Source organism: Stenella coeruleoalba (genome assembly GCF_951394435.1).
Source record: "Stenella coeruleoalba genome assembly, chromosome: 10".
NCBI classification, from domain to species: Eukaryota; Metazoa; Chordata; class Mammalia; order Artiodactyla; family Delphinidae; genus Stenella; species Stenella coeruleoalba.
In genome coordinates, this window is record NC_137156.1 from 20,878,630 (window position 1) to 21,010,439 (window position 131,810).

The 131,810-nt window shown below is 42.0% G+C and overlaps 23 protein-coding genes, 1 long non-coding RNA gene and 1 pseudogene across 25 annotated transcripts; 14 read left to right on the forward strand and 11 right to left on the reverse strand.

Moving 5' to 3' along the window:
• Nucleotides 1-21,140: 21,140 nt before the first annotated feature.
• H1-4 (H1.4 linker histone, cluster member) lies at nt 21,141-21,912 on the forward strand. Its single transcript, XM_079932733.1, has one exon. It carries the CDS (start codon nt 21,191-21,193, stop codon nt 21,848-21,850), a length of 660 nt encoding a protein of 219 aa, XP_079788859.1. The 5' UTR covers nt 21,141-21,190; the 3' UTR covers nt 21,851-21,912.
• Nucleotides 21,913-22,970: 1,058 nt separating this feature from the next.
• LOC307193071 (histone H2B type 1-M) lies at nt 22,971-32,312 on the forward strand. The gene is made up of 2 exons (XM_079934567.1): nt 22,971-23,388; nt 31,508-32,312. The coding sequence occupies exon 1, from the start codon at nt 22,999-23,001 to the stop codon at nt 23,377-23,379; it is 381 nt and encodes a 126-aa protein (XP_079790693.1). The 5' UTR covers nt 22,971-22,998; the 3' UTR covers nt 23,380-23,388; nt 31,508-32,312.
• Nucleotides 32,313-32,871: 559 nt separating this feature from the next.
• On the forward strand, nt 32,872-38,300 carry LOC307192133 (histone H2B type 1-L-like). Its single transcript, XM_079932736.1, has 3 exons — nt 32,872-32,975; nt 34,922-34,947; nt 37,767-38,300. Exon 3 carries the CDS (start codon nt 37,784-37,786, stop codon nt 38,159-38,161), a length of 378 nt encoding a protein of 125 aa, XP_079788862.1. The 5' UTR covers nt 32,872-32,975; nt 34,922-34,947; nt 37,767-37,783; the 3' UTR covers nt 38,162-38,300.
• LOC307192131 (histone H1.4-like) lies at nt 32,914-48,978 on the forward strand. The gene is made up of 3 exons (XM_079932734.1): nt 32,914-32,975; nt 34,922-34,947; nt 48,187-48,978. Exon 3 carries the CDS (start codon nt 48,205-48,207, stop codon nt 48,838-48,840), a length of 636 nt encoding a protein of 211 aa, XP_079788860.1. The 5' UTR covers nt 32,914-32,975; nt 34,922-34,947; nt 48,187-48,204; the 3' UTR covers nt 48,841-48,978.
• On the reverse strand, nt 44,831-45,409 carry LOC307193405 (histone H4). Its single transcript, XM_079935311.1, has one exon. The coding sequence runs from the start codon at nt 45,354-45,356 to the stop codon at nt 45,045-45,047; it is 312 nt and encodes a 103-aa protein (XP_079791437.1). The 5' UTR covers nt 45,357-45,409; the 3' UTR covers nt 44,831-45,044.
• Nucleotide 48,979: 1 nt separating the features above from the next.
• LOC307192135 (histone H3.1) lies at nt 48,980-49,484 on the reverse strand. Its single transcript, XM_079932738.1, has one exon. It carries the CDS (start codon nt 49,476-49,478, stop codon nt 49,068-49,070), a length of 411 nt encoding a protein of 136 aa, XP_079788864.1. The 5' UTR covers nt 49,479-49,484; the 3' UTR covers nt 48,980-49,067.
• A 2,651-nt stretch (nt 49,485-52,135) lies between these two features.
• Nucleotides 52,136-52,890, reverse strand: LOC307193499 (histone H2A type 1). The gene has a single exon (XM_079935536.1). The coding sequence runs from the start codon at nt 52,630-52,632 to the stop codon at nt 52,240-52,242; it is 393 nt and encodes a 130-aa protein (XP_079791662.1). The 5' UTR covers nt 52,633-52,890; the 3' UTR covers nt 52,136-52,239.
• Nucleotides 52,891-52,919: 29 nt separating this feature from the next.
• Nucleotides 52,920-53,389, forward strand: LOC307193500 (histone H2B type 1-C/E/F/G/I-like). Its single transcript, XM_079935537.1, has one exon. It carries the CDS (start codon nt 52,950-52,952, stop codon nt 53,328-53,330), a length of 381 nt encoding a protein of 126 aa, XP_079791663.1. The 5' UTR covers nt 52,920-52,949; the 3' UTR covers nt 53,331-53,389.
• Nucleotides 53,390-57,526: 4,137 nt separating this feature from the next.
• LOC307193219 (histone H2B type 1-C/E/F/G/I-like) lies at nt 57,527-58,108 on the reverse strand. Its single transcript, XM_079934860.1, has one exon. It carries the CDS (start codon nt 58,081-58,083, stop codon nt 57,703-57,705), a length of 381 nt encoding a protein of 126 aa, XP_079790986.1. The 5' UTR covers nt 58,084-58,108; the 3' UTR covers nt 57,527-57,702.
• Nucleotides 58,109-58,388: 280 nt separating this feature from the next.
• LOC307193382 (histone H2A type 1-B) lies at nt 58,389-58,922 on the forward strand. The gene has a single exon (XM_079935285.1). The coding sequence runs from the start codon at nt 58,410-58,412 to the stop codon at nt 58,800-58,802; it is 393 nt and encodes a 130-aa protein (XP_079791411.1). The 5' UTR covers nt 58,389-58,409; the 3' UTR covers nt 58,803-58,922.
• An 811-nt stretch (nt 58,923-59,733) lies between these two features.
• LOC307192774 (histone H3.1) lies at nt 59,734-60,144 on the forward strand (the record flags this gene model as incomplete). The annotated part of the gene is made up of 1 exon (XM_079934064.1): nt 59,734-60,144. The coding sequence occupies one exon, from the start codon at nt 59,734-59,736 to the stop codon at nt 60,142-60,144; it is 411 nt and encodes a 136-aa protein (XP_079790190.1).
• Nucleotides 60,145-65,402: 5,258 nt separating this feature from the next.
• LOC307192712 (histone H4) lies at nt 65,403-65,799 on the forward strand. Its single transcript, XM_079933988.1, has one exon. It carries the CDS (start codon nt 65,450-65,452, stop codon nt 65,759-65,761), a length of 312 nt encoding a protein of 103 aa, XP_079790114.1. The 5' UTR covers nt 65,403-65,449; the 3' UTR covers nt 65,762-65,799.
• Nucleotides 65,800-68,566: 2,767 nt separating this feature from the next.
• Nucleotides 68,567-68,949, reverse strand: LOC307192882 (histone H2B type 2-E-like; annotated as a pseudogene). Its single transcript has one exon. The product of its transcript is annotated as a histone H2B type 2-E-like (transcript).
• A 219-nt stretch (nt 68,950-69,168) lies between these two features.
• On the forward strand, nt 69,169-70,964 carry LOC307192987 (histone H3.1). The gene is made up of 2 exons (XM_079934359.1): nt 69,169-69,262; nt 70,043-70,964. Exon 2 carries the CDS (start codon nt 70,352-70,354, stop codon nt 70,760-70,762), a length of 411 nt encoding a protein of 136 aa, XP_079790485.1. The 5' UTR covers nt 69,169-69,262; nt 70,043-70,351; the 3' UTR covers nt 70,763-70,964.
• Nucleotides 70,965-74,469: 3,505 nt separating this feature from the next.
• LOC307193322 (histone H4) lies at nt 74,470-75,454 on the forward strand. Its single transcript, XM_079935147.1, has one exon. It carries the CDS (start codon nt 74,487-74,489, stop codon nt 74,796-74,798), a length of 312 nt encoding a protein of 103 aa, XP_079791273.1. The 5' UTR covers nt 74,470-74,486; the 3' UTR covers nt 74,799-75,454.
• Nucleotides 75,455-79,887: 4,433 nt separating this feature from the next.
• LOC307192134 (histone H4) lies at nt 79,888-80,379 on the reverse strand. Its single transcript, XM_079932737.1, has one exon. It carries the CDS (start codon nt 80,242-80,244, stop codon nt 79,933-79,935), a length of 312 nt encoding a protein of 103 aa, XP_079788863.1. The 5' UTR covers nt 80,245-80,379; the 3' UTR covers nt 79,888-79,932.
• Nucleotides 80,380-80,513: 134 nt separating this feature from the next.
• On the forward strand, nt 80,514-85,742 carry LOC307192129 (histone H1.3-like). Its single transcript, XM_079932732.1, has 2 exons — nt 80,514-80,645; nt 84,786-85,742. The coding sequence occupies exon 2, from the start codon at nt 84,965-84,967 to the stop codon at nt 85,628-85,630; it is 666 nt and encodes a 221-aa protein (XP_079788858.1). The 5' UTR covers nt 80,514-80,645; nt 84,786-84,964; the 3' UTR covers nt 85,631-85,742.
• A 179-nt stretch (nt 85,743-85,921) lies between these two features.
• Nucleotides 85,922-87,545, reverse strand: LOC307192132 (histone H2A type 1-like; the record flags this gene model as incomplete). The annotated part of the gene is made up of 1 exon (XM_079932735.1): nt 85,922-87,545. Exon 1 carries the CDS (start codon nt 86,384-86,386, stop codon nt 85,922-85,924), a length of 465 nt encoding a protein of 154 aa, XP_079788861.1. The 5' UTR covers nt 86,387-87,545.
• Nucleotides 87,546-93,032: 5,487 nt separating this feature from the next.
• LOC307192222 (histone H3.1) lies at nt 93,033-94,442 on the reverse strand. The gene has a single exon (XM_079932899.1). The coding sequence runs from the start codon at nt 93,573-93,575 to the stop codon at nt 93,165-93,167; it is 411 nt and encodes a 136-aa protein (XP_079789025.1). The 5' UTR covers nt 93,576-94,442; the 3' UTR covers nt 93,033-93,164.
• An 88-nt stretch (nt 94,443-94,530) lies between these two features.
• On the forward strand, nt 94,531-95,363 carry LOC307192223 (histone H2B type 1-L-like). The gene has a single exon (XM_079932900.1). The coding sequence runs from the start codon at nt 94,613-94,615 to the stop codon at nt 94,991-94,993; it is 381 nt and encodes a 126-aa protein (XP_079789026.1). The 5' UTR covers nt 94,531-94,612; the 3' UTR covers nt 94,994-95,363.
• An 8,441-nt stretch (nt 95,364-103,804) lies between these two features.
• LOC307192817 (histone H3.1) lies at nt 103,805-104,511 on the reverse strand. Its single transcript, XM_079934131.1, has one exon. The coding sequence runs from the start codon at nt 104,391-104,393 to the stop codon at nt 103,983-103,985; it is 411 nt and encodes a 136-aa protein (XP_079790257.1). The 5' UTR covers nt 104,394-104,511; the 3' UTR covers nt 103,805-103,982.
• A 134-nt stretch (nt 104,512-104,645) lies between these two features.
• Nucleotides 104,646-106,458, reverse strand: LOC307192819 (histone H2A type 1-like). Its single transcript, XM_079934133.1, has 2 exons — nt 105,934-106,458; nt 104,646-105,233 (listed from the first exon to the last, which is right to left on the reverse strand). Exons 1-2 carry the CDS (start codon nt 106,316-106,318, stop codon nt 105,157-105,159), a joined length of 462 nt encoding a protein of 153 aa, XP_079790259.1. The 5' UTR covers nt 106,319-106,458; the 3' UTR covers nt 104,646-105,156.
• Nucleotides 106,459-106,636: 178 nt separating this feature from the next.
• On the forward strand, nt 106,637-107,142 carry LOC307192818 (histone H2B type 1-C/E/F/G/I-like). Its single transcript, XM_079934132.1, has one exon. It carries the CDS (start codon nt 106,716-106,718, stop codon nt 107,094-107,096), a length of 381 nt encoding a protein of 126 aa, XP_079790258.1. The 5' UTR covers nt 106,637-106,715; the 3' UTR covers nt 107,097-107,142.
• A 3,124-nt stretch (nt 107,143-110,266) lies between these two features.
• Nucleotides 110,267-110,692, reverse strand: LOC307192811 (histone H4). Its single transcript, XM_079934121.1, has one exon. It carries the CDS (start codon nt 110,642-110,644, stop codon nt 110,333-110,335), a length of 312 nt encoding a protein of 103 aa, XP_079790247.1. The 5' UTR covers nt 110,645-110,692; the 3' UTR covers nt 110,267-110,332.
• Nucleotides 110,693-110,866: 174 nt separating this feature from the next.
• On the forward strand, nt 110,867-117,700 carry LOC307192989. The gene is made up of 4 exons (XR_013830202.1): nt 110,867-111,213; nt 114,208-114,389; nt 115,831-115,892; nt 117,596-117,700. It is a non-coding gene; the product is annotated as an uncharacterized lncRNA (long non-coding RNA).
• Nucleotides 117,701-131,810: the final 14,110 nt, after the last annotated feature.

Below are 131,810 nucleotides of genomic sequence, written 5' to 3' on the forward strand. Positions count from 1 at the left end.
CTCGAGCGAAAATTCTAGGAATGAGCCTTGCTCCCTTTCCTTCATCTCCACGAATCCAAACTATCTGTAAGTCACTTCACCTATACCTTTAATACATATCTTAATTCATTTACCATACTCCTTACCATGACCTGAAGAGCCATCCATGACCACCCTGGCCTCTGCCCACCTCCCTGACTTCATCTCCATCTCCCTGTCCAGCTACACTGATCTCTCTTCCACCTGCCAAGCCCTTTGCTGCTTCAAGACATTTGTACTGTTGGTCTCTTTCTCTGCAGTGCCCATCCTCTGATTTTTCTTCTGGCGAGCGTGTTCTCAGCTCTTCTCCAGACAGGCCTATCTGAAATAGACCTACCCAGATGGATTAAAGAGCTAAGTATAAAATACAAATACTAGATGAAATTTTAGGGACACACTTTGTATAACTTCAGTTTTGTATGTGTATATTTTAAGGGGGAGGTGTCATTATTAAGCCAGGCAGTAAACACAAATGCCATATAGGAAGGGACACAGACCACATAGGACAAAAATAAACTTAAGATGCAATATTCCATAAAAGGAGTAGAAAACAAGGAGTAAATTGGGATAAAGGATTTGTAAAACATTATACACAAAAGGTTAATGACTTTAATTTACAAGGAAGACCTGCAAGCTGCTAAGAAAAGGGCAAAAAATAATAGAAAAAAATTACTGAACAGGATATTTTATACCTTTTATGAAATTCAAATAGACAGTGCATATGAGAAAAAACAAACCAAAATACATAGAACTGTTCACCTTCCTAAAAGTTAGGTTATGCATATCATAGCAACAAATGAATAGCATTTCTCACCTATGGATAGACAACCACTAAAACCAATAATACTTAGGATGCTGAGGATGAGGAAGGAGTGCCACAGTCATATTATCTTTTGAGAAAATTTCCTGGCAATATATATTAAAATTTATTAAGAGACACTTAACCTTTTGTAAAGCAAAGCAATATCAGATAGATAGATAGATAGATAGACAGATAGTAGAAACTAGGGAAGAGAGGGTGTCTACCATCTAGAAATAAAAGCCCCATTATGTGAGGTTATATGAGGAGAGATTGTTAACCTGTATAAACATGTGTGTAAAGTGTTAAAAGGAGCATGAATTAAGTTTGTAACTTCAAGTATAGAAAGTAAAATAAAAAAGTACTCTCCCGGGCTTCCCTGGTGGCGCAGTGGTTGAGACTCTGCCTGCCAATGCAGGGGACACGGGTTCATGCCCCGGTCTGGGAAGATCCCACATACCGCGGAGCGGCTGGGCCCGTGAGCCAGGGCCACTGAGCCTGCACGTCCGGAGCCTGTGCTCCGCAACGGGAGAGGACACGACAGTGAGAGGCCTGCGTACCGCAAAAAAAAACAAAAATAAAAAAAATAAGTAACCTCCCTCTGCTCACGTCTCACTCCAAGTTACTTTCTATCAATCATCTTGTTGAGATTCTTTAAAATACATTCTAAGATTTTATTTATCAGCTCCCTTGTTGTTTGCCTCTCCCCATTATACTCTCTGTTTCATGAAGTGGGACCTGGTCTGTGACATCCTAACATCTAACAGAAGGCCTGGGACTCAACTCGCTGGTGAATGAACCAGGGAATGGATATTGTAGCCCCAAAAGCCCTCTCAGAGCCCAGAAAGCACATGGTTATCTGAATTTCTGTATAAAAATGCCCACTAACCATTGTTAATGCACTGCCTACTGCCCTATGCAGCTACCAGGACCGCAGTGAAATTTGGAAGTCCCATATACACCATTTGTTTTCCACATTCTACCTTTTGCCAGGTTTCTGCACTAACCTCACCAGACTTAATGTCTCCTGATAAGCCTCAGTGACCCAGGAAGCTCAGTTTCCTTTAAGGGCCTGTCTTCTCTGCTGGCTGATACCGTGTATAAAAGAATCCTCTTTAATACCCTACTGGGTCTGTGGTTACTAACGCTTGCTTAGATCATGGAAGGAAAAGGGTCACACAGCTGATGTGTGTGACCAAATCAATGCTGTTTCATCCCCTTACAATGCCTGCTCTGCACATAGGGCACCTTGGTGGCTTTTACAGTCTAATGCTGGATTATACAGTTAACACGATCATCTACAGGGTAAGTTTGTTGAAAAATTCTATCATACATCTCCACTCCCTGGCATGTCACATCCTCAGTAAATACTCAGAATGAATACTCAGAATTAATGTGTTGGCAACAGAACTTATATCTGCACGGAAACGGAATAATCACTAAGCTGCAGGGATTTGTGAGTTTATTTCCGGGTGATGTACCTTTTTAGCCACCATTCGGTTTTAAATTCCAGTTGCTACATTTGGAGGGTGATACATGACTGGTACTTGAGCTACTTTGTCCAAGATAGGCCACTGGCCACATGTGACATTTTAAATTTAAATAAAATAATGAAATTAAAAATTCAGGTACTCAGTTGCACTAACCATATTTCAAGTTGCTGGTGGCTTCTACATTGGACGGATAGACGTAGAACATGTCTGTCAATGCAGAAAGTTCTATTGGTAGCACACCGGGCTAGGTACTTTTTGTCCCTCTGGGCTAACATGTTCAAGTGCACTTAACCAGCTCCCTCCAGGTAGCATCTGAGGATACAGTTGCCTGATAAAATATAGGATGCTCAGTTAAATTTGAATTTCAGTTAAGTGACAAGTAATTGTTTTAGTATAAGTATGCCCCCAAATATGGCATGAGACATGCTATAATTCAACAAAAGATGTTGTTTATCTGAAATTCAGATTTAACTAGGCATCTTGTATTTTTATTTGCCAAATCTGGCAACCCTATCTGAAGAGCGAAATTAGAGCATTTCCCAGGGAGGCTGGGTCCTCTTACCATGGGGCGTGTGTATATGAGGAAATGAAAAGGGCTGATACACAGAATGAACCAAACTCATTCTGAGGGAAGAGGTTTGTAAGTTTTTCTGCATATGTTGAGGAAGGTTAAGAAGGAAGTTCCCAAATACATTAACTTTGGTTTCTTCTCTCCCCTTAGGTTTCAAAAGCTTCTCACTACAAAGAGATGCCTAGATCCAGAGTGTCTGTCAAACTCATCAATTCTCAGAAATAAATGGACTGGCATCTGTGTTCTGACATCATTGATTGATTCTGTACCTGCAAATGTTTTCCTATTAAAAACTTACTTGGGTTTCTTTCTTCGTGTGTACTGTGTGTCTTCGGGATAAGGAGAGTAAAAGGGAAGGGGTGGTAAATATTATTGTGGAGAAGCTCTCTTTAGTACAAAATGTACCTAATTTCTTGAATAAGTAATACATTCACAGGGTTCAACCAAATCAAAATAACAAGGTATATGTTGAGAATCCACTCCTCACTGGATTACCCCACTCTCCCTAGGTAACATTATTTTGCTTGTGTATTTGCCTATTGTTAATTCATGCTGATGTGAGTCAAGAATGAACGCATGTTTTATCTCCCCCAGTTTTCATTCTTAAAAGATAGCAGACTGTATACACTTACACTTTTCTATAACAGTATATCTTGGAAAACTTTCCAGATATGAACATAGGGGACATCCTGTACACTGTCTCATGGTATTGTACTGTGAACGCATCACAAGTACATCACAGTTCATGTAACCTGTCTCCTGTTGGTAGGCACATAAAGCAATTCCAGAATAACAAACCCTGATGTACAGCAAAATGGAAATTGTTCTCATATTCCTCTGGGATGGTGGAAAATGAACAGAAATTCAAGTCACCCTTGGCTTGGACTCAAGGTTCTTCTCCTTAAAAACTGTGGCTTGGGGCTTCCCTGGTGGCGCAGTGGTTGAGAGTCCGCCTGCCGATGCAGGGGACGCGGGTTCGTGCCCCAGTCTGGGAAGATCCCACATGCCGCGGAGCGGCTGGGCCTGTGAGCCATGGCCGCTGAGCCTGCGCGTCCGGAGCCTGTGCTCCGCAACGGAAGAGGCTGCGACAGTGAGAGGCCCGCGTACCGCAAAAAAGAAAACTGTGGCTTTAGCCAAGCTCATTTTGAACCCCAGTTTCTTCATCTGTATAATGGAGGTAATACGTACCTTAATTAACTACGAAAATGGAAAAAAAAAAGTTTGGAATTCTAAAGAACAGCACAAACAAAATTATTTAATTTTTCAACACTACTTCTTTTGTGAGAGTTATATATAATAAATTGTAATAGGATCAGGCTCCCCAAATTCCAGCCTGGCATGAAGAAATGAAATATGGTACCAAGACAGAGGAAGATAGTTTCATTAATTACCTGGTTAAATGGCCATCTCCTCACACAGGAGTTAGAAGGCACACCCTCCCAATCTGCCTGCCCCTTTGCCCCTTCTGCTCTTTCCTCTTAAGTCAAGGTCAGGCTTTAAGAATGTTTCTGCTACTCTAGTGTCTGTGTGTTGGGGACTGGGGGTCTGGATGGTCCACTGCTGTATTGCCAGCTCTCAGCTGGTGTCTGACATTGCCTGGCATGTACTAATCACTCAGGAAATAGCTGATAAATTCCTAAGGCTGGGTTGTAAGAAGGACACACCCAACTCAGTCTTAAAAAATACCTATATAAGTCTATACAAAGTGGTTTGTGTGTGTACACACGTACATATACATATGCATGTACACACAGCACAGACATGCAGTGAAATATTCTGGAAAGACGTGCGAATCTGGAATGAAAATACTTGGGTCTGTATTCCAGCTCTGCCATTTACCAAGTGTCTGACTGGGGGTGAGTCACCTGCCATCCCTGAAAAATCAGGCTTTTCATCTGTAAAATGGGATAATAGCACGTCCCAGAGTTTTGAAAAACCAGTCAAATGAGAGCACGTGAGAAAGCACCTTGTTCCTTGTAAAACCTAACATAAACATGTGCAAGCTTATATAAAGATAGAAGTAGAGATAGAAATGATCTCTCACCTGTTGATCCATTCACAAATGTGGGCAGTCGAAGAGGATGTTGGGATTTCCAAGTTGGGATTTGCCAGCTTCCACCTGCAGAGATTGAGGTGACTTAGGTTGTGATAAGCCAGATCACTGCCTGCTTCGGGCAGCCACTCCCCCATGGCCGGAGGAAGCTTCCAGAGGAGTGGGCCTGGCAGACATGTGGTGTTGAAATGGCAGTGGACGCACCCACTCACCTGCCACCAGGTCTCTTCCAGGTGCAGAAGCAGCAGCCCCAGTGGACTGGGTGGGCATTTCGAACTCAGCTGAGCCACTTTCCAAGAGCAGAGACGCCTAAGACAGGGATGCTGCAAATTGTGCCTACTCCCTTGGGGGCTCAGCTTGACTCCCTGGATATGGAGAATCACCCCCACTGGGTACCTGTGCAACTTTGGCAGAGAAAAGAAATATGTGGAAGGCCATTAAGGAAAGGGGCCCTAGATACAGTGGCTCTTTGGGAGGAAAGAATAAAGGAAGGGGAGAGCACAGAAGGAAACTTCGATGTCCTTTAGCTCAGTCCTTCAGGCTGTGGATGAAGAGACTGGGGCCCTGAGCAGCTGGTCTCCGTGCGGTCACAGAACAGATCAGTGGCTTGTGCACGTCGCCCACAGAGTTATATTTCTGCCCTCGCCGTCTTCATCCTCTCAGGCCTCCACTAGAAAATCTACATGTCATTTTGAACCTTCCTTGCGTTCTATTCCGTGTTCAGGGTAACATCGGTAGCCTGGAATTGGCCATAGCGGCAGTATTTACACAACAAGAACTGGCTACAAATCAGTATTTGGGGAGTTTTCCTGGAGAATCAGTTGTTAAACGTGTACCAGCACACCACTACCTTAAACGTCCTTTGTTTCTACCCCATAAAGATACTCTCATACCTCTCATGACTCTGTCTCTGTCTCTCTCTCGTGCACACACATTGGCTCACGCTATTGTGCTGTTTTCCTACCTAAAAGTGTTCTGTCTCACCTCCCAAATGAGCCCCATGTCTCTGGGCTGATTTAATTCCCACAGTCCTATGATCCACACCTATTGTGGATTCTTCTGCATTGTTTCCCATCTGCTGGGTTCTCATATCGACTTTCCAAATTTTATGAGGAACCCTGACACACTCTTCTCACACATCCTCACCTGCCTCACCCCTCACTTCCTTCAAGCTTTTGCTCAAATGTCACCTTCTCAGTGAGACCCTCCCTAGCCTTCCTCCTACTCCCAGAGGGGAGAGATCCCTGCTGGGAGGGTGGCCAAGGTCTGGCGGAGAGTGATGCTGGGAGTGTGGACTGTCAGTACAGCATGGCTAGGAATGCCATGAGCAAAGGCACTGCTAGGACACAAGCAGGGCTGTTTAACCAGTGACCCCAGGGATTTCCTCTGGGTTGCCTGGCAATGAACTGGGAACAATGGCTGCTTCTCTCCCTGTGGGAGAATCAGCCAATGTTCTCAGGTGCTGGGAGGCTGGTGCTCCCAGCTGAAACCCACACAGAAAAGGTTTCTTCTCCTATTCAAGTCTGGTCTCATGCTTTCTCTATGAAAAGGAACAGCACAGGCACTGGGTCCCCTTCTGGAGCACAGCCCCTCTGTGCATCAGGCTGTCCCCTTCGCTGGCACGTGACTCAGAGCTGCAGGAGAGCAGGCACTGCGCATCTGCCGACTTCTGCCCACGAGTTCCAGCAGACACAACAGATACTGTGCCCGCCAACCAGACAGAAGCCCAAAGTACGAAGACCCGTTAGGAGGAGGTAATGACCTCTAGAAGAGGGAGTCGGTGGGAAGGAGTGGCTATAAACAGCTTTCATTATGGGCTGAGATCGAACTTTTTAATCATTATTCTAATCACTTTGTGTCTCATCTTCTCAAATGTTCTTCATGAACGCTACAAACCAACAGCTCTTTCTGAAATTTCTTATTTATCCCTTTGTATTCCTCCCCCACCCCATCCCCACCCCCGCCACCCTTTCTTTTGCCCAATGTTTTCCCGCTCTCTTTCCTCTCCATTTAGCATCAGCTATTTTTTAAGGAGCACTTTTTAAAAGTACCTTGTTTTCACACTAGGTGGTCAGTGTTGAAATACGTGGAGACTCTGCCACCGCTGCACTCCGCGGATGCCCCAGTGGGACCCAGTCACGCCGGAACTAAGGGCTCAGCTCGGACTTCCGGTGCCGGTCCCGGCATCTGTGTTATGGAGCCGCAGAACGGTCCTCTGGCTCCATCAGTAAGAACCACGACGCTCGGATCTCACCTGTGACCCAGAAGCTGTGCCTCAGAATCAGACAAATATTCCTTGTTATCCAAATTTACTGCTATCTAAACTAGAGTTGGGGGCTTCCCTGGTGGTGCAGTGGTTGAGAGTCCGCCTGCTGATGTGGGGGACGCGGGTTCGCGTCCCGGTCCGGGAGGATACCACATGCCGCGGAGCGGCTGGGCCCGTGAGCCATGGCCACTGAGCTTGCGCGTCCGGAGCCTGTGCTCCGCAACGGGAGAGGCCACAACAGTGAGAGGCCCACATGCCGCAAATAAATAAATAAATAAATAAATAAATAAATAAATAAATAAATAAATAAATAAACTAAAGTTGGATTGGGAGGAATGTGGTTCTTACCTCACTTCATTAGATTATAATGCTCGCTCAAGCACTAACTTATTTTATTTAATTTTCATAATGTCATGAGGTAGGTGCTATTATTGTCCCATTTTGTAGATTGGGAGACCAAGGCACAGAGAGATGACCTAACTTGCCCAGGTCATGTACCTGGTAAAAAGGACGGATGGGGGAAGTGTGCAGATGAGAATAAGACACACACAGGGAATCAGCTTCATAGTGTTATTGGGAAGGCAAATGAGGTAATACAGGTAAAGACCTCAGAAGAGCGCCCAATCCGAAGGGAACCCTCGACAAATGCGAGTTGCTGTTTGCTGCTATTACCATAAAAGTAATTATCTAATTACACAATGCAACCAGTGGTCTAATAGCCCAAAGAGCTAAAAACTGCCTGTCTCTTTGGAGGCTTTGTTTGCTTTAATTTGGTTATTTGTTACACGAATTTTATATTGTTCTCTGGACTTTAGTCTTTAAGAAATACCCTGGCCTCATCAACCTGTTCCACCGGGGCCTCCCATTGGTCAAATCTACTGGAAGCCAGAGAGCAAGGGAGCCTGGGAATTGTAGTTTCCAGTGACAGCGGCTTCGGAGAGTAAACAGGCAAATGAGGGAAACAATCAGAAATTCAAACAAATATTTCTGCAAATCTGATGCCTGGGCATGAGACCTCGTATCTGCGCTCAACCAGAGGTACACTTCCATCTTTAAGTGCAGAAAGGAGCAGAAATAAGGCCCTGCTCCTTTTTTTTAAATTTTTAGGTGAGTTATGATATTCTGTGAGAGAAAGAAGTGGGTATACAATTTTCAGAAAGCAAGAAGGCATTTGACTTTAAACAATTTACTCTTTTTATTTGTACTCAATCCAAATGAAGTGACTGCAACTTTGAAGGCTGGTTGTTTTGAGTTCTGGAACAATGTGAAATAATGAAAATAAAAACCCAGATATGGCCATCCATCAGACCCTACTTTGCAACCCTACAATTGCAACCCTACAATGCGACCTTGAGCAAATTATTTTCCCTTTTCATCTTCAGTTTCCTTGTCTGGAAAATGGAACCGATGATGATCACCCACCTCAGAGGATAGATGCAAAGATTAAGTGGGGATAATGTGCTTGGTACATAATAGACACTGAAAACCATGCTCTCTCTTCCCTTTATTTCCCCTTGTATGTCTTTGGCTTATCTCTGGATGTATCCGTTATCTATTGCTACATCACAAATTATCCTCAAACTTAGCAGCTTCAGGATCTGAGCGTGGCTGAGCTGGGTTCTCTGGGTCTCTCACAAGGCTGCATTTAGGATGTGGCCAGGACTGCCATCATCTCAAAGCTCAATTTGGACTGATCCGCTTCCAAACCCGTGCACATGGTTGTTGGAGGGACTCAGTTCCTCAAGGGCTGTTTGTTAGACTGAAGTCCTCAAGTCCTTGTTTCTTGTCATGTCGGTGGCTTACTGACTTTCTTCTGAGGAAATGAGCAAGTGAGAGAGTGCAAGTGGGGGCCCAAGATAGAAGCTACAACCTTTTGTAAACTAATCTCAAAAACGACACACCATAGCTTTTGACATATTCTCTCTTTTTTTTTTTTAAGAGTCTGTGCTTTTTTAAATTTTTTATTTATTATTTTTGGCTGCGTTGGGTCTTCGTTGCTGTGCGCGGGCTTTCTTTAGTTGCGGCAGCGGTGGCTACTCTTCCTTGTGGTGCTCGGGCTTCTCATTGCAGTGGCTTCATCTTGTTCCGGAGCACGGGCTCTAGGTGCGTGGGCTTCATTAGTTGCAGCACGCGGGCTCAAGCTGCTCCGTGGCACGTGGGATCTTCCAGGTGCAGGGCTCAAACCCGTGTCCCCTGCATCGGCAGGCAGAGTCTTAACCACTGCGCCACCAGGGAAGTCCCGACATATTCTCTTTGTTAGAAGCAAGTCACCAGGTGCAGCACACACTCAAGAAAAGGGGATAACTTAGGGATATGAACCCTCAGAGTCAGGGATCGTTTTGATTCTGTAGAGGATCCCCACCACACTGGATATATCACAAGCTGATTAAAAGAAGGTGAAACTGTCTTCTTGATCCCGCGTCTTTAAAGATGGAAGTGTACCTCTGGTTGAGTTCAGATACAAGGACTCATGCTCAGGCATCAGATTCGCAGAAATATTTGAATTTCTGATTGTTTCGGTCATTTGCCTGTTTATTCTCTGAAGCTGCTGTATGTCACTGGAAACTACAATTCCCAGGCTCCCTTGCTCTCTGGCTTCCAGTAGATATGACCAATGGGAGGCCCCAGTGGAACATGTTGGTGAGACCAAGTTATTTCTGCCCTTCCTGCCTTTGCTTCCTGGGGTTTCTCCAGCCTCACTGGCACTCTTTGGCTCCAGTCCCACCAGATAGCTGGTCTCTTGGTGGTCTCCACTCCTGTCTTACCAGCCTGTGTTGCTCCAGCTTCACTGGAGACTGGATCTCCAGTTGGGGCTGGCCCCAACTCCTAAATGATAGCAGCACCTCTTTTTCCTTTGTCCTAGCTCTTGGAGAAGTGGCAACTTCTTGCTGCTGCTTATCTTTGGTTACTCCTCATCTCTCTTTTGGTTTCTTAACTCTTTCATGATCTGTTTCACTGATTACCTCTATTAAATTCATCCTATATAAAATCCCTGGAGCAGTTTTTAATACACTGACAAACAGTGGGACTGAACCCAACTGATAAACATTGGTCTTCCCTGAGCAACTCACGTACAGAGCAGTGTTTGCAGCAAAAGTTTTCTAAAGCATTTGCGATGTGAAATATCTGCCCTAGTCCTCATGCTGCTGGAAGTCCAGAGGGTGATTGCTTATTCAGGATGTAACTTCACCACTCTGGGCTTAAGTTTCCTATTTTACAAAGTGGGAGGCTGTGTGACATCTGTGGTCTCTTAAATCCCTGAATATTAGGGGCTGCAGAATTTCTCCACAGGGAAAGTTTAGGAACCATATTTTGGGAAGTGGGTGGAGGCACTTTATATGAGACCAAAGTTGGGGTGAAGGGGAAGAAAAGAAAACAAACAAAAACCCAAAAGCCTAAGTTGTCCATGTCACAGAAGAGAGGCGTCACTGGTGGAGACTGTGGGGGAAGTTAATGAGGATTGTACTACGACTTCATAAACTAAGTATGTTGTCCTACAAATTGCTTCCTATTTCCTACTCCAGCCCCTGCTTTCTACCCCACCCCAAATCAAAGAATAGTGCTTAGAAATAAAGTTTCAGGGCTTCCATGGTGGTGCAGTGGTTAAGAATCCGCCTGCCAATGCCTGGAACATGGGTTACGAGCCCTGGTCCAGGAAGATCCCACATGTCACGGAGCAACTAAGCCCGTGCTCCACAACTACTGAGCCTGCACTCTAGACCCCGCGAGCCACAACTACTGAGTCCACGAGCCACAGCTACTGAGCCCACGTGCCACAACTACTGAAGCCCGCAGGCCTAGAGTCCGTGCTCTGCAACAAGAGAAGCCACCGCAATGAGAAGCCCGCGCACCGCAACGAAGAGGAGACCCCGCTCGCCGCAACTGGAGAAAGCCCGTGTGCAGCAACGAAGACCCAACGCAGCCGAAATAAATAAATTAATTAAATAAATCTATTTTAAAAAAAAAGAAATAAAGTTTCAAAACATGAGAATAAAATTTTACTGTACTTGGTATAACAATAATTTATAAAGGATGGCAGAATTAGTCACTGTTACAAGGCGGAGAGACAGTACAGGAAAGCTCTCTTAGTTTAAGTCCTTGGGCAAGTTACTTAACATCTTTGGATGCAGTTTTGTCTTTTGGAAAATGGTGTAATGATAGCACCATTGTGCCAGTGACTTGTAATAATCCTTGTTATTACAAGGATTAAGTGAGTAAGTATTTGAAAAGTGCTTAGAACATATTGTATTTACTGGCCTATTGTATTTACTCTATGGTAAACTTTATAAATATATTGCAATATTCTAAATTGTAACTGACTGTATTTGTACTGTAACTGATATAAATTATATTGGAGTATCATGGTTACTGTAAGTCTGGAGAATTCATATAAGAGCAACTGTGAGAAAAGGGAGGTTGGTGATCACCTAGAAAAAGAAGAGTTTGTAGAATGGTAACTTGTTCAGAGTGTCTTTTCAACAAAACAAAACACTGTACACAGGTGTCCTCAGGGTGGTGGAGCTGATTGATTGGGTGACCACTTCTTGATAAAAATATCTCTTATTCGAACTATATGCTCAAAAAGCATCCTCTAATCTGTATCTTGGTCTCCTGACCAGAAAGTATGTACACCTCTGATACTTATTTTCAATATCAAGTGCATCTCTTATTATAAATTAATTAATGGCATTGCTTATTAACTCATTTCATGTGAATTTAGGTTTGTATAATCATAGTAATAGGTAATAGATAACATGCAGGGTTGTTTACTATGTCTCAGTATTATAAGCACTTCAAAAATATTTTATCAAATCTCAGCATACTCCTAGTGAGTAGATAATAGCTGTATCCGTTAGATTTTGCTAAATTATATAACAAAAACCCCCAAAATCTAAGTGGATGACAATGGCAAGGGTTATTTCAGGCTCACATTGCATTTTTTTATAGATCGGTTGTGGTTCTGCTCCACATTTTCTTCATGGAGGGACCCAGACTAAAGGAACATGACATGAAAAGATCTCATTGCTCCTAACGATTCTGCTGGAAAGTGAGTACACCTCACTTCTACTCACATTTGATCTACCAAAGCAACTCCCATGGCAGGGACTGATATCAAGTTGGAGTGGAAGTGTACTCCTCACATAGGTAGGCATGTCATAAATCGATATTAGTGGGCAGGGATGTATAATTCTCCCAAAAAGGGCAGCAAAAAATTGGGAGTAAAAGTGAAATCTACCTCACTATCCTCATTCAAATTCTAGACATGAGAAACTTGAGAAATAGAGTTTAGTAAATTTCTTAAAGTTGCAAACCTGGTAAGTGATAGGATTGGGATCTGAAATAGAGCTGTTCATCTCCAGAACTGTGATAGCCAGACTCGAACATGGCCCTGGTAATTCTCATCCTCTGACATGCACGCACATGTGCAGACTCCCAAACTAAATAGGACTGATCTATGGAACTAATAGAATATTGTGATTTCTGAAGTTATGTCATAAAGGATATTGTGACTCCTGTTTTGCGCTCTCTTGAATCACTCATTCTTGGGGAAGCCAGCTGTGATGGAGTGAGCTCTCAAGCAGCCCGATGAACAGGTACACATGCCAAGGAACTGAGGCTTTCTGCCAATAGCCAACACTGACTTGCCAGCCATGTGAGCCATATGAGACATCTGGGATTGGATCTTCTATTCTCAGTCAAGTTTTCAGATGACTGCAGCCAGAGTAACATCTTGACTGCAATCTTATCAGAGATCCCAAGTCAAAACCACCCAGTTAAGTCACCCCCAAATTCCTGACCCATGGAAACTGTGTGAGATAATAAATGCTCATTACTATTGTAAGCCGCTAAATTCTGGGATAATTTGTTACACAGCAATGGATAACTATGCCAAACTGCCACTGCCAGGTATGAATTAACAATATTGTGTAAGTGGATGGAACTTACATTTACAAACCAGCAAATTCATATAATTTAGGGGGAACAGAGAGGGAAATGTAAAGGGATGCTGAGGGAATAATAGGAAGTAGGATAGACAAAGAGAGAAAAGTCAAGAACAGAGAAAATATACACAGGCTCAAATGCAATCTATTCTTGTTCATTGAAGCATCTCTTTTGAAGACACCAGCAACATCTTTGAATAAATTGATGTTGAAGAGATTGATTCGGAAAATGATTATGAGTTCAATATTAAGGTTAATGGAAAGGTAGTTAATATCTCTGAAGTCATTCTTTCTCACAGGGTCCACTTACTAGACAGAAGAGAATACTTCTCAAGCTCTTGCCAGAATTAAGGGATCTGTGTTTTGACTCTTAAGAGTATATATGTAGACACTTATGTTTTATATTCTTAAGCTCTTCTGGGCCAAGAAAGGATACCCAATCCTCCATCCCAACCCCAGATCTAAACTATTCGCCACCTGCACCTTCTGCAAGGACCCTTCCTCCTTCCAGATGCCACAGGATTCCCTTCCTGACAGCCCAGGGGACAAATCACTAACCTCTCTCAGGCTTTCATTTTGAAACAATAATGGGTTCTTGGAGTTTCCATATACTTCAACATCCAAATTAAGTTTAGAATCATTTATTAGATTCACTCTTTTCATATTTTTTTGTTTCGGTTTTATTGATTTATTTAGACTTAGGCCAGTGAACAATTTAACTCTGAGTTTGGAGCGTAAAATGTGCATGAGCTTGTGTATAGTGCAAAATACATAAGATATCAAAATATATACATACTCTGCAAGATATAAAGATAAAGAGATTAAGATCACCTCTTAAACTATACCTTCAATCTGCTGATGAAGACTATTATTTATTAAATCAATTTATTTGGTTGTGATAAGAAATCAATAGATTTCTCTACTGAAATTAAAGAGAAAAGAGGAGAGGGAAGAGATGAGAAGAAGAAATAGCAGAGCAAATTGCATTGAAAAGGAAGATCTATTACTTCCTCAAAATTTTGTTTCAGTAAGGGCAAGCATGAGTGCACGTGAGTGTGAGCGTATGATGTAAAATGTGTTTCCTAGTGTAGGTTACAGTCAAAAAGAGTTCTTAAAAAAATAAATAACTGGCCAGCTAATGATCATTTGAAAATAAACTGAAACCATTACTGTTTAGGCTACAAAGCACCCAACACTTAGTGGCTTAAAACAACTATTTTATTATACCCATAGATTCTTCAAATCAGGATTTCTGATAGAGCAGAGTGGAGTTGGTTTGTCTCTTTGCCAGGATGTTTGGGACTTCACCTGAAAAGACTTGACCACTGGAAGCTGGAATCAGCTGGAGACTCCTTCCCTCACATTGCTGGTCCTTGTATTAGGATGGTTCAAAAACTGCTATGACTAACCAGAGTGCCCAAACGTGGTCTCCACAGGCAGCTTGACTTTCTCACAACGTGGTCTCAGAACTACCGAAATTCTCATGAGATACATAGTTCAGAAACAGAAGCCTAAGTGTTCCAGCAAATAAGGCAGAAGCACCATTGCTTTTTAAGACCTAGCGGTGGAGGTCACACAGCCTCCCTTCCTTCACATTCTATTGGTGCAAGCTGTCACAAGGTCACTCAGATTCAAGGGGACCAGAATTAGACTTGATGCGGGAGTGACAAGACACATTGGAGAAGGGAATGTGGGTCAGGAGAAATAGTTGCCACCATTTTTGAGAAGCTAAATTTGCCATATTATATAACCACGAGAATGTCCAGGACCGGTAGACTAGATAAGTAAATACATTGGGCCACATGTATAAAAGAAATATTAAACTGCAGTGCAAATCACCAAACTAGAGCTCTCCGCACCAGTATAATACAGAGGGATGGATCTTGTTCAGGGAAAAAAAACAAGACATGAAAGATTAAATACATTGTGATTTTCCACATACACATAACAAAATCAGGCCAAACTAAAGCACTGTTTATGGATACACAGATAAATGATGAATCTGTAAATGAAAAAACACGTATATAATTTCTGTGAAAGTCCAGATAAAGAGCAGAAAGAGGAGACAGATAGTACCTGAATGTCTGAGAAACTCAGCACCCATATATTTTTTAATAAGCTTCATCATATTTTAAAGAGAAACATGTTGTTTACTAATAATAAAGTAATTGTGCTTATGGTAGAAGCTTTGAAAACTATTAAAGTTTGGACACAAGAATAAAAATCACCTACATTTCGGCCACTTTGGCAAACCTACGTCACATTTAGGTGTATTTCCCCCTTCTATGAAAAGTGGTATAACACGGTGAGATATGAAGAGAAACTTTTTTTTTTAGGAAACTTTTTATTTTGAACTAATTTTATATTTACAAGAAAGTTGCAAAAACAGTACAAAAAGTTTCTTTATATCCCTCAACTGGCTTCCCCTAATGTTAATGTCTTACATAACCATTGTACACTTATGGAGAACAAGAAATGGACGTTGGTGCAATATTGTTAACTAAACTTTATTTATTTTTCAATTCTTCTTTAAAATTTAATTCAAGGGGCTTCCCTGGTGGCGCAGTGGTTGAGAGTCTGCCTGCCAATGCAGGGAATACAGGTTCGTGCCCTGATCTGGGAAGATCCCACATGCCGCGGAGCGACTGGGCCCGTGAGCCACAATTACTGAGCCTGCGCGTCTGGAGCCTGTGCTCCGCAACAAGAGAGGCCGCGACAGTGAGAGGCCCGCGCATCGTGATGAAGAGTGGCCTCCGCTTGCCACAACTAGAGAAAGCCCTCGCAAAGAAACGAAGACCCAACACAGTCATAAATAAATAATTTTTTTTAAAAATTTAATTCAATTTTTTTATACAGCAGGTTCTTATTAGTTATCTATCTTATACATATTAGTGTATATATGTCAATCCCAATCTCCCAGTTCATCCCACCACCACCCACCCACCCCATCCCCACCCCCATGTTAACTAAACTTTAGACTTTATTCAAATTTCACAAACTTTTCCACCAAGTCCTTTTTCTTTTCCAGGATCTTATTCAGGATCGCACATTGATTTTACTTAATGCTTTTCCTTAGTCTCCTCCAGTCTGTAACAATTCCTTAGTCTGTCTTTCCTTTCATGGCCTTCACATTTTTGGAGTATTGATCAGTTATTTTTTTAAATGTTCCTTGGGTGGAATTTGTCTGATGTTTTCTCATCCCTGGAATGAGTTTATGCCTTTTGCCAGGAAATAGCACAAAAACGATGAAGTATCCTTCTCAATGCAAGGAGTTCATGATGTTGATATGTCTTACTATTTGTGGGGTTTACCCTGCTCACTTAGTTAAGGTGGTGTCTGGGTTTCTCCACTGTAAATTCATTACCTTTCTCTTTGTAGTAGATAGATATCTTGGGGAAGATACTTTGAGACTATGCAAATCCTGATTGTCCTTCAAATTTCACTCAGTGATTTTAGTATCCACCTGTGGATTTCATCTGCAACAAGGAAAAGTTGTCCATTTTCCTTATGTATGTATGTATTTATTTACGGGTATATATTTTATCTATGAGTTAAAATCCAGTATTATCTATTTCTATTTTGTTGCTCAAATGGTACCAGCTTTAGCAATTAGTAGCTCCTTGAGAGTGGCTTGCATGGTGTTTCAACAAATTTTCATTTTATTTTAAGCATCTTCCTTTTCTGGCACCACAAGATATTCCAGGCTCACCCTGTATTATCCCTGCTCCAGCCTTGGAGCCACTCACTTCTCCAGGTGGTCCTGGTTCCTTTGATTAGAGAATGATGCTTAAAAACCAAAGATTGTCTTCCAGGTGTGCTAATTGCTACTAGGGTGTCACTGCTTTTAGGTCCGCTCCGCTGACAGAGCAAGGAAGTATATTTGTATGTTAACCCAATCACATACACACACTTCCAGGTGTCTATATCTATTAAACTGGAGATGTATTTTAAAATATGAGTTTATATTAATACTTCTGATTCTAATCCAGCACAAGTTTCATTTTAGCCAAATACTTCTTTTTGCACTAGTGAGAACGCTGGATCTCATTTTCTACACCGTGTTTACTTCTTTGTTCGATTCTAAACACATAAGTAGTTTCAGAATTGTTAACCCATAACCCTGAGAAAAACACTTTTATTAGATTACAACCTTTATGTGTAGTTGCTTTTGTCTTTAGCCTTATAGTATCCAATCAAGATACTGTTTTCTACAGTTACTTAAGTTAATTTTTATCTTCCCCAATCCCTTTAGTGTTATTATGTAATAACTGTAACTTAATATAGTTTGGTTAATTTGTTAGTGCTTGTATTCCATTCTGAGTTCCCCCATCTCTACTGCTTTTAATAGTGTGACTATTTTGCTGGTATATGAAGCATTACTATAGTTTTAAGAGTCAGAGTTATACAAAAAGACATACTCAGAAAACTGTCACTCCCTTCTCATCCCTGCAACTCTGTTCCCATTCCTTCCTTCTTTCCATTCCTTTCTAATCCCCACCCCCACAGATAACAAATCCCTTTCATTTTTGGTTTATTCTTCCTGTGTATCTTTTGCACAAATGAGAAAAAAAATGTATTTTCTTATATCTTCATCTTTCTCTTACAGAGGGTATCATACTATAGATACTCTTCTGCACTTGGCTTTTTCACTTAACCATCTATCCTGGAATTCATTCCTTAATAACTCATAGAGATCTTCCTCATTCATTTTTGTAGCTATATATTACCCAATTGTACATATGTGTTCTAGTTTATTCAATCGCTTTTATACATGGATATTAAAGTTTGCTCCAATATTTTACAGTTCCAAAGAGTGCTGCAATTAATAACCTTGAGTATGCACCATGCCCCAGCTTTATTTGTTGAATTAAATAAAAATAATAACAATTTCTGAAATAATATATAGCCCATTTTAAGAAGTTTTCCAGAAATGCTCTACACCAAAAGCCAAGATAGAGTGCCTCTTAAAAGAGCCTACAAAGGGGAGGCTGTCCCAACAGATAGAGATCTACAGGTGGTCTTCATAGCGTCACCATGGCTGCGATCATACAACACGCCTGCTACGAGGAAGCTGGAGAAGGGCTAATTTGTTTAGCAAAAAAGCGCCTCTTCCCCAAACTCTGTCTTCACTTTTCTACTGAAAAAGAAAAGTCCAGAATCAAGTGCTTGATTCTGGAGCCCAGAATTTTGGAGTAAAAGGAATTAAGTATAAGCCTCACTTTCCTTTCAGCTTTTCCACAAATCTCATCATTACTCTTAGCACAGTTGCTACCGTGTTCAAAATGGAAATGTTTGCAGAGTGCTCCCCATTTTTTATGACTTGGGGTTTCTTAGAGGCTTAAAAACGCCAATAATAGGAAATTACTTTTTGTAGATCATTAGCGATTAACACACTTGAGAATATTTCATGGCTATAAAAGTTCAAGAAATGCATGAGGAAGACTCCTCCCACTCTGGCCATATGAGATTGTACTGTAAGAAATACATTTTACACGGTGGCACCCAGCACACCATCAAAAAGCTATGCAGAAAACTGAAACTACCTGCTTTGGGCTCTGATGCTTTGTATTCTATTCTAGTTCATTAAAAAGGAAACATTTTGGCCTTGTGCTACAAAATTGATTTTGCAACCTTTAATGATTGTTCAGACCTGCAGCCTGAAAAACACTGAGCAAATGCTTTGAAGTCAAACAGATGTGAGCTGGAATCCTGGATGCACCTCTTACCAGCAGTCTTCTTGGGAGAATTCAGAATTATCTGCGGCAAGACTTTGGAATCTATATTTAAAGCACAGGTACAACACACACATATACACACACACACACACAAACACCCTAGGTAGTTCTGATATAACTGACAGATCAATAGGAAAATAGAGCCTTTGGTGTTACTTCTATTTCAAATAAATGCTTGATGTAACAGTGGCATATCCTCTACATCTTCTTTAAGTCTGTCAAATAGTTTTATTTATAGAAAACACACTGCAACATAGGAGATGAGCATAGATGAGTTAAAAGATCCCAGAATTTGAAGAATTTAAGTACCTCCAAATCAGAAGTCGTTAGGAATACATAGAAAAAAGTAAGGTATTTGAGAGAAAATTCCAGTGTGCTCTGCAAATTTCAACTACGTAGGGGAGTGGTTTTGTTTGTCATTGCAAATGAGCATAACCCCACTGCCCTGGGATTAAAGTGCCCATAAAATCAATTTCTGTAGTAACCATCAAGTGGTCTGTTTTGGAGCCTAATCCCCTCCCTTTTTATTTTAATATATAACAAAGCGCATATTTATTTTTCACTAGCATGCACAAATTACATTGAAAATGTTTACATATTAAGGCTTTAAAAAATATTGATAATTTATATGTCTTTTATACCAGATTCAGCATTAATTTAAACAAGACTCTTTTGAGACATTTCATTCATGTTGAATCAAAGATCTGTATTCTTTTATTTCAGTAGTAGAGTCTGTTGTGTGTGGAGAAAATTGGGGGAATGGAACTAAAAATTAATGTGATGTCAAATGCCATGTTACAACCAGCTACACCCACAGAATTGTATCCTATCACCTTATAGCACTGGCCAAAATTTCAAGTCTTTCAAGTACATGGCTTGCAGTTTTTAAAGACAATTCCGTCCAGATCATTTTCCAGGAATAATTCCTTTAGTTGGGTTTTCATTGCCAACGTGTACACTTTGGTGATTGCCAATATGTACTACCTAAATAAAACCACTTTTTCAAAGACCTTGCAAAGGGTGTCTTCAGAGGACAAAAACTTAACGTGGATGGTCCCTCAAAGCTCTGCTTCCGAGCTGGAAATCTGAACTTGTCATTCGATCCTACACGGAACTTATTTTCTTTTTGATGGAGCTCCAGGAAGCATAGGACCATAATCTTCATGAGTGAAGCCATATTTGCTGTGTGGACTAGTCATTCATCAGTTATTCAGTGATAACAGGGTCTGGGTTTCTCCAGTAAAGGGAATAGATATGTTATAATCTACAGTTTCCATTTAGTTCCCCTTATGATCAACGCTTGAATTCCATCTCTAAAGAGTACATTTCTATTTGATCCTGAAGCATATGCCAAAAGAACTCACCAAGACTGCAAACAAATTCTTCCAAGTGCGCCTCCGCTTCCAGTGACTTCATAGAAAACATCTGCGTGTTATTTGAAAATTAATCCTTTTCCATCTGTGTATCCTGTGTTTTGGACTCCCTTTCCTTCCCAAATATCCTGAATTCAAGGTATCTAAACTCCTGGAGCAGTTGTCCAGAGGAGGAGAAGCAACCGCCCCTCCCCCAACCCCTGGGAGCAGACAGGAAAAGAATTATCCTAAGGAATTGTTTAAAAACCCAGACGCAACAGAAAGAAATAAAACCATGGCTGCATACGTTGATGTCCCAGGGGTCCAACATTTAACCTCATATGGGCAATAATTTGTTTAGCATTAAACTAAACCAGTTTGATGAACTCAAATGCCCTCGGCTCAATAGACAGGACTCTCAGAGGAGCCTGTGTTACTTCCCTCACTTAAGTGCAGATTTGTAATAAAAATCCTAATGCCAGTTCCATGCTTTTTGGACCTATAAGAACCTAACCACTTGGAGAATCATATTTGAGAGGTCAGAAAACTCCACAGTTAAAGATCGGTTTATAATTTACGAAGAAAATAGAAAGTTTTGTTTCTCTGAGTTGAAATTTGACAAGCACGGCGGGAAATATTGCTGGGTTTTGGCATAAGGTTTTGTGCTTTCCTCATAATTTGAGACCTGAGTGAAGCCTGAGACTTCGGGGATCATTTTCTGGGAAAAATCGGGCAATTCAGTGCAGAGAATTTTGATATTTTTGGCATTTTTTGAGGTGTAACAAACACAACTCGGGATCCGAGAGGACACTCTGAGGCTGCCAGCGAGGCGGGCTGGACAGCGCACCAATCACGGCGCAGCTCCGCCCTATATAAACGGGCGGGCGCAGCGGCGCGGCCCGAGTCCCGGCCAGTGCCTCTGCTTCCGGCTCGAATTGGTTTCCCAACAATCGCCTTCAACATGTCCGAGACTGCGCCCGCCGCGCCTGCTGCACCGGCCCCTGCCGAGAAGACGCCGGTGAAAAAGAAGGCCCGTAAGGCTGCAGGTGCCGCAAAGCGCAAAGCGTCTGGGCCCCCGGTGTCCGAGCTCATCACCAAGGCTGTCGCCGCCTCCAAGGAGCGCAGCGGCGTGTCTCTGGCTGCGCTCAAGAAGGCGCTGGCGGCCGCGGGCTACGATGTAGAGAAGAATAACAGTCGGATCAAGCTGGGTCTCAAGAGCTTGGTGAGCAAGGGCACTCTAGTACAGACCAAGGGCACCGGCGCCTCGGGTTCTTTCAAGCTGAACAGGAAGGCGGCTACCGGGGAGGCTAAGCCCAAAGCCAAGAAGGCGGGCGCGGCCAAGCCCAAGAAGCCCGCAGGAGGGGCTAAGAAGCCCAAGAAGGCGACGGGGGCAGCCACCCCCAAGAAGAGCGCCAAGAAGACCCCAAAGAAGGCGAAGAAGCCTGCCGCGGCTGCAGGAGCCAAAAAAGCAAAGAGTCCGAAAAAAGCGAAAGCAGCCAAGCCGAAGAAGGCGCCCAAGAGCCCAGCGAAAGCTAAGGCGGTGAAGCCCAAGGCGGCTAAACCAAAGACCGCCAAACCTAAGGCAGCCAAGCCAAAGAAGGCGGCAGCCAAGAAGAAATAGGAAGTTGCTTTGGCCTAAGGCTTAGAAGCTCGACACAACCCAAAGGCTCTTTTCAGAGCCACCCAAAGATATCAGGAAAAGAGCTGTTGGCACGTTTTAAGGGGGCGTGGTTAGGAGTGAAAGGCTGTAAGTGAGGGGCGGCCCTCCCTGGGGTGGGTCGTGATGGCCTCGGCTGTTACAATGTGACAGTCCCTTTAGGAAACTGGTAAGAGTGCGGTTAGACTGACCAGGGAACAGGCCTGAGCGTAAGCTTGTTTTAGGCTCCAGTGTGCGGAGAGTGGAGACCGCTGGTTGAAAGTCCCCACTTCGCCCCAAAGGGCGCGGTAAGGGAGAGCACAAACTCAGGTGCAGGAAGTCTCCCCCCACTGTATCAGGCACTACGTTCTGTAGGTGTCTGGAGACCACTAAAGTGAAATTTAAATGTTTACCCCATTGCACGAAAGATGGTTTATCATTTAATGAGCCACTTGCATTTTCTTTGCTTAAGAAGGGCATGCCGACAGGCAAAACTGGCAAGTTTGCGGGAAAAATACTCCCAAGTATTTTAAGCATCATGGTTAATAAGTAACAAAAATTATCAGGACTTCTGATAGAGGACGAAGAGGTTAAGAATTGTGAACTTTTAAGAGGGTGACCCAGCCCAGCACGTTACGTGCAGGTAGTGGCTACTTATTGGTTAGCTGCCCAGGGCGCGGGGTAATGCGTTTACGAGCTTGTCCACCAGCTCCAGCTGGACATTAACACGGTGACTAGTTGCGGGGCCCGAACCAATGCACGAAGTTATCCAAAGGAACAGAGAAGTTGCTTTCAGTTACTAACTTAAAGCTAGCGTGTTGTCATTTCCTTTCATCTGCTTGCTGTGAAATACACAGTGCAGGTGCTTCAAAAGGCTATTTGTACTAGCTATGGGTAGTCTAGTCTAGACCCGTCTGATTGGGTCAAAGCACACTAACTAAACAGCCAATGAAAAGGTAGACCTGCTAGTATCATTTACATTCCTGTTTGTGACGCCACAATAAAATTAATCCAATCATGAGCGAAATCTTACTAACCTAATTTGAATACCGCATCTATAAGTAAATGTGGCCTCAGCGGGGGCGACTCTTTTCCCAGGTGTTAGCGTTAGTGTTCGAATTTTTAACGCTACAATGCCTGAACCCACCAAGTCCGCTCCGGCCCCGAAGAAGGGCTCCAAGAAGGCGGTGACCAAGGCGCAGAAGAAGGATGGCAAGAAGCGCAAGCGCAGTCGCAAGGAGAGTTACTCCGTGTACGTGTACAAGGTGCTGAAGCAGGTCCACCCGGACACCGGCATATCGTCCAAGGCTATGGGCATCATGAACTCGTTCGTCAACGACATCTTCGAGCGCATTGCGGGCGAGGCTTCGCGCCTGGCGCATTATAATAAGCGCTCGACCATCACTTCCAGAGAGATCCAGACGGCCGTGCGCCTGCTGCTGCCCGGGGAGCTGGCCAAGCACGCCGTGTCTGAGGGCACCAAGGCTGTCACCAAGTACACCAGCTCCAAGTAAACTTGCCAAGTAAGCGTCTTTACACCTAACCCCAAAGGCTCTTTTAAGAGCCACGCATGCTTTCAGCAGATGAGTTGTAATCCTTTCATTCCAAAGGCTATTTCTGGATGTCTCCTGCCAAATTTAAAGCTTCACTACTGTTCTTTAACTAATACAGCCGCGTAGAAAATACTTATGAGGAACTTAGAAAATAACAATATGTGCTGTTAATTGCGCGCTCATAATGGGCAAGTACACTTCCATAGAGCCATGATACCACATAACCAGATACCAATTTGCACTGAAAATGCCATTTCAAGTGTGCAGCTTTCCTCTTCGTGTGTAGGTCTCCAAGTTGATCCTAAGGTTGATCCGGAATTTGGCGATGACCCCTTACCCAGAGCACGAAGGCGCATGCTCTGACTTCATTCTGCTCGGAGCTTTTCCATTTCTTTCCTTTTTTTAAAAAAAAAAAACATATAGACATGTATTTCTGTAAAAAATGCTGAAGGAAATGGGAGTTTTCACTGAAATGTTACACAGGTTTTTCTGGTTTTCTTGCTTTGTAATTGGTGCAGTTTCTGCTTGAAGCTCTGAGCAGCGGGTGGGGGAGGGAGAGGAGGAGCCTAGGCACCGAGGAAAGGGAAAGGGAAGCCTTCAAACCCTGTCAGCTACTGTATCTTCTTTCCCAGAAAGTCATATTTAATTTATAGTCCTTTGGGGGCAGCATTCAGCTTTAAAGTCCTCTGGGTCACAAGAGGGAAGCACAGTACTCAATCAGTTAAGGCGCCTGATTGAGGTCTGAGGCCCCCTTTTCAGCACCCTCTCCGCTTTACCGGATGTCCCAGAGCGTCAAGGACGGAGAGGAAGTAGAAGGAGAAGGAAAGCCTTTTCTGGCCGGTAGGATAGGGGTAAAGGTTTTCACTGCTGAGGAATAGATTCTGTCGGGAAGCTAAATCTCTGAAAAGAGGTCCAGAGGGGCTGGGAGGAAGTGGCTGGGAGGAGAGGAATCAATGGTCAGAGGTCACCAAGAAAATTGCCAGGTAGATGAGGCTGGGCTGGGAATGAAGTGCTGGTTGAGATGGAAAATTTAGGTGGAGGGTATTGTTGGCTGAGGGAGGAATGAATTTAGAAACTGTAGGGTTCTCACGATCTCCCAAAGAAACAGGGATTCATGGATTATGGGGATAGATTTTTCCATAATATGGCAAGCTGGGTACTTGGATGAACGATTAAAATCCAGAATAATATATTTTTTAATTTATAAAAGCAAGGAAGAGCCACCACAAAACTAAGGAACTCTCGGTTCCAGGGGCTTGGCCCACGTGAAACCCCAAGCACCACAGCCGACTTCACCCAAACTTGCGCTTTGTTTTTTAGGGTGTTATGTGACGCCTGGCCATGGTGGGGAGCATGATAAGAACTCTTTCCCAGTGAAGCTGAGACACCAGACCAAAATGAACTAGAAATAAACACACAAACACACTCACCATAGATGATGGCAAACAGTCTGCCCTGAACGTTGGTGCTGAGTAGATTCCACTGCTGAGAATTCGGACTACAAGCCAGACTTCACACTTAGTTGTTTCAGCTTTAATACCACAAGGATTCAAAACACCCAGGCTGAGAATTTAATTTAGGGATATCCCAAACTGGTCTGGTGCCCCTGAGCACCTGGTAAAAGCAAATACAAATCCTCTCTGGAAGCATAAGCTTCACTTTAGGCCTCAATAAATCTTCACAGATAAATATCCAAGAAAATGAATGAGCAGCTTCACAACCGAAATTAACCAAACACACCATGAAATAAGGCACCATGACCAAAAGCAACAGACAATGAAAGCAAAAGCACAAATTAACAGATACAGACTTCAAGTGCCTAACTTTAATATCTTAAAAAAATATATATGTGCGGGATTAAGAGAATACAAAGAATGATCACATAGATTTGAAAAAAACAAATAGAAATTCTAGAAATATATATACATTTATTTCTAGAATTTCTATTTGTTTTCTATAGAAACAAATGTTACTATTCTATAATTAATTATATATATAATTATATATAATATATAAATATAATATAAACATAAATTTATATAATACATATAAAATTATATATATAACAAGTTATATATATACATATAAAATTATAACAGAACTGAAATTAAAAGCTTACTGGATGATTTTAATAGCCAATTGGACCCAGCTGAAGAATTTTCATGAATTATATAACCAGAACACAAGGAATTATCCAAAATGAAAAGAGACGAATGTAAAAGTGAGTTTAAGAGATCTGGAATTACTAGTAAAATTGTCTGGCATGCATCTAATCATAGTAGCAGGACACGCAGAAAATGATGCAGATGTGAGATTCAAATGATCATGGCTGACAGTTTTTTAGAATTGATGGATTACTCATACAATGAAAAATAAATGTAGTGAAAAATGATACAACAGAAAGGGTTACTGTGTGACACTAGACTAAGCCATATACATTCTTACAACAAATATAATGCTGATTTTCATAGGGTTGTGCCTTCTAATCTGTGTGGACACGTGGCATCAGACCAAAGCACTGTTTGAAATTCGTGGGGGGAGAGGACTTGAGTGAGTGATTATTTATATGCATTTTGTATCTAGCTAAAAATTCTGTCAATGCTAATCCATATTTAATGGGCTATCTTGATTTTCATTGCATATAATACTGTCGTTAGCAAATAAAAAATCTTTGATATTCTTTCCAATAACAATTTCTCTTAATCTTTTATCTTGTTATTGTGTTAACTAAAATCACAAACTATTTCATATTAGACATGCTATTAGATGTCACCATCTTTTTTCTCCTTTTCATGGAAATAGCTTTGGTAGTTCGTTATTTATAATAATACCTGTGTGTGTGAGCACGTGTGTGTGTGAGAGAGTAGTCTTTATTGTGCTAATGTAGTTTCCTTTTAATTCTTTTTTAAGAGTTTTTATTAGGAATGATTTATGAAGTTTTGTCATCTGATGAAATAATGTCCTTTTACTCCTTTAACCTTTTGCAGTAAAGTACATGTAGATTTTCTAATGTTAATCCATGCTTCCAGTCCTAGGACAAATCTTATTTGGTCATGTTGTATTATTATCTTAAATAATGGCTGGATAAATTTTAATATTTTACGTGAATTTTTAAAATCTCTACTATTCATATATAAAATCATTCTATGATTTTCTCTTTTGGGTTTACCTTCATCAGATTTTGTCCTTAAGGTTATGGTAGCTTCATAAACTTCACTGTAGGGCTCTCCTTTATTATTTACTGCTTTATAATAAATTATCCCCAAACTGAGCAGCTTAAATCAATGGACATTTATTATCTCATTCAGTTTCTGTGATCAGGAATCCAGAAGTGACTTAGCTGGGTGGTTATGACTCAGGGTCTCTCAGGAGGTTGAAGTCAAGATGTAAGCATAGGCTGCAGTCATCTGGAGCATAGGCTCCAGACTGTAGCTGGAGGATTCCCTTCCAAGATGGCTTGAATGCCATGTTGGATGCCAGACAAGTTCCTGGTGGCTGGTGGCAGGAGGAACTCAGCTCCTTGCCACATGGACCTCTCTAGAGGGCTAAATGACGCTTCAAAACATGTTAGCTGTTATCCCACAGAAAGAGAAATTATATAGAGAAAGAGAGTGCCAGGAATGCCTTCTGCGACCTAGTTTCGAACATCATACACTGACGCTTCTGCCACTTTCTATTCTTTAGAAGCAAGTCACTTAAACCTAGCATATATTCAGAAGGGGAATTAGAATCCACTTTTGAGGTAAGGATATTTTAAAAATTTGCGGACATATTTTAAAACCACCACGTCATTCTTTTTATGCTTTAAATACTTGAATGTAAAAAGTATTTGTGCTTTAAAGATTAGATAGAAATAAGTTGTAAAATCACCTGAACTTAATACCTTTATACTTGGTAGATTTTTAGGAATTCCAGCAACCTAGACTGTAATAGACCACTATCCACAGAGACAAAGTCAATAAAACTCCCACATGATGTCCTGATGGACTTTTCTCTGAGATTGTAAAGGACAAAATAGCGGCCTCTGCAGTTAAATAAAACATTATCTCAGCACATGGCAGGTTTTTGTTTTTTTTGTTTTTTTTTTTTTTTTGCGTTACGCGGGCCTCTCACTGTTGTGGCCTCTCCCGTTGCGGAGCACAGGCTCCGGACGCGCAGGCTCAGCGGCCATGGCTCACGGGCCCAGCCGCTCCGCATCATGTGGGATCCTCGCGGACCGGGGCACGAACCCATGTACCTTGCATTGGCAGGCAGTCTCTCAACCACTGCGCCACCAGGGAAGCCCAGCAGGTACTTTTTAAAATATTGAATGAATTGAATTAATTCATCTGAGAAATCCTAAACTGCAATCAGGAAAGCAAATCTCTGGTGCACGATTGTTTTGGAATGTCCAACAAACTAATACGTTTGGTCTTTTTGAAAAAGAAAACAAATTAAAGAAGAAAATAAATATAGTAAAAAATTAAAATTTCAGAAAATACTGTGGTATATGAAAATAGGAGAAAATAGAGCTTCCCTGGTGGTGCAATGGTTGGGAGTCTGCCTGCTGGTTCAGGGGACACGGGTTCGAGCCCTGGTCCGGGAAGATCCCACATGCCAAGGAGCAACTAGGCCCATGCGCCACAACTGCTGAGTCTGTGCTCTACAGCCCGCAAGCCACAACTGCTGAAGCCCGCTCGCTTAGAGCTGGTGCTCCGCAGTGGGAGAAGCCACCGCAATGAGAAGCCCGTGCACGGCAAGGAAGACCCAACACAGCCAAAAATAAATAAATTAAAATAAAAAAGAAAATAGGAGAAAATAATAATAAAGAAAATGGTAATGAAATTTAAAATTGACAAGAAATTAAAGGTAACATAAAAACTTATTTAAAATATAGGAGTGAAGATTGATGATGAGTAAAAAAATACAATGTTTCAAGTGTAAGGTAACAGATTAAGAGTTAGCAGAAACTCCATAAAAGAAGAAACTAAAGTGAAGAATTCAGTTATGAAGGTTTATAAGGAGATTCTTTTTTTGTGTGTGTGTGGTACACGGGCCTCTCACCGTTGCGGCCTCTCCAGTTGCGGAGCACAGGCTCCGGACGCGTAGGCCCAGCGGCCATGGCTCACGGACCTAGCCACTCCGCGTCATGTGGGATCCTCCCGGACCGGGGCACGAACCCGCGTCCCCTGCATCGGCAGGCGGACAGTCAACCACTGCACCACCAGGGAAGCCCTATAAGGAGACTCTTGATGTGTGTCAAAATGTCCTAGCAAATTGTGCCATGCAGTAGTTAGCATATTTATTTATAAATCAATTTATTTAAGAGATAGTCATTGAATGTGTCTGGGCTAGTCACTGGCATGGGCACTGGAGATACAAAGAGAAATAAGGTTGTCCTTGACTTCCAGGAGCCCTCAGTTTTGTAAGATCGTCAAGGAAGCTTACAGTTAACTGCTTTCATTTCCCTTTGTCTTTCACTAAGGCCCAAACAAGTGTTTATCACTCTTTGGAAGTCTGCAGTTAGGTGAATAGACTTAGGCTCATGTGGGAACTACCAAATTCATTAAATTAAGGCAAAAAAAATCATCCCAATATTTGAGTGATAAAAAAATATAGTAATATTAATACCATTGTGGGGCTTCCCTGGTGGCGCAGTGGATAAGACTCCACGCTTCCAATGCAGGGGGACTGGGTTCGATCTCTGGTCAGGGAACTAGGTCCCACATGCATGCCGCAACTAAGGAGCCAGCAAGTCACAACTAAGAAGCCCACCTGCCGCAACTAAGACCTGGTATAACCAAATAAATATTAAAAACATAAAAACTGCATATAAAAATAATAATAATACCATTTTGACATAGCGCAGAGCTAAGAACAGTCCATAAGGCTGCACTCACACATCTGACACCAACTTCAGGGTTCAGAGGTCTCTCCAAAACTACTCTCAGATTAGATAATTGATTAGAAGGACCCACAGAATTCACTAAAAGCGATTATACTCAAGGTTAGGGTTTATTATAGCAAAAGAACACAAAGCAAAATCAGCAAAGGGAGGAGACACATGGAGCAGAATCTAGGACGGTTCCAAACTCAGAGCTTCCGGTAACCCTTTCCCAGTGGAGTCATGGAGTGTTAACACCTTCCTGCAACAATGTGTGACAACACAATATGTATGGCCAACTAGGGAAGCTCACCCAAGCCTTGGTGTCCAGACTGGATCTTTAGTATCCAGTTCCTCTGGATCTAGTACAGATATGGCATGGCCCAAAGCACCCAACATAAATGATCCTATTACACTATCCAGTGTAGCTCAATGCCTCCTGGTAAACAAAGATAATTCTTATCATGCAGGACATTCCAAGGGCCTACAGATCACATTCCATCAAAGGGCAAAGGCCATACCCCCTTGGATAAGGTTAATTCTGAACAAAGTCATAAGAAAAACTATATTTTTACAATTTTGAATTAGATATCTATCGACTGTAACTTGAGTTCTACAACTATTTGCTTTTTATGATTCTCCTGTCACATATTTCTGCATACTTAGATCAACTGTGAACCCAGAAATTATAAGGAGATTTCTTTTGGAAGACTAATTTTTGTACTTTATTCAGATGAACAACTTCAGCAGTCTTCTCGATTCATACTCCCAACTTCCCTCCAAACCCTAGCTGCAGGAAAAGAAGACTTAGGAGAGGTAGAGTTCAACTTTGGGAAAAGTTTGGGGAAAGTTTCATGTTGGTGGCATGGGCATTTAGTGCTAAATAGAAGAAAAGGCTCCTTTACATGAAAAGCAGCATTTGAGTGGCTCTTCCTTTCATAAACCATGAAATTTGCCATCATGCACAGGGAACAGGAATTGTAGAAAACTAAAGGAGTTATGCTTTAGAGTTTTGTTTAAAAGTTTTAACAGTGAATGTTAAGCTGTATTTCATAAATACAAAACAATATCACAGCCAAATTATAGCTATTTTTTTTAGGAAAGAAGGAGGAGGAGCATGGGGAAAAGAGAAAGGTGAGAGAAAATGAGGAGTCAGAAAAAGAATGGAAGAAGCAAACTACTACAAAAGGGAGGGAAAGGGCCTAGCGACCAAAGAGAAGCCTATAAAAGACTGTGATAGGAGAGAGGCAGTGGGTGGACAGGCTTAGTCATGTGTTTGGTATTTCAGCTGGGTATAATACCTGTTACATAACTGAAATATTCTCCACATTTCTTGGGTTTTAGGTTGAGTGGATTAATTAAAATGGTATCATATCTGGGACACTTTCTCTGACCAGCAGATGTAAAATGATACCTCCCTATCCCATTTTTTACTTTCCTCCATTCATTCTTCTTTGTTATACTTAGTACTTATTGACATAAGTTTGTTTATTATTTGTTTCCCCTCCCCATTCTCAAGATTGTAAGCTCATTGGAGCAGGGTTAGTCTTTTTTGCTACTGACTCCCTAATGCCTTGACTGTTTCAGACACAGTAGGCTGTCAGTAACCATTTGCAGCACGACATAATTAATTAATTAATTAAAATACACATACGTCTGCAACAACAGGAATAGAGGCCAGATCTGGTTGTTGAAATGGTTCAATTGAATGAGTGACTCTTCTGGGTCTCACTTTCTTCATCTATACAAGGAGAATAATAATAACGCATTACTTCTTAGAGTTATATTAAGGATTGAGATAATTTGTGTAAAGCTCTTAAAACAGTTATAGTCATTTCGTAAGCACTTAGCAGTTGTTAGCAATTGTTATATTTTCCTTAATCTCTGAATTAAAATGAAAATCAGAGTGACTAATTCTCTTCAGGTCAAAAACTAAAGGGAGAGAATATAAGCTTTTGAACTATTTGAATTCCACCCCAGTAAGGGTAGTTGGGAGACTTGAAACAAAGATTACATTATTGAGAAATATCTCTTGACTGAGTATGGTTTGAGTCATTACCTGTTAATGCTAATAATGACTAAAGTGTAGGTAACACTGGAGCAGAGATTCCTCATAGCACATTATACAAGTGTATGTAAACAGAACCCTCTTCTTTGTATAGCAGATATTAATGTTGATGGCAAAATGGCACCTAATATATAAACCTTTCTTATTTCTTCAATCAGGGGAGAGACATGAGTGCAGAGAAGAAATGAATGCAAACAGTAACTGAAAATGAGAATCTGGCCGTAGAAGTTATGAAGTATGATGTCTGACCTGCCTGAGATGATAGATTAGTGTGTATGTCCCACCAAAATCCTACCCATCCTGATTTGCTGCACACTGACTTATCAAAAGGAGATCACTACCCGAGTGGAAGAACCTAAACAAGGTGTTTTAGCTTTTTCATTTTATTTTTATTTACATAATAAAAACAGAATTTACTTCTGTTACAGGCGTAATTACTGGGAACTCATTATTTACCGTGGACTACCTTTGCTGGGGGAAGTCTGAAAGGATAGCAAAACATTTGTAAATGAGACGCTATATTTAATAAACTCTATGGATAATTGAAATTCCGCTTTCATTGTTGATTCAAATTCTTCTCCTAAGACCTTCCCTTTCTGGAAAGACAATTTATTTATATTTCAGTTTATTTTCTGGCATTAAGTTCTGAGTGGGTAAGATCTAAGAACTGTTTTGGCTTTGTTAACAATCTCGAAGGTAAAAACTTAGTTTAGCTAAGCTGACATTTAAGAGGTCACCTTCAACATCTGAATTAAGGGGAACACATTACTTCTCACCTGAAGGATTTTTTTTCTTTTTTTTTTGGCCGCGCCTCGCGGCTTGCGGGATCTTAGTTCCCCAATCAGGGACTGAATGCGGCCCTCGGCAGTGAAAGCTCGAAGCTCTAACCATTGGACTGCCAGGGAATTCCCTTGAGGGATTTTTAAAAACAGATTGCTGGGCCCCACCTCACAGTTTCTGTTTCACTAGACCTGGAGTAGGATCCAGTAATTTGCATTTCTAAATTATCAAGGTGGTGCTGATGCTGCTGGTCGGGGATCACACCTAGAGAACTGTGCTTTAAATTACGACTTGGGATGTCCCTGAAATGATACTACCAAATAGCCGCACAAAACTGAAAAATCACCTTGAGGTTTAAACTGGAAGCGTCAAGTCCTGAAAATGGGCACCTCCTTCCGGTACAGCCACGCAAGGGTGGAAAGAATAACGTGGCGTTCCACGCCGCCTCTGTCTGCTCCCGCCCGTAGCCACGCCCCCCCACGCAGGGTCTGTCCAAGGGCCGTCCCGCCTCGCCGCTCCACGCCGGCTCCCTCATTGGATCGTCTCACCCAACCTCACGTTCCGCGGCTTCTCCCAGAGCTCCACGTTACGCATACGCCACGTTACGTCACTTCGGCTCCCCCCACCTCCCCGCCGCCCCGGGGGTCTCCAGTAAGCTGCAGGCTTCCGCCAGCCGCTTGCGCGCGCGAGATTTCGCGTGGCAGCCACCTGCTGATGCGCAGGCTTTGCCAACCCAGCTTTTCACCGCTGGATACTGGAGAGTCCCAACAGTCCATGAGGACGTGCGCAGATTAAAACGGGGAACCGAGCAGTTTGAAGACCGAGAAACAGGGCAGCAGCCCTCCGGTAGTTTTTTTCTCCTCTCTCGACTTTTTCTGAGCTGACGCTTTCCCTCATAACTAATCCCCTGGACACCTTTCTTGCACCACCCCTATTTATTATCAACATATTTCTAGGGCACTTTGTGTGAGGATTAAGTGCGTGTATATGTATGTGTGTGTGAATTATTACTTCCCACTTGAATAACTATATGTGTTTTAAATTTCATCTTGAGATGCACGCGGGGCCTACATTTATTAGGCTACGGTAGAGACAGACCCTACGGCCCACAGTACTTTTAGAGGCTCACGAAAATATTTTAATTTCTTCTAAAATCAGAATTTAAAATAAACTTTTAGGTCGATGAAAGCGTTCTGTGTAATACTAATATTTTACTGTTTATATAATTTTAATAATGTTATTATTTTTCTTATAATTTTTACGGAGGAGAGGGCCCAGGAAGGCAAAAGTGCATAGGGCCCGCAAAACAGAATGCAGCCCTGGGTGCAGTTTGCACACAACCATCTCCAGTTACCTACTTAAAAATTTTTTTTCTTTTGGCATACACCTAGACACATTTCCAAGTGCTTTCCAGATGTTAACTCCTTTAATACCTGTAACACACCTATGAACTATTGTTATCCCAATTTTATCCAGATAGACTGAGTCACTTAGAGCTTAAAATAATTTATCCAATGTCATCTAATTAATAAATGGCAAAGGGGATTCTGACCCAAGCAGCTTAGCTCCACGGTCCCTGCTCTAAACCATTGCACTAGAGACATTATCTCTTGGTAACTCTAAGCAATCCGAATCAATCATAGCAGGTAAAATTTAAAGCAAACTAGCCAGGCTACTTTGAGCCCTCTTCTTGCCTTTGCCTACAAAGATTTGAACAAATGCTTAATATAGTTTTTGACAGCTCAAGGTCTGATGATCCTAGCCTCTCTTAGGTTCCCTGCCCCACTATTTCTTTTTTTTTCTTTTCTTTTTCATTTGTTTTATTTTGTTTCGGAGAATCATCTTCACTATTTTTGCTCATTAACATGAATTTTACAGTGCTTTACCAAAAATACAGTGCTGTTTTGTGGCATAACATTGAATTTTTAGCTTATTTTTGAGTTTATGAACATTTTAGCATATCGAGTCATCACAAAACAAACATAGTATAGTGTATGTCTCTTAATTTGAGTGAATCTTGTTTTGTATCCTCAAATCGCATTTCATAGTTTTATTCATACAGATGTGGAATATTTTTTCCTGGACTTAGAATCCTTAGAAAGTGTTGTTCTGTTGTAAATGATTTCTGGTTTTTCTGTTTCAATTCCAGAAAAGCCATAAATTTTTATGTGGGCTCATGTAGCAACCAACACTCTTAAGCTCTGTAAGGTCTAATTGTTTGTTCATAGATTTTCATGAATTTTTACAATGACATATTATTGTCAGACAATAAAGATAACATCTTTTCTTGTTGCATCCTTACCCTTCTTACTTGTACTTGTCTCATGATATTGGCCAGACCCTTGGTGCCATGTTGAATAGGAGTAGTACCACCAAACTTTTGCCTTTCTTTTGACTCTTTGGGAATCATTCTAAAATTACACTATTAAATGTTGTGCTCACTGTAGCTACTCCTTATGAAGTAAGTAGCTACTCCTTATTCTTCTAGTTTGGTAAAAATGTTTATAAAGGCGGAGTGTCATATTCTAACAAATATTTTCCCAGTACCTATGCAAATGATAACAGTTTTTCTCTATTAATTTCTTACACTGGCAGATTTGATGTTAAGCTTTTCCTCCATCCTTGGAATAAACCCTATATGATATACTATTATTTTTTTTTAATAATATGGTCTCTTGGTTTCCATTTGCTTGCATTTCAAATAGAGCTTTTAAAAAAAAAAATGAATTTCATGAGTAAAGTGAGACTATAATTTTCTCTTGTCTCTCTCTTCCTTTCTCCCTTTGTTCTAGGTCTGTGTTGTTCCTGTCCAGTTTAGGTAAGTGTACACAATTGCAAAAGAAAAAAAAGGAGAGCTATTTTTCTATTGAAATGGTTTCTGTAAAATAGGGAGTATCAATTACTTAAATTCATTAATAATTAAATTCATTAATTAAATTAAATTAAATTAAATTCATTAATAGCTGTAAAACCCAGTTATGCTTGATATCATTTAGATTGAAGAGTACAGGAGAGTTTTTTTTTTAACTGCCTGTCATATTTCCATAATCATAACTTGTTTATTCAACCCATTACTTAATTTTTTTCTTGAAAATTATCCTTTTCTGTTAAGTTTAATTTTTTGTAAAAGTTATTCATAGCATTCTTGTGGTTCTTTATATCTCTTTTTTGGTAGCTACTTTCCCTTTTCTATTCCTATGATTTATTCACACACACTCTTCTTTTTTCCTCATTAGTTTTTCTAGATGTTTGTCTATTGTTGTAAGGTTTTTCAAAGAACAAGCTTGTGGTTTATGGATTATCTCCATTTTTTTCTTTAATTTTTTTTTTTTTTAAATTTCAGGTCAGGGTTGACATATTTAAAATAATATGTCAATGTGAAAATCCATGAGAATCTATAAACAATGAGATCTAATAAGAGCTCAAGAGGGTTGGTAAATATGTGCACCACATAAAAATTCATGACCTTTCTATATATTAGCAATGACCTATCTGGAATTGAAATAGAACATCATTCACAACAGTACAACACATTTTAAGAATTCTAAGGCTGATTCTTTCTACTTTGATTTATTTTCCTCTTCTTTTTTTAGCTTTTTTTGTTGAACACCTAGTTTGCATATCTTTAGTGTTTCTTGTTCCTTAATATATGCATATAATATTATATATTTCCCTTTTAGTACAGCTTCAGATACATCGAACAAATTTTATATGTATTATTCTCATTCATATTTCTCTCATAATATTACATAATTTCCCTTATGATATTCTAATCCATGGTATTTAGAAGTGCACTTTTAGTTTCCAAGCATATGGGAAGATTGTTTTATTTTTACTGTCTTAAAAAAAATATTTTCTATTGCTCTTTAATTAGCTGATAAAAGAGTGCCGTATATATGAAACTGTTTTTTTTGTATCCATTGTGACTTTTTCTAAGCTCGGTGTTGAATTTTTGAAATTATTAAATGTGTGCTTTTAAAAATTGGACAGTCTCTTTGTGTTAAGTGCAGGAATCACAGATAGATCAAGTTTGTTCACTGTGTTGTCCAAATCTTCTATAACCATACCTGTTTTTCTTTGCTTGTTATGTGAATTTATAAGAGTAGTATAGGAAAGCTTGCCCTGCAGCTGTAAACTTGAAGTTCTCTTGCTGATTCTTCCAGTTGTTGCGTATATAGTTAGTGGTTGTGTGGTCAGGTGCATATAAGGTCCTGAATGTTACATCTTATCAGTGGATTTTTATTTTATCATTATGGAATATAGCTCTTTTTTATTTCTAGTTCTATTTTATTATTTTTTTAAATTTAGCCTGGTTTTGATGGTCCCTTGTTCCTTGATTGTATTATTACATTTTTATTTCTTCAAACTTCCAGTAAATAGTTATTTTATAGTCTCGGTAATTTCAATATCTGAAATTCACTGCCCGAGGGAAAGAGAGGGAATCTAAGGCTCTTCTTTGTTTGGATGCCTGACCCTCCACAGTGTCTGTTTTCCTCTTCGATTTGACAACATTTACTATAAGCTTATATTTGGACATTCCAAGTTCCTGGTAGAATGCCTGGCACGTAACAGATGCTAAATAATTACTGAATAAATAAATCACAATCAATCTGTGTACAGTATATCTAGAGAACTTGGGTTCACGATGCTTCCTTCCTGAAGGGGTTTATGTTTGCCTTCACAAGTCACTAGGAGGCGCTATGAACCTAGGTTACTAATTTCAGGAAGCTTTCACTGAAACACGGCGGGGGGGGGCGGGGGGCGGAAGGTTGGGGAGCCTGAGGAATGTTAGGAAAAAATGTCAAATTCAGGGAGGACACCTCTCTGCAGAAAGGAAAGATGGTACTGAAAGAACTAAGAAGCCGGTTTCAGACAAAGATGATGATGATGGTGGTAATAATAGAAATAAAGTTAAAATAAATGTGTTAAACACCGGATTCTTAATTTTTAGTAAGTTTTTGGGTTTTTTGTTTGTTTTATCATTTCAGTAGTTAGACTGAAGAACTATTTCTGACCCTCTTTTGTGGCTAAACTGGATGTGATTTTCTCCTTTCCAATTCGAAGGTTTTTAGCCCTATAGGCTATGAAATTCTTTTCTTTCTTATCTCCCTTCAAGTGATGTAATTTTATTTCCCTGCCCTTTGTTTTTACGCTGTATTTCTGCATTTTCTGTACAGTGGGAAACACTGTACTCGGAATTGTCTGGATCACCGCCTATTTTTTTCTCAGTTCTTCCTTTCCCTCTCACTGGATTCAAATGTAAAGATACAGCTTTTCCAGGAGCTGTAAACGGGCCTTGCAAATCAGAGACTAACCGTGCCACGAGCTTTGCCTCCTTGATATTTCAAAACACTGGAGAGAGTTACTTTTAGTTTTAAAAATTAACAAACTATTCTGAATTGTTATAAACGAATCAGAACTCATTATAAAATAGGTTAACTAGATTAAAGAAGGTGGCCTGATTGCTGGAAAACTCTCAGGATATGACCAGTGAGACAGTATATCTGGAATGATTTATTTGCGTGCAGACCTCAAGACAAACGAATCAGCAATTGCATAACTAAGTCTTCATTTGCATAACGTTGTCTACAAATAAGCAGGATCCGGTGGAACGGACACCGTTTTCTTTTCTTTTAGAAGACATCGACGGTACAATGCCTGAACTAGTGAAGTCTCTGGCCCCAAAGAAGGGCTCCAAGAAGGCAGTGACCGAGGCCCAGGAAAGAGATGGGAAGAAGCGCAAGTGTAGCCGTAAGGAGAGCTACTCCGTGTACGTGTACAAGGTGCTGAATCAGGGCCACCCGGACCCTGGCATCTGGTGCAAGGCCATGGGCATCATGAACTCGTTCGGCAGTGACATCTTGGAGTGCATCGCGGGAGAAGCGTCGCGCCTGGCGCATTACAACAAGCGCTCGCCCATCACTTCCAGGGAGATCCAGACGGCCATATGTCTGCTGCTGCCCGGGGAGCTGGCCAAGCACGCTGTGTCCGGGGGTACCAAGGCTGTCACCAAGTATACCAGCTCCAAGTAAATGTTTATAGCCACTTTTCAGAACCATTTCACATTTTCACAATCAGAGCTGCGCACTAGCTTGTGCGGTTTCGTGAACTCTGGGATTTAAATTAGTGTCAGGGGTAACGCTTAGCAAAGTACTTAAAAAGCAAGAGATCCTCGGGTGGCAAATCTACTGTATATGGTTTCTGACAACTGTTCCGCGTACAAGGGTTCCCAACGGCTAAAGTGAACGTGCACTGAAACCACTTAGTGCTAACCCCAATCCTTGGAGCTCTAGGTCACCTTTATAAAATTTGTACAGGGTGCTCTCTGGTCTGGAATCGGTGCTTTGTGAAGGTCTGGTCTTGGTTTTATGTAAAGCGTCAGGCTGTAACGTCCAGGAGACCACAGTTATGTTTGAAAATCCCACCGTCTAAAACCGGAACTTTCTTAGTATGACTTTGGAGGGTCTTCCGCCTAGGTTCATTTGTGTGGATCTAATTCCTTTTCCTCACACTCCCTCACCCCCAGCCCTTTGCCTAGGGCTTTCAAGTCCTGGCTGAACATTTTATCTAAGATTCTTTACAAGCATATTATGTTGGGTGGCTGCAGCTCTCCAGTAAGGGGAAAATAGTTACTAACTTTTTATTTTCTTTTATCTCTTTCCTGGTCATTAGATTTTTGTTTGAAGAATGCAGTCTTCTCCCCACTCTCCTGACTCGTTTTACAAACTAGACCTGTAAAATTCACAGAATTCTGTATTCAGCCGCCTGTCTTCTCACTAGAGTAGCCGCATAATATAAAGATTGGCTCTGCCGCCTCCAATCTGTCCTTTTCTGTCCCTGGTGAGCTCCCTTCTGAGCCCATCGCCCTATCCTGCCTCCATATCTCCTCCCTCTGCTCGGTTCAGAAACTGTGGAGGGATCCTGGCAAGGAAGAAGAGAGGGACCCAGGGTCGGCTCAGAACGCAGAGAGGAAGAACTGTGGAAGTAGAGATGCTTTTTAATGTTGTGAGCTGAACACTGAGGTTTGGAAGCCTACGGTTTGTGATCGCATAGTGCCCAAGAGATTAAACCCCGGGAAATAAAGAGCAGGGCTCTTCCCTCATTTGTCCGGAAACTGCAAGGTAGAGGTGTCCTTCAGGAAGTCAGGAGAAAAAGGTTCAGTTGAGGGTACTTCACCCATAAATGGAAATGCCAAATCCACCCAAGCATTGCTATCAGTGTCCTTGAGAAACACTCCTAGCCAGCCTCCAGGGCCAGTCTATCTGGTCTCCATTTTATTGTCTCAAAAAGGTAGATAATAAAATAAGCACGAAGATACAAACAAGTCTTTATTTTCAGGTTACTGAATTACAATCCGACTGTTTCTGATCACCTTGACTTTAGTCTGAGGTAATTCTGAAACTCCTCTGTTCATAGGGTATTTAGTTTCCATTCCAGAGTCACTGTGAGGGCTTTTTGTTTTTTACCTGCTCACAGCCTTTGGATAATCACCCACCTCACAAAAATCAAAAATCTGTGCTATGGCCCCAAGCCCTGAAAAGTCTGGCCCTCACCTAACTCTCCAACCCAACCTCAGAGGATTCTTTTTCTCCCTTTTGTTTTGTGTTGCTTCATTGTTTTTTGGTTGTTTGTTTTTTTTCCAGACCTTTGCCGTTTTTCTCTGTCTGAAGTGCCCCTGATTCCACATCCATCCCCAGCACACACACAGTTTATTGATCAACAACTTCAATTTCAGCTTAATCATTATTATATCCTTGGGGAAGTTGGCCTCCATTGTTAAAGGCTCTCAGTCACAAACAACTGGATGTATACCCAGCCCCCCAAATTAATCATTACTAAGAGGACATGGGACCCTTAGGATTGATGTGGTTGAATCAGAACCCCATTCCTGAGGCTAAGAGAGGGACTCTGCCTTCCCTGGAGCACAAGACAGGGAGGAAAGGGACACCTCAACAAAATTAAGTCCGTATTAGAAAGGAAGAGGGCAAATGACTTTGGGCAAGGCACTTGCACTGCCTGATGTAAGGGCCTTCTAGGCAGACAGAAGGGGCATCCACCAAGTTCATTCATATTCAAGTGCCAAGCACTAAATTATGTACTGAGGACATAAAGCACTTGAGTGTGCACCCAGAGGGCTTGTTAAAGGACAGATTGCTGGTCCCATTCCCAAGTTTCTGGTTCATTAGCTCTGGGGGAGATCTGAGAACTCGGCTTACTAAAAAGTGCCCAGCAGATACAGTGCTGCTTATTTGGTAGGAGGCTTTGAGAACATCTAATATATGATGAAGAACAAGCTACCAAAGCCCCTGCCCACATGAGCTTCCTGGTGGCAAAGATAAGTGTATGATAGAAGAAGGTGAAGGGTGTAGATGTCAAACAATGAAGTTTAAATTTATTTTGCAGATGACAAAAATTTATAGAAAGCTTCTGAGCAGGGACTGACATAATTGGCTCCAGTGTTAGGAAGGTGTCTCTAATGGCAGTAGAGAAGCGATTCCATTCAGTATTTTGTCAAATATTGATTGGATTTCCTCTGTGAGAGGCCTTAGTTACAGTGGTGAGACAGACAGGCTGATCTTCTGGGGCTGATATCCAAGTGGGAGGAGAGAGATAATCAACACATTGATAACTCAGCAAGATATTTCAAATAGAAGTTCTGAGGCCTGTGAAATTATTTGAAATAAAACCAGGTGCTGTGATAGTAAGTACGTGATGCTTTAGATAAGGGAACCCACAACCCAGGGAATAAAAGTTCCAGGCCAAGGCAGGGAGGAGTTTGTGCTCAGGGAATATAAGGTCTGTATGCTAGGAGATTAGTAACGTAAAGGGGTAAAAATGAGGCTGGGGATTAAACAGGTACCTGAACATGTTGGACCTTATAGGCCAAAAGAAGGCACCCAGATTCTTACTGTGTCATGGGAAACTCTTAGAATTTTTAATAACTCTAGCCACTATGGGGAGAATGAATTTTATGGGATCAAAAGTAGAAAGAAGCAGGGAATAAAATTGAAAGCTTATTGCAATAATTCTGGTGAAATTATTAGAATTAGATTTAGGAGGAGAAAGTCAAAAGGATTTATTGAAGAGTTAGGTTTTATGGGTGAAGAATCAAGTAGCTAACATTTGTTAGCCCTTTATATGTTTAGGAAACTATGCCAAGCTCTTTAGAAACATAAACTCACTTCATCTGCTCAACATACACATTATCTAGATGCAACTTTTCTCTCCTTTTAATTGAGCAAAGTGTGGGGCTGGTGTTAGACCCAAGGCAGTGTGGCCCCAGAGGTTCTGTGCTTATCTACTTCCCTGCGGTGCTAATAAAGTTCTTGGATAATCACAAATTCTAGGAGAGGATGAGTTTTCTGAGACTGGAACATGACAATTTTTAAATCCCCTTAGCCAACTCCATTGTAGATGTCAAGTGAGTAGTTGTATATGTGAGTCTGGAATTCAAAGGCAAATGGGGACTGGGCATAGAAATTTTTGAAAATTTTGGAAATAGATATTTTAATGTTGTCAGCATGGCATGAGATTGGAGATTACCCATGGAGGAAGAATAAAGAAGTGAGTTTATCCTGTAGGCATTCCAAACTTTAGAGAAAAAGAGACAGCAAAAGATTCTAAAGAGTGACAAGTGAGTTTGGGAGAAAATCAGGAGAGCGGAGTCAAAAAAGTCAAGAAAATAATGTATTTCACCAAGGAGGACATGACCAAGTTGGTGTGATGTCTAGAAGGCTAAGAACAAACATGAGCTCTTGATATAGTTAATAGAGATCCCAGGGAACTCGGGTTATGGGACTGAAGGGAGGCCCAGACACCATCTGGGACAACTTCAGTACTCAATTATTCTTTCCTAGGAACAGCTCCACTCAGGGCTGAGCGCCATGTGTGGCCATTATGTTTTTACCCTCTGTCTTGGGCCATCATATTTGATCGATGCAGGCATCTGCCCAGCTGGATCAATCAGATTTGTTTTCCTAGAAATTAGGAAAAGGACCTGAAGAAAAAGACAGGACCGAGTATTCACTAATTGCTTAAGTGTGGTCAGCAAACTTAACTTTCAAGAGAATTTTTTTTTGTTTAAATAATCTGGAATTGTTTTTTTTTTATGTTTACATCCAAAAGAACTTCCATTAATGCACTTGCAACTTCTTAAGAATATATGTAAACTATATTTGTCAAACATATGCATAAACACATAATCCTATGTTTTCACTCAGTCCTCACGAAAATATGAATTTTCGCCTACATTACAGATAAGGGAACAGTGGTTAGTAATTTACCACAGACCACAAAGATAGAAAATGGTAATTCAAGACTTCAAGTGTATGTCTTCATGGTTCAAAATGCCACTTTCTTTTTCTCTGGGCCTCTGAGAAATGTCATGAGAAATAAGAATGCTTATAATAGCAATAATAATAGCCCAAACATGGAGCATTAACCATGTGCCATGCACTGGCCAAAATGCTTAACAAATATTAATGTTATTCACCCCCAAACATGTAAGATAGGAACTACTGTTGTCTCCATTTATAAGGAAACAGAGGCATAGAGCGGTTGGTTAAGACACAGAGACAAACAATAAGCATCCCTCTGTACAAGCTTTCCAGCTCCTTTTTATCTCTGAAAAGGGGTGTTGGGAATGTTTCTTGTAAACTTAATAAATGATTTATTCAATGACATAGACCCTGTTGAATATATTTATCAAGACTAGCAATGGAAGACAAGTTCAAAGGGCCTTAAGAAGAAATTCATGGACTTCCTCCTTAATCAGGCTAAAAAATAAACACCCCACTGTTTTTATTTACTTTTAAATCTCATGAGATACAGTCATTTTGGGCCTTCAGGCCTCTGAGAATCAAAATTTTTCCAAATGGGCTATCTTGCATTCTGAGTTATGAAGTGTTAAGACCTGATCTAACTTCTCGAGAGTATATAGGTCTATTGCACATAGTGAATAAATGGTGACAAATTTACTCTTTTTCAATGTGTTCTTTATGCATTTTGTCTGTCCTTTCCTCTCTAGCCTTAAATTTTGGATCTTTACACCTCAGACTCTAAAATCCTAGACTCCAAGCTGTTGATAGGAATCCATGGAGCTCTGGGTATTCCTTTTATGAGCCCCATGAAATATCAATCTATGTCCAATATGTGTACTTTTTACCAGTTTCTCAAAGTTTCTCCACATGTTAAGAACTACTCTCCTCGGGGAAACAGTACTCTGAAATATCCAGATTACAACTGCTTAAGACATATGGATAGCTCACCCACCCATCTCTAACGCGTAATGAGCCCCTATTCTGTGTTCTGTCTAGCATGGAACACAGTGGAAGAGATGTCAAGGAGAGAGGCTCACTTGGCATTAGCTTTCTTTGAAAGAGCTTTCTGGCCAATGGAAGGACAGTCATACTGGTAAATAAGTTGAGAAAACCGTATTTGGTATGATAAAGTTAAGTTGCTGTAACAGAGACTCAACAATAAGTTAGCTTAAAGACAGTCTTGTTCATGGAACAGATACACTATGATTAGTCCAGCTCTGTGGGGCAGCTCTGCCCCTCCTGATCAATCAGGAACTCTTGTTCCTTACAAGTCATTTTTCTGCCACCCCTAGAGCCCGATGGTCTCTGCTGGGTCAAACAAGATCAGCACCTTCATAGCTGGCAGGAAGAGGAAAGGTTTTAAAGCCTGGGAGTGTCTTCTACTTACACTCCAAAAAGAGTACTTAGTCACATACTCCCGTCTGCTCCTAGACGAGCCAGGAATGTTATCTCACACTAGGGAGCCACCTGTCCAGCTATACCTTATTATAATACAGTGAACCACTTTCACTGGAAAGAAATACCAGTTGTATCACAATAAACCAAGATGTTTTCACAGAATAAAGCCCATTCTGAGGACACCAAAGAATACAGTGGAATGCTGACAATCCTGAGACTGTAGAAAGTTTACAGTAGGTAAGAAAAGGAAATGGGTAACCCACTCGAGAACTGCTCATTTTGCCTCATTTCCTGATGTGTAGAGAACAAGGTGGGATTTGACTCAGGAAGACCTGGATTTGAAAGGCCCAGTCCAGCACTTATTGTCAGGATATGTGTTATGCAACTCTCTTCTATAATTTAAGGTAAATGTGCTTGTAATCAAGTCTAAGAATATTCAAGATAAAGAATCAACATAATAAGTTGGTAAACATAAACCTGTATATTTATATCAAGCGTTTATATCAACCTTAATAAAAGCTTCTTTTGGATTGAGAAACCAGTAGCTTTGGACATGGGAAGACAGCTCAGAGAAGCAGAGACAAGTTGTCCTGTCTCCATTCCACTTTTAAACAAGAGGAAACCCCAAGTACTCTTTTATTTTACTTAAGTATAGTTGATTCACAATGTTAATTTCCAAGTACTCTTACTGTTTCTCTGGTAGAACTTGACTGCCTTCGATGTATTTTATGTTGATTGATCATCCCCCTTTCTCCTCCACCATTTATCATGTGATATCCAAGAAGGCAGACTGTTTTAATGTCTTCAGCCCACAGAAGTGTCTACGTTCCATTTTCCATTTTCCTAGCATCAGGGTTTACCTCTTACCTCTTCTGTGATGTTCTCCACCTTTTTTCACTGACAGTTGTGCAAAATGTCACCTGCAGTTTACTGTCCTGTTGGTCTCCTAGCTACACTAAATACATTGAATATACAGCTCGACCTGAGGTTATGGACCAGCTTTAGCGACCTATCTGAAACATACAAAAAAAGAATCAGATAAAATCAACTTAAATTTACAGATTGTAAACAGTACTTGACCCAAACATCTTAACAAAATACTAGAACAGAAAGCGCAAAACTCTTTTGAGTGAAAGAATAGGTGGCCCTGAAAAGGGCCTTTGGTTTTAGTAGGCTCAGGGAGATAGCCAACAGGAGTTCAGCCACCAAAGCCATAAAGAGTGCGGCCCTGCCGCTTGAGCGCGTAGACCACGTCCATGGCGGTGACAGTCTTGCGCTTGGCGTGCTCGGTGTAGGTTACAGCGTCCCGGATCACGTTCTCCAAAAACACTTTCAACACCCCGCGGGTCTCCTCGTAGATAAGACCGGAGATACGCTTGACGCCACCACGTCGGGCTAAGCGACGGATAGCAGGCTTAGTGATGCCCTGGATGTTATCTCGCAGAACTTTGCGGTGGCGCTTGGCGCCACCCTTCCCCAGCCCCTTTCCACCTTTACCACGCCCGGACATCCCGAAAGTACAGCGATCACACCCGCAGCGAAGTGATCTCCACAGCGCCACTTAGGAGTTTTATAGTAATGTGACGGACCTGTTTGAAAACTGCAAGAGCAGGGGCGGTGACCACATTCAGTTCCCACCCTTCGCTTATTTGTCCCTTGCTCAGAGCTGTGGCAACTATGAGGGGCGCCTGAAGCGACAGTGGATCCTGGAGTTGGGATTTAATAAATGCTCCTATATATGGATACGTGTGTTTGTGCATCCGTACAATACGGGCAGCCGTTAAGTGGGGCAACAGATCATACACTTTCCACAAAGAAGCCTGATACTTGTTCTTCAGTCTTTCCAAAATATGAAATAATCAGTTAGTACACGCTGTTGTCCCTTATAAAATGCTTTAAATACGGTTTTAAATAAATCATATCTTTATTGTTTAAGCTTCCATTAGTTTTGTCCATTTATGTTTGGTTAACTAAGCAGAGCTCTTTGGTATGCAGGCTGGATGACCCCACAGAGGGAACTAAAAATATAAGAAGGTTACACGTTTAAGAGGTCAAGTCAGGTTAAAAATCACTGAGCGCTACATTGGAGGTTTATAAATATGTATATCCCAAAGTGATAAAAAAAAAACCTTGTTCTGCTGTAAGTCTAAGATTTATGGTTTGATTATATATTTAATTGTGGACAGTTTGTATCTGGCATTGTATCTGTCACCGCATTCTATTTCTGCAACCAGGTGGCATTACAGTGTCCGGTCAAGCTCTGGAGACAGCCTTCTCTACATACTAGCTTGTGACCTTGGGCAGCTTACACTCAGTTTTTTTCCTTTTATCGATAAATGTATAAGAAAGTGTAAATTATAGAGCACTTGAATTTAAAAGAGATAATCCAAATTGCTTAAAATAATATCTGTAAATAAGTAATCACTCAGCATTATTTATTATGACATATTATAGTATCATGTCTGCTCCCAACTCCTCTACTCAAAATTCACTCCTCTAAAGTGAAAGTCTAAGTGATTATCTAATTTACTAAAACCTTCTTTTTGAGGACTCCTCAAAATAATAAATACCTAAAGATTTAATTTATGGTTAATTCCCTTGAGTTCCAGCTGACTTGGATAGCCTTGGCTTTTTCTCCATGGTCTGTGAAGAGGCCCAAGTTCGTCAAAGCAGTTCTATGAGTTTACACTGCACAGAAACAAATTCCAGAATGGCATTCTTAACCTGGGCTATATAGATGGATTCAGAGCATCTGGAAACTTGTATTGAGCAAAACCTCTCTCTTTGTCTTTACTTTATACTCCAAGTGAACCTTAGCATTTCCTCCACCTGTGAATGCAGGCAACAAACAGTGTGAGTGGCAGGACCTGTGCTATATTCATAACCATGTTGCAGTTGCAGCCGTCAATATCTCAATCTCTAATATTGTTTAAATATATTACACCTTCTCAACTGTAGTAATTCTTGGTCATATGGGTAATCTTGTTATTTAATGTATTAATAAAGAAACACATGTGAATACTTCACCAATTTGGATTTTTGATAAATTTGATAATGGTATTTTAATACAACTGTTTTCCTTTGTAATCCTATGTATATTATCTTAAGCACTGAAAAGCATTATTCTGGGAAGGGACTCATAAGGTTTATCAGAAATACAAAGAAGTCCATGGCTGCTTCAAAATAAACCTATGTTAAAGACAAACAGTCAGGCCTGAAGAAGAAAATCAAAGCACTTTCTACCATCAATCTATTTCCTACTGAACATAACGCGTAACCTATAATGTGTTTCCTATAAACCTATATCCTTGCTTAAATAAGAAATGTAGTAATGAATATAAATGCTTTTCAATTTCCCTCTCTTAAGGGAATTCTATATAAGTATGTGTGGGAGTATTGTGCATGTGTATATTCCTTAATTCTTTCACTTGGATACTTTGCCAAAGTTTATCTTCCAAAGCATGACAGAACCCTGAACCCAAGAGCTTGTGAACATTTTAATAACTGATCCTTCCTAATAAAGTCAATGTAAATAAGTGAATCTTTAAAGCCCCATAAAGCGGTCCAACTCTATTTTATGTACCTGGACCTCCTCTGCCATCAGCTAGTGCAACACAAGCCCAACTACCAGGTCAAGAGGATCATTGATTATTGCTTTTGCTATTTTCCTACATAAATTTTGAATGCTTAAAGCCCCCAAATTAACTAACCCTCTAAATAGTCACAAAAAGCTATGATAAAACTTTTCCAAGCTAAATAATGACTTTTCTTATCAGATATTGCTGTTATTCCAAGCAGCCTTTACCACAGTTCTTGTACAGAAATCCTGAAAGAGCCTGTGTTATTTCTCCTCATATGAAACAGATTTTCCAGGTAAATGTCAATGAGAATCAAGCAGTTGTTGAAGGCATGAAAAGCCAAGAATGTATAGAATGTCACTTGAGAGCAAGGATTGAAGACACAAAGAGAAGAATTTATATTTTAAAGGAAACTCAAAAAGTTGTCTCTCTGACCTGTGAATCTGTAGGAGTGTCGGGATTTTGAAAAAGGCTGAGACCAAAGTGATAAAAACTGGAAGAAGGAACTGTAAAGGTCTCAAAGCTTGAGCTGTCCGATTCATTGTAGAATATAACTGGTGTGGTTCCTCCACAGGAGATTTTTAATTTTTTGCTTTCCTGAATTGTAACAAACACAACTCCGAGACAGAGCTGAGACTAGGTTGCTTTCAAGCTGGAAGCCAGCTGGGAACCAATCAGCGCGCAGTGGCGCTGTGTGTATATATAACACACACATTCTCGGTCTGGGTACTCAACTCTGAGTCTTTAATTTTTTACTGTTAGGCATCCACACCAACAACCATGTCTGAATCCGTACCTGCTGCGCCTCCTGTTACTTCTGCGGAAAAGACGCCTGTGAAGAAGAAGGCTCGCAAGTCTGCTGGTGCCGTGAAGCGCAAGGCGTCCAGGCCCCCGGTATCCGAGCTCATCATCAAGGCTGTCGGCGATTCCAAGGAGCGCAGCGGCGTGTCCCTGGCTGCGCTCAAGAAGGCGCTGGCAGCTGGCGGCTACGACGTGGAGAAGAACAACAGTCGGATCAAGCTGGGTCTCAAGAGCCTGGTGAGTAAGGGCACCCTGGTGCAGACCAAGGGCACTGGCGCCTCGGGCTCTTTCAAGCTCAACAAGAAGTCGGCCACCGGGGAAGCCAAGCCCAAAGCCAAGAAAGCGAGCGCGACCAACCCCAAGAAGGCTACTGGGGCAAAGAAGCCCAAGAAGGCCACAGGCGCTGCCAGTCCGAAAAAAACCGCTAAGCAGACCCCGAAGGCAAAGAAACCATTAGCAGGTACCGGGGCCAAGAAAGTGGTCAAGAGCCCGAAAAAGGTGAAGACAACCAAACCGAAGATGGCCAAGAGTCCAGCCAAGGCCAGAATTCATAAGCACAAGGTAGCCAAGCTTAAAGCGGTCAAGCCAAAAAAGGCGACCCCCAAAAAGAAGTAAGAAAAAAAGACTTGAGTACCTTAAAGGCTCTTTTCAGAGCCACCCAATTAATCTTAAAGAACTTGTAACACCATTTTTGCCAGAGGCGGAGGTTGGGAGGAGCGGTTTTATTTCCTCGCTCGGAATGGAGGTCCCAGTGCACAGGAATCTTTCACAGAAAAGGTGGTTGGCTCTGAAAAGAGCCTTTGGGTTTCTCAGAGGTTGGCACTTAATCGGGAGAAACAAATCTACGCCCTTTCCCCGCGGATGCGACGGGCGAGCTGGATGTCCTTGGGCATGATGGTGACGCGCTTGGCGTGGATGGCACACAGGTTGGTGTCCTCGAAGAGCCCCACCAGGTAGGCCTCGCACGCCTCCTGCAGCGCCATCACGGCCGAGCTCTGGAAGCGCAGGTCGGTCTTGAAGTCCTGCGCGATCTCGCGCACCAGGCGCTGGAACGGCAGCTTGCGGATCAGCAGCTCCGTGGACTTCTGGTAGCGGCGGATCTCGCGCAGGGCCACCGTGCCGGGCCGGTAGCGGTGCGGCTTCTTCACGCCGCCCGTGGCCGGCGCGCTCTTGCGGGCCGCCTTGGTGGCCAGCTGCTTGCGCGGCGCCTTGCCGCCGGTGGACTTGCGAGCGGTCTGCTTAGTACGAGCCATGACAGATTTCCCGAAAGCAGCTAGCTGGTGGAAAAATGAAAGCCTGCCGCCCGCCCCCCCCCCCCCCCCCACTGGTGTATATAAAGAGTTCCATTTTGATTGGACAAGGCATTTGTTCCTTGCGGCTCGCAGTGAAGGTATTGGTAGCGAGGTTCACTCTCCGACATCAGCCTCCCTTTGAATGGCTGTTTTCAACCCTTTCTCACCTTTATCTTCCTTATGCTGTTTCTTTACAATGTTCTTTGGCTTTTCTCCGCAGAACTTAACACAAATTATTACAATGCTTAATCTTGTTTGCAGAATAAAATTTTTAAACTTTGGTACCTGAAACTGGCTTTCTTTTGATCAACTTTTTGAAAAGGCGTGTTGGATGTGATTGGCCAAGAGATTTTTATACCCTCATTCAAATGTAGTAAGGCTAATTTTACGTCAATTTCTTGTTTTCTCTTTTTAAACTCTTAGAGATTTTTTAAAATAACAAAATACTTTCCTTTTATTTCCCCTTTTATATTACAGGTAAGTCGTGTTTTGATAGATTATATTGTCTATGAATTTCATTTCAGGATAGTAAAGGGGGTAGTTACAGTATTTGTTATAGAAAAAGAGTGTTGGGTCTGATAGAATTGAGAACCATCAGTTTAGGGGTCCAGAGATCATATGAAAGCAGAACTCCAGCCCCCTGAATACATCCTCCTCTACCTTCCCCATAAGACTTAACGTGGCTTGCCCTTAAGTCTTATGATGAGCCCTTGCACTGCATTCCAAGCTATCATGCACCAGTGTCAGTTTTCTGGCTTGGGGTAAGAGCTGTGGCCACAGGAGGAGAAAGGAATCTCCACTATTAAGATGCATTGTGTTTTAAAGATATATGTAAGTTTCAGATTTTACAAAAACTAAAGAATTTACACCTATATACCTTGTGATCTTATCATATGTCTGAGGGTTCTTTAGGGCCATATTCAAAAAGAGAGGGAGGGGAGACAGGAAAGGAGAAAAAAATAAAACTTTTTGGAAACTATTATTATTATTTACTATTAAGGAATCTACTTGTATGACTACCATGAATCCCAGACTGGGTTAACAGTGAAAAGTTCTGGAGGTAACTACACCCCACTCTGGACAGAAGACTGTGGTTATAACCACAGTCTTCTCTCTCTACCTCAAATGAAAGCCCAGCTGCATGAGTCCTCCATCTCTGAAGTCCTCTTCATGGAAGATGCCAAAGCCAGCTGTGTGAGAGGTTTTATCAGAGGAGAGGACGACTTTGTCCTCCCAGAAGACAAACCCTCTGCTTTCTGAGGCAAGTAGCAACCCCAAACCTGCGCAGGCCTCAATTCTTGGAGATTTTCGGAATGCACTAAAACCATTAACTCTGATTAATTTCATGCTTGCTATTATATTAACAAATGTTTACTTTTCACTAACTATAACATTCTCACATAAAAACACCCCACTACGTTTCACAATGTCAACTGAGCTTCGTGTAAAATGGTGTTAAGAAAAACTCAAAACTTGTAAATGGTACACAAGTATGTCCCGTAAAGTCATGCTGAAGCCTTTGTTAAGCTCTGCCTGAACAAATTCTAGCTCCAGGCTATGCAGTATTGTATTCTTTTTTTTTTTTGTATTGGAAACAATTTATTAGGAAAAAATAATAATATGTTATTTTTTAATAACAATTTTGATAAATACAAATGTTGACAAATCAGAGTGTATAGAGAGCATATTGGTTATTTGGGAAATTGTATCATAAAATGGATGGGCTCCACAAATTCTTCGATGTACTTGAAAAAAAGAGTGCTAAGTCAGTTTGGGCTGTTGTCACAAAGTACCATAAACGGGACGGGGTGGGGGCTTGTAAACAACAGAAATGTATTTCTCAGTCCTGGAGGCTGGAAGTCTGAGATCTAGGTGCCAGGATCATCGCCTTCTGGTGAGGACTCTCTTCCGGGTTGCAGACTGTCAGCTTCTCATTGTGTCCGGCTGTTCGGCCACGTCCCAGTCGGGCAGCGGTAGGTCAGTGGAGCGGAGTCGGCCCGGGTCTCCTCCACCCTGAGGAGGGGTCGACCGGCACCGCGCACGAAGCGGCCCTGGCGGGAGGGAGACCAGGGGGGAGGGGGCCGGTGGGGAGCTTGACTCGCAGTCACTTCCGAGGGGACGCTGAGCCGCCAGAGCTGGGGGCTGACTGGCCTCGGCACTCCAACGAGGGGGTGGTCAGGAAGGAGGGACGCTGTCCCTGGGGCCCAGTATTTACAATTAATTAGGGCCCAGCTCAGTAGAGTTGAGACTGGCTATTAAAAACAAGTATGAATTACAGATCAACTTGTCCCATTAGGATGCAAAACAATTCGTTTCAACATGAGATAGTACTAAAGGAGTGGTTTAAATGATCTTGTAGGTCACCAACTAGATTTGCACCTAAACTTTCAACATTTACCAAGTATTATTGTACCATTATCTTTTTCTGAGGGTTAACAACTGAGGACTTGCAGCATTGGTGGACTTAATTACTTGTGATACAAGGTCTCTCTATATCATTTTTACTTAGCTAAAGAGTACTTTGATTACTTTAAAGAGTATGATTAGTTTGCATTTCATAGAAAATACATCTTCTAAGTTGAAAAAATGTGATGAGAATCATTTTCAACAACCTGCTTAAATAAGGAAAATGTAAGCCCTTTTAATGAATACGTGGGTGGCTCTGAAAAGAGCCTTTGGTTAAGATTGATTCCTCAAAGATCAAGAATTTGAATACTGCAGTTTACTTGCCCTTGGCCTTGTGGTGGCTCTCAGTCTTCTTAGGCAGCAGCACGGCCTGGATGTTGGGCAGGACGCCGCCCTGAGCGATTGTGACTTTGCCCAGCAGCTTGTTGAGCTCCTCGTCGTTGCGGATAGCCAGCTGCAAATGACGCGGAATGATACGCGTCTTCTTGTTGTCGCGGGCCGCGTTGCCCGCCAGCTCCAAGATCTCGGCCGTCAGGTACTCCAGCACCGCCGCCAGGTACACCGGCGCGCCGGCCCCAACCCGCTCGGCGTAGTTGCCCTTCCGGAGCAGGCGGTGCACTCGGCCCACAGGAAACTGAAGCCCAGCCCGAGAAGAACGGGTCTTAGCCTTGGCACGAGCCTTCCCACCTTGTTTTCCGCGTCCCGACATCTCATCAATCTAATCAAGGTGCTTAGCGAAGAAGCAGCGAAACGAAAGTACAAATTTTCTTAACAAATGAGAAGCAATTATACTTCGAAGCCGAATTGTAAATTACACTGTTTGATTGGTTAAAAGGGTCTAAAAGCTTGCAACCAATTAAAAAGGAGACCTGCTGTCACATAATTTGCATACCACCGAACAACGTGGAAAATTTATCCAATCAAAGTGTAAAGTTTTAAATACCATATTTGCATACTAGCTCTACAAATATCCTGAGTGATGTTTCCACGACATACTTTTTTCTTTAACTTGGCGTGGTGTTCATCATGCCTGAGCCGGCCAAGTCCGTTCCCGCCCCGAAGAAGGGCTCCAAGAAAGCGGTGACCAAAGCCCAGAAGAAAGATGGCAAGAAGCGCAAGCGCAGCCGCAAGGAGAGCTATTCTGTGTACGTGTACAAGGTCCTGAAGCAGGTCCACCCGGACACTGGCATCTCGTCCAAGGCCATGGGCATCATGAACTCCTTCGTCAATGACATCTTCGAGCGCATCGCGGGCGAGGCGTCGCGCCTGGCACATTACAACAAGCGCTCGACCATCACGTCCAGGGAGATCCAGACGGCCGTGCGCCTGCTGCTGCCTGGGGAGCTGGCCAAGCACGCCGTGTCCGAGGGCACCAAGGCTGTCACCAAGTACACCAGCTCCAAGTGACCCCAGCAAAAAAGTACTTTTCGTGGTTAGTCTCAAAGGCTCTTTTAAGAGCCACCCACTTTTTCAGCACAGGAGCTGTAATGATTCGTCTCTAATATAACTGCGATAATAGACTCAATTTTATTTTATTGAAACGAACTTGTTGCTGTATGGTGCTAACACTTGAAGTACACAACATATTGTTATGAAAATAAAATATGTGTTTACTTTCTAGGTAAATGGTAGCATAGCCTTCTCTTGCTTTCACTGCTCACTTTGGCTACAAGGCTAGCCAAGTGTGGACATGTAAGTATCATTTGAACTGCTGTGATGTGTGCTCTACGAACTGACTCCATGAAAAGTGAAGAGGATTTAAATCCTCTTAAATCCTTGGCAATGCCTTGTTAGTGCTGTGTGGTAGTAAGAAGAATATGTACATGCATTCGATTTGAATAAAGCAATATAACTTTTCTATATTAATGGGAGCAGCACAGTTAATGTGCATAGAAATTGAAAAACGAATATCACTGGTTCCAGGATAGGACCATTTAATTGTAAGGAGAATTTTTCCAAGGTTTGGCTAATGAAAAGTTAGACCATTGCCGAACCCACTGGCAGTTCAGGAAAGAAATACCCTTAAAATATTTTGGTGCCTCCTCTCCCTTAAATTATGTTATTTTCTCTCGGGGTGGATGTTATGATTATTTTGCCCTAGTCAGAAAAAAAAAAACTTTTTAAGTGAAAATAATTCATACCACCACTCTTCTGTCCTATGTATACATGTATAACAGTCATGAAAATTGACACTTTTCTCATAATCACAAACCTGCTTAAGTTTATAAACTGCCATAAATGGCATCCCATATGGAACAAATACTAAGAATGTATTTACAACATATTTTTAGGATTTCAACCCTGGTAGGAAAAAAGTACTAATAGTCTATAATCTTGTGTAATTAATGACTACCAGTCTTCCCATTCCCAACACAACACATAAATATGCACACACAACATACACCAAAAAATGCATAAACATTCAAACAATACATATAAAGAACAAAAGCAAAAATTTTTTTAATGTAAAAGAATGAAAACTAAAAATAACAGATAGCTGTATTTGAGAGTTTATGTTATTGTAAACAGTCAATTTTTGCTTTCTGTAGTCCCAGAGGTAAACATCTACACCAGGTCTATATGAGCTTTAGGGGAGTATATGAAATCCAAGAAATTACATACAGTAGTGTGTCCATATGTTCGTCTTCCCACCAGAAGAGAAAGTATATAGCATTCTGTTAAATTCTAAAAATACTGTCACTTACTGTGCTAGGCAGAATGATGCCTCCCCACTTACGTCTACCTTTTAATCTCTGGAGTCTGTGAATATGTTAGGATACATAACAAATGGGAATTAAGGTGGCAGATGGCACTGACTTTAAATAGGATTATCCTAGGGAATTCCCTGGAGGTCCAGCGGTTAGGGCTCCGTGCTTCCACTGCAGGGGACATGGGTTCAATCCCTGTTCGGGGAATTAAGATCCCGCTTGCTGTGCTTGGCCAAATAAATAAATAGGATTATCCTAGATAATCCAAGTGAACCCAATATAATTACAAGGGCCCTTAACAATGGAAGAGGGAATCAGAGTACAGAACCAGAGATGGCAATGTGAGAAGAATTTGGCCAGATACTGCTGGCTTTCAAATCTAGCAAAGGGCTGTGAGCCAAGGAACAAGGAAAATCCTCCAGGAGCTGGAAAAGACAGGAAACAGATTTCCACTGTTAGGCCCAAGCCCTCTGACACCATTTTAGTTCAATGAAATTCATTTCAGAATATTGATCTAAAGAACCATAAAATTATAAATGTATTGTTGTAAGCCACTGTATTTGTGATAATTTGTCAGACCACCAATTGAAAAGGCACTCACGTTTAAGAATTATTGATTAATGTATTCAATGAGCTTTAAGATTATAACTACATATGTTTAAATTTAAGTGTAAATATAAAAATGACTATAGATAGAAGTAAATTCTTCCTAAAGTTGCAGGCTCACGTAATTTTGACATTGTTTTAATTTTAACAGAGGCAATATACATTTCATTTTTTTTCTTCAATTTTTATTTACTTTTGGCTGCGTTGGGTCTTCGCTGCCGCGGGCTGCGCGTGGGCTTTCTCTAGTTGCGGTGATCGGGGGCTACGCTTTGTTGCTGTGCGCAGGCTTCTCATTGCGGTGGCTTCTCTTGTTGCAGAGCACGTAGGTTTCGGTAGTTGTGGCTCACAGGCTCTAGAGTTCAGGCTCAGGCTCAGTAATTGTGGTGCACGGACTTGGTTCCTCCGTGTAGGATCTTACAGGACCGGGGCTCAAACCCGTGTCTCCTGCAGTGAGAGGCGGATTCTTAACCACTGAGCCACCAGGGAAGTCCCCTATGTTTCCTTTTCTGCTAGTGTGTCTAGGGTGTCTGATTTTAACAGCAGAAAGTCTAATTTCATGGAGCAGCACTTTGTTCATTCATTATAGTATTATTACTTCTGATTATAATACTATATCAAAAAGCTTGTCTTCATTATATGTAAAGTGTAGGAGTAATGGGAAAATTTACCTCATAATGTCCATAAATAACTTCATGAATTGCAAATCAAATTGTAATGTTTGCTTTCATTGTAACTACTGCATTTGTTTAGACAAAACTGTCAATGAGTTGGTTTCAGTAATATCCTTTTTTGTTTGTTTTTTGTTTTGTTTTTGGCCGTACCACGCGGCTTCTGGGATCTTTATTCCCCGACCAGGGATTGAACCAGGGGTCAAGGCAGTTGGAAGCGCAGATACCTAACCATTGGACAGCCTGGGAACTCCTATAACATTCTCTCTTTCTCTCTTTTTTTTTAAATAAATTTATTTTATTTTATTTTTGGCTGCTTTGGGTCTTCACCGCTGCACGCGGGCTTTTCTCTGGTTGTGGCGAGGGGGACTACTCCTCGTTGCGGTGCGCGGGCCTCTTATTGTGGTGGATTTTCTTGTTGCAGAGCACGGGCTCTAGTAGTTGTGACACACGGGCTCAGTAGTTGTGGCTCGCGGGCTCTAGAGCGCAGGCTCAGTAGTTGTGGCACACTGGCTTAGTTGCTCCGAGGCATGTGAGATCTTCCCGGACCAGGGCTCTAACCCGTGTCCCCTGCATTTGGCAGGCGGATTTCCTAACCACTGCGCCACCAGGGAAGCCCAACATTCTCATTTTTAAAGTAAGGAACAGAGGCTGTGAGAACCAAAGATTATTTACCTCACAGAACTCAAATTCCAACCAATGTCTTCTGATGCAATTTTCTTTCCAAGATGTCTAGATAGAATTCAAAAACACTTCACATGTACAGATTTCTCAACACTTTAGGAAGTATTTTTGCATGAATTACCTCCTCTCCCAGCACTAGGCTACATCCCTTTTCTTGGTGCATTTCTTATTCATCTTTCATGATGTGTCCCGAATCAGCCAAAAAGGAAGACATGGTTAGGCTAGGAGATGAAGCACCAGATCCCAAAGGCCTGCATGCTGCACTCCAATTCGACTCACTTCTTTTGTCTCCTGGAATAAATGCTTTACCTACCTGGGAGAACTGATGGTGATAAACCCTTCCGAGATCGAGAGTAAGGAAAATGTATGATCATCAAAGTGCCTGATGCTGAAACGAAGTGAAATAAGCAAAAGGTTTAAATCAAGGGAGACTTGACACCATGCATTAGTCAGTGTCCAGTCAGGAAAAGAGAAAACTCTTGGTTATTTTTACAAAGATAATTTAATAAAAGTTGCACAGGTTTTGGAAGGAAGAGCAAAACCCGAGCTGAAGTGTTTCAGAAACAACTGAAACTGGACCACATATAGGGGTCTGGGCACACTGGAGAAGGCAGAGGTACTAGAATGTCGAAGTTTGGAGCGGAGGCCGGGTGGAGGTAAGGCTCTGAATTCTGTGGGGTGGGGCATGATTCTGGGAGTGTAGGATCCATTCTGGGGAAAGGGCCGGAGGAAGCTGGGAACTGAAACCAATTCCTGGTACCAGAGCGCCAAACCATGGCTAGGATGGAAGAGTTCCCTTTCCTAATCCCACCCAGCCAGCCTCCCTTGCTTTCGTAATTGAAAATAAGGCGTGGTGGACAGAAACTCTTGGCTTTTTTAGTATAGAATATAGGAAGGTTTGGGAAAGAGGTGAAACAGAAAGAGCCTGTTTTAATAAGCACAAGGGCTTCTCTATACATAGGCTTATTTGCAGAAAAAACTCAGCCAACTCCAGTATCTAACTGCGTTTAGATAACATGCCCAAAACGGGCAACAAGAGGGAATCACAACTCCTCACATGAAAATGTAAGTGGCTCTGAAAAGAGCCTTTGTTTTAACAGAACCTATAAACATTTACTTGGAGCTGGTGTACTTGGTGACAGCCTTGGTGCCCTCAGACACAGCGTGCTTGGCCAGCTCCCCGGGCAGCAGCAGGCGCACGGCCGTCTGGATCTCCCTGGACGTGATGGTCGAGCGCTTGTTATAATGCGCCAGGCGCGACGCCTCGCCCGCAATGCGCTCGAAGATATCATTGACAAACGAATTCATGATGCCCATAGCCTTGGACGAGATGCCGGTGTCCGGGTGGACCTGCTTCAGCACCTTGTACACATACACGGAATAGCTCTCCTTGCGGCTGCGCTTGCGCTTTTTACCATCTTTCTTCTGGGCTTTGGTCACCGCCTTCTTGGAACCCTTCTTCGGGGCAAGAGCAGACTTAGCCGGTTCAGGCATACTTGCTGAATTCGAAACGCACACTAAACTATGATTCTCATATGCCTGCTTACGTCTAGAATCTCGTCTTTTATAGGCGACCTATGCAAATAAGGTGTTCAAGAATATCCAGAACTGATTTGATAATGCATTAGTGACGAGATTATGTAAATTTACTTGCATCACATCTCCTTTCTTATTGGTTGTCTAGTAAAAAGACGATTTTAACCAATCCTACCTCGCATTTGACAATTCCACCCAGCTCTATAACTGTCATCTTGTTGCTCCTTATAGAACATTTCTTTTTCGCTTTTCTTGTGGCTGTTTTTCCCCTGCTAGCACTCAGTATGTCTGGGCGCGGGAAGCAAGGAGGCAAAGCTCGCGCCAAGGCTAAGACCCGGTCATCGCGAGCCGGGCTCCAGTTCCCCGTGGGCCGAGTGCACCGCCTGCTCCGAAAGGGCAACTACTCCGAGCGGGTCGGTGCCGGGGCCCCCGTGTACCTGGCGGCGGTGCTGGAGTACCTGACGGCTGAGATCCTGGAGCTGGCGGGCAACGCGGCCCGCGACAACAAGAAGACGCGTATCATCCCGCGCCACCTGCAGCTGGCCATCCGCAACGACGAGGAGCTCAACAAGCTCCTGGGTCGCGTGACCATCGCTCAGGGTGGCGTCCTGCCCAACATCCAGGCTGTGCTGCTGCCTAAGAAGACCGAGAGCCACCACAAGGCCAAGGGCAAGTGAAACGTTTAGCAGTTCTTCAGTCCCCGTTCCGAAAATCAAAGGCTCTTTTCAGAGCCACCCACTTTTCTCCCGGAAAGCGCTGAAATACTTCGTAAGTGTAGGAGACGTGTTCAAGTCTTAATGTGTAGTTCCGCTTAATTTTGTTTATATTAGGCTGTTAAAAGTTTTGCGTTTAAAAATGGGAAACCGCTCCCATGTTTGCCACAAAGGGGCTAAATTGTTAGCCGTTGGTCACATTTTATGCACCATAAATTCTTAGAAAAATTCATGAAACTAGCTTTCTGCCATCCCTTTAACTGAAAAGATGCAATACGTTTGTAAACTCACATAAAGAACCCCTGTTAAGGGAATTCTGTGTCAGGACATAAATTAGGGCTTTTAGGTTTGGATAACGTATATGTATGTAAATGACAGGATACAGACCATAATGCCTCATGTTGAGTGGTGGTTTTGCATGTACACGAGGTATATACATTATTACATATAATGTATAGTCAAACGAACTTGGTGTCAAAAAGTAAAATATGAATAAAATAAATGAGAGAACAAAGGAGGAATAGCTGACCAATGACATGTCTGGGCGGGCTTTTTAAATTCTGCGAATGACGGCATTATTAGTGAGAATTGTTTAGTCCATAGGTCGTTTCTCCTTTCAGAAAAATTCAATGAATGAAGTACACTAAAATCTCTACTAAGTGAAACCTTACTGTTATGGACTCAATTCAAAGTGGACTATAAACTTGAAATAAAATTTCGATAACTCATTTAATCTTTAATGGAATCCAACCGTATTTCTCCTAAAGGCAACGTGAGAACCAATTAGATCACAGCGCGGGAACTAGGAATCAGACTGATCTGCACCCATACATAAGGTCAGAACCGGCACCAGCACCACACTACTGTCCAGCCAGTTTCCTTTTCTGTTATCGTCATGGCTCGTACAAAGCAGACCGCTCGCAAGTCCACCGGCGGCAAGGCACCGCGCAAGCAGCTGGCCACCAAGGCGGCCCGCAAGAGCGCGCCGGCCACGGGCGGCGTGAAGAAGCCGCACCGCTACCGGCCCGGCACGGTGGCCCTGCGCGAGATCCGCCGCTACCAGAAGTCCACGGAGCTGCTGATCCGCAAGCTGCCGTTCCAGCGCCTGGTGCGCGAGATCGCGCAGGACTTCAAGACCGACCTGCGCTTCCAGAGCTCGGCCGTGATGGCGCTGCAGGAGGCGTGCGAGGCCTACCTGGTGGGGCTCTTCGAGGACACCAACCTGTGTGCCATCCACGCCAAGCGCGTCACCATCATGCCCAAGGACATCCAGCTCGCCCGCCGCATCCGCGGGGAGAGGGCGTAACCCAAGGCTATTGCTTACTCTGAACTGAAAAAGGCTCTTTTTAGAGCCACCTACTTTGTCGATAAGAACTGTTGTAATGCTTTTCCTTATTTTACCTCCCTAGGCAGTTAATAAACAACAATCGGAAGAAAAACCTCTCTCTACTCTTTTTTTTTCTGCCTTATAGCAGGATATAAATTCTGTACTGGAGACTGCACAGGCTGTTCAGACCAGAGAGGCTCCAGAGGACTCTTAACAAACCTCGCTGTTAGTTTCCTCCCATATATTTACCTTCTCACAGTTTGCTGCCCTTAGAAGCCTAAAAGTGCTTTTCTTTGTCCTGTCATTTCTCTACAAATCTAGTCTTTGTTGAAGATGCTATGTAAGCTGGAGTTATAAGCCACCTCTTTGGATTACTTTCTCCTGGGTCTCTGCTACTGTATGTATGAAATATACATGTTAATAAACCTGTTTATTTTTCCTTTGCTAATCTGTGTTTTGTTACAGGGGTCCCAGCTGAGAACCAAGATGTACAGCGGGAAAGTTCTCGACCACCACCACCACCACCCGCCCTCCACCTGGGAAAAAGAAAGAAGATTGAATTAAAATCAAACGAGCAAATTTAGATGGAAAAGGTTTATTGTCCTATGGTACAATTATATTATTACCTTTACGTTATCTTTTCTACTGGAAAGAGATAATAGTCACCTCTAATAGACAAAAATCATTGAAATTTTCAATATCCTATAAATTAGCATCTAAATTCATAGACACTTCACAGATATTAGACCCTAATAAATAGTTAAACAGAAACGCCTTCCCGTAGAATAACTAAAAAACACTTGGGCAGGCTTTTTAGACTATGTTCTCATATGACAACAAAACGAAATTCAGTCGGTTCCTTTACCTTAATTTGACATTTATATATATCTTAACAGATTTCAGAGCTGTTCTGTAGTGACCAGAGCCTTTCCTTTATCCTCAGTGAGCCCATGCTTTATAAATTTCCACCTTCCTGTATGCTGCTTACCAATGATGATTTGCCATGATGTTGAGTGACAAGTGTTCAATTTCCCGGGCCTAAAGGAAAAGGTGAAAAGAACCAGCACCTCTCCTAAATCCCCCTTTATTTCCAATCAAGTCACAATTACATGATATCTCACTTACTTTTTTTTTCAAAAAGGCAAAATCATGATTCAGCAAATAAAAATGAGAATGTGTCAAAGAACTTCACTTTTCAATAAATGAGCCAACAGGTAAATGTTCAAAGAACATTTAAGAAATTAGGATATTTACAGAAAATGTAACAAAGAAATGTTAGAACAGGATGTTAAATTAGTTTAAAATAAAATTATTTTATTATCCAATAGGTCATAAATCTTCTACTGGATAGAAATTATTTGCCTCTCTGCCAGTTAAGTAACTTCACTAATTTTGGTACCTACAGTCAATAGTAAATAGTTAGATGGTCTAAGTACATTTTTATAGAATCCTTGTGTGGCCTATAACCTTGTATATTGGACATCATGGCCCCTCCCTTTTTCCTTACTTCCAAGTCTCAGACAATTTTTCTCACACTGAGGCAGGAGATAGATGAGCCCCAGGCTGAGCAGCTGGAGTTTGTCGCCTGTGGCCAGATACTCCAAGACAAAGGTAATAGCTGGAGCAGAGAGGAGCTGAGTCGTGCCCAGATAAAAGATAAAGAGACCACATATACCTCATTCTCAAGGTCAAGGAAACCTTCCAGACTACACATGCGCAGAAACACTCCTTGGAGGTCAAATAAGGAGGGGGCACCACCCCATAGTAAGTGATGTCAACCTACCCATAAGCCTCTTTGCTAGAATCCATCTTGGCTAAGAGATGCAGGAGCACACGTGGCAGGACCCTGAGATAATCCAAATACGACTTAGAACCAAGAAAAGCAAGATGATTGGTCAAAAGAAACCTGGAAGAGATGCCCCATATAAGTGATTTAAACTACTGCAAGCACTCAACATTCTGAGTTCACCCAGGTGTACCTATTGAGAAATGGAATATTTCCTGCCATATCAGTAAACAAAGGATGTCACAGCAGAGCTTGTAGCCCTCCAGTGTGAGCTGGTGAGCCCTGAGGGAACTTAGGAAGGAAAGAATACCTGCCATCTAGCAGCCATCAGACTGCAGCCACTCCATACAGTGAGCCCTGAGGAAACTCAGGATGTGAAAATACAGGATACTGGCCCCAGACAGCTGAGGTGCATATCAAAGGAATGAGTTCGGTGAGCCCAGACTCTTGCATCTTCCCATACATAGAAAAGAGCTAAATTCCTTAATTTGAGATATCTAGTTTCCTTTAAACAATAATCTTTTGATGTTCCTGACTACCTGCCCTTTGTTGCAAAATGTCTATAAAACCTGGCTCTCCCCTAGCCTCCTAGGAGCAGTTCTCTCAGGGTTACTTGAGATGCTGGCCTCCCAGGCTTTTAAGTCCTAAAAATCTCCACCGGATAAAACATAACTCTCAATTTTTAGGTTGTGAATAATTTTTTAAGTCCACACTATTCACAAGTACTCTTTTTCCTCCTCATAAACACTTTAGTTGTTTCACTACTTTCCATCTCTTTGTGGGAATTCATTTCTGCAAAGCCAGGGGGCCAGGGGCCTTGTCACTGGCCACTGTCCCTGGTGGTCTGGTGGCTAGGATTCAGCACTCTCACTACCGTGGCCTGACTTCAGTCTCTAGCCCAGGAACTGAAATCCTGCAGGCTGAGGCCACCCAAGATCAACACAGTGAATCGTTACCAAAAAAAAAAGAAATATATATATATATATATATATATATATATATATATATATATACACACACACACATATGTATGTATATAAATATATATATAAACTTTCAAGATAAATTTCTATGACACACCATGGTGTAACTCCTTGACATTCTTATTTTACTCATGCATCAAATAATGGACACTTTAACTTTTTATTCTTTCTAGACTCCAAAGTAATTTACCTGATTTTTTAACCTCATTCTCTCTTAGTCTTTACCTACTTTCCAGGAATAGTAAATTGTTTTCTGGCCTTCCCTCTTTTAAGGAAACGCTTTTGTACTTCTACTAAATGATTTATTTTCTTCTTTTGTTTTATAAAACCACTGAGTGCACAATCTATCAAACAATCTATCAATCAAAGAACATTCATTGCTTTCATAATCAGTTCTGAATGTTCCCTCTCAAGAAACACACTTTTGGGGAAAAAAAAATAAGCATAAATTTTCAGGTACTCTCCATTTCCTGATATTCTGCCCTTGAAGAATTCTAAGGTCAACAATTTTTCTAGTATTCATCTTTTCTTGCCTTGATAAGTAATGGTTTATTCCACAAGGCTGCCTTAGTTCTCTAATGTGATTTTATTTTTTAATTTATTTTTGCAATGCTTCATTCTAGTTGAGACGTGTATCTGTAATTGGGTTTCTTAGAAATACCTTGAACGTCCACTGTGTTCCAAAGCCCATGATAGCAAGGTTGGATACAGATCAAGAAACAGAGAGGAAAAAGGAAAAGTTCTAGAGCACCACTGACCAAAGAAAACAATGCAAGGCAAACATTTAATGAAAAAATTTTCAGTAGCCACATTTTAAAAAGCAAAGAGATGCAATATTTTAAATAATACATTGCATTTAACCCAAAACATCCAAGATATGTTCATTTCAACATGTAATAAATATAGAGATATTATTAATGCAATATCTTACATTCTTTTTTTCAATCTAAATCTACCAAATTGGGTTTATATTTTAGTCAATCTGACACTAATTTTTTTACTGGAAATGATTTGTATTTAAATTCCATACAGTTTATTGTTTAAAATTAAGTTCACATGCCCAGGTTGTTCAAACATACCTAAAAATTTCCAATAACTGAAATGGAGTATCAGCCTTTAAATTTAAATTAATTAAAATTAAGTAAAATTAAAAATTCAGCTCCTCAGCAACATCAATCCCATTCCAAAAAATATATTTTTTCATATATATATGAATATATTATATATATCATATATAATAACGGCTCAAAAGTTATTCCTGACTACTTTATCAGACAATACAGTCTTAGGCGGAATTGTGTTCGGAGCGTGTAGATGGCAATGGAGACTGCTGGTTAAATTGGGGGAATTATATAAATTTAAATGTAATGATGTAAGTTTAGCACTGACTTCTTAAATAAAAAGTTTGCTCACAAAAAGATACGGAGATTAGGAAAGCAACTGAACATAGGCCCAGATGGCAAAATACCAGATTGAGAGATTTAAGAATATTGGCGAGAAAGTCGATCTTTGGAGCATGAAGATGGAATTTCCGCAGGTAATTACAGTAGTCCTCAATGACTGTGTTGAGCATTTGACCAGAAATTTACTTTTTGATTTTCAGAACACCTTTGTGATGTCGGGGTTAACATTTCCATTCTACAAATGAAGAAAACAAAGTAAAAATAAGAAAACACCTGCCACAAAACCGGTCCTGGACGTCAGAAGGTGAAAGATAGCAAATACTGAGGGCACAAGCAATGGAGTCATACCTCCCAAAAACAAACACGCCAGCGGGAAAGACTTGTTGCCCAATGGATTTCAGAAATTTCCTCGCTCCCTAAGACAAGTTTACCACCATAACTATTTCACCTTCATTTAAAGTATACAAAAATGCTTCTCTGCGGGTTTCCCTGGTGGCGCAGTGGTTGGGGGTCCGCCTACCGATGCGGGGGACGCGGTTCGTGCCCCGGTCCGAGAGGGTGCCGCGTGCCGCGGAGCGGCTGGGCCCGTGGGCCATGGCCGCTGGGCCTGCGCGTACGGAGCCTGTGCTCCGAAACGGGAGAGGCCACAACAGTGAGAGGCCCGTGTACCGCAAAAAAAAAAAAAAAAATGCTTCTCTGGTTAGAGAGAACCCAGGGACTCGTTTCCATTTCAGATATGCGTTTAAAATGAGAGGCAATGTATAATTTCGGTTAATGACTTGGCCTAAATATCCAAACTTGAAAAACAGATGCTGGCTTAATAGGCACAATTATTTCATTCCCTTGATAAACAAGAGAATTTTTTTAAATGCCCTTAAACAGAACGTGTTAAACTGAATTCTGAGAATGAGCAGACAAAGCAATCTTCTCTTTTCGGCTCCGCCCCACTGACTCTCGGGCATGGTGGGCGGGGATAAATTAGCTTACGAACTAACCCCACCCCCTACCCACCCTCATTTGTAGTTTTCAAAAAGGTCCGCTTCCGTATTTTAAATAGGAATTTCGGTGTGCTCTCCCTATTTGTGAGTACAGTACCTCATCTAGTCTTAGTGATGTCTGGACGTGGCAAAGGCGGGAAGGGCTTGGGTAAAGGGGGCGCCAAGCGCCACCGCAAAGTCCTGCGGGATAACATTCAAGGGATCACAAAACCTGCAATCCGTCGCCTGGCTCGTCGCGGTGGAGTAAAGCGCATCTCAGGTCTTATTTATGAGGAGACCCGCGGGGTTCTGAAAGTGTTTCTGGAGAACGTAATTCGGGACGCGGTCACCTATACCGAGCACGCCAAGCGCAAGACTGTCACGGCCATGGACGTGGTCTACGCGCTCAAGCGCCAGGGACGCACTCTCTACGGATTTGGCGGTTAAGTCGGCACCCACAAACTAATTTTCTGTAGCAATGTCCAAGGCCCTTTTCAGGGCCACCTAACTACTCGCTTGAAAGAGCTCGTTGCCCTGAACTGGTGTTTTCAGGTTTTTTTGTAAGGAACTTGAGTTCCGAAGTTTGTTAGATTTTTGGGGTGCAGTTGCTTTAATGCAGCTCATGTTTGCTTAGGTTTGAGTGCATCAAACGTTTACACCGTGTTGCAGTTTTAATGCCACACGATGGCTTTTCCAGTGTAGAACCCTTAAGCGTCCCACATTGTTTGAATAGGACTTCTGATTCTTAGAATTCTCGGTCTTGCAAAATTAACCAATGAACTTTAAGATTTTACTAATTTATTAGATTTTCCGAAATACGGAAATACTGTTTGACAGTAAGCTATGAATAGTGTTGAGGGACAAATATAGGTAATACCTTATTGGCCTGCTCAAATCTCACTCAAAACTTTAGTAAATTTTAAATATTCAGCCCCTAGTAGGGCAACTCAAGGGACAAGGTATAATGAAAGAAGCTAAGACTGAACTGTAGAGAGTGAAGGCACCCATGAGGAGGCCCAGGTGGCACATGGGCTGTTTCTTCTGTCCCTTAAAAGCATTTATATTTGGATTATATAAACTGATTACCAGATGTTTTTTAATCTACAAAGAATTTGGGATTTGTCTCCTGCCTTTTCAAATCTATTCCCTGGTAGTCTGTAATAAAACAACAACTTTAATTCATCTCAAGAACCCTCCGGTTTCTTTTCTCAACTATAATGTCAGAAACCGAGCTACATGGACATCTAGCCCTGTGCTGGGACTCCGCCACACCAAAGGTTTTCTCATGTTGTCAGTATTTGCAAAGGAAAAGGGGAAAGAAGTCCCCAAAGTAATAAATGAACAAATTCTGTGTCTTGGCTTCAAAAGAAAGTCACTGGCAGAGGCCTGTTTAAAAGGACTTCAAGGTATTAGGTGCCTTTTCCTTACATAGGTTTCCTGCCTGCAGGCCATTTGAACCAATCCCAGTACTGTGGCGGCAGGGGTGTGGGGAGGGGATTGGGAAAGGAGCAATTGTTAGTTAACTGTCTTTTGGTCCTGCTGGGTTCTGTGATGGTCTCTTAAGGTGGCCCCCAGGATTTCCCCTCTTGAGGTTCACTCTTGTGTGATGAAGTCCCTTGAGTGTGGATGTGACCTGTGACTTGCTTTTAACCATCAAAACAGGTGACCATAGGTGACAGGATGTAAAAAATTTTGTGTATATGACTATGTTATCTAGGATTGTAACATCTTTGACTCTCACATGATGGTTTTGGTGAATCAAGTATCCCTGTTGTCAGGCCCAAATGACAAGAAACTCACAGGGCTATTTAGGAACTGAGGGACGCCTTCAACTAACAGCCCATAAGGGCTTCAAGCCAACAGCCAACAAGAAAATAAGACCCTCAGTCTTAAAACTACAAAGAACCAACCAGTAAATTAGTTTGGAAGTGGATATTTCCCCAAACATCCAAGAGACCTCAGTCCTGCATAACACCTCAATAGCATCCTCACAGAGGACCCAGCTAAACCCTGCCCAGACCCACAGAACCTGTGAGATAATACATGTGTGTTGTCTGAAGCTAGAAATTTCAAGGCAATCTGTTGTGCAGCAATAAAGACAGCCAACACATTCGGCATCTTCATCAATCCATGTCATCGAAAATAACAGATATGATGAACTGAAACTTCAATCTTTATCTAAAGGAAGACCTACATTTAAACAAAAAAACTTTAATGTGAACAACATTGTTTCACAACTATGTGAACCTCTACTCACACACCCAATACTGACCTGGCACATACATTGGTAGTGTCTTGCTGGCCGCCCAAATACCAACTCTATAAGCCGTGAAAAGTACTAAAAGCAATTTATCAGTCATTTTGCTTTCAGCAATACAGAAACTATCAAAATATTAACTCAGGAAAACTACATTTCATTCCATATTCTCTGTTCTCCCTGCACTTGTACGTCTTCTCTTACTCCTGTTTTTTGTTTCTTCTTTTTTTTTCCTCCTGTGTAAATGAATACAGAACCTAACACTGACTGAAGGCAAGGAATACAAAAATGAAATATAAAATAAAAATTAGTCAAATTGAGGATTTCAGACCCCACTTCAGCACCATGTAGGGTTGATTATATAAATAATAGCCTCAAGACAAAATAAAGTGAAAATCTTTTCTTTTTAATGCAAATTTGAAAATTCACCTTTGAAAGCGTATACTTGTAGTTGAGATTAAACTCTGAGGTTCCAGTAAATACCCCAGGCCTAGTCCAGTATATACTGTATAACTGAGATTCCGACCCTTTGTAAAGTATGAACACCTTCTCATGAGTTAATATTTGTGAAGCACATAAAATTACTTTGTTGTAACATGGGCATTATATTTAAAACAAGGAACCCAAATACATTTACTAGCATTACACAACTTTAAGTCCACAGATACTCACTCTAAAATTTTCAATCTAAGCAGTGACTGGCTACAAGAACAATTTAAAGATTTTAAGAAATAAAAACACAAAACCCAGAATACTACAACTTTCTACTGGTTCCTACAACACACATTTCAAATTCTTTGCTGCACTGAAGAACAAAAATTCAAATAAACCTCTCATACTGCAATACTGTTTCCTGAACTTTAAAGAATGACTAAAAAAAAAAGAAAAAAACATGTTTTAAAAATACTGACAAATCTTCATATTATAGCTCTCAATATGCAAAAAAGAGTGGCTCTAAAAAGAACCATTGAGAAATGCTAGAGGCATAGAAAAATTTACTTGGAGATGGTGTACTTGGTGACAGCCTTGGTGCCCTCGGACACGGCGTGCTTGGCCAGCACCCCGGGCAGCAGCAGGCCCACGGCCTTCTGAATCTCCCTGAATGTGATGGACAAGTGCTTGTTTTAATGCTCCAGGAGCGACGCCTCGCCCGCGATGCAAAGATGTTATTGACAAACGAGTTCATGATGCCCATGGCCTTGGACGAGATGCTGGGGTCCGAGTGGACCTACTTGCAGCACTTTACAGACATAGATAAAGATAGAATAGCTCTCCTTCTGGCCGCACTTGCGTTTCTTGCCATTTTTCTTCTGAACCTGAGTCACTGCCTCTTTGAAGCCGTTTTTTGAGTTGGGACAGAGTTAGCCGGCTCTGGCATGGGAAACAAAGTAAGCAAAATTGGGGGATTAAAAGAACGAGAACAAAAGGAACATAGCGAGTAGTTATATCAAGGATATACAAACGAACACTCACAAAGCTAAACTTTGATTGGACAAAAGCTGACCAATAGGTTACTAGTATGTAAACTAGGATTCAAAAACTCCCTTTTTTATTGGATCAAAAACGAACACTTTTGTATATTCCTATAGGTTGATTTACAGCACTGTTATGAGACTATAAATTCATTCACACAAAACAATCAATTTCTTTTTAATTAAATGAAAGTCTTCGCGTTTGGATGCGGAAACCAGGTAAGGAAATCCTGTTATCTAGCCCAGTCCAGTCCTGACCGCAGCTCTGTCGGGTTTGTCCGGGACACCTTGGGACCCTCGGAAGGAGTCCCGAAATGCCGGCCCATTGCAGTGTTATCAAGAAAGACTCGATCGCCGCCATCTTTTTTAAGGTTCCACATTGCAAAGCTTTTCATGACGGCTCTCACCGTTAGACCCAAGGTGACATTTTAAAAATGCATCAAAACCAAACAACAGAGCCAAATTACCAGTTGTTTTGTTTGTTTGTTTCTTTTTTTTTTTTTGCGGGCCTCTCACTGTTGTGGCCTCTCCCGTTTCGGAGCATAGGCTCCGGACGCGCAGGCCCAGCGGCCATGGCTCACGGGCGCAGCCGCTCCGCGGCATGTGAGATCCTCCCGAACCGGGGTATGAACCCGTGTCCCCTGCATCGGCAGGCGGACTCTCAACCACTAGCGCCACCAGGGAAGCCCCAAATTACCCGTTTTGAGTCAAACACACTAAAGATCCAGGGATTCCAGGATATTGGGATTTTGCTGCGTGTCCCCTGAATAATACAAAATTCCTTACATCTTAACAGTATTTCCTAGAAGACGATGTTACAGTGAACTAGATGTTTACGGTCAATGTGGAATAGGATTCATGAGATGCTTAGACGATGGATTTTTAAATAGGGGGAAGGTCTGGGACTAAGATCCGATGAAAACGGGTTAACTGCAGAAAATGGCGGGTGTCTAAAGTCTAAACTTTTCCGAACACATTCTATTTTGTATATCCAAACAGGAAAAAAGTTGAAGAATATTAAATGAGTAATGTGTTTTTGGACAATACTTGAGTGTGTGGGTATTATCGATAAAACAACTCGGAAAAAAAAAATTTTTTTAAGGGGCTGGGAAGATGTCTGCTAATTGAAATTCACCAATCCCAAACTTTCACCTAATGGATAAACCAATCCTAAATCGCTCGGAGCACTTCCGGAATTTAGCAGCGGATGACTAACAGGAATTGCCCACAATCCAATCAGAGTGATTCTGTTCCTGTATAAATATAGAAGCAAATCTACCAGTTTAGTCTCTATTTTGGAGATAAGTAATGGCGCGTACAAAGCAAACTGCTCGTAAGTCGACCGGCGGCAAGGCGCCGCGCAAGCAGCTGGCCACCAAGGCGGCCCGCAAGAGCGCGCCGGCCACGGGCGGCGTGAAGAAGCCGCACCGCTACCGGCCCGGCACGGTGGCCCTGCGCGAGATCCGCCGCTACCAGAAGTCCACGGAGCTGCTGATCCGCAAGCTGCCGTTCCAGCGCCTGGTGCGCGAGATCGCGCAGGACTTCAAGACCGACCTGCGCTTCCAGAGCTCGGCCGTGATGGCGCTGCAGGAGGCGTGCGAGGCCTACCTGGTGGGGCTCTTCGAGGACACCAACCTGTGTGCCATCCACGCCAAGCGTGTCACCATCATGCCCAAGGACATCCAGCTTGCCCGCCGCATCCGCGGCGAGAGAGCATAAATTATTAATGCCAACAAGTGCCAACTTAAAACCCAAAGGCTCTTTTCAGAGCCACCTATAATTTCACTTTGAGGAGCTGTATCACAAGGGAGTAGAAAATCCCCCCGACCCCCACCAAGGCAAGGCTGGAGGAGGGCAGAACTCCCTTCTCCCCCAAGTATTCCATGTACCAACCCCAGGAAAGGATAGTCACCCCTGCACACTCTGTCTTCCATATAAGAACAGGACATTGATTCCTGAAACTACTTTTCCTCTGCAATCCTTAGAGTTATTTGAGAAACAGCCAGGGGAAAATAGGTGATATATAAATATTTTTATCCTCTTAACCCCTAAAAGAGAAATAAACCTCCCATGTGAAGATATCTTTATCCCAGTATGAGAATAGAAAGTATCCTTAACAGAATTTGGGAATTCAACACTAAGAAAGCTGTATAAGCAAACTTCATTTGTCTGCTACCCCAAGTACAAGCCATATATATGTGTGTGTGTGTGTGTGTGTGTGTATATATATATATATATATATATATATATATATATATATATATACATATATATATACAGCCTGCTTTGGTTACTTCGGTGGTCTCATTTCTGAATGACCTCTGTGCGTACAAATTGTTTTTTTCCTCCGTTAATCTATGTCAATTTAATTATTAGACCAGGCAAAATAATTCAAATTTCCCTCCCTGATACAAGAAGTCCAAGGATGACGTCAGGTATGAGAAAAAGGGTGGGTCCTTGAGTAACCTGGAAAGCATCCTAGGCATGCTTCATGTGGCATGCACACACATACACGTGTGTGCACATGAACATGAACATATTCAAGGACCCAGGCTGAGTACTACTGGAGAGCAGTTTGGTGTTAACTTATTTGCTTCTGTGCTGAGCAATACATCCTCTGGTGAAGGTCGTCATACTTTCTGTACTGAAAATAGAGACCTGGTACCCAAAACATGGGTTCCATGGGATTTCCAGAGTTCAACTTCCAGCAGCACCACCGGCAGAGTGGGCAGCAGTGCTGTCAGTGATACAGTTGGGCATAGCACTAGTGCACCAAATCTGGGGCCTGAACTAAATAAGTATGTTCAGCACATCAGGAATTCATAGGTTGTTGCAGCATATAACTGAAAATTCAGATTGTGCAGAATGTGTCTGCACCCTGCATGAGAAACATAATATAGTCACTAAGGCAGAACTTAGGCTTTGCCATAATCACCTATTATTCATCCTCAAAGAGCCAATGAGACAACAGCTCCCAACTTTCCTCTAACAAATGCAGAACCCTAGAACAAACCCTAGAGCAATGCCAGGTTTGTGGATTCAGGCAGGTTTTACAGATGTTGGCAGTGGGAACGCCCAGCCTTATTCCTGGGTTTACTACCGGTCGGGGGGGGATTAGGCAACACTGGAGGCTCTCCAGGAGCTAAGTGAATAGCTCTGCAGAAAAGTGAGAACACACGTCCCACGGCAGGAACCAAAGACACTGGACACCAACAGTTTAACAAACGTTGCAGACTGTTACTGGAGCAAATCCTCAGCTACAGAAACCAGAAGTCACCTTCAGAAACAGTGGGGATAGCGCAGTGCAATGTTTTTGAACCTTGAAGCAAAACTGCAAGTGTTAATGGCAATGCAATGTGATTTCTATGTGACTATTGAAAGGCTTATTAGGCTCCCAGTCATCATCGCAGAACTTCTGCCATTTTAAAAAATGTAATTTTCAGGTGGAACGCAGGAAATACAAAAAGCAAACCAAAACTGGGGGTGGGGGGGCAGCTGGGGAGAAACAACAAAAATCCTCTGCATGAAAGTCCATAACAGCTTTATTTATAAATTAGAAACAACTTAATATCTTTCAACTGGTGAATGGTTAAATAAATTCTCATACACAATGCAATGCAATCCTACTCAGCAATAAAAAGGGAGGCCATTGATACATGCAACTACCTAGATGGGTAATGCTTAGTGAAAAAAGCCAGTCTCAAAATGTTGCATTTTGTATTATTCCATGTATATAACATTCTCAAAATGGCAATTCTAGAGGTGGATAACAGATTAGTGATTGCCCCAGGACAGGGGAGAAGTGAGTGGATGTGAATTACAAAAGTGTTACATTAAAGAGTTCGTTGGTGATGATGGAACAGTTTTGTGTCAGCGTTGAGATGGTAGTGACACATAAAATTGCACAGGGCTACACACACACACACACACACACACACACACACAAATGAGTGCATGGAAAAATTGGTGAGAGCTGAGTAAGGCCTGTAGGCTAGTTAAAAGTACTTTGCCGATGTCAATTACCTGGCTTTGATATTATAAGATAATAAGATTTCACCATTAGGGGAAACTGCGTTCGAGGAACTCTAGGTACTATTGGAGCAACTTTTGTGAATTTAGTTATTTCAAAATAACAATGTAAAAAAAGCTGTGATCTTTCTTTAGCAGTTGCTACTGTGTATTACTTTGGATTCCAAGGCTTGTTTAACAAATTTTGGTGTGTTTTGGTTTGTTTTTGCATAAATAGCAGTGTTTTCCTTTCTTCTGGCTGTTCTAGTGATGACGTGTCCACTGAACAGCAGTTTGGTTCGTTCATGTTGGTGTGTGATTTTTTTAGCTATTGCTGTCACTACCTCAAAAGTAAATTGTTTTCAAATTTGATATTTGTAATCTCAAATTTACTGATGGGGTAATTGGTTGAGCTACTGCTCAGCTCTTAGGACGGTGTGCTTGGTATAACATAGTGTGAAGTAAAAATAATCTCTTATTTTGAACATTCTATTTATTCCAAGGACATCATTTAAATCATAGTGCTCGACAATTTTTTTAAAATAATATAATAATCTAGGAAAGATCACATTTTTACTTCTGGCACTTGCATAAAATCTCTTTGCCTAACATTGGTGTTTATGATAACTTTGCATGAATTCCATGCACCAACCACAGTAAAGGACAATCACCCCTCCACTCTCTGTCCTCTATATGAGAACAGGGTATTATTAGCCCCTGACAATTTACATTCTTTTCCTCTGCAATCCTTCATTGTTCAAATTTATATGCTTAATCTGTATAAGTGAAAGCACACTGTACAAACTGGTGTTATATTAGAAATGTTTTGAAATCTTTCCATGTGCCTTAGGCCTGTCTGTATTATAAATACTTTGTTTTTAAGAACAAAGTCCAGGGCGATAGAAATTTATTGTTCACGAACTAGATGCTATTTTGTTTACAATAACTCCATTATCAATAGTATTGATCCTATTTTATGGATAAGGCCACTGAGTCTCAGATAGATTAATAAACATGCCCAATAATAGTTTGAGAGCAGCTTGCTTATGGATTCCAAACCCAAAGCCTGGCGTGGTTGCTTGTCAATGTATTTATAAATTACTTTGTTTTGGGAATTTGGGCTTAAAGGCCAGTGGCAAAGATCCAAGAATATATGGAATGGATAAATCTTTAAACACATACAAGCATACTTAAACGAGGCAATTCCCTTTGTGTATACGTTTGATGCTTCTGTTTAAAGATTCTTATTTTCTGAATACCAGTAAAACGCCCTAGCCCTTGTTCATTTCAGGTCTTAGAAGCAAGGGGCGGGGACTCAGTACGGTTTCCCGCCTTTCTGGTCTTGCAGTTTTCACAAAGGTCCGCACAATCGCTACATAAGGGGCTGCAGTTTGCTAGCGATAGACTCAGTCGGCGTGCTTAGCTTTTCTCTGTTATGTCTGGTCGGGGCAAGGGCGGGAAAGGCCTTGGAAAAGGGGGCGCTAAGCGTCACCGCAAGGTTCTGCGTGATAACATCCAGGGCATCACCAAGCCCGCCATTCGCCGTCTGGCCCGGCGTGGCGGTGTGAAGCGCATTTCCGGCCTCATCTACGAGGAGACCCGCGGGGTGCTGAAGGTGTTCCTGGAAAACGTAATACGGGACGCTGTCACCTACACTGAGCACGCCAAGCGCAAGACTGTTACCGCCATGGACGTGGTCTATGCGCTCAAGCGCCAGGGACGCACTCTCTATGGTTTCGGCGGCTAAGATTGACCTTTGTAAGGTTTATTCTGTTTTCTACAGCAAAGGTAAAGGCCCTTTTCAGGGCCACCTACCTTTTCTATGAAAGAGCTCACACTTACCATTTCGTGGTCTGTAGGGTAGTTTGGTACAGATGGGAGAAGTGAAGCACTAAAATGGTGCTTAGAGATAGTTTGGTCTTCAGTCCCTAAGGTGTTTTCACAATGCTGGAGGTGTTACTATCGCTGTTCCTGATGTATAGATTAACTGAGGACCAACAGGTGGCTAGTGGCTAAACGTGGCCACGCAGCTGGTAAGTAAAGGGTCATGGGTTCTTTGAGTAGAAATAAATATTTGGGGTGTCTACAGACACTAGACTACAGCTCTTACATGGCTTATATACTAAATTAAATGATGAAAATGTGACAAGACAAAGGAGTTTGGGCTAGGATAGTTAATGGTAGAAAAGGAAATAGGAAGATAAAGGCTAGTTTAACAATGCAGAGTTCTCTCTGTTTTAAGCTTCCTATCTGGTGATAATGCTATTTTCTTCCTGGTACAGGAAGGGAATCTTCCATATGGGAGTTTGATTTCCTGTTTTCAGAAGGAAAATAGGTCAGAGTGCTCTTTTGCACCTGCTGTTTTTCAAGTGCCTTTAGCTCAAAATAACTCAAGCCAAAGTGGCATATTTTAGGGTGGCATATTCTGCCACCCTTCACCTCCAAGCACACTACCAGGCAACTTTCCCAGAGGTCACAGAGCAGAAAGGGTCACAGACCAAACTAAAATGCTTAGAAATTTTAATCAATTTAAACCATGTTGCAAAAAGCATGGGGAAATAGATGGACAGCACAGCATACTTAGGATAAGACAAACAAGTGGAAGGTCCTCGCTAGATGAATCCGTTATTTACACAATGTTCATATAATCTCCTTTGCTCTCTGCCACATCAGCCTTCCTTCCTGATGATGGGCCTCTGAGGACCAGAGTTAAGTTGAACAAGAGGACTGAGCAGGTGGAAGGTAGCTGGGCCAATCACACATAGTTGCTCTATTAAACAGATCTAGGGGTATATTTGGTTGGTCTATAGTTGTCACTCACCAATGGGTTTTATCTGCATCCTATGGGCAGAGGTCAAGTGGGTGGCTGACTAAAGATATCAAGTATGAGATGCCTCATAGATGCTGAGAATTTTATGTGCCTCGTGAATGTGTGGTGCCCATTTGGTCCTTCAATCCCATCCTCTCTGTGTTCAGCACACGTTTATCTCTAGTCTCTGAGTCTAACGTATACTTAGATGTAACTTAACGTGTACTCAGTCCTTCGAAGAACTGAGCACTCTTCAATAACATAGTGAATCCCCCTTACACCTGCCTCCTCTCCCCTCACTCTTCCCTGCTCTTTCCTCAGCCAAATACCTGCTACTCCTTCTGGGCCCGGCTGTCATATTGAAACGGAGCAGGACAGTATGGTCTATGCCCCCATGTTCTCAGCCTGACTTTTGTCTGTGTAAAAGCTTTAGCCAAAGAATAAGTTTAATCAGAGAAGTGAGAAAATACAGAAACAAAGGAAAACTGTCAAAGAAGACCAAATAATAATAGTTTAGTCCTTAAGCATAGTCAAGGACCTTTAGTTCCTCCTCAAGGGCTATAGTTAATGTTCTGAGCCACATCCTGTGAGCTGCCTTGTAGGTACTGAAACCCCTGCCAGGTGGAAGAAGTTAACTACATGATGACCAGACTGCAGCCATGACATAAGATGCCACAAATCCGAGAAATGGCCTCAAAGAAATGGGAACAAACCGACCCTGGAAGTAAAGACTAACTGTACTTAATAATCAAGATGATGCTGGTCAGACCACCACATGACCAATTTCAAGATGACTGTGAGAGCTGACTGGACTGTTTCTGCATGTAGCGCCCTCCCTCAGCCTGGAAAAGCTCTTGCCCACTGATTGTCGGTGGACAGGCGTTTGCCCTCCCCCTCCCCCCACTCCAGTTGCTGGCATCCAAAATAAAGCAAACTTTCCTTTCCACCAACCTTGCCTCTTTATTGGCTTCTGAGCAGCGAGCAGCCAGACCCCACTTCCGGTTACAATATGACCTTCTTCCTCATATCCTCATCGTTTCCTTGCCTGCAAAGGGCTCTAAGAATGAAATTTCTGACCATAAGTGTTCCTACTTGAATATAGTCTATCTTTTATTATTTTTTCTAATTGTTTTTGTTTAACCTTCTGGTTCAACCAAGCTATAAATTACTGGAAGTTAGAACTAAGCTTTCTTCTTTCCTGGTGTCACTCATATATCAATGCATAGACTGAATATTCAAGGAGGATCCACTAACTTGGGGCAAAACACAATTACACCCTTATTGTGTAGCCTTTGAGCCCAGCGTTGGCAGAGGCAATCTGCCACGGGCTCTGAGGGTGTGCCAAGAATGCCGTTTATCAGAGTTGAGGAACCTTAAAGAATGGGATAGTGGCTGTCCCCAAAGAGCGGATTTGCTTAGTACACTCAAGTTCAATCCCCCAAGCTGTACCCTGGCTGTGATGCAAACCCACTGTGTGTGCAGTATCCATCTGGGCCCCTCCAGGTCGCCCCTGTGGGACCTGATGGACAAGGGGATCCAATGCAAAATTGCTGCTTGATGTGCTGTGCTGTAATAAAGCCTCTTGTCTCTGACCTAGGAGTGTTGTGTCTACTGCCAGCAGCCATGAAAGACTTACAGGTTATCTTATTATCTTGTAAGTAGGGTAAGATCCCAGACTCTTCACAAACTCTGACACAAAGTGAAGAAGAAGGAGAAGAAGGAGAAGGAGAAGGAGAGGAAGGGGAAGGGGAGGAAGAGGAAGGGGAAGGAGAAAGAAGGAGAAGGCAGCGAGGTGGAGAGGGAGAGGCGGGAGGAGGAGAAGGGGGCGGAGACAGAGAGGGTACAGTGCAGCATTTTATTCCAGGGAGCTCCTCAATAGCTGTCTGCCCCTCTTGGTGGCACTATCAGGCCTGGAATAAGTGTTAGGCTTGTCCAGCCTCAGAATCTCTCCTTCTTTCTTTATCTCTCTCTCTCTCTTTTTTCCTACACGGCATGATGAAATTTGCAACTCACTCAGATTTCTGCAGTGGGAGGGACTGATTGTAGATTGGGAATAATGCAGGCAGAGAGACCTGTCAGGCCACTATAGGGATTAGAAAGCTGTATAGGAGAAACAAAACTTTCCTCTACCCTTTTAGGGTCTCTAGCTGGGCTTGAGAATTAAGTTGACATAAGACAGGTTAACATGAGAAAAGCACACAAATTTTATTTAATCTTTTTACATGTACATGGGAGTCTTCACGGGAAAATGAAGACCCAAAAAGCAGTTAAGCCTAAATGCTTATATACTAGGTTGAACAAAGAGTAGTAACTGTGAAATAGCAATTAAAATATATGGGGAGACTAAAGGAAGATAAGGATTATTTTAACAAGGTCTGTTTGTATAGATTCTCTCATCCTGGACTCCCCATTTCTGATGATAAGAATGTTCATTTCCTCCTGGTATAGGGATGGCACGTTTCACATGGGATAATTATCTGCTTTCGGGAAGAAAAGGGGAGATCACAGCCCCATTCTTTCATTAGCTGTTTTTCAAGCGCCTTAGCTCAAAATAATCCTTATGCCAAAGTGGCATATTTTGGGGCGGCATATTCTGCTCCATTTCAGCTGATATTCAATTTCCGGGGTGCCAAGATGTCTCACCATTTACGGCACACTCTGGAAGAGACGGCTCAAGGAGGATCTATGAACTGATAATGGAGAACAAGGGTTTGTTAATTGAGTGGAACCACAGAACAGAGGAATAGGACCCAAAGAAGCAAACTGAGAAGGATCATGGAGAACAATAGGATCTGGGTTAGGAAGAAAGGTACCACAAAACACTGTGAGAAGATTGTGAAGGCAGGAGTAATAAACAGGGTCAGATGTGCATGGTTTTGGCCATTCGAAGGTCACTGGTAACTATGCCAAGGATATATTTAGTGAGTGATTTGTGAAGACGTCATATAATCAGGAAAAGACATGAGGATAGTGACTCCAGATTACCCAAGGCTTGGAGATTTGATAAATGGAAAGGATCTAGTAATTGACAGAGGTATGGATTAAACTCAGAGACACTGACACATATTTATATGTAGATGGGAAAGAGCCAGCAGAAAGAGGAATAAAACTTTAAGCTGGGATATCACTATGATTAGATCAGGATGACCAACTAATCTATTGTGCAAATAAGTTATTGATAGTGGAAGTGGGCTCCATTAATAACTATCTTAAGATAACAGGGACAGAATGAAACTGTCCCTGGGTGTGTGTTCACCCACACACCAGGGTGTGTTTTCACTGACACAAACACAAAGCTTCTGGGAGTGAAAGATTTAGAACACAGGTGGCAGGATGAGCATGAGAAGGCCTGAAGAGCACCTCTTCCGCCTGGTGGGAAAATGGAGAGGTAAGGATGCAGTCAGAGGTGGGATGGCCATAAGAAAGGTCACATTATCAACGTTTTGGAAACAAAGCATTAAGAGTGATGACCTCTTAGTCATGTTAAGAGTTCCAACGCGTCCTCAGGAGTCCACTAGATAAGACAAAATTTTACAATGTCTCTTCCACCCGATTTGAGTTCACTACCTATGGCTCCATCTATCCAGAGCTATCTGCGACGTTTTCTGTAGAAAGAAGGCTGCTTAAAGGCCTCAGGTGCCCTCTTCAGGACACTAAGTCCTGGTCACTGGGACATTCTGGACAAGTTAATTTAAATGTTGTGGGGGGTAAAATGAACTCAAACATGTTGAAATTCGAAAACTGATGCTATGTCAAATGCAATTCACTTCTGTTGAGTAAAAACTCCAGCAGTTCCACTGCACGATTTTGTTTTGGGCATGTCTGAGAGCCGCCATCTTGAGATGATATCTAACTCGGAAAAAAAACCAAAACAACGCGACAGCCGGAGTCTACAAAGAGAAACCGACTGCCTTAATTAAAATCGGCACCCAGTATTAATATAAAACATTAAATATTACCTTTGTTTCTCCTTTGTGCTAGTTAGCAGCCCTTCATGTGACCAAGTGGGTGGCCCTGAGAAGGGCCTTTTGTGAGTAAACAAGAGCTTCACAGCCGAAGACCGCAATGAAACTTAGCCGCCGAAGCCGTAGAGAGTGCGTCCCTGGCGTTTGAGCGCGTAAACCACGTCCATGGCGGTGACAGTCTTGCGCTTGGCGTGCTCGGTGTAGGTGACAGCATCGCGGATTACATTCTCCAAGAACACCTTCAGCACCCCGCGGGTCTCCTCATAGATAAGGCCAGAAATGCGCTTCACACCACCACGCCGGGCGAGACGGCGGATAGCAGGTTTGGTGATGCCCTGGATGTTGTCACGGAGAACTTTACGATGACGCTTGGCGCCCCCCTTCCCCAGGCCCTTTCCACCTTTGCCTCGACCAGACATGACTAACAGCGACTTCTAATCTCTCACAGCGCTTAACCCTGGGCTGCAGCCTCTTATATATCAGTTTTACGGACCTATTAGGAAACTGAAACGGCGGGGGCGGGAACGAGACCTCTGCCCCCGACTCTTCCCTTCCTCACTGGCCGTCTGCTATTGCCTAGCAGGGAAGGGGGCGGGGAAATGCGACTCAGTATCTGTTTCCTGTTTCCTGGTTGGGGTCCAGAGTCGCTGGTTTTGTGGACTCTAGTCGTGTGCCTGTGGGTTTTCTCAATTAATATTGTACAAGTCTCCTCACCACTTTTATTATTTAACAAAAGGAGGCAGTACCGCCACATTTGTCTGCAAAAGGGAGAGAAAGCAGAATAAAATTAATTTGAAAACATGAAGATGCTTTAAAAAATGTAAGTATTCTTAAAAACTCTAGTAATGCTTATTAAGTTTGGCTGATCCTGAACATTTCCGTTTGGCGCAGCGTTTACATAACCATCGTTTTTCAGCATTCCTGGTAAAGAGGGATGTCTAGTAAGGGGAGCCAACATTAATTGAATTTCCACTCTTTTCTCCCCGATTTATAAAGCATTATTTACATTGTGAGGATGAAGAATCCCAGGATTGAAGACCTAATCCTGTTCTAATAAATGGTATTGTGGGGGGTAGAACTGAGGTCTTCTGATTCTGTGGTCTTATGTCCTTGCCACCTACCACCGAGCTATGTCATTAAAGCATTGAAGATACATCAGGATGAATAAGTTTGCAAATTAACAGAATATTTTAAAAATAACAAAAGAGTGAAATACTGTCCAAGTAAAAAGGGTAACTGAAGTTCTACACACAGATAAGTATTGGTTAATAGACAAATGCCAACATTACTCACAGTCCACAAATTCACATTGAGTGCCTTCTATGTAACTACAGAGGTGATTTAAAAAAAAAAAAAAAAGCCTTCTCTGCTGGTGCTTACCATATAAGCGGTCAGAGGATTATTAACTTCCTTGAGTCACAAACTTTTTGAGATTTAGTTCAGGTGCAGTTACCTGTGGATTTAGACATGGTGATCTCCCCTGCTCTCCTTTTTGAGAAAGTCACTGAACAAGAATCATTGATTCATTGCATTTATTCATTCAACAATTTAGGGTCTACTATACGCCAAGAGTGGTGTACAAATACCAGATTTACAAAGACAATCACACATTCTTTTAAAGAACTTAAACTCTAGCTGAAGAAAGAGAAAAGTAAACTCGGGGTGAGGGGCCATGTAATCAGCCCACCATCCTCCTAGATTCATCCTGGTAGTGATGGTTGGAGCAGTCAGATCCCAGCAACATTAGCATCACCTGGGAGCTTGTTAGACATACAGAATTTCAGGACCAGTCCCAAATCTACTGAACTGATACGACATTTTTAAGATCCTCAAGTGAGTGGTTTGCTCATTCAAGTTTGAGAAGAATTGTTTTAGAGCTGTGCTTTCCTATATTTGTATTAGCTACTAGCCACATATGCCCATTTAAATTAATTAAAATTAAATAAAATTAAAAATTAATTTCTTCAGTCACTCTACCTTTAAGTAAGTGCTCAATAACCACAGGCAAGTGTAGTTGTTGTCTGTTCTACAGTGCAGATACGGAACATTTCCATCATTGCAATAGGTTGCATTGGGCTGTATTGTGATAGAGAACTTCTTCTGGAGAACTTGTAGCCCAGACTGGGAAAGAGAGTGTGGTAGGTACCTGAGAATGAGGCTTGCTGCAGGAAATGAGGATTGGAGTATTTCTGAGGTATAATAGAAATTAGTCACCTTCTGCGTGTACCAGATATTACAGATACACAGAGGGACATGTAAAAATGAAAGTGGAAGTTTGAGAGTAGTAGTGTCCTTTTTAGGAAATAAAATGAATAATATTGATGTATAGTTGTGCTTGAAGGGGAGTTTCAAGTGGTAGAGTGTCCTCAGGTGAGACCATCTGATAGGAAATTAAAATAGATGTGATTTCTCATCACCCTTCTGAACACATTACATTGTAAAACAATGCTCTATTTGCTCTATAGCCCTTATTTTTAATTTGGCCTTTTTGATATTTAGTCAACATAGTCACTCTTCTCCTTAAATGTTTGAAATTTACTGAATTTTGGAACACTTAAGTACAGCCCCTGTGGATTGCCCTGGTGAGCCCTACCTATCTCTTTCACAGTCATTTACTATGGTGAGTGGGGGCTTGACACCAAAATTGAGAACATGAAGTTGTGAGACATCCATCACTTGTTTAACTTTAGTTTTTCTTATTTATTTTTTACATCTATAAAGTAAAAATAGTTCAAATCTTAGTCTAGCAGAAAGTCAATGGTTTTAGAATATATACAGATTTAGGATTCAAAAGAAATACAGATAACTTTTTTGTGGGCTACCAAGTAATAGGTGAAACGTTTCAACTTTATAGTCCCATGGGGTGATCCAGCTTTCAAGAACCTTGTCCATGCTACAGTTAGAGCATAAATACCTGGATCTCAAGAGATAACAGTACCTACACACAGTATAGCTCCAACCTCCTATACACATCTAGGGCAGAACTTTTCAGGTGAAATCAAGTCTCAATTATTGCCCTCCAGGAATGGCAGAGATTACCTATAAACAATTAAGCAGATGACCCTGAGCCCCAATGCCTTCTCACTTATTTGGGACCTAAATAGCCATGGGAACCGGTAACAGTTGCACAAGAAAGAAATGGTGGCATCTGCTGTAGAAAGAACTTTTCACCTATCTTAAATTGAGTACATACAACTTAGGGAACAATTCCAACAAGTATTCAACAACTGATATCATGACTACAATGATCATCAAAATAGTAAAGGTTTAAAAATCTGAATTTTAATTTTATCTTTAGGTCTAGATAGTATTAGGCTCTGGGCTGAAAAGGAAAAGGGCGTTATATAATGTTTGTTACTATTGCTATTGACAGTGATGATACTGAGGATGACAAGTAGCCCCATCCTCCAGACAAATGTAAAATGCCTTCCCTGGGAAAATTGGAATGTTCTAGATCCAATCCTATAAGCTTCCCTCTTTATACACTGTATTTGTAATTGGTATATAACATGGTCTCAAGTCCCAGAGACTTAGTTACAGACAGTGCCAGCCAATAATGACTATTTAAAAACAAGCCAAGTCATTTTTATGGAATTAGTTCAGTGCAAAGAGATGACATCTTTTAAGTTGATTATCCTGTCTTGGAGTTATATGAAAAAATTCTCAAGTCACTATTGAATGTAGGCCAGAATAAATAGATTTTAGGAAGTAGGGGTATTTATTTAAAAAAAAACACAACACCAAAATAGTTTTATTGTTTATTTATTTTGACAAACATGAGGTTTAATTTCAGTATCTGATTATTTGGTGGATATTAATTTTGTGCTTAATTATCCAATATTTATCGAATTCCATTAGCTCTCTGTGTTACAAAGAGATGGAGTAGGAAATCAGTCATGTTTGCTATGACATATTTATGCAACTCCTTAGTGGACACATTCAGCCAATTAATTTAGGTCATGATAGCCTAGTTCATATTTTGTTAGTAAAAATCCCAGGGAAACTTATGAAGATTCAGTAAGTGAGTTTAATGAGAATTTTTTTTTACTTTCTAGTCCTCTGTGTCCCTATTTGCAATGTTGAAAAAAGATAAATCAAATTTGTATTTTAAGTATCATTTTGAAATATAGGAAATATGTACATAATTCTGTGCTAAATAATGGAGGAAGAAAATCTTATGGACGGAATATCATTAGGCAATATACAATTTTAACCCACTTGATCTTACAGAGTTCTTGAGCTCAGAGCTGGTAAAATGATGTAGAACTGCCAATCTGTTGCTTCATGATTCACTTTTCTTCTTTGTAGATGGTGTGATTGATCTCTAATGCCCATTCTAGGTCAGAAAAATCTATTATACTAATTTTTAGAGCAGGTTGGTGACTCTATTTGGAGCTGTTTGTCTAGAAAATAAATGGAGCAGCCTCACACCCCATCCTTCCAAAAATGTTTAAATCACCGAAACACTGGGAGCAAACCCAGTTTACACACTGGTCACTCAAATACTTTTTTAAAAAATCTATCCTTTTAAAAATACTTATCCATCTTGTACGTAGAATTTTCTACCCCAGTGCCAATTCCCAGTGCTTAGAGCAAACAAGTTGCAGGAGAGCTGTGCTATTGCTCCCGCGAAAAAACCGATTTTCCTTGTATATTTGAGTAAAAATGAGGTTATTTATATAAGGTTGAAAAGAAAACAATGTGTATGACAATGCCCTGGAAGAAAGATTTGCAAAGGAAGCAGAGAGAACTAGTAATTTTAAGGAAAATCTGAAAGTTGTCTCAATTTGACCGAAGTTTCCAAGGGAGTTGGGGGAATCAGGAAAGTTTCAGGGGGCCGGCTTTGAAACTAGGTATAGCAAATAAGGCAGGAATGAAGCCTGAAGAGTCTCGGATCAGTTTCCCCCAAATCCCTAATTATTTCGTGCCCAGACTTCTTATATTTTTCTTCTTTTTTAAGGGGCAAAAAACACAGCCATTCGGCAGAGCCGAGGAGCCCTTCGTAGCAGCGCGGCGCACGGAAAAGGCAACCAATCATCACGCAGCGACTCTCTATATAAACCCCCAGCCGGCGGTTCCCGGGACACGCCGTTCTGACAGTTTAAGCTTACTTTTTGTCTTTCCTGGCTAAACAGAAAAATGTCGGAGACTGCTCCAGTTGTTCCTGCTGTTCCCGCACCTACAGAGAAAACACCTGTTAAGAAGAAGACGAAGAAAACGGGCGCAGCTGCTGGAAAACGCAAGGCGTCCGGGCCCCCGGTGTCCGAGCTCATCACCAAGGCTGTCGCCGCCTCCAAGGAGCGCAGCGGCGTGTCCTTGGCCGCGCTGAAGAAAGCGCTGGCGGTCGCTGGTTATGACGTGGAGAAGAACAACAGCCGCATCAAGCTGGGTCTTAAGAACTTGGTGAGCAAGGGCACCCTGGTGCAGACCAAGGGCACTGGCGCTTCAGGTTCTTTCAAGTTCAACAAAAAGGCGGCCACCGGGGAAACCAAGCCCAAGGCTAAGAAGGCAGGCGCGGCCAAGCCCAAGAAGGCTGCTGGGGCAGCTAAGAAGCCCAAGAAGGCCACGGGCGCGGCTACCCCCAAGAAGGCCGCTAAGAAGACCCCTAAGAAAACCAAGAAACCGGGGGTGGCTGCTGGGGCCAAGAAGGTGGCCAAGAGCCCGAAAAAGGCGAAGGCAGCCAAGCCGAAGAAGGCGGCTAAGAGTCCGGCCAAGGCCAAGGCCCCCAAAGCCAAGGCAGCCAAGCCTAAAGCTACCAAACCCAAGGCTACAAAGGCGAAGAAGGCGGCCTCCAAGAAGAAGTAAATCGGTAGCGGGACGTCCTACTTTGCAAATCTCAAAGGCTCTTTTCAGAGCCACCCACTAATTTCAGATAAAAGAGCTTAGCCGGATATGTTTCCGTAGGTAACCAACAAGCCTTGTAATAAGGTAAAATTCTTTTTTAAACTTAAGCAATTTTTTTAAACTTGCCGCCCTAACGTGATTGGCTATGCGTCAGGGTGCGCGCGCACCGCCACGTACAAAGCTCTCCGAATGTTGTGATCACAGTCCTCTAATGAGAGTTTAGTGGCTCTCAAAAGAGCCTTTGCGGCAGATTCACTTGCCCTTGGCCCTGTGGTGGCTCTCGGTCTTCTTGGGCAGCAGCACGGCCTGGATGTTGGGCAGGACGCCGCCCTGAGCGATTGTGACTTTGCCCAGCAGCTTGTTGAGCTCCTCGTCGTTGCGGATGGCCAGCTGCCGGTGACGCGGGATGATACGCGTCTTCTTGTCACGGGCCGCGTTGCCCGCCAGCTCCAGGATCTCGGCCGTCAGGTGCTCCAGCACCGCCGTCAGGTACACCGGCGCGCCGGTCCCGACCCGCTCGGCATAGTTACCCTTGCGAAGCAGGCCGTGGACTCGACCCACGGGGAACTGGAGCCCGCCCCGCGAGGAGCGGGTCTTGGCCTTTGCTCGCGCTTTGCCGCCCTCTTTTCCTCGTCCAGACATGTTAGGAAAGAAATAGTGCAGCTTGAGGAAAGGGTTATTATAGTCTCTGGATGTTTCTAAAATTTCTATTCCCATTGGTTTGCAGAGGCTATTGAGAGAGTTAACCAATCAGAACGCACTTCTGGAGTTACTTGCATGGGCTCCAGGAGAAAATACTGCACCAATTAGAGGCTGAGATATTAAGACTTGTATTGATACATACTTGGAAGCAGTTGGAAAGCTTGGATTTTTCCGCTTGATAAATGTAGTCCTATTTGGGGGGAGTATTCATGCTATTGTTATTCTGCCTAAATCTGCATAATTGTTGCTACCACCCTGACACCAAGGGATAGAAAAAAGTAAGCTACCCCTGGCGGTTTATAATTTACCCTTTTCTTTGCCAGATTTTTTCCCCCTCAGATGTTGACAAGATCCAGGGAGCTGGGTTGGTGGTCTAATATCTTTTGGTGAATAGGCAACAAACAGGGAGGCAGAAACAAGTAAAAACCGTTGATAAAGGGAACGAGATTGCTTAGAGAGCACCTTGAGCTGGAATAACCAGGGCAAAATAAATGCCTCTAGGAAGATGGGTTGACCTGATATTACATCATTTCCCCTTCATCCCTGTTTTTGTTGTTGTTATTTTCTGAGGAAGGCCACTCGATTTTATTGGCAAATCTTGACCAAAATCTGAGTTCTGCAGACCATTAGGGGGTTGTAAACATGGATGGGGAAAAATTACATCTTTATTTTAGCAAACTCTAAATGCAGCTAAGCATTTCCTTCAAGTGTATCTGTAGGCAGCTAATCACAATGGATTTTGCAGTGCCTCTGACTTTTTCAACAGTGGCCATCACAGATGTTCTTGGATCACTTTGAAGATATTGCAGATATCTTGAAATAAAATTTACATCATTCTGATTCCTTGAAACTGACATTTGTTATTCCACCTCTTGTTCCTTGTTATTTGATGTGACTAATGAAACACATTTTACGTAAAAGAAATACATTTTGACAGCTGTATTTTAATGTGGCTAATTTTCTTATCCTGTATGCTTTAAGTATTTTAAAACATTGTATTCAGAAGATATTTGTTTACAGGTTTCTCCAGACTATCCATAGAGTCCACTATACAAAACAAGTCATGAGTCCCTGAGCAGGTCTTCAGTGGCAAACACCTCATGGTTGAAAGACTACTTCTTATTTCTTTGTTTACAACATACCCAGCGGCCCCCGCCCCCCGCCCCCAGCTACACATACACACACACACACACAACTTACTGGTTAATAGTTTATTAAACTTTACTATTTAAACTTTCTTTAAAAGACAAAAGGAGGTAGCCTGTGATTACCTTTCTAGCTTTTCTAAGCAGGAGTTCATCTTTTCCCCATCACAACTGTATTCCATACTTTCTTCTTTCTAGAAAGGGCCAAAAAACCCTCCTCTTAGAAGACTGGTTTGGTTGAGAAGGCGATTTGCATAAATGGGAAGATGTGAAATGGTTACTTAGAAGAATCTTTTTGAAAATAAGAGATTGCATCAAGGGGGAAAGATAAGGAAGGGGGAAGAGACCTGTGAGGTCTTTAATACCCAGAATGAGAGAGTTTGGCTTTTGATTATGAGTGATGAGGAATAAGTGTTATGTGGGAATGTGACAGTCAGCAAGAGTGGTTACTATATAGTATCTCTGTAGTTCGTTACATTTTACAAACCACTTCTATGCCTGCCTCACTATAAAGCATTTGCAGTAGGTATAGCTAAGCTGCTTGATTATTATTAGACTGCACCGCGTGGCTTGTGGGATCTTAGTTCCCCAACCAGGGATTGAACCCAGTCCATGGCAGTGAGAGTCCTAACCACTGCACTGCCAGGGAATTCCCTAAGCTACTTGTTTTAAAGTTAAGAAAATTGTGGCTTAGAAAGATGAAATGGCCAGAATCACCTTGTCAATAAATGGTGGACCTGGGTCTCAAACACAAGTTTCTTTATTCCTAGTGTCATTTTCTGAGCACTGCTGCCCATCTATTATGTCAACTGGAAAAGGAGTAGAGTTCTCTATTTCCTTTTTAGGCTCATCCAGAAAAAAATAACATTCTTGTATTTCTATTTTAGGCCCTTTATGAGCTATCCAATTCACAATCCCTTTGGAATGCACCAGAAGGGATTAAACAGGATTCAATCAATGCTCTTCTAGTTTTACACTGGTTTATGTAAATTAATATTCATAGTCCTTTGCTTGGGACAGCTTCTAATTTACAAGGAAATCAGAACTTGTTTAACTCTTTCTCCATCTCCCAAAATTTTTGTTGCAGTTAAAGCAGGTTAAAATGAACCTCTCGGGATGGTCTTGATATTCTGCAGCAGGATGATGAGGGATCAGGAAGCTCATTCCTAGTCCCTGTATTTATTTCATCAGTAAACCACATCCCTAGGAGGGTCTCCTGAAACACTCATCCTTGCATTTCTTATGTTCTTTTGCTAAACAAAGGTGGTCTGTCAATCACAGTGGCAAAAACCCAGGTTTAGAAAAACTCAACAGATCTACACTTAAAGATGGCAAATATCAAGCAGGAGCCTGTGTGAGTAGTTGTCTCCAAAATATACCAAAAAAAAAAGAAAGAAAGAAAGAAAAAAAGGACGTCTTAGCATGGAAGGTGTGAAGGGCATGTTCATATTTTCTTAGCTGCAGGAGGGTACTTATGCATATGGCATAGGTGTAAGCCAAAAGTAATTTGGGGGCCAGGCTGAAGTCGCTACTGTCTCCCTTCTACTTAGTAATTGCCTGACTCCTTTTAACTGGAGGAGGCAGATGGAATTCATGTCACTGTGTGGAGGCCTTGATTACTCATGTCACTCAGTCACTAAATCAGGTAGATGTTTAAATAAGTTTCAGTAACTGACAGTTTCTCCCCTCTCACATTCTCTCCTTATCCTGTCATACCTGGATGATTCCATTGTTTCTTAACCAGCATCCTAAACAGTTTCTTCCTAACTGGTTCTTCCTAAGAGGTTCTCCAGCCCCTAATTCCTAAATTCTGGTCATTCTGTCTTATAAAAATTGTCACTCTTGGGCTTCCCTGGTGGCGCAGTGGTTGAGAGTCCGCCTGACGATGCAGGGGGTGCGGGTTCGTGCCCCGGCCCGGGAAGATCCCACATGCCACGGAGCAGCTGGGCCCGTGAGCCATGGCCGCTGAGCCTGAGCCCGGGAAGATCCCACATGCCACGGAGCAGCTGGGCCCGTGAGCCATGGCCGCTGAGCCTGAGCGTCCGGAGCCTGTGCTCCGCAATGGGAGAGGCCACAACAGTGAGAGGCCCGTGTACCAAAAAAAAAAAAAAAAAATTGTCACTCTTGCCTTAGGTTCAAGTGAGAACTTTGTAGCCTTTTTTCATAATGATACTTTCTGCTCACACTAACCAGCACTAATAACTGAAATTTACCTTTCTATTCCTTTTTGTTGTTGTTTGTTTTTTGGACAACTTTACTCATCTGCAATTCCTTCTCTCCTTCTACCTGGGAGAATCTTTCCAATTTCATCTCAAGTTCCAACTCCATGAGTAAATTCCCCTAATTAGAAAAATCTAGTTTCTCTGATAATGTGCTTTGATGATATTAATAATTGGGTACCATTATTATCAATGGAAAATTTATAATGCATCTATTCTTTTCTGTCATTAAACTAAACCCTAGGTCGTTAGTCTTCTTTATCTTGTTTTCCCACTACTCTAGGTGTTTTTTAATTGACTGAGCTTTAAAATCCTGTCAAATGGGTAGGATTACCCCCATAATAATCAGATACAGTGATTTTCTGTTTTTCTGTGGAAAGCTAAGGGTAATAAATCTCTCTGCCCCTTCTATGACCCTCCTCATGGCTTGATTTAGGCACTAGGTCCCTTACTTTCTGAGGTATGCCATCCAAGGTGTTGGGGCTACTAAAAAAAAAAAAAACACCTTTGCAGTATAAAAGTCTTCAGATGTAAAATATCAGTATTTACCTGTGTACATATGAGGTAGGCAGGATGTGGAAAAAGAATGGCATTTCTGAATTATCTTGATTTTTAGTTATCACTTCTATAAAATAAAGCTACTGGTCATTCAGAGATTATATACTTGTTTGTTTTTAAATTACATGTACTTATAGGCAACCAGGTAAGCCTGAAATGGTTATACAACTTAATTTTCCAACAGGTACAAATAAAATGTGACATGATTTAGATTTGTGATATTTCCCCAAGAAAATCAAAATTCATTAAAAAAAAAATCTCATGTTAAGCACTACCATTTCAATGTATGCCTTTAAAATTAAAAAAAAAAAAGTGTGTGTGTGTGTGTGTGTATGTGTCTTAACAATCAAGATCATTGTTTGGATGATGGACAGAAAGGCTAAAAATTGTCCAAGTTAATGTTATAATTTTATTGCTGTGCATCAATTATATTTCTGTGCAATTGGCTGTAATAATTGTAGCATAATAGAACACAGTTTTATATGATCCTGTACATTTTCAAAATCCACCCATTTCCTTTAACATATTATGAAAATGTTAAAATAAACATATCAGTCTTCCTATGACAGCTCTTCCAAGGAATAAAGCCTCAGGGGTAACTGTTGAGGAGCATACTGATGCTATTGTTTAATATAGCAATGCCAAAGGGAAAAGTTTTGGCTCTATCCTTTTTTTTATTATTATTTTTTATTTTGTGTTTTTTTTTTTTGGCTCTATCCTTTTTAACTGAAACTTTCTTAGTTTCAGTTTCCTCATCTGTAAAGAACTAATAGAATAATAATTATGTATATTAATAGAGAACTATTGAATTTACCTTATATTTTGGAGACTTCATAGACTAACACATGACTTCTGGCCGACTCAGTAATGCAACCGCTCAATTAATGTTGATTATTTCTACGTGGTAATACTATATAGTATTAAAGTTACATGAACTCTATCAATCTTTTATTTCTGTAATCAGGAATAAACTGAATGGTAATTCCTGTTTGTTCAATAATTTTTATTTTAAATGCCACTTTGACTAATTTCCTGAGGGTTTGTTTTAGGCAGAGGACTGTTCTAGATGTTCTGATGGATTTAATAATACAACTAGGTGTTTTCTGTGCCCCCTTGGTCCTCATATCTTGACATCAACCATCTGGTGAGACAGAAACAGACATTTAAAAACTTACTGTGCTAGAATCTCAAAGAAAGTACAGGATATGGGCAAGTACGTTCTAATATGGAATGCCTTTATGTAGCGTTACAAATATCTAACACTCCATTATTGGAATTATGAATAGCTAAACTTTTTTCCTTAAATGGGTCCAGGCTCCCCAGTTCTCAGCACCCGAGTCTCAATGCCTGACAGACTTCCAAGAACAAAGATTTCTTTTATAAAACCTTTAGGACTTACAATGGCTAACTTGGCCTGTGTATTTATTTACAGCTTTGTTTCTGTTAAATTTACCACCTGACCTCTTTCCTTACTGATCCTCAAGGGGAAACAGCCCATTAAAAAACCATAGATTAATAGAAGGATCTCAATTTTGTAGTTAAGGATACCTCACCCATCTTGAACCTGAAATTTGCTGAAGTGTTTGAATAGACATAAAATCCTTCCAAACGGTCTACAGTAACCCAATTAGTAACAACCTTTCTACATTTCCAAATAACAGACTGTATAGTTTCAGAAAAAAATTCCTTACTTTTTTCCCTTCAGCTACCAGTTTAGAAATAGTGAAGAATTTGTTACTTCCACAAGAAGGGAATATCGTTTCAATACAGAATAACATAACACTGCTGTTTTGTAGGGATGAGAAGAAAGCGAAGACAATATTTTCTGCAATAGAGAACTGTCAAGCTTACAGCTGATTTTCATGTTTTACTGACAAATATGAGGTACTTTCATAAGCTTTGATTTAGAGATTAAGATAGGGAATTTAGGAAAACAGAAAAAGACCCCTGTAATGGCGTCTGCTGAAAGGCTCATGATTCCTATTCGAGTTCATTCCATTTTTTCCTACTCAGAGACCCACCCAGCTGCCCCTGTTGGTTGCTTTGGCCCTTTGTAGAGAAGACCTGGTGGGTAGAGACCGCCACCAAGTTCTCAGGAGCTGTCAAGGTCTTCCCTTTGGTGATAAAGCTAATAACCTAAGCCTTGGCTCCGTTTTAGGGGTGGTCGTGGTATATCCGTGACAATTCTCAACAGGTCCTTGTGGTTGCTAGCGAGCTGAGCCTCACAATTCTGGTGAGCAAGGGAACCCTAGTGTAGACCAAGCGTTTAGCCACGCCTAAATGTGCCAAACCTACACAAAATACACCAAACGGGAGTGTGCAAGTAACGCCGTGGAGGCAGTTCCTACACTGAAAACTTAAAAATAACATAGGCTTTTTAGGACTTCCCTGGTGGTGCAGTGGTTAAGACTGCCTGCCAATACAGGGGACACGGGCTTGAGCCCTGGTCCAGGAATATCCCACATTCCACGGAGCAACTAAGCCTGTGCGCCAGAACTGCTGAGTCCACGCACTGCAACTACTGAGTCCAGTGCTGCAACTACTGAAACCCTCAAGCCTAGAGCTCGTGCTCTGCAAGAGAAGCCACTGCAATGAGAAGCCCGCGCACCACAACGAAGAGTAGCCCCCGCTCGCCGCAACTGTCCATATGCAGCACTGAAGACACAACGCAACCCCCCAAAAAAAAAAAAACCCCACACCATAGGCTTTTTAAAGAGCTTAATTCCGAGACTCTCTCCACAAAGGTCTCTCGGGACTGCGCAAAATTTGTGCTCTTAATGACCAAGTACTACGGCACCTTTTATATGATCAAGTGATTGGCTCTGAAAAGAGCCTTTGGGTTTCAGTTATCACTCGATTAAGAAGGCCAATTTACGCCCTCTCCCCACGGATGCGGCGAGCAAGCTGGATGTCCTTGGGCATGATAGTGACGCGCTTGGCGTGGATAGCACACAGGTTGGTATCCTCGAAGAGCCCCACCAGGTAGGCCTCGCACGCCTCCTGCAGCGCCATCACGGCCGAGCTCTGGAAGCGCAGGTCGGTCTTGAAGTCCTGCGCGATCTCGCGCACCAGGCGCTGGAACGGCAGCTTGCGGATCAGCAGCTCCGTGGACTTCTGGTAGCGGCGGATCTCGCGCAGGGCCACCGTGCCGGGCCGGTAGCGGTGCGGCTTCTTCACGCCGCCCGTGGCCGGCGCGCTTTTGCGGGCCGCCTTGGTAGCCAGCTGCTTGCGCGGCGCCTTGCCGCCGGTGGACTTGCGAGCGGTCTGCTTAGTACGAGCCATAATGAGAGATTGCAAACACAGCTACAACTACAAGCCGTGCTGTTCTTGCTCATATTTATACAGGCGAAGTCCTCCTGATTGGTCCGAATCTTCAAATTCCGCGCCGTGAATTAAGTAACTGGATAGGCCTTGTGATTGGATACCAGGTCTCACTTTAGAAAATCTAGATCTATTGCAGTACGCTCTATATTTTCTCGCTTAAAGTCCTCCGCCATTTATTCACCCTGTATGTTACATGTTTTATATATACCTTAATTGGTTTTGTTTTAATCCCTTTGTTCGGGATTAAGTTTGGGAAGAGACGAAAATGAACGTTCCCGAGTTCTGAGCCCTTTCAAAAACTACGGTTTTGAATGTAATTGATCGAGTCCAGTTTCGTCACTTATCAAAGGTTCTGATTTTGAATAAACGTTTTATTTTAGCAATGCAAGCACCATATTACATAATTCCCAGCTCTCCAACAAACGCTGGCATCACTTCCAGACACTGTTCCTAGAAAACATGAAAATACTACCGCCGTTGAAATGTGACGATCCTTAATTCTTCGTAAAGCTTAAGTGTTGCCGACTTTGATCAAGCCGAACTGGAAATGCCAATGGCATAATTTTGAAAACATTTATATGTTTAGCTAATTTCTATGTTCTCTTTTCTAGAATTACTAACCCGGTAACTGAATTTTGGCAGAAAACTAGTCATAAATTTGTATCGGGCGTTTGTCTCTTTAGGTCCGGATCTAGAGAGGAACAAGGCTCACAAGTAGATACTTACGGACAAGACATTAATTTTTTGCCCTATTCTGAAAACGAAAGTTATTTTTTCTGATGGTGGGGGGTGATGTCGAGTGTTAGTTCCACTTAAACAGCCAATCAAAAAGCAGATTTGAAATCACCTTATTTGCATAAAAGGTTTCTACTGGCTGATTTGACCCAATCAGGAATTGAGATAGATTAAGCACCTATTTGCATAGAAGCCCTACAAAAATAGGCCAACATTGTAACAGGTGTTGTCAGTTTTCGTCTGTTTGATAACTTTACACCATGCCTGAGCTGGCTAAATCTGCTCCTGCTTCCAAGAAGGGATCTAAGAAGGCGGTGACCAAGGCGCAGAAGAAGGATGGCAAGAAGCGCAAGCGCAGCCGGAAAGAGAGCTACTCCGTATATGTGTATAAGGTGCTGAAGCAGGTCCACCCGGACACCGGTATCTCGTCTAAGGCCATGGGCATCATGAACTCGTTCGTCAATGACATCTTTGAGCGCATCGCGGGCGAGGCGTCGCGCCTGGCGCATTACAACAAACGCTCGACTATCACCTCCAGGGAGATCCAGACGGCCGTACGTCTGCTGCTGCCGGGGGAGCTGGCCAAGCACGCCGTGTCCGAGGGTACCAAGGCTGTCACCAAGTACACCAGCTCCAAGTAAATGTTTCCAGGCGCTGTTAAACCCAAAGGCTCTTTTCAGAGCCACTCACACTTTCAAAAGGGGCTCTAATGCTGCATACTATTCGTTTCTAGAGAGAAGTAAGGTCAGGTTTGAAAATTGACTAATTAGGCATCTTTACCATTCTAATTTTTTCAGAAATCGGGCTCTTTTTACTGAGCAGAAATAATTTTAGCGAGCACAGAGCAGAGAAACGGTTTTATATTAAGAACTGAGAAGTCAGTTTTAGTTGCTGACCTATTAAGAATTTTAGCAGTCAGACCATCAAATGACTGTGAAATCTTTAGTTATTCATGTAATAGAGAAAAGGAAGGGGTAAGAAACCTCAAGTAGCCTGGAAATATAAAACCTTGATTTTTGAATACAGTCCTTGGCTGGCAGCCCAGTGAGTCAGTCAGTCTTCCCTTAAGGCTGATTGGAATTAGCAACAATACAATTTCAGCTACAGATTTTCATAATACCATGAGACTAAGGATCATACACGACAGGCTACCTGCAATGTCGATCAGAGCTCTTTAGTTGCTATCCTTATCAAAAGTGGACTTTTGATAAGTCCACTGTCATGGCCATTTCTCTGCTGGATTGGGGAGGGTGGGGGGAAGTTGCAGAGTATTGTGAGATCATAGATCTGAGTGTGCCCAAGATTCTTCTCTAAATGAACTCTTGAGTGGAAAAACTAGGACTCTGAGTTTATTCATTCATTCATTGAGAGCCTATTAAGTTTCTCAAAAAGTGACAGGTACTAGGGACAGAGCAATGAGCAGGATAGAAACAATCTCTCTCCTCACAGGGTACACTCTTTAGACAGTACCCAAACGAACAGAAGGGAAGTATCAGTCTAAATGTCACTTTAGCATTGCCAAAAGCTGAACTGACTCAACCTTAAATTTTTAATTTCCCTGGAGGCAGTTCTGGAAGGGAGGTGGAGTAAGAGAGATGGCAAGGGAAGAGGAGACAGTAAAAGAGAGAAAGGAATTACAAAAATGTGTGGAGTTCAAGTTTGTATTTGTGGACTATGGTTAACAACAGATGTTATATATTTACATTTTCAGGTTACCATGTTTTATCATTGGTCCACAAGAATTTTGTATTGGTCCTAGCGCTGTGACTTACTGAAATGTAGGATCTTACTGAAATGTAGAAAGGAATACTATACTAATAAATCTTGTCCATTATTCCTCTTAAAGATTCTCCTTAATAAGATTTCTTCTTTTTTTAATGTGCACCTGTATGACTTAGCATTAGATACCCCTAGAAGTGACAGACAGCCTAAAATAGTGGTTAAGCAAAATTAAAGTCTTTTTCTCTCTATGTAGCTCAGGCCTGGAATGGGCGCTCCACTCTCCTTAGGGAACTCATCCCTTTCTATGTATAAGGTATGTTCTCTCTATTATTTGAGAATATTCTCAAATATATTCTGCTATTCAATTCTACTATGGAGAGCCTACCGAGAACAAACTGGATGGATGAAATTCATAAATATTAAGTAGGTAATTCATAAGTAGGAAACGTATAAGAAATGTTGGATAGGTAAGCAAGGCATTTATGAGATACAAAATTCAGAAGCTGTATTTACTGTAAATCATTAAGTTAGTACCTCGTGAGATGTTAGACAGAGGGAAAGTAGAGCTTGTGTGTGCTACATGGAGATATAAAGTGATGAAAGAACCAAGAAGTGCCAAATATTTGTAAGACACTAAGTATTTATGAGTTCCCCAATATTTATGAGTTCTTAAACTGACCACCCACTGGTGACTCCCACTTTGGTACCATTTGCCCTCTAGAGACAACATGCACATAAAAGACATGTTTCCTTGGTATGTCACTGGTGACCTCCCTAGATGGGAGGCTGTATACTCAGCCCTGCATCTCTCCAACAGAGCAAGCATGTGTTGGCTCCAAATCACTTCCATCTGCTGGACCCCTTTGCTCAAAGTCCAACCTAGTTCTCAGCAGAGAAGAAATTCAAAGGAAGGCAGGGAGTGAGAGGAGAGAGAGGGAGAGGGGAGGGTCAGAGAGAGATAGGAGAGAGGGAGGGGGAGGAGAAGGGGTGAAGAGGAGGAAAGGGAGGTTTCACATGAAAAGTGAAACCAAGGATTCAACTGATCTTTTGCAACCTATCTGAAATGTGTTCATTTGTCCAGTATCTTTTCCCTTGTTTCTTGCTATATATTTAAAATTGATTCAATCAAATTAATCAGGGAACTTAAATTGGCCTGTGAGACTTTATGTTCTATGACCTTGGAAATGGCCTGCCTGGTAGTGTATTGGGAGGCTACCACTGCATTAAGGTAATTTCTCACTTGTCATTCTAGCTGTCATTCTTAATAAGATATGGTCCCTGTTACCTAGGACATATAACATTGTCCTATAGAGCAAATAATAATGTATACAAATATAGAACAGTAATGAAATGTGCTTAAAATTGAAGGGCTTTGAGGTTCACTACCTGGGAAATTTGTTGTCACCATTTACTAGCCAGGTGACCTTGGGCATTACGCAGAATCACTCAGCATGCTTCCCCATCTGTAGAGATAATACAGTAACTCTTATAGGTGACTTGCTCAAGCATATTTAGTGTTGGGACTGCCCCAGAACTCTGTTGTTTCAATGCTCTGTCTACCACTATCAGGAAAGAACAGAGGACCTGTGCATAGTGATTTTAGAAAATACACAGGTTTTCTGGAAAGAGAATTAGAGCAAGTGTGGATATCTGAGGTGACAGATACATGATACTAACTTCAGGGCCCCAGTTCTGCACAGATAAACTCTATAAACCTTCAGAGGCAGAGGCACACTGGCTGTTAACCTCTCCTTCCTGAGCCCTCAGAGACCTTGTTTCCCAGCTTCCCTTGTAGTTGGGTGTGACCTTCTTAGCCCACATAGCTGAGTTCCTAACAATGGAATGTAAATAAAAGTAAAGTTTGAATTTTCAGGTCTGGGGCATAATAACCTCCCACGAAGACTTTCCAAGCTCTTTCCCCTCCCAAGACAAAAGTGTTTTAGAAACAAAAGAGGCCCAAAATAGAGTTATGTCATCAGACCAAGACTTAATTACAGTTTTGGCTTCCCCAGAAATGAAATCTTAAACTAGTCAAACAGGAATTCCTGCTCAGCACCAGTCAGGTAATCAGCCGGACAGACCCCTGCCAACCCCTACAGGAAAGCAACCTTGCAATAAGCTACCCACTTTTTTTCCTAGTGTAACTTCCCTGTTCCTGCTCCCTTCTGCCTAGAAAAATCTTTTATTTTGTACAGCTCCTCACAGCTCTCTTCTATCTGCTAGCCTGGATTTTGCCTGATTCATGAATCACTGAATAAAGCCAATAAGATCTTTAAAATTTACTCCATTGAATTTTATTTTTTAACATGGGAAAGCAATGTGTTTAGGATGATTGAGACACAGAGATAAAAGTGCACCTGGGCTCCAGAACCACTGCTTGGAAGAAAGAGCTACTTGCTGATCTAGAACACCCTTTTTGGACCTCATAAAAGCAGAGAATAAACTTGCAATAAGCCGTAAGGTTGTCAATTGGAAAAATAATAATAACCTAAAAGTTGAGAATTATGTTATATTCAGCAGGTATATGGAGGACTTAAGCCCAGGAGACAGCCTCTCAGATAGCTCTGTGGGACTGGTCCTGAAGAGGTAAAGGAGGATCCAGGATATATAGGAGTTTTTGGAGAAAAAACAACAACAACAACAACAACACAAAAAAGCACGTAGTTGGAACGTCAAAGAAACTGTTAAAGAAAACAGCCATCTCAAGTTAATGAAGTTAGCCCTTTTCTATATCTGGGAAGATGCAAGAGTCTGGACTCATTGAAATCATTCCTTTGATATATATGTAGCTTAACTATCCAGGGCCAGTATCCTGTTTTTCTCCATCCTGCATCCCCTCAGGGTGCACAGGCGGGGGCGGTTGCAGGAGCTGATGGCTTGATGGCCGCCACATCCTTAGTTTACTGATATGGCAGGTGACATTCTTCGTCCACAAGGTTTGGGGGTTTATCTTAATATACCCTCCACCAAGGCAGGGTCCCAATCTCTATTTTCTAAAAGGAAGTTCTGTAACTTGCTGGATCTCAAACCTTGTAGAACCAGATAGCTAGCTACATTCTTTAGTTGGCAAAGGATAGAGGACATTTTCTTCCTCCCCGACAGCTTCAGTTATCTGGCAAAACCTGAAGGACACCAGTTTTCCATTCTTTCCTTGAACACTACTTATTAAAAATGAAAGTAATTAATAGTTTACACTCCATAATGAAAATCCCTGCATTTGGACTGCACTGTCTCCCAATAGGAAGGGTTCAGAAGAGATGTGATCTCTTAGTTCTGTGCCAAGACACAGCTATAGCTCAAGATCTGCAGCTGAGAACATGTAACACCTTTATCATAAATAAATAAATGTATTTTAATTTTGTTTTATTTTTAAAATCATGGGTTTGGCCATCAAATCATCACCATTTTGAAGGTTTTAATATAGAGTTCTATTAGCCATGAGCCAACAGATGAGCAGTCTTATTTATATTTGGCGACTTATCCATAATTATGCAATGTAATCTCAGAAAATTTACTTGTTAGAGTGTATAAAGCCTTTTTAGGAATATTACATTTGGATTCTCTTTTTTCTGAAAAGTAAAACGATGATGGTGATTATTTGGAACCTCAAAATATCTTACTTTTTATTTTAAATAAATTATCAAATAATTAATGGTCTTTCCTTAATGACTGGTATCCTTGAATCAGGCTGGCAGTCCTCCCTGGGATTAGTACTCATCTCTTCCTGCCCCGGCCTCAGTTTACCATCTGAATTGGGTGTGCTCAGGAAACTAGAACAATACTTTTGGGGAAAAAAAAAAAATGTGTAAAATCGCTGCTGAGCTTGAGACTTGAAACTCCAGTTTGAGAAAACAGAAGAGGAACCTGGTTCTATCTAGTTGGTTATCAGACCTGCGACCATCATTCCAAGTGATGCTCCCAACATAGGACCTTCGCAATCACGGTTTCTTCTCTATGGAATGATCTTCTTACAGATGTATGAAGACCCCTCTCCCTTCCAAGCTTCATGACACTGGCTTTCATGTCTCATCTCAGTCGTGAAGTTTTCCCCACCCACCTTATTTAAAATGAAAACTATCCACCACCCATCTCCTACTCTGTGGCAGTCCTTAATCCCCTTGGTCTGTTTTCTTTATCCTCTTTACCTACCATAAGACTGTTTATCTTTGTTTATTTTCTGTCTCCCACAATAATCGTCGGTGAGCTCCGCACAGTAGGATCTTTGCCACGTTACGCATTGCTCTTTCCAACACCTGGAACATTGTTGAGCACACAGTAAGCACTCAAAAAGTTTTTGATGAGTGGATGGATGGATGAAGTAAAATGGACATATGCACATAACACAAAATGTCCATCCATTCTCTAGTGATGGAGATAAAGTCCATGACAGTTTTATCCAAATGAACCCCTGTGAGAGGTAGTTCCCCTCACTATGCTTCCATTTCTTCATCATCATATTTGAGCTGATAATGGCCCCCCCAACCCACAGAGTTATTGTGAGGATTAAATTAACTAATCCATATAGGCACTGATTTACAGACTTTGAATTGATAAAATCACGAATCTGGACAGTTCCCAAGGCCGGCATTGTTAACATCTCTACTTGGCAAATGACATAATAAAGACCAAGAGTGCTACATGGACCTTGCAACACAGGGGGCTTGTATTCAGCCAGAAGGTCACTACTGACTGACCCAGTGATATAAAGCTGGGTAGCTCACCACTGTTCCTGATACAAAAACCCCTTACCTGGTTCCTGAAGACATTTGATTTTCAATTCAAATAAATCGTTTGTTACCTGAGGGTAAACAATTTGCCTGTGTCCATAAAACTAGTAAATGGAAGTACTATGCTATGAGTCACCTTTAACCCCAAATGTTTATATTTTATAAATGATTTTCTCTTTTCTCCCTAACTATAAATCCTCCAGGTCAGCTTCTATTTTCAAGATTTGAATAGCACAAAATAAAGAAAAATGGGCCTTGATTTTTGTGCTGGAGCACAACTGAGACCACCTGAAAATAAAGCAGAACCTGATTAAATGAGAGAGAGGGACACAAAAACTCCCATGTGCAACTCCTCTCAAGACCTTCCGTCTCACTCAGAGCAAAAGCCTAATTCCTTACCGTGACTTACAAGCCCCTGCATGATCTGGCTTCCTTTCATTCTCTGCCATTATTTCCTCCTACAGAGCCCAGCCCACTCCACTCCACATAGCCCCCCTGGCATCTCAACATTCCTCCTCCTCTCCCTCTTTTTTTTTTTATAATTTATTGATTGATTGATTTTTGGCTGCGTTGGGTCTTTGTTGCTGCATGCGGGCTTCCTCTAGTTGCGGCGAGCAGGGGCTACTTTTTTTGTTGCCGTGTGTGGGCTTCTCATTGCGGTGGCTTCTCTTGTTGCGGAGCACGTGCTCTAGGCGTGCGGGCTTCAGTAGTTGTGACACGCAGGCTCAGTAGTTGCAGCACGCGGACTCAAGAGCGCAGGCTCAGTAGTAGTGGCACACAGGTTTAGTTGCTCCGCGGCATGTGGGATTTTCCCAGACCAGGGCTCGAACCCGCATTCCCTGCATTGGCAGGCGGATTCTTAACCACTGCGGCACTCACCAGGGAAGGCTCCCTTTTTCTCTTTCCACAACCTCTTCCTCACAACTCTTTACTGAAATAACTACCTCCATACTGCCATCTTCATTGGTCACCTTATCTAAATTTCAACTCCCCATGACAATCCTTATTCTTGCTTTATTGTTCTTCTCGCCATCTAACATATTACATATGATACTGATTTATTGTCTATCCCAGGGTCAAATGTAAATTCCATGAGAGCAAAGAATCTTGTCTGTTTTGTTCTCCAAGTATATTCCCAGTGCACAGAACAGCAACTGGCACATTGTAAACTCAACAAATGTATGTGGAATAAATAAATTTAAAAAGTCATCAATGTTAAATGTTGTTTGTTGGGGGAGTAACCATGACATCACAATTAGGTTTTAAAGTAGATGTATATTAAAATGTTGAGAGAGGAAATGATATGATTTGCTTGACAATAATCAAGGTAGAAGAGGTATAAATTTGGCCAGTGTTGATGTTGAGGCTGGGTGAGGAGTACGTAGGGTCTGTTAAACTATTATCTCTACCTCCATATATTCTCAAATGTTGCATAATAAAAAAAAAATCTTTTTTAAGTTTTAAAAAATGAAACAATATCCAGGGTGGGGGGTGGGGGTAGGGAGATAAATTCCTAAATAATTTTATTTTTTTAAAGGCTATGGAGAAAGTCCACCTGAAAGACCAAACAAGACCTTGTGCTAATCTGTACAGGAAAGCACAATGTGAAGACAGAGGTATCCACTCTCCAGGATGTTCCTCCTTGTAGCATCCCTGAAAACCTAGTAATGTCAACCACTGAAAGCAGCTGCATTTCTCGATACAGACTCACATTAGCCCTGTCCTCAGAAATTGCTATAAAAGCCAAATACTATTTGATTCATTGCAGTGAGATAAACTGTCATCAAGCAAGCCAGAAAGTCCTCCTTTGGAACTACAAGGAAAGCCTGATTCAGTTAGGTAACTCCTTGCTAAGCCTGGAGTCCAACAGGAGCTAACCACAAGATTGGAATTTATTCAATATTTAGTCCTGGCCCTAGCTACCTATTGGAAGCACCTGAGTTTTAATAATTACTGTTGCCTGGGCCCACCTCATACAATTATAGTCATACTGATTGGACCCCAAGCAAAAATATTTTAATAAAAGCTCCAATTGACTGTAATGTGCAGTCACCACTGAGACCACTGATCCATAATGAAATCAAACTCTAGAGGCACCTTGTTATGTGCAACTGCTTGACAGAAATTTCATTCTATTACATAAATAAGTGTAGTTTGCAAATGCTTTCTCCTGGTAAGAGTTCAGACAGGCTGCTTTTCTTGATGAGACCAAAAACACCATTTTAAAAAATAGACTTCTTAATCTAGCGTTCATAAGAATCACCTGGGGTGAACTGGGTACAACGTAGATTCTGACTCAGTAGACCTGGGTTGGGTCTGAAAATCTACGTTTCTAGCAAATTCCCAAGTGATGTACATGCTGCTGGTGGTGGACCACACTTTGAGTAGTGAAACTGTAGAAGCCAGCAGGGTTCTCTGTCTTGGGTTCTGCTACCAATAAGTTTATTAGAAATCCTGACTGAGAGGTCTAATTTTTTTTTTTTTATAGAAGTCTACTATCAGCAAAATAACGCCCTCATTGTTCTCTGTGTAAAAGGTCAAACATTTCACGGGAAAGCCAAAACTGTTTCACCTTTAACTTGGCAGAGATTGGAACTGAGCAAATTGAGGTCTCAGAGACATTAGAAAGCAACGGCAAACGCTCTAGCTTCTCAATTGTCAATACCCAAACATGTGGGAACACAGCTTTAGAAGGGGTAAGCAGCAAATCCACACCCACCTTCACCCAAATTCAACCTTTTGTGGGTAAAGCAGCTCACCTTCCATACATAATCCACGTACTCCAGTAACCCGATCTTCACATCACAGATTACTGCCCTTTCCAAATTACCTAAAACACGGCTTATTCTATTGCCAAACCTACCAATCCCCCACTCCACCTGCATGTGTTTATATTACATTTCCCACGAGACAGCATTGAGGAAATTTTGCACATAACCTACGAATTGAAGATATGCAAAGCTGCCAGAATTTAATTAACTGAAAGAGTACAAACACTTGTAAAGTTGCACGACACTCCCAAAACACAAGTTTACCCAGTAACTCATGAGGAAATTTCCATTTTAACATCCCGAACCAAAACTCTCCGAAACAGAACAGACTAAATGACAGCTACTTTAAAGAAAACGTGGGTGGCTCTTAGAAGAGCCTTTTTAGTTGGATTGAGATAGCTGAGAAAGCATTACGCCCTCTCCCCGCGGATGCGGCGAGCAAGCTGGATGTCCTTGGGCATAATGGTGACGCGCTTGGCGTGGATAGCACACAGGTTGGTGTCCTCGAAGAGCCCCACCAAGTAGGCCTCGCACGCCTCCTGCAGCGCCATCACGGCCGAGCTCTGGAAGCGCAGGTCGGTCTTGAAGTCCTGCGCGATCTCGCGCACCAGGCGCTGGAACGGCAGCTTGCGGATCAGCAGCTCCGTGGACTTCTGGTAGCGGCGGATCTCGCGCAGGGCCACCGTGCCGGGCCGGTAGCGGTGCGGCTTCTTCACGCCGCCCGTGGCCGGCGCACTCTTGCGGGCCGCCTTGGTGGCCAGCTGCTTGCGCGGCGCCTTACCGCCGGTGGACTTCCGCGCAGTTTGTTTAGTTCGAGCCATCGTAAGAAACCAAACAAAAATGAAACCAAGTAGGCAAATAAGCAGGAAGAGGTCCCCTTTATATATACTCAGAAACGTTCCGATTGGCCTTGCACTATTTCAAAAGCCCCGCGAAACAAAACCATTGGCTGAAGAGTCAACGCAGTGATTGGTGAAGAACTAGAGACTCTGATTGGATGAAATACTCCACATTTCAATCCCTCGTTTTGTTATACTCTGCGACCCAAAGGAACTAATTTTCTAATGTTCTAGTTCAGCGCATCTCACATTATAAGTAAGGAACCACTTGGGGATCGTGGACGATGCCAATTCTGATTCAAATCTATGTAATGGGGCCTAGAATTCCGAGGACTACGCTTTAAGAACAGATTTACTTGTATTCTTTTTCCTCCGTGGTTACTTTTTCTGAACTGAACTTAGATTCCCCTGGGCTGCCACTTCCTATCTCCACTGGGAAACCACGGGGAAAGCGACGGGCCGGGGACGACCAGCAAACAGTGCGCAACAAATGATTGACTTTCCTATGGTGGCCAAATGGGATTTTGCTTCAGTTTGTTACAGCAGAAATTAGTTAAGATAGCCGCCATCATGTTTAACTCTTCTTTTAGCCCAGTCAGCCAGTCTCTCAGAGATCTTTCTTTCTTGCTTAATTTCACTTTGAAACTGATTATTTTCTAGTTAGAATTGTACTATGCACCTGGTGTTTATTTCTCCGAGAAAACACTCCCTTCCTCTGTGAACATTTTTCATTCCAGAAAGGAGATCACGGTGCGATAACCTCAAGCACCACCAGAGCCAGTCCCAGGACCGCCGGACGCCATCTTTGATTTTGAAATTTTCCTGAAGTAAAAAAGAACGCAAAATTGCATTCTTATCTGCGACCCTATTTTCCACTCCTAGACTGTATAAGATAACTTCCTACTCTCTCAAGGGAGGGCACAGTCTTGAGGGCACTAGTCTGCTGTGGTCTCCATTGCCTGGCAAAGCAATGAAAGCTACTCTTTTCTACTTCCCCAAAACTATGTCGCCGCTTACTATTCGGCACGGGTGAACAGAGGCCGAGTTTCGGCAACAAGTTCAGAACTTGAAAAGCCCGCGCTGATCTGATTTGCCAGCTGTTCTTTCGTTTGGCTGTTTCAAACGTCTTAGTGACATTCTAAGCTACCACCCCCAACCTGCCTTCTCCTCAGGATAGAATGTTTTCCTTCTCGCTAAATAACCAAACTACCCCAGGTTTTTAAAACGTTACCAAAACTTGCTTCTTCACCACTACTAAAAGCCCTTGCTTACGGTACTAACCACTTTTTTGTAAAAGTTCTGTTTCCCTTTGTCACATTTCAATCAGTCCCGTTAGATAGCGAAGATAACTTGCGATAATAAACTGGCGATTATCCAGTGGCTTTAACCGCGCGTAAGCTTCATAGACCCAGCCCAGGTTTAGTTACAAGCTTTTTTAAGTGTGAAAATGTGGACGGCTCTGAAAAGAGCCTTTGGGTAAAAAGTTATAGACACGCACTGATATTGGGATTGGTTCACTTGCCCTTGGCCTTGTGGTGGCTCTCGGTCTTCTTGGGCAGCAGTACAGCCTGGATGTTGGGCAGGACGCCGCCCTGAGCGATGGTGACTTTGCCCAGCAGCTTGTTGAGCTCCTCGTCGTTGCGGATGGCCAACTGCAGGTGACGCGGGATGATACGCGTCTTCTTATTGTCGCGGGCCGCGTTGCCCGCCAGCTCCAAGATCTCGGCCGTCAGGTACTCCAGCACTGCCGCCAGGTACACCGGAGCGCCGGCCCCGACCCGCTCGGCGTAGTTGCCCTTGCGGAGCAGGCGGTGCACACGTCCCACGGGGAACTGGAGCCCGGCGCGCGAAGAGCGGGTCTTCGCCTTGGCACGTACCTTACCGCCCTGTTTCCCCCGGCCAGACATGACAAAACACTAATGTCAAAACAAAAACCAAAGAAAATAACCCTCAGAATACAAGAAACTAGACTATTATACTCTGCGGCGGTTTGGTAAAACAGCCTGTGCGATTGGCCGAACACAAACCTTAGCCAATCAAAAGCTAGTTCTAAAACAACAACGTTACTAATTTACATAGAGAGTTTGTAATTGAAAAGTCAAATTATGTAAGGTTGAGCTAAGGGAAGAGCCAATGAGACTTTGTAATAAAGAGCCTATCAGAGATTAGGATGCTGAAAAGACCAATCACAAATCGCAGTTCTGCCATCTCTAATTTGCATACAGACCAAGCAAATACTGAGGCCGGTTGCTGGTGGGCGTATTTGTTTCTCTTTCGCTACCTGGTGGTTTTGTGGGTCTTGCGATGCCTGAACCAGCTAAGTCTGCTTCTGCTCCGAAGAAGGGCTCCAAGAAGGCGGTGGCCAAGGCCCAGAAAAAGGACGGCAAGAAGCGCAAGCGCAGCCGCAAGGAGAGCTACTCCGTGTATGTGTACAAGGTGTTGAAGCAGGTTCACCCGGATACCGGTATTTCCTCCAAGGCCATGGGAATCATGAATTCATTTGTCAACGATATCTTCGAGCGCATCGCGGGCGAGGCGTCGCGTCTGGCGCATTACAACAAACGCTCGACCATCACGTCCAGGGAGATCCAGACGGCCGTGCGCCTGTTGTTGCCCGGGGAGTTGGCCAAGCATGCCGTGTCCGAGGGCACCAAGGCTGTTACCAAGTACACCAGCTCCAAATAAGCTCGCTCCCTCTCCAATAACTCAAGGCTCTTTTAAGAGCCACCCACATTGTCTCTTAAGGGTCTGTAACTCCAGACTTCAAAATTATATTTATATATGACCTAGGAAAGAGAAAAAGCTCTGAAGGATTCGGAAAGTTACTCTTTCGTAAGAGATGTTTACCTTTGTAAGAGAAATACCCCTTTTGTATGGGTGTCTGTTACTCTACCAGGAAGAGGAGGATGGCCGAATGTGTTATCTATGGAAAAGCCCACAACTTACATCTGCCTAACAACGTTACCCTTGTTTGCTGTGCTTTGACCTGGCTGCCCATTCCCATCGTTTTTAGTTTTTAGCTGAAGAGGTATTTAAGGTGGTAGCCGCAGCCATTTTGTAGATTTTGTTTTACTGGGGCTCTCCAATGTATACAGGAGGTACATCATTGTTACGTTTGGTTTTTCTCCTGTCAATGTGTCTTCTATCAATTATTAGGCCAGCCAAAGAATCTAGAAGGGAAGAAGGAAAAAAATTTTCTTCCCTACATCTACACAGTGAGTTTTGTGAACATGAAATAAGTTACTATATTTTGAATGGTGCTTGTGAAGAAAATTCCCTAAACTCCACATATAATTAAGGCATTCATTTCTTGCTTTCCGAAGTTAATTTTAAGTACATTTTAAAATAATGTATTCTTGAAAACAAATACATAAGTATATTTGAGAAATGGATAAGCATGGTTTAAGGGGAAATCCCCCAGCATATGATACAGTCCCGACTGCCTCTTTGAATGTTAAATTTGACCATCTTACTTAAACCCTCTGTGAGCATTTCTTTCTAAAATGGGAATAATAATTAGCAACTACTCTGTGGCACTGCTGGGGTGATCAATAAAAGAGCACAAGTAAAGTACTCAGGGTGGTGACTGCACAGAGAGGGTCTTCTAAAGTATTAGCTGTTGGCTAAAGCCTCTGGTTGAAGTGCTGGGAAGCTGCTCTTAGTCCTGCCCACTTTGGAGTCTCAGAATCTTGAAGCCATAAACAAGGCAGTAGGCCGGAAAGCCTACTAGCATTTAACACCAATTAGGATTCCTTGTCTGGCAGTGTGAACAATCCAAACCACTTCTAACAGTCCAAGCCCCTCTTTGAAACCAGTTCGTTCCCCTGAACTGTTCTGAGGACAACCTAGTGCCTGTGACTGTAAGTCTTCCCTGCGTTTGATGGCCAATTCATGCAACATGTGCCTTACTTTCCAAGGACTTTCTCATGCCTCACTAGGATTAGAGGTACCTCTTTTAATAAGGTGTTGGGTTATAAGGAAGGCCATATAAGAACTACTCACCTCCCTCCACCCAACCACAATACTTCCTTTCTGCATCCAGACTTTCCTTCTTGGTCTTCCTTCCATTTGGAGCTTCACTTTCTCAATCTTTTTTGCCCTCAAGCATCACTTATGAATAAAGCCTTCTATGACCATATCATTTAAAATGTCACCTCCTTCCTCCATACTTTAATGCTTTTCCCAGCTTCAGTGGTCCTCATAGCACCATCTTACATACTGTTTTACCTGTTTTGTTTGTGCCCCCTCCAACAAAATATAAGCTCCATGAATATAGATATATTGTTTTGTTCACAGTTGTTCACTGCTATAATTCCATAGCATCAGACAGTGCCTGGTATATGCCATGTGCTCAATTTTGTTTGTTTATTAAATTAACATCGTCATATGAATTTGTTTCCTCAAACCAGTGCCTTAGCTCAAATAACATCTGATCCTTTTCATATTTAAGCACCAGAGCCCGTATCTTTAAAACAGATGAGATTCCAAATGACTGCATTGATTTCTGGCTCGCAAAGTATCACCCTACAAATTACTTGCAGGCCACAAGGAGGAAAAACCTGCTTTTACAAAGACACTAATCACCCTAAACCAGTAATTGATCTATCATATCGAATCTGGATAACCCCGACATCAAGTGCCTCTGATGTACAATAGTATTTACATACAATCATCTGTAACTGTTCCTTGACAAGAAAATTAACATGATTTCAGTCAAGTCTAGGGAAAATCACTTGTAGGGCATTCAGGGTACAGAAGTCTAGGGAAATAACCCCATCAGGAAACAAGCCAAAGCAAGACATCCTATAGGCCAGGTCTACAGCAAATCAATATCAAAAAACTAAATGAGATCAAGGAGAAGAAAACTTGTAGATTAAAAGACCTGAGACAAAAAAAAAGACAGAAACCTGAGACTGAGAAGGCGTGATTGGATCCTCCTAAGCAAACCAGATCTCTAAGACATTTTGGGGCATAACTGGGATTTGTTACTGTGAACCCAGTATTAGATATTAGGGAATCTGGTTTTAGTTTGGCAGTGATTATATGGGAGCTTTTTTAAAAAATAAAATAGTGCGTACTTAATTTAAGGTAAAATATACTGATGCCTGTGTAGCATTTTTTTAAAATCATGTCAGCTGTAAAGCTTAGGTGACAATTATGTTGTTCATTAAGTAACAGACTTCCTATCGGCTTTTTAAAATTTTAACAGAAAGTCAGAATACAGTGTTCTCTATGACTAGAAACACGTGCTAGCTCTCCCCGCCTGTGCATTTTAATTTTACCCCCAAAGCACTGGTACAAGGGTTTTAAGTTTGCAGAGCCCAGCAGCAGGACCACACTCCAGCAGAGCTCAGGATCGCGCCCCGCACAGGGGACGACCCGCCCCACTCGTAAATTCGCCTTTGTTCCGGGCCCCGCTTGCCGCCACGGGCGCGGGCTTTCTTTGTTCCTCGTCCTCGCCGCCATTTTGAGCACGGACCACAGGCGGGGGAAGGGAGCCTCGCATTACTACATCTGGGGCAGTGTAAGCCGACTTCTCTCCAGTATTCAAGCACTATGCATACACGACTCCAAACTTGAAATACACCAGAACTTAAGCGGAATCTTCCTAGGGAAGACAGTCCTCTGTGAGTTTCTTCACTGCCCCACGAAACGTTAAAATGCTCAAACTTATACCCGAAACCACTTCCACAAAGCAGAAACATACACAAATCAGCCAACTTCTGCCCTCCTAAAATGTGAACTAGAAATTAAAAAGCACGAAAAATAGCTTTTGACGAATTAAAAGTAAATGAAGTACACCTCATAAAAACCAAGGAAAAAGAACAGCAAAAAGTGCTAGCTCTTTCACCGAAACATTTGGGCGGCCCTGAAAAGGGCCTTTGGTAGTAAAAGATGTTAAATCGCTGAAAACGGGAGACCTAACCGCCGAAGCCGTAGAGGGTGCGTCCCTGGCGCTTGAGGGCGTACACTACGTCCATGGCGGTGACGGTCTTCCGCTTGGCGTGCTCCGTGTAAGTGACCGCGTCTCGGATCACATTCTCCAAGAAGACCTTCAGTACCCCACGGGTCTCTTCATAAATCAGACCAGATATGCGCTTGACCCCACCTCGCCGGGCCAAACGCCGGATGGCGGGCTTGGTGATACCCTGGATGTTGTCGCGCAAAACCTTACGATGCCGCTTAGCGCCCCCCTTCCCTAATCCCTTACCACCTTTGCCTCGTCCAGACATGGTAATACTGCTCTGACAATACTCAAAACAGCGAGAAAAACCCCGAGGCAATTCCCTTATATGAACGGGTTTCGGACCGAATTGAAGACTGAAAGCGCGCTCGCCCGCGCTTTCCTGTAGCCCGCCGGCCCCTCTCCTCGCGGCCCAGTCTCGATGACGTCATGATGACTTAGTCCCCGCCCGCCGAATGTGCCCTTCACGAAGGAGTCTACAGCAGGTCCTCCGGCCCTAAGTGGGACTTCTAGGACCTATTTAACAGCTGCGTCAGACTAAAAATGTTAACCTTTTTTTTTACTAATTATCTTTTGCTGTTTGGGGTGCTTTGGAACGGTTGCTCAGGAGCCTTGGCCCACACGACCGGAACTGCTGCAACCTTCGCTGGAATGCGGAGCCCCGCTTTGCCCCCAAGTTTACAGTGCTTCCAGCATTACTCCTCCCTACAACAAAATCCCTTCAAACCGAACCCCCCCGCTCCGGAGGACTTTAAAAACTGCAGGACTTCACCCTCTCCATCACGAAGCCAAGGGAAATCTGACCAAAAGGATTTTCTTCCCAAAGGCGAATACATGGTTGGTTACTGATTTTGTGGTAGAATTCTCGCCCGCCGCGCGGACGCCCGTGTTCCTTTCCCTCTTGTTTTCGTTTCCTTCCCTGTTTACTAAAACCTGTAATTCTCATTTAATTATCTAACCACCCCTCACCTCTGCGCCCAGTAACTTAACTCTGTTAATGTTTACTTTTCTACTCCTCGTCGTTTCCTCTGATTCTGGTAGCGATATTATTCCAGAGACTTGGCAACTTGTAGCCAAGGAATTGAAATAAATAGGCGCCTTCTTACATTTTTTATATTTAGAGGCCAAGTCGCCTCTGAGTAGACTTAAGAGTATTATTAGGAAACGTTTTCGAAGAGAGAGCAGAGTGGCGCAGCGGAAGCGTGCTGGGCCCATAACCCAGAGGTCGATGGATCGAAACCATCCTCTGCTATTTTCCTTCTGTCGTTAAAATTGTGTAACCTTGTTTCACAGTAAGGAAAAAAAATAAAATGGCGTCCCACTCTTTTTTTTTTTTTTTATTCTGGAGCTAAAATGACTCCCTGAAAATAAGCGTGAAACCGTTTAAGTGATTTCTTCAGGTTGCCAAAGTAACCGTGCTATTTTATCACGACAGTTCTCGTTGCCCTATGAAGCTGCGAAAATACTGAATTAAACTGAGGGCAGGGGTGGAAGCCAAGATCTTGAGTTACATTTCCTTCTATAACATAATTCGGAAAGCACTACTTTTAGGTAATTGTGGCCATGTGGTTAAGCTGATAGACTAGAAATCTCCTGGGCCATCCCGGCGCAGATTCTTTGCAACTACTAGAGTTTTAATCTTTGGAGTAAATAAGTAGCAGTTTGGGACAGAGTGCAGAGTTTGGGAGGCCATGATTGTACTTTGACCTGAGAAAACCACTTCGGCGGCTACTGGTAAAATGTGTCTGTACCTTTTACCTTGCTTTACAATCTCTAACAGAACTATTCTCTATGCTCATTTTTTAAATATATGTGTGGACTGTTTTATAGTTTTCTCTCTCTCAGAAAGGATTCCTATTCATATATTTATGTGTTAGATACTGTCCTAGGCGCTAAGGAAAGGCATTAAGTAGCCTACAGTGTAGAAATGCTTTTAAACAAGTAAATACGTATATACAGTACAAGTTGTTTCCCGGTAGCCCTATGACCACCCAGTAGTTGGTGATTCGCTGGAAGGAGTCACATGAATCAACATTTACCCAAGGTTAAGATTTATTACAGCAAAGGAAAAAGTGCAGACACACAAAAAAAGATATACACAAGGAAATACTAGAGAAGGCTTTCTTGTCCTCCATCTTCAGGTATGGCACGGATGCTCTTTATTACTTGAGGAGAAAAGTCATGGAAAGCAACACACCAGTCATGGTCAAAAATTATTTTGGCTGGATTTCATTGCCGATAATCTTCTCAAAGATGGAGTCTTCAACAGACTGGAGATATATATATATCTCCACTTCAACATGTATATTCACATATACATTCACACATATAGGATTCATATAGAATCCTAATTTGACCACTCCAAACTTGGATGTTAAGTGCACAACTCAAACTTAACATGTCCAAACAGAACTTATCCTAACCCCACACACACCACCCCCAAAATGCTCCTTCCTCTCCTGTGGTGGTCCCCATCTCAGTAAATGGAAACGTGTTAAAGCAAAAAATCGTGGAGCTATGTATGACTTCTCTATTTCTCTCACACCCTCAATCCAATCAGCAAATCCTTCAAAACATATCCAGAATTCAACCACTTCTTACCACTTCCACCAACACTACCCATGATGGTTTAGCCACCATCTTCCTGCTTCCAGGAAGAGAGAAAGAGAGAAAACAAGTCCACGTTCAAATATTTTCAGGAGATAAGGATCTTTTTGTTAAATAATCTCCACCTTAAAGATAATCTCAAAATTCAAAAACATATGTATATGAGAAATTCAGCACATTTTTATTGAGCTCCTACTATTTGCCACATGTTATTCCGTGGACAGGGAAGAAAGACTGTGTGAAAGGGCCTATTTCTGTACTCCAGAAAGCTGCTAATTTACTAGTCAAGAAAAGCCAAGATCTACCACAAATAAGCCAGGAAGGCCAATGCTCCCAGGGTCTAGAATTTAAGAAAATTAAGGAAATGCCTAATGTGTAGACTAATAATGTTGACATTATCTTCAAACGAGGTGCATGAGGTTGCAGAGATTCACTGACAAGCTTAAAAGAAGCCATCCAAAATATAACTTTATATCACATCATTGGGCCAAGCCCTCTACCATACATTATAAATTCTATAAATATTTTGACCATAGAATGATTTTATTGTAACACGTTTTTGTGTTGATTCATTTATTAAATGTAAAAATTGTCACAATCAAAATTTTTGTAATTCTACCGTAGTGCTTATTTCTTAATATATGGAAGCCTCAGATAATAGTAATGGCACTGGACTCCCCTAAACCCTGAGAAACGCCAAAAAAAAGAAAAAAAGCATTCTCTTTTCAAACAGATAGAAATATACTGTGAAAAGTGCTTTGATGTCACGTTATGACAATCAGGGAAAATACCAGAAAACATGGGAAAGGGGAAATTGTTATGCCTGGGGGCCTGCAGATATCCATGCCGGGTGACAAGAAAGACAATCGTGTAGATAGATGCTGCCTTATGTAGTAAGACTGCCTTCTTACTGACAACTGTCCAGGCAGACATCCCAAGTACCTAGAGTTTGAAAATTGCGAGCGTGACTGAATATTAATAGGGAAGAAACTCTGAGTTCTCTTATTTAAAAATATCCCTCGATGCAGGCAATATGCAATATTTTGGCATCCTTTGGGTGCCATAAACTCCAGTTTTTCTGCTCGGGAGTCGTACAGTCAATGACTTTTCCCTCCATGGAGTACCCAAGACCGAAATAATTGTCAATTCTTACCCTTCACAAGCCCCTGCTCCTTGGCCCGAGATAACCCCCGTAATCTCGAGTTTCTATTTTTCCAATGACAGAGAGCGCCGGCGGCGTGGGGGCCATTGCCTTTTTGTCATTACGTAACTGTCACAGCTCAGAACGGGGCAGAAAACTTACTTCCTAAGTGTCACAGCAAGACCGTATGTTCGGCGACCACGTGGCCTAACGGATAAGGCGTCTGACTTCGGATCAGAAGATTGAGGGTTCGAATCCCTTCGTGGTTAGTGTCACCTTTTATGCCCTTTTCTACTAATCGATAGCCACATCTCATGGGTAGGTGGTAGGAAATCATGTGTTTTTCGAACCCTTTTCTTCCTGCCCTATTTTAAAGAGGTTATTCTCAAAAGCCTTGGGAGAACCAGTGTAAAGAGTGGCTGGAAGTCAAAACCGAAATAAGGCCTTCCAATAATTTGGGGCTCTCAAGCTCTCCCCATATTTGGATTTGAGCTCCTGAGTTTCATTTTCACAGGCTCGGCTTGTCCTTGAAAAGGGAATTCCGATCTGTAAACGGAGCTCTCTCGAACTGAGCCCCCAGTGGGTAGCACGGGGGGAAACCTGCTGCTTCTCCTTCCCCATGGCTTCGCCCAAGGCCACAACCTCTTCACAGTTCTCTTCTCGTTTGAGTTCCGGGTGCTGGAATCTGTCACTGGTTTCCACTCTTCCCCTATCTTTTCCATCTTAACTTTCTTGTTTTCCTTTGGTTTTGCTGCCGTCAAAAGGATGAGAACAGCTTATATTCAAACCTAAATTACAGAACAGAATACTAAGGTCATTGAAATAGCCAGACTGTTTGCGGAGTGTGTATACAAACAGGAAGGCAGAGAACATAGCTGGGCAAAATATACAGAAACATTTTTCCGGGCTTAAATAACTGAATTGATTAATAATTTAGGATGAAGAAAATCTCATTTCCAATTGATGACTTCCTGGTGAAACATATGGTGTTTTCAGATTCAAACGTTGGTTCAAATCACACGGAGGCTTAACTCTTTTCTACTTAACGTATTCCTCTTTGCTTCTCTCTTTGGTAGTTAAGGAAAAAACATACCCTTTGGGTTTAAAAGCTGTGAGGGGCAGAGGCAAAATTGCTGCAGATCTGCCTCCCTATTTTGGAAACAATACAAGAGATTAGCACATTTAAAATTATCCTTTAATGTGTATTAAAAGCAGTGACAAATACCCTAAGGTATATTCTGCCTGGACAAAGTTTCAGTCCCTACCATGTCACCATCATGCTCACACACACACATACACATACACATATATACAATATGCCTGTGTTTATTTTATAACTATCTGTTGAATGTTTACAGTGTGCAAAGTTGGAAGGACAAGGATATAAAAGGGTGGTACCCCTACAACCTTATTCTCAAACAAGGTAACATGGGGTTGAAGGGAAAAGAGGGATAAGACTGTTCAGGCATCCAGTATCTCTGATTCTTTTTTGGAGAAAATTCAAAAATATAAAGAGCATATCACCCAATTCCTCAAGACCCCACTTTGGCCTCCAATCTGGATCAGCATTTCCTGAGTTTTTATTTTCAAGATAAAATGAGTTAAAATTTGTGAACTATCTTTGAATCACAGGTACTACATAAGTCATATATTGTTAGGTAAAATTCAAAAACAGATTTTACTTCAAAATTTGTGCTTCATCTCAGTCCTCAGGAGCCTTTGGATCTCTGCTGATCTATGACAAGTGTACTTCAGAAGGATTTTCCAGGTATGAAAAGTCACAATCCCAGTCACTGGATTTGAACATGTTAGAAAGATCTTATCACCTTAACCACTTGATCTTAAAGAACTTGGTTCCCATGAACCTTAATAAGGAAACGTTGGTTATATGATTTTTTTTAAACAATTAATTTGTCTGGTCTCTACCTCAGTTTTCTCATCTGTAAAATAGAGACAGGTGATGGGGGGGTGGGAATTTTCAGAGAGATCATCTTTACGGTCCCTTCAAATTTTGTTATTCTACACCGTGCACTCAGCCATTTGCTGTAGTTTACTATAAGGTGAAAAGAGGGAACTGGTGAGATTTTATGGTATTATGTGCTAAAATTAAGATATAAGTGGCAGAAGATGATCAAAGAAGGAAGAAACTAACAGAGACTGGAACACCTGGAAAAGATCTTTGATTAAATTCATTCATGTAAAATACAAAGAGGAGAGTGATGCTTTCATCTGAGGATTCACAGAAAAGGTACATTTGATGTGGGTCTTGCAAGAGGATTTTGCAGCAAGGGAGCAGAGACTCTCCAGGCAGAAGGAACTACTTGAGCAAAAGCAGAGCATGTGAACAGCTTCTGCTCCTGAAGACAGGGACCAGTGGTCAGATAAAACTAGAGTTTGATGAAGAGTTTGGGAGGATAGGGAGTGATAAGGGGTAAAGAGGGAGCGTCTTGGACCTGAATTTAAGAGGCAAAAAAAAAAAAAAAAAATCAACAAAAACTGCCGAGACAGGGAACCAAAGCTGGGGAGCGGGTGGGAGCAGGGAGTGAAGAGAAGCGAATGGCCAGTGGTTCTCAGCCCAAGAAACCCATCAGAATCACCTGTGGCCCCTGCAGCCACGCCTGGACGTCACCCTCGGAGATACTGATTCAACTGTGCCGAGGGGTGGAGGAAAGGTGGACATCTTGAGAAAACTCCCTAGTTGCTTGTAATTTGCTACCAGTGTTAGGAACGCAGGCAGGAAGATGGGCTGGGTGGGGAGGGGGTCAACAAGCGTAACGGAAGTCAGAGGGCCAGAAATCAGTTTTTGACAACGGTGGAGAAGCTGGGGAATACGTGAGCACACCTGTGTCTGACCGGAGGCAGCAGAGTTTGATTTTTGACTGTCATCCACGTGACGTGACTCAAATTCTAATCTCTCTATAAAAGGGGCTAAAAGTAGCGTTATTGGAAGTTACTCGTCACCTCAGTGCGTCTCTAACAGAGCATCTACCGACACGTTTTGGGGAAATACCTTCTTTACAAGGTACTAAAACCACAGTCCCACAGTAAAGCGGGGAAACCAAACGACGAGGATGGGATTCGAACCCACGCGTGCAGAGCACAATGGATTAGCAGTCCATCGCCTTAACCACTCGGCCACCTCGTCACCTGTGCGGGGGGTTTTGATTGAAAATTGTATTTCTTTACTCAGCAGCGTTCTATTTGCCAAATTATATTATTATTTAGCTTTTTTTATTATTATTAGTGAAGATAATGTCTTTTCTCCCTATAAATGGCCCTCTTGCTTTGATAAAGGAAGAAAAAATAAAGAAGGGACTGAGGTTCAGCCACTGAGGAAAATAGCATGAAGGATCCTCAAAAAATTAAAAATAGATCTACTGTATGATCCAGCAATCCCAGTTCTAGGTATTTATCCAAAAGAAATGAAAACAGGATACTAAAAAGATATCTGCACTCCCATGTTTATTGCAGCATTTTTCACAATAGCCAAGATATGGAAAGAAATTGTGTCTGTCAACAGATGAATAGATAAAGAAAATGTGGTTGTATATATACACAAAGGAATATTATTCAGCCATGAGAATGAAGGAAACCCCTGCCATTCACAACAACATGGACCTTGAGGGCATTATGCTAAAAGAGGTAAGTCATACAGAGAAAGACAAATACTATATGATGTCACTTATATGTGGAATCTAAAAATATGTTGCCTTACATGGTAAAAGTGATTTTGCAGATATGGTTAAATTGAGGATTTCGAGATGGAAGGTTATCCAGGATTATCTAAGTGAACCTAAAGGAGGATCATATTCATTAGTAGGAAACATGACTGCAGAAGCAAGAGGCGATACAAGGAAGAGGCCACTAGGTGAAAAAAAGCGAGGAAACATTCTTCCCTGAAGTCTCCAGAGGGAACACAGCCATGCTGACAACTTGACTTGTAATCTTTTGAACTTCAGAACTGTAAGAGAGTAAATCTGTGTTGTTTTAAGTCACTAAATTTGTGGTAATTTGCTACAGCAGCAATAGGAAGCTAAGACAGGTTCTAAGGCATTGATATGACTGGGGCTTAATAGGTGGAAGGAAGCTTTTTCTGAAACAATTTTTAGAAACCAGAGGCATTCATGGGGGCTCTTGTTTTGCTGTCACAGAGCACTGAAGGATACATGTTCAAACTGTGGAGAGAGTCAACAGAAAGAATTTAGAGTCCCACTGACAGCTGGGACTGCTGTATTCAGAGACCAGAGGGTTAACCATCACACCATGGGACCTTGGTATAACAAACCTTCAAGGTTAAGACTTGTATACTAATGCATCTGGTCTGTTGATCTTTAAAATGTTTCAGCATAGATTCAATCTAAGGAATATTAAGAGAGAGCCTCCTCTAAGGGCACAGTGGAGGCTCTCAGATGACTATGACAGCTAGGGTCTCACTCTATGGTTTGGATATTTTCAGGTCTGTGTTCAGAGTTCTGCAGCCTACAGAGCATTTGCCTGAGTTCCAGAGGAGAAAAAAGTCACAGGTGGGGCCTGTGACATATGAACTCTTAATCACCCAAGCACATAATTGACTTATAGGGATCTGATTGACTTTAGGCCGGCACCAGGCAAAGCAAAAAGCATCAAGAGGAGAGATTTTAGGGGGGAGGTGAGGGTGATGGGGAGAGGGAAATTTTCAGTAGCCAGAGGAAAGAGCAAGGAGTTGGACGTTGATGGGAGAGAAGAAATGCAAGTTTAAGGGAGTGTCTATACATCAGAGTGTACTCCTGGTTAGGGAAAATGTGAGGGCAAGGTCACCAAAACTGAGACAAGTCCACTGAGATTTGAAGTCCAGGCGCTAACCATTACATCATGAGGCCCTTGAAGTTAGGTCTCTACCAAAAGACTGATGTGTACTCCTAACAGGTCAGTTTATCTTCAAAATAAAGTAGGCAACACATAAGCTTGTGGAGTTTGAACAGAGCCTCTCATGGGTACAACTCTAAGATGTACTCAACAAGGGTACTGCTGTGTAGCAGGAAATTTCTCAGGACAGTGTTAGTGTTTGGAAGCCGATGGAGCACTTTAAGTAGGCTCCAGGAAAGGAAGGACCTGAGTTAGAGGGACTGTAAAACATGAACACCTAATCATTGGAACCAGGATTCTAATTTAGCAGAATCTGAGGAACTCTGGGCAAAAGGCAAAAAGGGCCATCAGGTGTAAGGGGAAGTAGGGCTAGAATTCCGGAGGAAGGTAATCAGAGACAATCTTCTCTCGGCCAGTTGTTCTATGTTGCTTTGGTTGTTGACCTGGAAGTAACTAGCAGCGCCTACAGCTAGATATGTACATCTGGCTAACGATTTAGGAGAACCATAGGGGGAAAATTGCTAAGATGTTGCTGAGGTCCCAAAGAGATTTGGACTCAAACTGCTAGATTCAGAGCCCAGAGTGCTAACCGTGGGGTCCTTACATGAGGAACTTTGTACTTGCTACTGCAATTTATATATATATATAATATATATATACAAATTATATATATTACATATAAATTATATATATTGTTATATATTATATGTTATATATTATTATATATAACATACATATTATATATATAATTTATATAGATATATATTCCTACATTAGGCTGATACATTTTGAGGAGGCTTCAGAGAAGAGAAGATTTGCGAGAGGGGCCTCTGAGACATGAAGTGTTAAGACCCTGAGCATGCAAATTACTTAGGATCTGACTGTCTTCAGGAACCCAGGCAAGAGTAGTTGTCGAGAGAGTGAATGGTGTTCCAAGGGGCTCCTCGGAAGAAGGAAGCCTGAGTGGGAAGGTTATGCCCAGAAACCAGTGTACATTATCGACTTGAGGGAAACACGGAGGAAATAGGCTGGCGACCAAAACAAAAGTAGGTCCCACCGAGATTTGAACTCGGATCGCTGGATTCAAAGTCCAGAGTGCTGACCATTACACCATGGGACCACCACTTGCTGGGGGATTTATGAATATTTATTGAAGAGTCTGTCATTCCATTCAGGGTTTTTATGGACTATCGTTTTCATTTAAAAAATATTCATAGAGAATCTGCTGTATGCCAATCAGCAGAAGCTCCAAGTGAAACGCGACGACCAGGGATCAGGGTTCACAGGCACTACGAACTTCTCAGGACCCAGTTCGTGTTAGAAACTGATGGAACTTGAACCCAGGACTGAGATCAGGGGTGGAAAACGTGAATAGTCACCCAGGGGGTAATCTAAATGACGAGGATCGGAGGAGATTCTGTGGCTTAGAGAAGGAGGAGGAGCAAGAGAGGACAGATGTGGAATCCCAGAGGCAAGGGTAAGGAAAGCTGTTTTGCAGGACAGTGTCTCCTTGCTGAAGGGGATGGGGTATCTTGCGCAAGTGCTTAGGTGTCTAGCCTCCTCGAGGTACCACGGTGATTTAAGAGACGAGGAGGGAAGACACTAAAAGACTAACAGGTCCCACCGAGATTTGAACTCGGATCGCTGGATTCAAAGTCCAGAGTGCTAACCATTACACCATGGGGCCCCTGCTATTTTCTCGCCCCACGCTTTTAGGAACGTGTCTGCTGTGCGTCGTATGCGCTTCATTGGAAAGATTTGTCTTAGATGAGCGAAAGCCTCACCTTCAGTGCTCCGCAATGCGAAAAGCCTAGCAGAGCTCACTCTGCTTGGAATTTTTTCTCAGGGCCCCCGGAGGGTTTGAGGATCGGCGTTCCTTGCAAAATCAAAACTGTGCCTTTACTGAATTTCTAACCTGGGCCATGAACGTTTGTCTACATATGGTGTCAACACTTAAAAATCCCTTAGGACATATGTGAATATAGAAAACGCAACAAGAAAAAACAAGTCCAAGATAAGATAGGAAATTACTGGTAATTTCGGGAATAAGAAAAAACTTTTTCCTTTTTGAGTATTTTTACATCCTTCTTTTTGCTTATCCGCATTTCCTAATGGATCGACTGCAAGTTTAATACAAGATGAATTTTTGTTATATTTACTCTTATTTATGTTGCATATACTGTATGTTTATGTATTAGAGTTTTTGCGAGCAAAACAGTTTTGTTGTTGTTGTTGTTGTTGTTGTTGTTGTTTTGAAATTAAGCCCAAATCAGAAAACAGTTTTGAAAATTCTGTAACTGGTACTTCCTCCCTACAGTCTGGCCTCCTAAGTGGAATGATAAGAGGGCTCCAGAAGGAGGAAATATTGGAAATTTCTGTTTGAGATACTGATTCCCAAACATCAAAGTACTCACGAGTGGAATAGTGATGCACTGGATATACCCAAATTATTGGAAGAACATCGAAAAAATAGAGGCAGGCGAGGTTCGGAAGTCAGACCTGAGCTGAATTTCAGATAAGGAGATAGCAATGCAAAATGAACTAAAGCCTGAGCATTTTTTCAGCATATTTATGATGGTCTCAGAAATCCCTAGCGTTTACCAAAGTAATTTTCAAAGATTTTCTCTACATACAGTTATACTAAAGGACTAGAACTACCTGCTTCCAGTTTTATGGAGAAAGATAATAATAATCAGTAAAACAGTATATTCCGTGTTGTTTCACCGTTTCTGTAGCTGATACAGCAAGTATTTCGACCTGGAGGGAAAACAAAACTCCGTAGCCGGCAGGATTCGAACCTGCGCGGGGAGACCCCAATGGATTTCAAGTCCATCGCCTTAACCACTCGGCCACGACTACATAACTGACTGAATTGTCTAGATATATTCCCATGAGGAATAATATCTTTCCTCTTACAAACGTTCTTTAATTTCGACAACAGTTCTGGAATGCCTGTCATAATGGTAAAAAGCTCAGCAGATTGAGATATTGGTTACAAACGTAATTACAAATTGTAACACTTGTCTGACTTACAAGATACCAAAGACCTTACCAAGGTCACATTCCAATCCCTAAGAGGTGTAGTGGTCTCCAAATCTGAGAGATCAAGTTACCAGACATAATGAATAAGATTTATCTCTGTCAAAAACGGGAAATATGTATTTTTAACCAACCACTTTGGGGATTCTTACACATCCCGAACTGTCCCACAAGCTCGATCTGATGGTCTCTTGTAATCTTTATTCAATCCCTTTCTTTCTAAAATCAAGTTTCAATCAAGAAAATCGCCGATGCTAGCAGAGGATGGTTTCGATCCATCGACCTCTGGGTTATGGGCCCAGCACGCTTCCGCTGCGCCACTCTGCTAACACGCCGCGACGTGTTTTTCAAGTCATATTTCAAGGGGATAAATTTTGGCACTTTCTTGGCTCTAAGAGATTGTGAATATCTTCCTATGGCTGTAAGAGTAGGAATACTATATTTATGTCCACACGTGGCTACACTCCACCTCCAAATATTACTGACTTAGAATTCACCTTCGAAAGACTTCTATCAATTGAGGTAGGAGTTTCCTTGAGCTCGGACAAGATGACTTTCCAGGTTATTGGAAAACCAAATGCACGCCAACGGGTACAATTTATAAAGGTGAAATTGTACAAGGAGGATTAACTTTTGCTTCTCTCAGCCACACTCGGATACCAGAAGCATAATTATCTTAAAATGTTTGTTGTTTTTCAGTGAAAATATTTTACTCCGCAGCCGGGGGAAAAGGAGAGTTGCATTGGCCGGGAATCGAACCCGGGCCTCCCGCGTGGCAGGCGAGAATTCTACCACTGAACCACCAATGCCCTATCTGTTCACGCCTTTTTACTTGGCTTCATATAGTTATAGTTATATTGTCCCTAAATCGTTAGTGAAAGAGTGAAGATGTATGTTCTTTTCCCTAGGATTTTCTTAAATCCAGTTAAATAAAAGACGATATCTAAATTTTCTAGGAAAACCTGTGAACTAGAAGGAAGCTGAAACTGCTGATATGTGACTCTTGGAGGCTTTTGAAAATGAAAAACACCTATAAATACCCGACATATAAAAATATCTTTCTCCATCCCTCCCTCAATTTATATCTTTAATGAAAACACTTTCTGAAAATCTCTCATTTAGGATGCAAGCAAGTTCGGTTAATTACTAGGCCAAAGTGCTCAATTCAAGTTTGAAACACCAAGTTACTTCATTTTGGAAAAAAGACCTTCTATTGTCCTTCTGTTTATGGAGACACAAGTTTGGCATGGAGGGTATTGTCAACGGAAGCAGGATAACAAAGAAAGTAATAAAGGAAAAATATAATTCTCCCAATTCCTTCTCCTTACTTGCCTCTGGAGAGGATGACCACCAGTTGCCGAGGTCGCTGTGGCCCTTTGGAACAAAAAGCCAAAAGGGGCCTGGAAATAAATAAGAGTTATCATCTCTGTTTTTCAGGACTTTTCAGTTCGTTCGGAGAAAAAACCACAAGAGAAAACCACTGACGATCAATGAAAATAATCTACTGAAATGAGTCTTGAGTTTGGGCTTTAGGAAAGTAATGGACTCTGATAGCCTGGATTATAAAGCATGTGAAAGCCAGGAGGTTTTTCACTCTAGTTTCTATCTCTTCACCTCTTCTTCAGAATAAAGAAGTTGTAGTATTTATTTGGCAGCTGTGATTAGGATGCTTTGAAGGGAAAGAATTGCAGAAAGACTTTTAGCAAATTAGGAGGTTATTAATGTTGCTCTTAAAGGAAGAATTTGGGCCATAAATTAGGTTTCAACAAATCCTAGCAACAGAATAATACATAACTGAACAGTATGAGAGATATAACTAAACTTGGCATTTTATGGAAATGATATGTTGGCTTCTACATCGAAACAGATGAGAATATAACATGCCCTTATCAAATAAATATTGGAGTCAATAAATATGGTTATAATATATAAGTATGTCAGATACTCTAACTAGATGATATGCTGGGGGTCGAGGTGGAGAATGAGACTCAAATGCTTGGCTCAAGATAAATCTAGTGAAAAGAGAAGAGCATATAGAAAATCTAAAATTGGGAAATCCATGTGTGAGATAGAGTAAAAATGTCATTTATGAAAATCAGTCATCCAGACCTGATTACTACCTTGTGACCACCTGTTGTAAGGTTTGGACCTCAGATTTACTGGTAGAGCAAACTCAGTGAAATTACCACCTGAAGGGAATTAGGCCCTAGAAACTGATTCTCACTAGTAAGACTCACAGGATCCTGATGTTACAAATCAGAATACAATTTATTAATACAGAAGGGAGTTTATAACTTTTCAAGACTGGAATGCTCATAGCCACAGTTCAGATCACCTTGATCCTGGCCCTGAGGCTCTCCAGTGGCCAACTTAGTAATAAGAAGGAGGCCTTATGACATGCCATTGACAAGGACTGCCTCTTTGACCAAACTTTACTCAGGCTCCTCTGAGCCCTCCTCTCTGCTAGGCCTTAACCTTGGCCTACTGAGTCCAATTTTAGCAAGAATCCTGCTAAGCCAGTTTATTGAGACTCCCTCTACCCTTGATAACTAATCAAGCTCCTGTTTGTAACTTTCCATCCTCTGACCCCCCTCACCCTGCCCACTTGCTATAAATCCCCAGCTATCCTTGCTATTATTCGGAGCTGAGTTCAGTTGTGTACTGGAGTCTCTTACTAGCCTAGCTTGAATAAAAAGCTGTCAGATCCTTTTTAACAAGTGTTCAGTGCAATTTCTCTTTAACACTATCAGAGGAAAAGAAAGTGAGGCCCTGCTCTGGGACGGAGCAACACCATTTGAGGAACTGAAAGAAGACCTCTGTGACAGGGTTAATCAGAACGGTTGCTTATTATTTTGTTTTAAGCTGGGGAATGTCAGGATAAGATTTGCATTTTTTTAAAAAAATGTAATAAGGACACTGATCTAACTGAGAAAGAGGAGGTCTGGGAAGAAGACTAAAGAGGTTCATGTCAATACCCGGGCAAGACGTATGATGGAAGGAAGGAGGCCATGTGGTAACGAAGAGAAGAGGATACATGGGATATAACACTTTAGGAGGTAAAACTCCCAACTCCCTGATCGGATTGGGAAAAGGAGGAGCGGGGTGGGGGGAGGAGGAGGGAGGGGGAGGGAGGAGGAGGGAGGGAGGGGGAGGGACGGGGAGGGGGGGGGAGGAGGGAGGGGGAGGGGGAGGAGGAGAAGAAGAAGAAGTGTCCAGGATGGTTCCAGGTTCCAGGCTCAGCGGGGTAGTGGCGGGCGATGAATCTGAGAAAAACGCACGACTTGTTGTAGACAGATAGGCAAAGGAACAGTCAGGAGGCAAAAGAGCGCCGAGGGTGAGCCTGGGAAAACGCCAACATTTTAGGGCCTTAGTGGTCCTCAGCAGTTAAAGACGCAGAAAGAAACAATCATAGAAGATAGGGAAACCAGAAGACTATGCATTCTCTGGTGCCAAAAAGGAGAGTGTTTAAATCGGTTAAAGAAAGTTGCCCATTAGGGGAATTCGTCCTCGTTCTAGAATTCCAATGGCAAGTTAAGGGCAAACGTATGCCACTGAAACTCTGTCAGAGCAGCTACTCTGTCTTCTTTATCTCATCTTGGGCTTGGAAGCCTTAACTGGTCTCAAGGCCGACTACACATGCCCAAGAGGAATGAAGCCGCATGCTCTTCATTTCTCCCCCTACCCAAAAGACAACCCAAGATCCTGACCCCGACGTGATTTGAACACGCAACCTTCTGATCTGGAGTCAGATGCGCTACCGTTGCGCCACGAGGTCACAGAGATAAGTAGCCTTTCTTCTACATTAGAATTTTAAAAATGCTTTCTCCTCGCCCCAGGTTCTAAAGGTTTATTCCTTTTTATTGGTAGATTTGATCATTTTTCTCGCCACTATTCATAGCTTCGCTAATGCTTGGTGGAAAAAGATAAGGGATTAACCAGATTAAATATTAATCCAAAAAGCCCAAGTGCTCCATGTAGGGGAAACTCAGTGGTTTCTCGCGTTCGATCTTTCCACTTGTCGGAATTTTCCTGTTTTGAGAAAAACTGTGTACGTACTGAGTTTAGATCCGCAATGAAACAGGAGTAAGAATTGCCACGATGTTCGAACTACCACTTTTCCTATAAATTCACTAGACTTCTCCTCTTCTGAAAAAAGACTACCAGCCTTGCCCTGACCTGCGGTGTCAGGCCTCGCCCCCCACTCCTCCTCCCCTCGTTTCTCAGCGCTCGCCTGACCTCATTCTCAACCTGGTGAAAAGCTGCTTTATCCTCAAAGCCTAGCGTAGATGGCATGTCTTCCCGAAACTCTCACTTCTCAGTGGGATTTCGTGGGCCTTCGGGTCTCTACAATGTACACGTGCCATTCGCTTCACAACAACTCGAAGCAAATCGCTAATATTTACTGAGATCTTGCCATTTTCTACCAGCCCTATGCTCATAGATCTTCCTCCAGCCAGTGATTCTTAAAACGTGCATCAGTCGGGAACTTGTTAGCAATACAAGTCCTCGGCCAAACCCCAGGCCTACAGAATCAGAAACTCTGGAGGCAGACCCCAGCACTCTGTGTTTTAACAAGTCCTCCCTGATTGTGATGCAGGGAAAAGTTTGAGAATACTGCCCCAGCCTAGCCACCCGAAACTTTGCTCACTCAAAAAAAAAAGAAAGATTAACTTTCAGTCTTCTTCCAGGATGGTGGAGGGGCAATGTGGTATTAGTTTGCTGCCCTAGCAAAGAACCCCAGATTGAGTGGCTTAAGCAACAAGTTTATTTTCTCACAGTTTTGGAGGCTAGAAGTCCGAGAACAACCCTGTCAACAGGTTTGTAGATGGCGGTCTTCTCCCTGCATCTTCACGTGGTCTTTCCTCTGTGTGTCTGTGTCCTGTTCTTTTTTTGATAAGGACACCAGTCATTGTATCAGGGTCCACCCATATGACCTCATTTTACTTTAATTACCTTTTTAAAAGCCCTATCTCCAAACAAAGTCACACTCTGAGGTACTGGGAGTTAGAACTTCGACATATTTGGGGTAGGGGAGGAGACACGAGGACACAATTCAGCTCCTAACAGGCAGTTCCCAGGTGAAGCTACTGCTGAGTTCCTGAGCCTGGCATGGAGTGTGAGGATGGAGGTTCTGTGGTGTAAATCTCATAGCCCCTTCGCTTTTCCTACACGACCTCTTTAGGATTCAGCTTTCTCGGGTCTGACAAGTCAGCTATCACGCTTCAATCGGCTCTCCAGATTACATAATTTTGTTGCTATTATCTCCTCTCCCGAACTTTTGGTTCAATTTGAATTTATGTTTTAGAGTTGTTTTGAGTGGGATTTCTGGAGTGCACAAAAGTGAATTCTTGCCTTTCATCCACAATCTTTACCTGAAAGCACCGCCAAGCAGCGGTGGTTCCCTGAGTATGTAAAGCAATCGGGCTCTATCTTTTCCTCTCCTTCAGCTCTCAGCTCAAGCGCTCCTTCCCTGCTGTGGCCTTTCTCCCTGATTTCCATCAAAAGGTAAACTGAGGAACTGAAAGAAGATAAAGCACTAATAAAGCACTCTATTATTTGTTATTATTAGTTATAACTTCTTGGTAGTTACGTCGGTTGTAACTTTGCCGTACTTTTGACCGTTAGGTTCAATTTGTTTCCCCAGCTAGACTGTAAGATTTTTGAGGCGTTGGAAATGCTTTCGTTTGCAATAATAATTTCAGTGTTACAATTATAGTTGAGATTATTTTCTTTGCACAAATTACCCAGAGCACCATTACTGCTGTAAGACCACGTGGCCTAATGGATAAGGCGTCTGACTTCGGATCAGAAAATTGAGGGTTCGAATCCCTTCGTGGTTGCTATGGGGTTAACCTATTACTTCTCAGAAACTACCTGAGGACATGCATGGTGGTCATTCTAAATAAAACAATTTTCTTAGTTTTTCTTAGTTAAAGCCGGTAATCAGAAATCTCCTGCATGGTTTTAATTCTTAATAAAACAATTTTCTCAGTTATACCTGAGGACATGCATGGTGATCATTCTTAATAACACAATTTTCTTAAAGTCGGTAATCAGAAATCTTGATAGTTTTATACTCCATGTACCTCCGCTCCACACCCTTTCCTTTGTTTTTGTTTCTTTTTACCCATCCAGTGTCTGCTTATCTCTGTCTCCACAGTATCCACCAAACAGTCGGTTCTCGGTTCTCCCGGTCTGCTCTCAGCAAAATTTGGTCTGCGGACCAGTGGCAACATCCGGGAGCTTCTTAGAAATGCAAGGTTTCCCAGCCAGTCCCAGTTCCGTCTCAGCACTACGCTTGAACTACAAAATTAGAATTTGGGGAGTGGGGCTCAGGAATCTGTGTTTTAACCAACTACCCAAAACTGAGTCCTATACACACTCGAGTGTGAAAACCATTCTGGACCTTATAGCTGCATGACGTCTCTCAGGTTCTTCCAGCCCACTCGACGATGGTGCAAATACCTCAGACACAGCCTTTCATGATTTAGCGCCAACTACCTGCGTCCTTTTTTTTCCTTTTCTTTTTTCTTTTTTTTTCTTTTTTTTTTTTTGCAGGTGCAGTTTGCTTCCTCGGAGATGGGGTTGATTTAGTTATCTTTACAACGAGATTTCTCCATTGGACACTTAGTCCATCAGCTTACTTTATATTTTGAATGTACATATTTTTTGTTGTTGAGGTATAGTTGATTTACAGTATTATATTAGTTTCAGGTGTACAACATAGTGATTAAAAATTGTTATAGGTTATACTCCATTTAAAGTATAAAATATTGACTATATTACCTGTGCTGTACAACATATCTTTGTAGCTTATTTGCTTTATACATAGAAGTTTGTACTACCTGCGTTCTAAGACTGTTACAACAGGGGAAATGTGAAGCTGCCATAGAACCCCGAGGGAAGTCCGGGCTGCAGGGAAAGGCAAGAAAAACGTCAACAAATTTGCCAAACTGCCTTCTAACAAATGCAGGAAAATGGTAGAAGGTTCACCATCTGTAATCCTTAGAGAAATAATAGACCCAGGAAAAGAGCATTAATGATCTTAAAACCCTTAGGAATAGGTTTTTGGGAAACAATATGTGTGTAGTCAGGTATCACCCCAAGATTATTTGCTAGTTGCAAAGAGAAAAAGAAAGAGCCCTGGGGGCACTACTTTATCTTCACCATTAGTGGGGTGTCCTGACAAGTGCCTCCTGATGTGAAGTACTTTATAAAGTGCACAGTGTCAAGCCCACAATTTTTAACCTGAATCTAATGTAAGCCATCAAAGGGTTCTAACCAATCATTTAGATTTAACTTCTAGTTTAGAGGAATAAACTAAAAGTTGCCATGAGGAGTCAGTGAGACAAATTCAGAATGTGGGACATTCTAGAAGAGGCTTGGACTTTTTAAAAAGTCAATGTCAAAACAATAACAACATCAACAGAAAGCTGGAAACCTGTTCTAAACTAAAGGGAACTAAGGAAACATTACAACCCAAAACAGTGAATGAACTTTGGTGGGATCCGGGTAAGAGAAACTGACTCCAAAAGACATATTAAAGAAATTGAAATAAGGACAGGGTATGAGATGTTTTTATAAAGAATTGCTAGATTTTTTTATTTATGATAATGGTATTGTGGTTATATGAGACATGTTTAGATGATACATGTTTATGTGTATAGGGTATGATGTCTTCAAATGAATTTCGTATGATTCAGCAGAAAAAGGCAGATAAGACTAAGAGGGCAAAATGTTAACAATTATTGAATCTGGGTGGTGGCTATACACATAATTCCCTATTCTTTCAATTTTTTTAAATGTTTGAAAATTTTTATAATAAAAGTTTAATTTTTTTAAAAAAAAAGCTTGACAGAAGCTGTCCTGTTTAAAGAAAAGCTCTGATGGAAGAGCACAGGGCTCCTAGAAGACAAAACAGAGGGTCAGCAGCAAGAAATCAGCACCCTGTGAGGAAGGGCAGATCCTTTATGCTTCAGGAGTCCAGGCTACCTTGACAGAGTGGCCAGAAAGAGAGCTGAGAAGGTTAGATAGATGCCCGTGATGAGGGCCTCCTATGCCATCTGTGATCTTCCCCGCCGGCTACAGAGTAATTTTAAAGACTTTAAAGGAGGTAAGGGACCCAATCTGATTTGCGTTCTCAGATGAACACAGCAGTTAGTGCTGACATAGCCCTACCTACGTAATCTGCCCTAAACTACGTCTCTCGTGTTATCTCTCGTTGCTGCCCCTCTCTGTACGCCTCCAAAAAGCAACATTCCAGCCAGGCAGCACTTTCTTCCATTTCTCCCCTATTCTATGAGGTTTAAGTCTAGACCACCGCTCCCCTCTCCAATCTGGCTCACTCCCACACATCCTTCAGATCTGAGTTTAAATATGATTCATTCCACATATATTTACTGAGTGTCCATTTGCCCATTCAGAAGTAATAAAGGTATAACAGGAATATTTCTTTGTGAAACTTGGAGTCTAATGAGTGACTCTCTCCAGGCAGCCACCTAAGATATTCATGACTGGGATCTACACTCTTCCTGTGGGCTACGACGGCACAGTGGACCTCTCACTTGTCATACTCAATGGTAAGTGTTTACTTCTGTAATTGTTTATTCTAGAAACCCCTCAGAAGAGTGGCCACACTTTTCTTGCTCTCCACTGAGTGAGCAGCACCTAGCCAAGTGTCTGGCATGCGATTGTGCCCAGAATAAAAATTTTGAAACAATGAAGAAATGAATGAATCTGTTCAGGGACAAGGGACCGGAGGCCAAAAGACTTCCAAGAAGTCGTTGCAGTAACTCCTATGAGAAACTGTTAGAACCCTATCTAAGAAAGTGGGTCTGACGGTTGGGAGGAAGAACCAGATCTGAGAAAAAATTAGGAGGTTGAACCAAAGACCTGGTAACCTGTGGGCTGCGGAGAGAAAATCAGAGAGAGGATGGATAAGGGGACTTCTGAGTCTTTGGGTTTGGTACCTGGGTGCTCCTGTCAAAAATTTGGGTTGTTGGAGGAGTTTCAAGTTTTGGGGGAAAGGATAGAGCATTCGTTTGGGGATGTATTGCTTTTGAGATGCCCATTGACATGCAAAAAGAAATAACTAGGACAATTGTGTCCAATTCTGGAGCCCAGAAGAGAGATCTGGGCTGGAGATAATTTTCAATCCATCACACATAAGCTGTGGTTTATCAATCATGTCCTGTCCTTCTTCTGTTCATGGAATGAAGCTGTTGATGAAAAACAAAATCTTCTACTTGCACATTAATACAACCACATGCATACACATACAGATAAGATTGTGATAATGGTTGTGTAGTTTCAGAAAAGTGGAGATCCTGGGGTTATGTTCTTGCTTTGGAGGTGGTCTTTGCAAATGTTTTTAAACATTATCCATAGAGTATCAGATAAAGTTGTTTTTCCTCTTGTGAGAAAAGGCCCCATGCAATGAAGTGGATCTGATTCTCAGAAATATTTTCTAATTTCCTATTTTATTCAAAAATATTCTATCTACTGCTTTAAAATATTTTTAGCTTTACAGAGAGACAGAAGATGGGGTTCCCTGTAGAACATTTTGATAGATCCTCATTCTTGAATTTTAAAATGAGGGTTACAATAGCTGCTGACATTTGTTGAGCCCTTACTATATTCCAGGCACTAGACTAAATGTCTGAAGACATATGGTACCTGTAAGGAACAACTTTGTCAGATTATTTATTGAGGATAAATCTCCTGCTCCAGCAAAAATAGGGATTTTTGAAGTATTGCAATATATGGTGATTTGCTTTCTAGAAAAGACCAAAGAGCATTCTTA

Bases quoted from the DNA above. Each gene is read 5' to 3' on its own strand.
- H1-4 (XM_079932733.1), top strand. From the start codon at position 21,191: ATGTCCGAGACTGCGCCCGCCGCGCCTGCTGCACCGGCCCCTGCCGAG.
- LOC307193071 (XM_079934567.1), top strand. From the start codon at position 22,999: ATGCCTGAACCCACCAAGTCCGCTCCGGCCCCGAAGAAGGGCTCCAAG.
- LOC307192133 (XM_079932736.1), top strand. From the start codon at position 37,784: ATGCCTGAACTAGTGAAGTCTCTGGCCCCAAAGAAGGGCTCCAAGAAG.
- LOC307193405 (XM_079935311.1), bottom strand. From the start codon at position 45,356: ATGTCCGGGCGTGGTAAAGGTGGAAAGGGGCTGGGGAAGGGTGGCGCC.
- LOC307192131 (XM_079932734.1), top strand. From the start codon at position 48,205: ATGTCTGAATCCGTACCTGCTGCGCCTCCTGTTACTTCTGCGGAAAAG.
- LOC307192135 (XM_079932738.1), bottom strand. From the start codon at position 49,478: ATGGCTCGTACTAAGCAGACCGCTCGCAAGTCCACCGGCGGCAAGGCG.
- LOC307193499 (XM_079935536.1), bottom strand. From the start codon at position 52,632: ATGTCGGGACGCGGAAAACAAGGTGGGAAGGCTCGTGCCAAGGCTAAG.
- LOC307193500 (XM_079935537.1), top strand. From the start codon at position 52,950: ATGCCTGAGCCGGCCAAGTCCGTTCCCGCCCCGAAGAAGGGCTCCAAG.
- LOC307193219 (XM_079934860.1), bottom strand. From the start codon at position 58,083: ATGCCTGAACCGGCTAAGTCTGCTCTTGCCCCGAAGAAGGGTTCCAAG.
- LOC307193382 (XM_079935285.1), top strand. From the start codon at position 58,410: ATGTCTGGGCGCGGGAAGCAAGGAGGCAAAGCTCGCGCCAAGGCTAAG.
- LOC307192712 (XM_079933988.1), top strand. From the start codon at position 65,450: ATGTCTGGACGTGGCAAAGGCGGGAAGGGCTTGGGTAAAGGGGGCGCC.
- LOC307192987 (XM_079934359.1), top strand. From the start codon at position 70,352: ATGGCGCGTACAAAGCAAACTGCTCGTAAGTCGACCGGCGGCAAGGCG.
- LOC307193322 (XM_079935147.1), top strand. From the start codon at position 74,487: ATGTCTGGTCGGGGCAAGGGCGGGAAAGGCCTTGGAAAAGGGGGCGCT.
- LOC307192134 (XM_079932737.1), bottom strand. From the start codon at position 80,244: ATGTCTGGTCGAGGCAAAGGTGGAAAGGGCCTGGGGAAGGGGGGCGCC.
- LOC307192129 (XM_079932732.1), top strand. From the start codon at position 84,965: ATGTCGGAGACTGCTCCAGTTGTTCCTGCTGTTCCCGCACCTACAGAG.
- LOC307192222 (XM_079932899.1), bottom strand. From the start codon at position 93,575: ATGGCTCGTACTAAGCAGACCGCTCGCAAGTCCACCGGCGGCAAGGCG.
- LOC307192223 (XM_079932900.1), top strand. From the start codon at position 94,613: ATGCCTGAGCTGGCTAAATCTGCTCCTGCTTCCAAGAAGGGATCTAAG.
- LOC307192817 (XM_079934131.1), bottom strand. From the start codon at position 104,393: ATGGCTCGAACTAAACAAACTGCGCGGAAGTCCACCGGCGGTAAGGCG.
- LOC307192819 (XM_079934133.1), bottom strand. From the start codon at position 106,318: ATGTCTGGCCGGGGGAAACAGGGCGGTAAGGTACGTGCCAAGGCGAAG. The intron at 105,234-105,933 runs GCAAGTGAACCA...TTTTTACTTCAG, and splicing joins GAGCCACCACAAGGCCAAGG to GAAAATTTCAAAATCAAAGA.
- LOC307192818 (XM_079934132.1), top strand. From the start codon at position 106,716: ATGCCTGAACCAGCTAAGTCTGCTTCTGCTCCGAAGAAGGGCTCCAAG.
- LOC307192811 (XM_079934121.1), bottom strand. From the start codon at position 110,644: ATGTCTGGACGAGGCAAAGGTGGTAAGGGATTAGGGAAGGGGGGCGCT.